We start from the raw sequence: 105,742 nt of genomic DNA, 5'->3' as shown, positions 1-105,742 counted from the left end.
CGTCGACCCTCAAACACAATGTGCTAAGAAAGAAGCTAAGAAGCAAACCGGAGCCATGGGAGGAGCAGGGCCGAAGATTGGTCTTGTGGAGAGAGATCTTCAGCAAATGCTTTCAGCGCTCCAGACCAGATCTAAAGATGCTTAAGCTATTATCTTGGAACGTGAATGGAATGAACTCCCCACAAAAAAGGAAAAAAATATTTTATTATTTGAAGCAATTTAATAATGATGTTGTTTGCCTTCAAGAGACTCATATTAGGCTGCAAGACCAGAAGTACTTAGTGAATTCAAAACTGGGAACATTTTATGCTGCCTCTGATTTGGTAAAGAAAAATGGTGTGGTGATATATATAAATAAAAGATTTTCAACTAAAGTTATAGAGGCAGATGACGCTGGTAGATATATAGCAATTCAATTTGATACAGACTTCGGTTCCATTTTGGTGCTAGGAATATATGCTCCTAACCAATGCCAAGAAAGTTTTTATAAGATGCTCCATTTAAAAATTTTAGACTGGAACTTTAAGAGTATTCTAATAATGGGAGATTGGAATGGAGTGATTTCTCCAAAGATAGACAAGAGTACAAAGACGAAATTCACTACCAAATTACCAAAGGCTTTTTTTGATTTACAAGACGATTTGAAATTAAAAGATGTCTGGAGGACGCAACATCTAAATGAGATGGATTTTTCTTTCTATTCAGATAGACATAAATCCTTTTCAAGGATTGATTTCTTTTTGTTAACACCGGATCTACTTCCTAAAGCCAAGAAATCCAAGATTTTCGCCAGGTCACTTAGCGATCATAGTCCTGTGTGGTTACAAATTGAATTAGGGATGAGGCCAAGAAGGTCTTGGAGAGTAAATGAAAATTTATTTAGATATGAAAAAAATGTTGATGAACTTAAAAAACACATGAAGGAATTTTTCAGTTTTAATATGAATAAGGGCACTCCCATTGAAATAGTTTGGGATGCAAGTAAAGCTTATATGCGTGGGGTCCTGATACATATGAACTTTAAACACAAACAAATTAGACAGAAAAGGAGAATGGAATTGGAAGATGAAATAAAACGCAAAGAACAGCTGCTTATAATAAACCCGAATGACCAGGCGCTCCAGATGGCGCTAAAGCTGTTGAAAGATCAATTTCAGATGCTTATAGCAGAACAAACAGCAACCAATTTGCAATTTGCTAAACATAACACCTTTGCCAACGCTAATAAACCTGGTAGATGGTTAGCATATACTTTGAGAAGGAATATGAATGACAGAATTATTGATAAAATTGAGTTTCGAGGGAAGATGGTATATCAACAAGAGTTGATTAAAAAATCATTTGTGGACTATTATACTAAGCTATATGTACAGGATAATATACAGAACAAGTTAATAGATGATTTTCTGGAAGGAAAAAGGGTTGCAAAAATTTCTGTGCTTCAAAAGGCAAATTTGGAACGTCTTATAACCGCTGATGAGATCACTTTAGTTATAAATCAACTTAAATTAGCTAAGGCTCCAGGGACTGATGGTTTGACTGCAATGTATTATAAAACTTTACAACTGGAAATGATTGAATATCTTACACAACTATTTTGTAATATACAACAAGGAGGTAAAATACCTCCCTCATGGAAAGCGGCTTTTATCTCATTGATACCTAAAGATAAAGAGGGCCCTAAGAAACCAGAGGATTACAGGCCGATATCTCTTCTGAACACAGATTATAAAATATTTGCTAAAGTATTAGCCAACAGATTGATGCCGGTTATTCAAGAGATTACTCATCATGATCAAGCAGGATTTATTGAAGGCAGACATATGAAGGAGAATGTAAGGCAACTCATAGATTTAATTGACTATCTTGATAAGAATAAGCAGATCTCTGCAGTGCTGGTTTTCTTGGATGCAGAGAAGGCCTTCGATCGAGTGAATTGGAACTTTCTAACCAAGACTTTGGAAAAGATGGATATGGGACCACGATTGCGGCAGGCGATTGGAGCAATTTATCAGCAACAAAATGCATAACTTATTATTAATGGAAATTTGTCAACAACTTTCGAGATACAAAAAGGCACAAGACAAGGTTGCCCATTATCCCCATTGTTATTTATTTTAACTTTGGAAGTCTTGTTGAACGCAATTCGGGACTCAAAATCCTTAGATGGCATAGCTATCAGGCAAAAGGAATACAGAACTAGAGCATTCGCCGATGATCTGGTTGTTACCCTTTCACATCCTTTGAAATCAATAATCCAGATGAAAAATATCATAATAGAATTTGGCATGGTGTCTGGGTTTAGACTAAATCAAAACAAAACGAAAATGATGGTTAAAAATATGACAGAGACTCAAAGAAAGAGACTTGTAAGTTTAGCAGGTTTTGAAATAGTTTCTAAAGTTAAATATTTAGGAATACAAATTTCAGAATCAAACACAAAACTTTTCTCAAATAACTATGAAGTGTTGTGGCAAAAGATACAGAAAGATCTTGAAGCGTGGAAAAAGTTACAATTGTCTTTGCTTGGAAGGATCTCAGCAATTAAAATGAACATTCTACCTAGATTTATCTTTCTATTCCAGATGATTCCGGTGCTCAAGTCAGATAAAACCTTGTTAAATTGGCAAACAACATTAAATAAATTTGTTTGGAAGGAGAAAAAACCGAGAGTAAAGATGAAGATTATGCAAGATACACGTGAAAGAGGCGGCCTCAGACTCCCAAACCTTCGATTGTATTATGAAGCTGCGGTATTAACGCATGTAGCAGATTGGTTCGGGAAAACAAAAATGGAATTGCTCAATATAGAAGGCCATGATCTTGTTCTGGGATGGCATGCATATCTTTTTTATGAAGACAGGGTGGATAAAGTGTTCAACAACCATGTTCTCCGTAGTGCCTTGATGAGAATATGGAAGAAGCACCGGCCCAATTGGGATTATAAAATACCGCTTTGGTTGGATCTTGCAGACACCATGGGGATTATGAATATTAAGTCACTCGGGGGTTGTTTATATAAAGATGTGCTTATTACTGATGGGGGCGAATGGAAGTTAAAAACTTTGGAACAGCTGTTGGAAGAAGGAATTACTTTAAATTGGTTACATTACATACAGCTTCAGAAGAGATGGGAAGAAGATCGCAGGGTCGGCTTTATGGATAAAGAAGTGGAACTGATTAAGCAGATAAAAGAGACTGGTCCAAAACAAGTTAAAAGAATATATAATGTACTGTTAGAAAGAGACTCAGAAAGTGAATTGGTTAAGGATTGTATGATTAAATGGGCTCAGAATTTTGGTGAAGTGGTTATGTTGGAAACGTGGGAAAAAATATGGGTTCAGAATGTTAAATTTACACAGTCACAGAATTTAAGGGAGAATTTTTATAAAATGTTTTACAGATGGTATTTAGATCCTAAAAAATTATCATGCATGTACCCAAATGTTCAACCAAAATGTTGGAGATGCGGGTGTCTAGATGCTACCTTTTTTCATGTATGGTGGACTTGTAACAAGGTTAAAGCTTTTTGGATAAAAATATGGTGGGTTATGCAGAATGTATTTAAGAAAAGAATACAATTCACTCCACAAATGTTTTTATTGGGTATAGTTAAGGATTTTACCAAAGGGGAAACAAAATTGGCCTTGTATATGGTTACAGCAGCTAGGTTGTTGATTGCGCAACATTGGAAAAAAGATTTTTTGCCGACAATTGATCAATGGATTCAGAAGGTGGCGGGGTTCGCTGAAATGGCAAAAATTTCAGCTTTCTTAAAAGCTCAGAAACAGGAGGATTACACACAGGAATGGGCAAAATGGATTGATTATATACAGAATAAATACCAGACTAGGAGTTATTATCTAGCCTTTAGGTAAGAATGTTTAGACCGATAGATGATCAGAGTAAATAGTATATGGGATGTTTGGAATTGTTAGAGTGGTATACAGCGGAAGTCAGGGGGGTGGGTTTGTGTGGGAGGTGGGGGAGGGTTAGGGTGGAGGGTGGGGCAATATATATGTATGAATAAATTAGAAGATGGGACTAATGAAACATTGTTAGGCTAGGAGAAATTTATATTAAGAGTTATAGATGTTAAATTAGCTTAGAAAATGATCAATGTGTTATTATTAATTTAAGAGTAATTTATATAGTTTTTGTTGGGAGGAGAGGGGTTATGAGTAATCTATTTTAAGATGGGGGGAGGGGAGGGGGTAAAGTGTTTGGTATAATATTTGAATGTGAATTTTTGCGGGGGGGTTGGGGGGGTATAGCATTTGTATGAGATTTATATTGTGTGGAGGGGGGGTGAAAAGGGGGAAAATTTGTTTGTACAAAACTCTTTTAATAAAAAAAGACCACCTCCTGGAAAACCTGGCTTTGCCACGTCTGCTCCAACATCCGCAACATCCAGTCCAGCCACACAGTCAAAGATAACAGAACTGATGCAACCTAAGACTACAGAGATGGACTTTCAACAAATGCTTCAACAAATTTTACAGGGCCAGGAGGAAATCAAGAAACAGCTAAGGGAAATGAAAGATGAAATTAAAGAAAATCAAGCCCAAATTTATAAGAACTCACAAAGACTGAATCTTGTGGAAGGGGGGGTGGAGGAGGTGAGGGGGGTGGTAGAAGCTGTGCAGAAAGGGAACAAAGATCTTGACATCCAACAGATGAAATTAGAATTTGAGAGAATGTCCTATTATCTTAGATTTCAAAATGTTATAGAAGAAGATGGGGAAAACATAAGAGACATCATGACAAACATCCTGGCTGACTACACACACAAAGAAAAACAACAGATGGGGTGGGATATAGACCTGGTTTATAGAGTGAACTCAGCTTATGCTAGAACACACAATGTACCCAGGGAGGTTCATATTAAATTTCTTAGAAAAAGCACAAGAGATGAAATTCTGGGTGTACAAAGGGGGCAAGCACTGACATATAATGATATGGAGATAACCATTCTGAAGCAGATCCCTAAGAAGATTAGAGAAAAAAGGAAGAATTATTCGCAATTAGCGAATAAATTATACCAGAAAGGGGTGTGGTTTAGATGGTTGATGCCTGAAGGTATGCTGATATTCTGGGAGGAGACAAGAATCAGAATCAATTCACCCATAGAGGCGCAGGCCTTTATGGAAAAAAATAAAACACTCCTAGAGAAAACACCAGACACTACAACGGACACGCAGGACACGGGAGGGGCCAGAGCTCTGCCAGTGGAGGGAGATGGGGCAATAGCAAGAAGACTCAGATCACAAAAATAAATAAGAAAATCATATTATTATAAACTGACCGAAAGTGATAATGGAATTATATTTGGATTTTATACTGTAATGTTTAATTTGATTGAATTTAGTAATAGAACTAATATGCTGATTGTAATCAATTATATACCAATGCATTATATATAAATGTATACTATGGGTATGGAGGGAGGGGCGCCTTTCACATTTTGCAACTGCCAAAATTTGTATACCTGTCCATTTACCCTTTTCCCTATAAATGTTGAAAAACCAATAAAATTTTATTATAAAAAAAAAGAAAAAAAAGAAAGCAAAAACAAAGATGATTAGGGGACTGGAGACTAAAACATATGAAGAACGGTTGCAGGAACTGGTTATGTCTAGCTTAAGAGAAAGAAGGACTAGGGGAGACATGATAGCAGTCTTCCAATATCTCAGGGGCTGCCACAAAGAAGAGGGAGTCAAACTATTCTCCAAGGCATCTGAGGGTAGAACAAGAAGCAATGGGTGGAAACTAATCAAGGAGAGAAGCAACTTAGAACTGAGGAGAAATTTCCTGACAGTTAGAACAATTAATCAGTGGAACAGAAGTTGCCTCCAGAAGTTGTGAATGCCCCAACACTGGAAGTCTTTAAGAAGATGTTGGATAGCCATCTGTCTGAAACGGTATAGGGTTTCCTGCCTAGGCAGGGGGTTAGACTAGAAGACCTCCAAGGTCCCTTCCAACTCTACTATTGTATTGTATTGTATTGTATTGTATTGTATTTTGATAAATCTACCAAGCCTCTTCATCCACTGTGTGTTGGGCAAGCCGTGAGACACAGAGTCACTGGGAAAACATGGGAACCTGCTCTAATTGTCAGAGAGGGCAATTCCCCAAAATCATATGTAGTTGAAACCAAGTGTGGACAGCAGTTGAGAATAAACAGGTGTCATCTGCGTCCAGACACAGACACGGCTGCCGATACTGCGTTGGAAGAAGAAAACAACAAGGAAAGTGAAGCGCAAGCGCATGATGGCTCAAAACTCCTGAACACGAACATACAGCCTACCGAGAACGCCAAGGACAATGTAAGCATATCAGCATGTGACAGTGCTGGGACCGACTCACAACCTGACAGTAATTTTACTGATGATCAGACAGCGGTAACTTTTTCTCACTATGGTCAAGCTATTAAACCCAAAATATGGAAAGATTTTGTATCATATTAGATGTTTTATACTTAAGAAGGGAGATGTAATGATGTGTATGTTTTATGTTATATTTTAAGTGCAATTGGCTCTTTAAGAAGGCTAGGAGACAGTTAACCTTTTTAATGATGTCATCTAGGGCAGAAGCCGGTTTTAAGATGGCTGCCGCTGAATAAAGACAAGAATCCAGTTCAAGCTCTTTGCTGTCTGCCTTTATTTTATGCCAAAAGTCATCACAGTAGTCATCCCTTAAAGTTTATATAAAGTCACATATTGTCAAATATATTTGCATACATTATTATAGTATTTCATTTGTTTGACTGTCACTATTATTTCTTCATTTTAGACAAGGTATTCTAAATATGGGTTCATTTATATTATAATAATTCGTTACATCATCTTAACATATCCAATAAGTATTTTTTTAATATCCTATTTTAAATCATTCTCTTATTTTGGTGTTGGTAACATTCTCTAATAAATTTTCAATTCCATATTTTTTTAATCTAACCACTAATTAAATAGATCCCATGTCCTATAAAATTGTTTATCTTCTTATTCTCTAATTTCATATGTCAACTTACTCATTTTCGCACATTACATTGGTCATATCATCAATCTAATATATATGCATACAATTATGATTATTTTTTTTATTGTAAAATTTTATTGATTTTTACAAATTTTTCAAGGAAAAAGGGTAAATAGGGACATCAAAAATTTTAGACAGCTACATCGTGCGGAGAAAAAGAAAGCCCCCCCAAATCTCGCTACTTTTACAATATTAAAAAAATATAAAAAAGCAGAGCCTCAGCCACTCCCTCCCTCATCTCTTGTGTAGAATCCCCTATTCCATCTAGGAGAGCACTATGCCTCTTCATGAAAGCCTCAGCCTCCATAACTGTAGTAATTCTGGTTCTACTGCCCTCCCAGAAAATCAGCATGCCTTCTGGTAATAACCATTTAAATCAGACCCCCTTATCATATAACCTTTTTGCTAAAGAGGAGTATTTCTTCCTCTTATCTCTTACTTTCTTTGGGATCTGTTTAAGAATGGTTATTTCTTTATCTTTATATTTTAATGGTCCACCCCTTTGAGCTCGTAGAACCTCATCTCTTGTGGGTTTTCTAAGAAATTTTACATGGACTTCCCTTGGAACATTATGTGTTCTTGCATATGCTGAGTGAATCCTATAAATCAGGTCAATATCCCACCCAAGTTGTTGTTTATTTCTATTAATATATTCAGCTAATATTGTGGTCATAATCTCCTTAAGATCTTCATCCTCTGCTTCTTCCAGGTTTTGAAACCTAAGGAAAAAAGACATCCTTTCAAATTCTATCTTTATCATGTGGTTTTCAAATTCTACACTCCCCCTTTGGATTGTTCTAACCTCCTCCCTCACCCCAACCGCACCCTCCTCCAGTACACCTATTCTCTGTTCATTTTGTGTGACTTCTTGTTGCGTTTCTCTGAGCCGATCATTTAGGTCTGCAAGTTGTTTTTTTATTTTGTCCTGTCCCTTTAAGAGAGATTGAAACATCTGTTGAGTAGATAAATCCTTTGAGCTTTCTTCAGGGGCTTTAGGTTGTAAAAAATACTCCAATTGTGATTGATGGGTGACAGGGCTGGAAGTAGACGATGTCGGGGCCGAAGAAGCCTTGCCAGTCAGTACTTTTTTTGGAGCCATCATGAAGCTCAGAGACTGTTATAAATCTTTACAGAGAAATGGCGTCTGCAGGAGGGCACAGCCGGTAGAGATCACAAGGCAAACAAATCCAAAGGAGAATAAATCTTCTAGTCAAGTCAATTAGAAAAGTCCAAATGTTCCAAATCCAAGGGAAAAAAGTTTTAGAGAGGCTCCTGGAGATCTCTGGGGTGGAGACTAATTCAGAGCCATAGAATCTTGCAAGGAAGGAATCTTTTCCATAAAGATGAAGAAGAAGGAGGAAGTGGCCATCTTGGCTCAGCCTTCACAGGTGGGCAGGAAACAACAAGTCCCAAGTTCCCATACATAGTTCAAAGAAGAGCCAGTTCAGCCATCCTTTCTCCCGCAGTTGCAGTCCAAAATTATTTTCCCATTATTAAAAAAGAGTGAAAGTAGTTTTTAAACTCCCTCTCTCTCCTGCGTGGAGAGAGATTTTATAAGTGCCGCTTTTCCGAGGGGGGTGGATTCCCCCCCCTCCAATCTTATTTCTTCCGAAATTGAAACCAAGTTCCAAGCAAGCTGCAATCCATCCAATAAACAAACCAATGGGGAGACTTCCCCCTCACCGCGCTTCGGCTGTATCTTCTTCTTAAATTTGAAACCTCCCCGGCGCCTAGGCGAAGCTGGGAAAACACCCCCACCGGCCACTGCCGACTTCGGGGGGTCCCAGCAAGCCGCCTTTCGGCAGGAGACCCTTCGCCCGAGTCTCCTGTGTTCCTTTTGGAACCCGCCAAGGGAGCGATCAGCGGACTACGTGTCCGTCGCCATTCGGTCCCGGAAGCGGAAGTCAATTATTATGATTATTAAACATTCATTGAATATAGCTATTATTACATCCTTTTTATGTGAAGCATACTAAATTTAAAATAAATTTATATTATGACATTTCATCACATCATCCTGGACTCATCCAATGGTGTTACATCTTTGTATTCTATTCTATATAGAATTGTTTATCTTTTATTTAAAAAAAGCTTTTCCACATCATCTCCGTGGTCCTCATTTACATCTTATATAAAATTCCATATATCAATCTAGTATATATAAATGCATTATTATCATTATTAATCATTTATTTGACTATAACTATTATTACTTTATCTTATACATAATACTCAAAGTTTAACTAAGTTTAACTTAATTTTATTGTAACATTTCATTTCATCATCCTGTATCCTTCCAGTAGTAGTGCAGTCCAATATATCTTGCCATTTGTAAAATCTGTATTCTAGATGTTTTCTTGATAAGCCTTATGTGAACTTCTCTTGGCAACTTGTTGTTCATTGCATATTTTGTAAAGACTCGAAACCCTCCATCTGTTCATCAGCTTGCCTTTGGTTATCACTGGTGCTTCTGCCAAAGATATTCTCATTGTTTCTGCCAAATTTTCTTGTCAGGCCTGCAATTATATTCCTTTTAGGATCTTTGGCCTGCCATACTTTCTATTATTTTCCTTAGCTGTTTCATTAGTGTAGTAATTGGGAGGGGGGAATAGAAAGGAGTAGAATTGTGGAATGTGTTGTTGTCATTCTTTTCTAGAAGCCAAGGTCATCTTTTGTCTCCGCACCTTAACACCTGACTGGAACCAGCGGGGTGGAGCTGTCGGGGTCGAAGAAGATTGGACCATGTGATGGATTTATGGGAGTGAGCATAAGATTATGAACTTTCAACTAGGTTGGTATTCCACAGATATGCTAAGATATCTGTCTTATTAAATTGGAACTTTAAGGAAAGTTTTGCCTTGGACTCTGATTTAATTCTGCATGATACTTGGAATGCTGACATTTCTCCCCTTTCTTCATCTATGTTTTGAAGCATGAGATAGAGATCCAGCATGTCTACTTCTCCTTTCAGTATTCCATACATATCATTTCCCTCCACTCTCAGTTTGCTGTCAGTATGAACAATTTTTTTGTCACTTTGTTCATATTTTTCTGCAATTGTTTGAGTTCTATCTTCAAGTTTCATAATTGTTTCATCAATTCCCACTATTTCAATAAACAAATTCTGAAGCCTTGAAGCATGAGATATACTTCAAAAACAATATTTCCAAGCCTCCAGCCTCTAGATGGCAGTGTTACTTCTTTTTCCTCTGCTTTTAGCTTTCTCTTTAAGCTTTCTTTGTGTTAAGAAAAAAAAAATGGTTAAAAAGGACAATCCTGCCGTGGGTGAAGGAAAGAAAGGAATTCTTAATCCGCAAATAGGGTTTTGAAGTTTCTTAAGGCAGTGGGAGCTATAAAGCTCTTCCAAAGAGGGGAGAAGGCAACCCATGATCCTCTACGCAATGAAGTTGACCCTCTGGAGTGCTGTCCTATCTGCCACTGTGCAATTGGCAAACTATACATGGGTGCAGTAGGTTAGAATACTCTCTATGGTGCAGCGGTAGAAGGTCAACAGCAGTTTTTCATTCAGTTGTTGTTTCCTGAGAAGTCTCCGGTAGTATCATCTCTGCTGGGCTCTTTTGACCAGGGATGCAATGTGAGTTGCCCCAGGCCAGGTCCTCTTTTAAGATAATACCCAAAAAGTTAAAACTGGCCACTTGTTCCACATGGTCTCCATTGATAAGCAAGGGCTGGATGCCTGATCTGTTCCTTCTACAGTCCCACTATAAGGTCCTTGGTCTTATTGGTGTTAAGGATCAAGTTATTGTCTCGACACCACGAAAGCAACCGTTCCACCTCATCTCGATAAGCAGACTCATCCCCTCCGGAGATTGTATCACGGTTGTATCATCTGCAAATGTAGTAATAGTATTACTAGCATGAGTGGAAATGCAGTCATGCACATAAAGACTATAGAATCCCAGCAGTACAGAGGCTAAAAGAGGGGCCATCTTAAGAGCAGGCTCACTTCGGGGGGGCCTTGAGGCCAGCAGATGCCCTCGCGTTGGGTGCCTCTCAAAAACTCACAAACAGCCTAAGCCCAACCGACTCATTCGGTCACTGCAGAAGTTACAGCTAGTCCTCAACCTACGACCACAATTGACCCCATATTTTCAATTGCTAAGCAAGATTCATTAAGTGACTTTCCCATTTTATGATCTTTTTTGCCATAGTTGTTCAGTGAGTCATTGCAGTTAAGTTAATAACCTGGTTAAGTAAATCTGGCTTCCCCTGGCTCTGCTTGTCAGGTCACAAAAGGGATCACGTGACCTCGGGATACTGCAACCATTATACATATGAGCCAGTTGACAAGCGTCCAAATTTTGATCATGTGACCATGGGGATGTTGCAACAGTCGTAAGTGTGAGAAATGGTTGTAAGTCACTTTTTTCACTGCTGTTTTAACTTACAATGGTCACGAATGGTTGCAAGTCGAGGACTGCCTCGCTTAGTAAATTTTTAGAAGGGAGGATTCCACGGAATGGCCCTTAGCCAATTGAGATTTAGCCAAATCTCAACTAACAAATGCTCTGTCTTACACATTGGCAACAAAAATCAGAACACCAAATACAAGCTGGGCAGATACAACCTTGTAGACAATCCTCACTCTGTCAAGGACCTAGGAGTACTTATCTCAAACGATCTAAGCCCCAGAGCTCATTGAAACAGCATCGCCAAAAAGGCATTAACAATTTTGTGAAGCTTCTTCTCTGGTAACATTGTACTGCAAACTAGGGCATACCTTTGCCAGACCAATTCTCGAATACAGCTCGTCTGGCTGGAATCCACACTGTATATCAGACATTAATACATTTGAGTGAGTCCAGAGGTATTTCACGAGAAGAGTGCTTCACTCCTCTGCTCACAACAGAATACCTTATGCCACCAGGCTTGAAATTTGGGGCTTGGACAACCTAGAGCCGCCTACAGTCTGACCTAAGTGTAGTAAGCAAAATTGTCTGCTACATCCTGTCAATGATTACTTCAGCTTCAACTGCAATAATACACGGGCAAACAATAGAAACAAACTCAAGACAAACCGCTCCAAACTCAATTGCAGAAAATATGACTTCAGCAACAGGGTGATCAATGCCTGGAACGCACTACCTGACTGTTGTTACATCCTCAAAACCCCATAACTTTAACCTTAAACTGTCTACCCTGGAGCTCACCCCATTCCTAAGAGGTTTGTAAGGGGGAGTGTAGAAGCACAGCAGCGTGCCTACTGTCCCCGTTTATTCGTACCCACTTCCTGTGTTCATGTCCATGTTTATACTAATACTTGCTATCTCGTACGTTTGACTAAATAAATAAATAAATAAAAGATCATGCCGATTCACACATTTAAATACCCAGACTGGTTAGAAAATATATAGCACTGGCTGATGAGCAGGCAGCCCTTAAGAGCCCACATTTGATCATAGACAAAGTCTTCGTTTTATAACATCTACTTGAAAAGTAAAGCTGGGTCAGTGCCGTATGTTGCTTTTATTGATTTTAGAGTTGCATTTGATTTTATTTCTAGATCTAGGATGTGTGCAACTTGAGAGAAAAAATTAAGTTAAGTTAAATAGGCAGAGCTGCCTTCTCCAAGAGCTTCTCTTTAAAATGTAGTTTGATCACAGGACATGGCAAAGAGAAGCTACTCTAAACTCTTGGTATTTGCCAAGCGCTCCAGAGCCCCTGCCTGGCTACTAAAAACAGTTAATTGAACAAGTATTAAGTATTTGGGGAGACTGCTTCATTCCTCTGGGAAGTGTGGAGGATTTCTTGGGATTACACTCTTTTGTTAAAAATGCCACACAATTGTCTGAAATCCTTTTATTGCTCTGGAGGGGCATCATTTATACTCAAAAAGTATTTTCAGCAAAGGTTTGTGCATGGCTTTTCCTTGGAGCCAGTGTAAGCCAGAGAGAGAGAGAGAGATTTCAGGACAGTGTGAGGAGGCTAGGATGTGTGTGGTGAACCCCGTGACCCTCATCCCAGCACAGGTCTAGGGCACAAGTGCGGCAGAAGCTGTGGCTCCTGAAGGAAGGGCCCGTTGGCCCTGCTGGGAAAGGGCCCGCCCGCCTCCTTGGCATCTTCTGCAGGCTGCAAGCGTGCCCTCAGGCAGCCACTGCTGCCACGGTGGAGGCTCACTCCCGGGGCGAGGTCAACTGTCTCCACCAGCAAGGAGGGGTTGACCAACACAAAGCTGGTGGGCTGGAGGGTCTTTCCCGGTGGAAGAGGAGAATAGGCTGCTTGCTCTGGGTGGCTTGTCTTCTGCCTTGCCTTCATGGGGTCCTCCATCGCCGCCTGAGCCCGGAGGCTGCTTTGGTCTATGGGGGCCTGCTTGACAGGGCCACTCGGGGGACGGTGCGGCTTGCAGCGGCCCGAGACCATCTTCAGGGTTTCCTGGCGCTTCGACTCAACATTGGGGTCCACCACTTCCACAGTGGGCTTGATCCACCGCTTAGGCAAGCGGGCTGGCTCTAGGTGAGGCACCAGCATGACGTTGCCCATTTCGTCATAGAAAACATCCTTGATGTTGGGTGGGCGGCCCATCTGGATGCGGAGGAGGTTGCTGCAGGAGGAAGGCAGCAGGGGCTGGGCGCTGCCCAGCAGGGAGCTCACCTGCAGGGGAGCCTGGGGCAGCTTCCGCCACAGCAGCTCCTTCTCTGAGATGTTCTTTGCGCTGCTGTCCAATCTGGCCGAGCGCTGGGCCACCGGGAGCGGCTGGCAGGACGGCCTTCTTTTGAAGGAGAGCCTGGGAGAGACAGCCACGGGAAGGGACTCAGCTCGGCCCTTGGGCAGCCCCCTCCTCCTCTGGGGCTTGGGAGGTTTGACTTCCAGCAGGAAGGGTTGCTGGGGCAGCTCCTCTCCCCACTGGAGGGGCATCTCAGGCTGGGCAGTTTCCTCGCCCAGGGCAGGGGCTTCCCCCTCTGGCTCCAGGATGGTAGGCGCTTCCTCCTCCGGCACTTTGACGGCAGGCACCTGGAGGAGGAAAGGGAGAAGCAGGGGAGTCTTGGCTGACCCAGCCTGGGTGCTCCTGTCTCCCAGCCGGATGGGGTGGGCTTCCATGCCACTTCAAAGGAGAGGGGGGTCAGGAAGAGGGCAGAGGCCTTGCTCAGCCTGGAAGACTCTCCCATCAAGGGAGAAGCAGGAAGCGGAGGTTGTCTGCCGGAGCCTCCCTCCTTCCTGGGCTTCCTGGCAATTCCTGAATGGGGGTTAGGGGCCACCGAGGGGCCAGAGAGCTTTGGCTCAGCAGCGCCGGAGGCTCACGGCGGCTCCGGTCCCGCAGCCGCCCGGGGCTCCCGCTTCCCTTCGCTGCCGCCGCGGCAGAACCGGGGAATCCGCCCGACCCGCAGCTCCCCAGTCTGTCCGCCCGACCCGCCGTCGGAGCCCCCTGCGCTCGGACCCCCCCCCTTCGGAGCGCCCTACCTCCCACTCCGGGCTGGGCACGGTCTGGAGCAGCGGCACGGAGCCCTGGGCCCAGGAGTCGGGGACGGAGGCGGCCGGCTCCTCGTCCTCCTGCCAGGCCGGGTCCGCAGCCACCTCGCGCTCGCCCGCGTCCCGCACCAGGAAGCGCCACTCCACGATCTGCAGCATCGCCTCCCGCGCCTGCGCGATCACGTAGGGCACGCACTGCGGGGAGAGGGGGTTCAGCGGGGGGTCTCGAGAAGCCCCCTCCCCTCCCCCGGGGGGGTCTGCTGCGGGGGGGGGGGCGTCTGGGGCGATGCTGACCTGCCGGGCCAGGTAGACCTTGTAGCACTCGGCCAGCGCCTGGTCCAGCAGCGCCGCCAGCAGGTCGCCCGCCACGTCCTCCGCCTCCTCGAAGCCCAGCAGCGACAGCCACTCGCCCTCCGACAGCCGCCCCGGCACGATCTCCACCTGCGGCACCGGCACCGTGGGCGGCCGGGACCGCTCTGCCCGGGACTTGGCCTGCGCCACGCGGTCCCGGGACGCCATCCCGGAGCCCGCACCACCACCGGCCGCCCCGCCACGCCCCGCCCCTCCCGCCACGCCGTCGCCGGGCAACCGCGCGTCCCGAGCAACGGCCGCCCCGCCCCTCCGCGCCTGCGCGTGTCCGGGGGCCGAGGGTCGGGGCGATGTACCGGCGGGAGCGGGGCCTGGCGCTGCGCGGGAGCAGCCTGGCGCTCTACAACAACCTGGCCGTCCTGCCGCTGCCCGCCAAGCGCCTCACCTACTTCGCCAGCGTCCACGGCGCCTCCGTCGGGCTGGTCAGCGCCGCGGCGGACGGGACGGGCTGCGCGCACCGCCAGCTGCAGGCCCGCGAGGGCGGCCTCGGGCCCCCCATCGTCACGCAGGTCGGGAGGGGCCGGGAGGGGCCGGGAGGGGGGCAGCGGTGGGCGCCCCCCCCCCCGCTACAAACGCTGCGCTCTTGCAGGCGGCCTGGTGCGCGCTGCCCTCGCGGACGCTGCTGGTGCTGGCCTCCTGGAAGGGCATCCAGGTGAGCCCCGGGGGGAGGGAGGGAGGGAGGGAGGGGGCCGAAGGGGGAGGGGAGGGGGAGACCTGCGCCCAACCGGCCCCTCCGCCTCTCCCGGCAGATGTACGAGCCCGACGGCTCCGCCATGGTCTACTGGCACGCTCTGGACGGCATGGAGGCCTCGGCAGGTACTCTCCCAGGGGAAGAGGGGGCGCTCGCCCCGCCCAAGCACGGAGCCCCCCCCCATCCCCGACAACCCCGCTGGCCACGCATGACCCGAGCCCTGGCCTGCCTGACCCCAAGGCGGCGCCCCGGTGGGGCCCCTGCGGATCCCTGGGGTGCAGCTCTTCCCTGGGCCCTGCAGCTGTCCGAAGGGAGCTTCGGTGGGAGCAAGGGGGGGGGCGCTTCCTCCCTGCCCGCTGATCTCTGCCTTCTGCCCTGCAGGGATGCTGCTCTTTGCCCGGGGGATTGCAGGGACAGGACTTCACTTTGTGTGTGTAGGTGAGGGAGGCAGGGGACCCGAGGAGCTCAGGAGGTGGCTGGGCCAGGAGGGAGGGGGGGACACGGCCTGGTTGCTCAAGGGCCAGAAAAGGAGGGTTCAGGCTGCAGCCCTCTGGTGGGGCTGGGGGGGTTCCCCAAGGAACTCCTCTGAAAGTGGCACTTGGGGGGGGGGCATTGTGGCCAGGAGGGTCCCTCATTGCACAGTGTGAGGCTGCTGTGGCCTCTGCAGAGACAGGGAGTGGCAGCCCTGATTCCCCTCCCCCTTGCAGGGACCTCCACCGGTTCAGTCCTTGTCTTTGACGTCCCGGCCAAAGGCACCAACATCACACTGAGCGAAGTCCTTGAGCAGCACAGCAGTCCTGTCACAGACATCAGCGCAGAGCTCTGTAAACAGCCGGTAAAGCCACGCTGAGCCCCCCCCCCTCATTCTGGGCTGCCTTCTCTGGGCCTGGGGGGAGGGAACAGCGCTCAGCCCTTCGGGGCCCCTGAGTGGCTGTCTGGGTCCCTCTGGCCTTGGAGAGGCTGCCCGGCCAGGCCCTGCGATGGCCGTCCCGTCTTTCTCTGCTGCAGGAGGGAGCTGCGGATCTGGTGACGGCAGACGACTCTGGGGCGCTGTGTGTTTGGGGCTCTGGAGAGACCTTCAGGCTGATCTCCAAAATCCCGGCTTCTGAGTATGGCCCGGGGGTGGGGGGGGAAAGTGGGGGGCCAAGCCAAGAGAGTGGCGGGCAAGTGGAAGTTCTGTGCAGCAGCAAGTCCAGGCTGCTATGCAGAGCTCAGGGCGGCTGCTCGGAGCAGGGGCTGGGAAGTGACACCCCCCCCCTCCCAGCAGAACTGGCCCTGCTCTGGGCTGGAAGGTCCAAGCAACAACTTCCCAACCACCCCCGCTGCAGGGTGTGCTCAGTCCACTGAAGGTTGTGGGGCGTTGCCCCCCCTTTGCCTCTGAGCTCCAGCAGGGCCTGATCCCTCCCCTTCGCGCCCCAGCTGCACCTGCTCCTCCGTGAAGCTGTGGAACGGGGTCATTGCGGCCGGCTACGGGAACGGGCAGATTCGCCTGTATGAAGCGGCACATGGGACCCTGAGAGCCCAAGTCAGCGCTCACGCCCGCTGGATCTATGCCCTGGACCTGGCCCCACTCTCAGGGAGGGTGAGTCCGTCGCCCTGGGGGTGCTGCGAGCTAGAGTTTGGCAAGAGGCCTCTGTGGGGCACCAGTCAGCTTCCCTGGGTCTCGCCCCCAACCTTAAAGGCGTGACTGCGCCTCAGCTGCTGCATGCTTACCCCCCCCCCCGGGCTCTTTGGCCAGGCAGGCTCTGCGGAGCTGGTGGAGGGGCCCCACCCCCGTGGGCCAACGATTATGTGCATGCCAGCCCAGTCGCAGCCTGCCTGGTGTGCTTGGCCCAGCTAGGACCACCGCTGGAAGCTTTGGCCCTGTCCTGGAAGGGTCGCTTCCTGTCTGAAGGGTCTCCAGTCCAGGGCTGCAAGGCCGGAGGTTTCCCCTCCCCCGTCTTGACCTCTGTGTCTCTCTCCTGCCCAGCTGCTGTCTGCCGCCGAGGACTCCTTTGTGCGGGTCTGGGGACTGAGCCACAATGCGGAGACAGACCGCCTGGAGGTGAGCCCAAGGGCCGCTTGGTTGAGGGGGTGGGAAACGCCCGTCTTTCACAGCTTCCTCTGGGTTCCTAGGCAGCCCCTCTTGCTTCACTCTTCAGGGAAGGCTTGGGGGTCCCCTCACCCAGCTGGAACGGACCCACCTTGCCCCAGGCCTGGCTGGGATCAAGAATGCGGCTCAAGGTCTCTGGGCCTGGGGGTCACCCGGGGAGACCTGACAGTGATTCCGCTTGGGAGCTTCGGGATAGATTCCTTCCGGTCAGGCCCCTCCCTCCGGACTTCCCAGCGCAATGACTCTCGGGAGGGAGGGGGGGGCGGCAGGAATGCCTGAAAGGGTCCCACCCGTTTCCCTCAGGTCGAGCATTGCCATACGGAGTGTGTGACCGACACCCAGATTTGTGGCGCCCGCTTCTGCAACCCAGAGGGCACGGCCTTCGCCGTCACAGGCTTCGAGCTGAACGAGATCGTTCTGTACCACCAGGTGTAGCCCTTCGGGGGGCAGGTAGCCACTAGAAGCAGAGGAAGGACTTCGCCTGGCGTGAGGAAGCCAGCTTGGCCAGAGCAGGGCAGGAAGGCCCATCAAGGCACAGCTCCTGCCTCACCACCACCCCGTGTCCGAGAAGGCTCTTTTGGCCCAAGCAGGTTTCCCCTGGGGTTCCTGGGACGTGCGGGGCCAGGGCGCCTCCTTTGGCCCCATAGCTCAGGTGCCCCCTCTGCCAAGGAGAACCCCACCTGCAGGGAGGCCCACCCTGCCTTTGCTGGGCTGGTGCCTTCTTCTCACTGGCTCCTCTCCTGGCAGCCGAGGGGCAGCTGGGCTGGGCCTGCAGCTGAGCCCCTCCTGGGGTCCCCCTCCCCTGCCGGGTTCCAGCGTAGCTTGGTTGCTGTTTTAGCCTTTCAGAGCAAGCAGCTAAATTGCCTATTTTCCTGATGAATAAAACCTAGTTATGTTTGGCTGACAAGATAGAAAGTCTGCTGCCCTTGCCCTCTTTGAAAAGTGATTTCCCGCTGACCCCCTCCGGATCCTTCTAGGTTGTTGTCACTTAGGAAGAAGAGCCGCCCCAAACCTCCCATCGTGCCCCCAGTTGCGGGGTGTGGCCCAGGGAGGGCAGTGAGAACACTTGTTTGCCCTCTAAATAATGGAGCCAAGCGGCACTGCCCCCCCCCCCCCGGTCCCCCAATGTCCTCCGCAGGGAGGGGCCCCCTCCCCTTCAGGTATTGGCAGACTCCGGGATGCACAATACAAAAGGCTCTTTATTAAGGATTCCAAACAGCCCAAGAGCAAAGGGTGTAAGAAACGGGGGCTAGCCCAGCTCACAGTGGTTATGCCGATGCAGACAGGCCACAAGGGGCCCGGGGGCACCAAAGCCCTTCGGTCCGGGGTGGGAAGGTCGCACTGGCCCACCCCCAGGTCAGTTTGTGCTTGGCTGACATGTTGAGAAAAAAATGGAACAGGTAGAAAAAAGTGAAAAAGGTTTAAAAACTGCAGCTCTGCAGGGCCCCCCTTTTGCTAAAATTATTGGCAGCCATTTCCCTCAATGCACCAGGCGGGAGGGGCAGAAGAGCGGGCGCTCCCACCCCTTTGCCCCACCCAAAGGAAAGGCCAATTCTGGCCAGAGGCTGCCTGGTGCCCGAGGTGCAGCCTCAAAGCCTCTCCACGTTGCCCCCCTCCTGTGGACAAGGAAGAGGGAGCCCTTTCTACAGCTAGTGCCCCCCCCAACTAAGGGGCTCTAGCTCCTCCACTCATGCAACCCCCCCGCCTCCCCAAATCCCCACCGATCCCCTTCCACAGCACATAGTCACACCACAAACCCCCCTCTTTTTTCTCCATCACCTGCACGTCCACTTGCCCCCCTCCCATTCCCCCCCCCCAGAATACTGCCAAGGTCAGAGGTAGCAACTGATGCTGGGCCCCTGCCCCCTCCCCAGGTAAAGGCATGGCAGCCGCGGCAAGAGGCACAGAGCTGTGGGTGGAGAGGCGGCTGGTAGACAAGGCAGAGGCGCCCCCCTCCCCAGTGAAGGCACCAGCAGTAGGGTGGCCCCCTCCCTCCCAGTGGGCGGGCCCCTGCTCAGGAGACGTGGCTGGGCTGGTGGGGGCGCCAGAAGCACCACTTGCTGCGCGGATGCTGCTTGCGGAGGGCCTCCTCCTCCTCCTCCTGTGCCCGCTCCTTCTTCATGCGCAGGTAGCGGTCCTCCTCCTTCAGGTACCAGATGGGGGGCCAGCGGTGGCTCTCGAAGTGGGCCCTGTTCTCTGGGGAGAAGCCGGGCCCGGCTGGCGTCAGCTGCGCCTGCTGCTCGGGAGGGGGAGGGAGCCAAAATGCAACCCCTGGGGAGGGGAGCAGGGCCGCCCTTAAGGGAGCCCCCAACCCCACTTCCTCCCTGGGCCGAGGTGGAAGCAAGGAAGCCCCCGAGGGAGCCGCTCTCCTCCCTCGGCCGCAGGGCTTACCGGGAGACAGGGCCTTCATCTCGCGGGGGAACTGGCGGCAGACACTGTTGTAGTTGGTGGAGATGTAGTGAAGGCACCAGGCGGCCAGCTGGAGGGCATTGTGGAACTGCGGGGAGGAGCACAGTCAGGCCGCCCGAGCCCCGATGCCACTTCATAGCCCCAAGCCAAGGGTCCCCGGAGCAGCGGGTGGGGGGATGGGGGATCTGGCCCACGTTTGGCCTAGTGGTAGTGGCATCAGGCTAGACACCGGGCGATGGTGAGTTCGAGTCCCGCCTTAGGCATGAAAGTCGGGTTGGGGACTTTGGGCCGGCCGGTCACTCTCTCAGCTCAACCCACCTCACAGGATTGTTGTGAGAAAAAGAGGAAGAGGAAGGAGTGTTAACTTTCTTCGCCCCTTGAACTTTTAATAAAAATAATAAAGGTGGGATTTAGAAAAATCTAAAACCTAAACATCTAAACTCGCAGGAAGCCTCTCCTCCACTCAGGTTTTCTGCCAGGGCTAAGGCGGCAGCCAGTCTGGTGAGCCTGCACCATACCTGTGTCATTTCCAGGTAGAGGATCACCTGGGCATCGATTTCCACCTGCTGAAGGCTGGCACGCACCAGCTCATCCACCGCGTACTGTTCTGGGAAGGAGGGGAAGAGATGCCACTCAGGGCGGAGCAGTCGTTCTCGCAACCCCGTGGGGACCTCCCGCTTCCCTGCCTGTGCTACCCTGGGTGCCCAGAAGGCTTACGGCCTCCTAGAGGGCAGCCCCAGAGACACTCACCAGTCAGGGCCTGCAGGCGGGTCAGGCAGAGGCGGTTGGTGAGGACCAGCAGCTCCATAGCATCCAGATCTGGGCTGGGCACAAAAAGCTCCGTGTACAGAAACTCCAGCACAGCCCGAAGGCAGGCACGGTTGGTGCCTGGAAGGGAGACCTGGGGATGGCAGAGTGGGTGCTCAGGGGGGCTTCTGCACACCCTTCACCTCCAGCAGGTCCTCCTGGCGATTCCTCTTGAAGCACAAAACTGCAGGCCCCATGGTCCCCAGCAAACGGGAAAGGAGGTTGGCCTTGTGGGCGGATGGAGTCCCTTGACTCTTTTTCCAGAGGTCCCAGGGTTAGGGGAGGAGTGCTGGGGCTGCCTGTCCATCCCAGAAACCAGGGGCAGCACCAGGGCCCTTCCTGCTCCTCTGCTGGACACTGGCCCTGGCCCCACAGTGTCAGCTGCCAAGCGGAGAACCAAGCTAGGAAGCCTCATAGACAGGCAAGCTCTGGGCACTCATCTACTTCAATTATCTCCAGGGAAGTGGGCGGGGGGGGGGGGAGAAGGCCCCGTGGTCTCATGCCACCTTGGAGCCCCCTTATCCCTACCACATGACGGGGGTCTCTAGAGGCCAAACCGGGCTTTTGCGCGCCCAGGCAGGGAAGACACTCCTCCCAAAAGCCGCCTAGGAGAGATCGCTGAGAGCCCCCCCTCCCCAATGGCACCTGCCCCTCAACCACAGTCCCCTGTACAAGCCTGACTCCCGTATAAGGTGGCAGCAGGGCCACCTGCCTCACCTCAGCAGCACAGCTCTCCCGGAAGGTGCCCCCAAACATGGCCACCATGAAGTCGCAGCCTGCGAGCAGGAGGGGCTTGTGCGCCGGCACCGAGCCATCGTCCACCAGGAACACCACATCTGCGGGGGGGGGGGGGGAGAAGGGAGGTCAGTCCTGGGGAGGGGCTGCCTTTGGGAGCTGCTGCTCTCCAGCCTCCCTGCTCCTCTGCTACCTGCGAAGGAGCCTTTGCTCAGGCACTCCTTGATGCGGTTGGCCCGGCGCACATGGAAGGCCTTGGTGATCTCGCAGTTCATGAAGCTCTCCTTGTTGAGGACGTTGGCCACCATCATGCGCAAGTCGAAGACCTCCAGCAGTTCGGCCATTGCGGCCACCTGCATGAGGCTGGCCGGGGGCTGGTCCAGGCACCCTGTGTATAGGTACTCCAGCACCACCTTGAAGGGGCCCTCCTGCACCGGTTCATCCAGGTACACGGCAGTCATCGGCTTTTCCTGCTGCGTGACGGGATCCCGCACTGTCTCCCGCTGCACATCAATTATGCCCCGGCCCCAGCCAGAGACCGGGCGAGGCATCCCAGGGGCGCACAATGGCTCCTCACTCTGAGAAGGCCGCAGTGGCACGGCTCGCGTAGCTGTGGCCAGGCATTCCTGGTCGGCTGCGTCCAAGCTCTTTGTGCGCCCGGCGGGCTCCTTCCCACCGGCCAGCTCACCCCCCGAGTCCAGAGCGAAGAGGTCATAGAATCGGGAGCAGGCCGTGGCCAGGTAGACTCTGTGTGCAAAGAACTGTTGGCCGCCAGGTAGGCGGAAGACCACATCGGCACAAAGGGGCTCGTGGAAGAGCGCGCCGGGCCCTCGGCCTTCCCCTGCAGCTGGCTCAGGGATGTGGATGATTGGTGGGGGAGGCTTGGGGGGCAGGAAGGGAGCCTGCAGCAGTGGCCGCTGCGTCTTCTTCAGGTGAGATTTCCAGAACTGGAGGTGGCGGCGGGAGATGAGGGCGGCCCGAATTGCATTGTCAAAGACATCCTTGACGCCAAATTGGGCCACGACGCTAGTTTCGTAGTACGGGATGCCCAGCTCCTTGGCTACCTCATGCCCGCACTCGGGGGGCAGGATGTCTGAAGGTTTAATGGGTCTGAAACAAAGCAAAAGAGTGGATGCCAATTAGCAAGGGTTGCCCAGGAAGGCTCCTGTAAGGGCAGACTAACCCAACTGTGGCAGAGAGCAGACGGTCCCCCAGGAACAGGCAGGAACCAATCTAGGATGGAGGGCTGACCACACCTGCCAGCCCCCACCCCAGAATGAGTGGCTTCAGACAGCGGGACTGGGCCCTACTTGGCCAAGGGACGGCGCGCCCGGTTCACTGCCTCAAGGTCTGCATAGCGCAGGTCCAGCTGGCAGCCCACCAGCACGATGGGGGTACGCGGGCAGAAGTGCTTGATTTCTGGGTACCACATGGCCTTCACATGCCGCAGCGAGTTGGGGTTGGCCAAGGAGAAGCAGAGCACCACCACATCGGATCTGTCAAGAAAAAAGATGGGGGGCGGGCGGGAAGAGACAGCATCAGACGGACGAGATCCTCCCCCAGTGGCAGAGGCGGCCACTGGGTCTACCAGCCCTGGAGGGAGAGAGACAGGGCCTCAAAGAGCCACCCTGAGTGTGGGCAGGCCAAGGCCAAGATGGACGGCTAGCTCTAGTCCTCTGCAGGCCCCAGCAGTGCTTTCCTGGGGCCCACCTGTGCGGCCCTCCTCCCACTCAGGGGCTGCAGAGGCCACTTGCAACTGCCCTCCCTCAAATCCTGGAGAATGCAGGGATCCCTGCCGCTAAGTTCCGCCCGCACACCCTTCTCTGGGGAGGCCAGGAGCAACAGAGACCCCCCCACACACCGTGCCCCAGAAGGGCCCGGAGACCACCTGGACCAGTGATGGCGAACCTTTTCAGCACTGAGTGCCCAAACCAGAATGCCAGCTGGTCTTCATGGGCCCACAACACCAGAAACCTGAAGGGCCACCTGGCTTGTCTGCGCATGCCTGTTTTTTGGCCGTTTCCCAGCACATTTTCAGGTCATTGTTAAGGGCCATTTTTTGGCTGTTTTCGGGCTGTTTTTAGGGTTAGGAAAATGGCCCCCAAAACAGCAGACCAGCTGGCCAGCAGGCATGTGCGCCCCAGAAATTAGAAGAGCAGCTGGAGACGGCTCTGCATGCCACCTCTGGCACCAGTGCCATGGGTTCCCCATTAGGGACCTAGACTGCTGAGGCAGGCCTGAAGAGGGCTGGAGTGCTGAAGGGCCTGTGCGGTCCCTCTGGACAGCTGCCTTGCGAATTCCCAGGATGAGGAAGGGGGCGGCCCAAGAGCGGCTGCTAGGAGGGGGACGGGGGGAGAGCAACCGCCCCGGGCCGTGGGGAAGCGGACCTTTTGGGCGGGGGCGGGGGTTGCGCCCGGGCTGCGAAGGAGGACAGCCCACCAGCCCCGCCGCCCTCACCTGCCGTAGGCGAAGCGCCGGTCCTTGTGGTGGTCCCCGAAGGTGTCCCAGAGGCGCAGGGAGATGCTGACTTCGTCCACCACGTCGCGGGAGCGTTCCAGCACCTGCGGAGCGCCGGGGCGTCAGGCGGCGGGGTGGGCGGAGAAGCCCCCCGCCGGCCTCCCTCCCTCCCTCCGCCCGCGGGGCTCACCTCCTGGCACACGCGGTACTGGTCGATGGCCCAGACGGTGGGCACGTGCGTGGCCAGCAGCTGGTACTGGGTGAGCGTGGCGTTGCAGGCCCGCGCGCAGATGAGCCGCGTCTTGCCCACCGCGTTGTCGCCCACCACCACGCACTTGATGGTCTCGACGTTGGGGCGCTCGTAGTCCAGGTCAATATCCATGGGGGCGCCGCCGTCGCTGCGGGGGGGAGGCCGGGATCAGGGCGGGGGGCGCGCGGCCGGTACGCCCCCCCCCGCCGCTGGTACGGCCCGGGCCCGCCCTGCCGAGTGGCACCTTCACGGACCCCGGGAGGACGGCCCAGGTCCTTCCCCGCCCCGGGGGGCGTCCCGGGCACCGCATCCCATCGCTTCCCCGAGCCTCTCGGCCGGCGGCCGCCGCTGCCGCCGTGCTCCCCGCGCCCGCTGCCCCGCCGCCGCGCCCATCGCCGCCGCCTCCCGCCCGGCTGCCCCGCGGCGTCGCCCCGCCAATCGGCGCCCGGCCGCGCCCCCTCCGCCCGAACAAAGGAGGCGGCGGGGGGGGCCCGCGTCGCAGCGCTCCCAGCCCCGCCCCCGAACCGCCCCCCACGTGACGGGCCACCGCGGGCTGGGAGGGGCGGCGGAAGAGCCCGGCCAGAGGGTCCGGCAGCGGCGCCTACCTGGCTCGGGGCCGGCTGGCTTCGCTGTGACGCCGCGCGAGGAGGCGGGGGGCGTCGGCCGGAGGGCGCTCTGCACATGGTCTTGGGCACGCCGCTCGTCCGCAGCTCTTCCCGCGAAAGCCCGGCCGGCGGAGAGCGCCCAGGCGGCCCCTTGGCCTCAGGCCACTCGGGCTCCGCTGCAACCGAGAGGAGAGCGCCGTCTTCAGGGCAACGCCCAGCCCCCGCCCAGTCCGCGGGACCGGAGCCTCGGACGGCGGCGCAACCCCCGCGGAGCCCACGCGTCGCTGCGCCCCCGGTGGGCCATCCGCCCCGCGCCCCTTCACCTTCGCTCCGACCCCGGCCACCGGGCTCTGCCTACGGGACCGGGCGCGTCCGCCCCGCTTGCTCCAACGCGGCCCCTCGGCTTCCCCTTCGCGGCGCTCCTGGTGTCTGGGGCGGAGGCACTTCTGCGGCCGACCCCTCCAGGCGGGCCTTCCGACGGGCGGGGCGCAGAGCTGGCCCCGCTCACCCGCCGGCTGCCCCGGAGCCGCCAGGCCGGCGGGCGGGGCGCGGAGAGTGGGCTTCTCAAGCCTTCAGCCGCCTGGAAGCTTTTCTCCTTCGAGCCGGGAGGAACGGCGCCGCATTCGCGTCTCCTGCTCTGGGCCGGAGAGGAGGCGCCACCGCGGGACCACCAACCAGTTCCGCTTCCTTCCCGGGGCTGCTGAGGGGTGTCGGGGGCTGAGCGCGGCCGAGGATTTCAGCGCTCTTGTTTCGCAAGCGGGGCCAAGGGCCGACCGGCTCCTCCGCCAATCGGATGGGGACGGCCGGGGACCCCTGCGCAGCTGGGCCGACCGGCTCCTCCGCCATAGGGAGATGGGACTGCCGGGCTCGGTGGAGCAGCAACAGCGGAGGGCAGGTGCCCAATGGCAGCATCGGGCCTCCTGTCTCTCCAGGGTTCCTCAACAGCCAAGAAAACCTCGGAGCACCAGCGGGTGGCCAGGCTTGTCTTGAGAGGCCCAAAGAGCACAGAGGGGCTTCTTGAATCCCCTCCCCAAATGTTCCATATGGCTTTTCAACCTCAAGGCAAAAAGAGCCGGGCATCCAAGTGGAGCCCAGCAGGGGTGGCCTGGAGGGTGCGGGGAGGGGGTCTCCAGGGCCTCTCCAGTGCCAGCCTTGCCAGGCCTTCTGCTGCCCCCAGCTCTGCCAGCCTTCTGGAGGCTTCCCTGGCAGCCTTACCAGCCTTTCCCGCGGCTGAGGGGCGGCTCCAAGCCCAAGATCCCTGACTGGCCAGGGAGGCCCCTAAGGTGTCAGGGAGCAGCCGGGGCCAAACAGCCCCCCCCATCTTACTTTCTAGCTTGCTTTGGTTCCATGTAGACCCCCAGCCAACCCAGCTGGATTACTGTCCACTAGTTTTGGTTTTCATCTGTTTGCTTTGAAAACCACTTGCTTTCCCCCAGCCCAGTGTGCATGCGTGGAGCATCTCTTCTTTGCCCAAAGTGGCTGTTGTCCCTGGACCACCTGGGAACATTGGATGCCCTTCCGTCCTTCGGAAGGCTTTAAGAGCTTGGTTCTTGCCTGGGCATCAGGAAATTAACGGGGCCCACCTGGAGGTCAGTGAGGTATGTGGTTGATTTAGATTCTGCAGGGTGGCCCTTGCCTTTGATCTCTTTTCTCGTCACCTCCTCCTTTAGATGTGGTGCTCTGGTGTTGCCCCAGCGTTGATCGCAAGATGGGCAAGCAGCTAAAGATGTGTGGTCAAGAGAAGCCCTGTGGCCTGAAGGGAGGGACTGACCCCTCCTTGGCCACCGAGGGCCCCTTCTGTTCATGGCAGCCCACCTTGTTCTCTGGGAGGGGGAGGGGGAGGGGGAGAGTTTGGGGTGGGATGTTTTGAGGCTCTGTGTCCACCTGCCACTTTCCTTGCCCAGCAGCCCGGCAAGATCTCCAGGTGGCAGATCTCTTGGTGCTGGAAGGGGATCTCCTGGGCTTCATCCTGCTAGCAGGAAGGTTGGGGAGCATTTGTCAAAAGCAGCTGGCTCCAAGGGTGGCCTAGAGAGGAGTGGGCACACCCCCCACCTCTTTTGAGGTGGCAGCTGAGCCCCGCCCTCAGAGAGACTGACCCCAAGGCAGGGGCCCAACCACGGTCACCTCTTGTCACGATCCAGGAGGACCCTCCAGTAAAGTGGTGACTGCTGAACTGATGGAGGGAGACTCCTGGCTGAGATTCACCCCGGATCCACTCCCAGACTGAGCCTGAGGCTCATCATCCTGCTCTGCCCACTCGGTCCTGGCCCAAGCAAGCAATTTGACCCACTGGACAGGCAGGCTAATCCTCACAGCAGCTCAAGGGATGTTCTAAGGGGTTCCCTAAACAGCTGCTGACAGACATCAACAGATGCAAAGAGGGCAGAGGTTCTGCCACCCTCCTTGCCACCCGGCTGGGCTGAGTCTTCCTCCAGTGGTGTCTGAGGGCTCCGCTGGGCCTTCCTCCTCTCCCAGAGCCCATCAGTGAGTTTAGATGCACCCCTGATCGGCAGACGAGAGAGGCCGCGTAGGAGTCCAAGACCCAAGCCCTCCCACCTATTCCAGCAAGCCCCCACTCCTTCTGGAACCCCACTGGCTCCCTCAAGTGCTGGGGGGGGGGGCATCGAAGGGGCCTGTTTCCCTGCAGGGAGGGCTGAGCTGAGGGGGAAGCAGAGAGGACTCTGTCCAGAGCAACAGATGAAGTTAATGACCTCCGCTGGGTAGATCATCACATCTCAACCCCCCTGAGGCCTAGCATATGTCCATCAATAAGGGGAAGGTGTCCTCAATTGCCCTGCAGGCCATTAACTCCTGAAATGCCCCAGATTCAGTCTCTCGGTTTTATTTCACTTTATTCTTCAGAATGAAGTTTGATAATAAGCAACTTAAGTTTGCCTGTAGCAATTGCTTCATTTCTTATGCCCGCACTGGACCTTTAGAATACAGAATAAGAATTGGAAGGGACTATAGAGGTCTTCTAGTCCTGCTCAAGCAGGAGACCCTGGACCATTCTGGACAAGTGGATGTCCAGTCTCCTCTTAAAAACCTCCAGGGATGGAGTGCTCACAACGTCTGGTGGCAACTTCTGTTCCACTGGTTAATTGTTCTCTTTGTTAAGAAGTTTCTCATTGTATGAGATTTATATTGTATGGCGGGGGGGTGAAAAGGGGGAAAATCTGTTTGTACAAAACTCTTTTAATTAAAAAAAAAAGAAGTTTCTCCTTAGTTCTAGGTTCTCCCTTTGATTATTCCCCCCCCCCATTGTTTCTTGTCTTGCCTTCTGGTGGTTTGACAAATACGTTGACCTCCCCATACATCCCCTCAAATATTGGAAGACTGCTACCATGTAACACCAGTCCTTTTTATTAAACTAGCCATGCCCAGTTCCTGCCACCCTACTTCATGTGTTTAGCCTCCAGTCCCGAAATCATCTTAGCTGTTTTTCTCTGCCCTCTTTCCGGGCTCTTCTCTTTCTACAGGGAGGAGATTCATAAAGCCACCTGTCCTAAGCTCTATCACCAGCTGTATTTGGCCGCAAGGCAGTTGGGCCTTTCCCTCCCCATAACTTTGTCATTGTCCCTGGTCTGTGGGTGAAGCTGCCTCAAATTGCCAGGATCTGTGCCCGTTGATGCTTGTGGCTCCCCTCACTCTCCCCCAGTGCAGCCACGTTTTTTCCAGGACCTGCTGCCCTCCTTCGGGTTTTGCTTCCTTTGTTCCTGACACCTGCATGTTTTCTGCAGGAAAGAGCTGGCATTGGTGCTCTTCCACTGTATTCTGAAATGGGCAGCCCTGTTTTCCTAAGCAGAAAAGAAGGAGGGAAGTTGGGTTGCTTTTGCCTCTGGACTTCCCTGGATCGGTGCCCACTCTGGTCAGAGATGGGACCGCCCGGTCAGTTTCTGTTTGCAGAGCTCAGCCGGTTGCGTAGCCAGGGCAAGTTCTTCAGTGCTTCTTTCGCCCCAAATTTTAACTTGGGCAATGCCAAACCAAGTGGGCATCCCACCGAGGGGAGGGAGGAGGAGAAGGAGAGGCAGCCAGACTAGCCTAGAGGTGGCCAAGCAGCGTCTTGACACCTGACCCTCCACTGTGAGGTCTGGATGGTTGGAGGGGACACGGGGCCAGTGAAGCCTGAGGAGCACCCCAGTGCCTCCCTAGGGTGACTGGCACACCCAGGCTATCAGGGACCTGGAGCAGCCTCAGGCAGAGAAGCTGGCAGTGGGGAGAGCCTGATTTTGTGCTGACAAGGGCAGATGAAGAGCGTTGGGGGGTGGGGGCTTCGGGTGGAAAAAGGCCGGCTAATGCGCTGCCAACGGGGAGGGCGATCCAGCCAGCCGTGTGGGGCAGGGAGGGACAACGCCTGCCCTCTGTCCATGACTCCAACTGGGGTGCAGTCCCCAGGCCTTCCTCCCCTTGCCTTCAGTTGGCGCCCCCTCCCCCCCCAGCCCTGCAGCCCTCTGAACCCCACGGCTGCTGCTCTCCCTCTCAGGCTGTTGGTTTTCTTCTATGAATCCAGCCTGCCGCTCTTCACGGCTCCTTTGGGATCCAAATTTGGTTGGCATGCCTCTGTTCTGCAGCAGCTCTGCCCAGGTAATGCCCGGCTGGCAATTTCCATCCTTGTCAAGTCTTCAGTGAGCTTCTTAGAAGGTTTAGGATGCCTGTGAAAAAGAGTGTGATCTGCTGGTGGAAGGTGGATTTCAGCTGGGGAAGCCAATCCAGCTCTGCCAGCCGAGTCAGCCCTGGGGGCCTTGCAGGTTTCACTCGGCTTCTGCTGAGTGGGTTTTTTGCCTGGCCTTGCTTTTTAATATTTTTTTATTACTATTTCTCTGAACATATTTATTTATTAAATATTTATGAACTAGTAGAGCACAGGATGTGAACTCCAACAGAAGGCTAAATTAAGATCAGTTATAATCATAAAATCTTGCAAGGCAGATTGTGTTAGCCCTCCGCCCCTCCTCCCCCTCCCCCACTTCCTCCAGGAGACATCTGTTTGAGCCTAGTGGGGAAAGGGTGGGGAGTCTGCCTTCTTCCCCTGCACTCCCAGCTGCCTTTGGACACCTCAGGAGGTTGAACTCCATGGGCGCCCTCCTAACGACCATGGATGGAACGTCTTCTCCAGAAATGGCTTTGAGCCATCAAGAACATCATCCCTGACACTGAAACAGGCTGCTCTGTGACTGTGTATGAGCCCAGAACTATTTTACCTTTGGAGATAAAATGTGGCTGCAACTCAGTGGCACAGCCTCTTTGGTGACTCCTAAGTACATCTTCATGGTCGGACTAGAATCTCTTAATTCTTACTCCCTGGAGCTGCTCCTTCATTGATGACATTTTCATCAGCCTTGGCCTGGGAAATGAATCTCTCATCAAATTCCATTATGACGTCAAGAGATTCCACCACCCCCATCAACTTCCATCTGGGCCAGAGGTGGGTTCCTGCCAGTTCTAACCTCTTCTATAGAAGAGGTTCCACAAATCTACAGTGCTGTTTAGAACCAGTTCCAGCTCCCTCTCCCCACCCGTCCGCATATCATCAAGATGAAGAGCAAGAGGAGGAAATCTGGGAGTCCACAAGCCTTAAAGGTGTCAAGTTTGAACACCCCTGGGTTTTTTTTTTCTAAAGGGTTAGGGGTGCAAGGGTCTTGTAACTTGACAGCTTGAAGGCTTGTGTGCTTCAAATGTCAGAGTTTCTGAGCCAACGTTTTGGTTGCTAAGCAAGAGCGTTGTTAAGCGAGTTTCACCATATTTTACAAGTTAGTGACTCCTACCTGGTCACATGGCCGGCAAGCCACTCCCACAAAGCAGGCCACACCTACAGAAGAGGTTCTAAAAAATTTTGAAACCCACCACTGATCTGGCCCTTGTTTCTCAACCTTGGCAGCTTCAAGACATGTGGGACCTGGCTGGGGAATTCTGGGAGTTGAGGGCTTTATGCCTTGAAGTTGCCCAAGGCTGAGAAACATGGGTCTAGGCCTCCCTAAGAACAAATCCACTTCCTTGGCATTACAATAAATCTATTTCTGACGGACACCTCAACCCCCCCCCCCACGTTTTGTAGAAACCCCAAAGGTTGCTCTGCATTCCACATTCCTGGTGTAGCACACCACCACCGAGCCCGGCTCTGAGCTCCCACTGCATTTGTTCTGGCAGAGATGCACATCTGATGGAATTAAACCAGGCAGACCGACTGTCCACTGAAATGATCGATAGACGAATCAATAGAGCCGGATCGATTCCCAGGGAGGACACATTAAAAGATGGACCATAGAAGCAACAACAGAACTTCAACCCAGCTCGCAATCCAAATTCCTTATTAGTGACTCATGGATAACAAGACTACACAAATGGTTATAAAATGTTTTACAGATGGTATTTAGATCCTAAAAAACTATCATGCATGTACCCAAATGTTCAACCAAAATGCTGGAGATGCGGATGCCTAGATGCTACCTTTTTTCACGTATGGTGGACTTGCAACAAGGTTAAAGCTTTTTGGATAAAAATATGGTGGGTTATGCAAAATGTATTTAAGAAAAGAATACAATTTATTCCGCAAATGTTTTTACTGGGTATAACTAAGGATTTTACTAAAGGGGAAACAAAATTGGTTTTGTATATGGTTACAGCAGCTAGGTTGTTGATTGCGCAACACTGGAAGAAAGATTTTTTACCGACAATCGATCAATGGATTCAGAAAGGGGCGGGGTTTGCTGAAATGGCAAAAAATTCAGCTTTCTTAAAAGGCCAGAAGCAGGACAATTATACACAGGAATGGGTAAAATGGAGTGATTACATACAGAATAAATACCAGACTAGGAAGTACTATGTAGCCTTTAGGTAAGAATGTTTAGATTGATAGATGATCAGAGTAAATAATATGTGGGATGCTTGGAATTGTTAGAGTGGTGTATAGCGGAAGTCAGGGGGGTGGGTTTGAGTGGGAGGTGGGGGAGGGTTAGGGTGGAGGGTGGGGAAATATACATGCATAATCAATCTAGAAGATGGGGTTAATGGGCTATTGTTACTTTAAGAGAAACTTATATTATGATTGTTGGGAGGTGAGGGGGGTACAATATTTGAATGAGAAATTTATTTTAAGACGGGGGGAGGGGAGGGGGTACAGTATTTATATGTGATCTACATTATATGTCGGGGGGGTAAAAAGGGGGAAAATTTCTTTGTATAAAACTTTTTCAATTAAAAAAAAAGACTACACAAATGGCACAAACTCCGTGCAAAAGAATGAATAGACGCAGGTTTGACATCAGGACTCAAAAGGACATCAGAGCTTTCGGTTTTCCCTGGAGAGGCCCAGGCCAACCTCAGAATCTCTCTTGGAAGACCTCCCTTGTCCACCAAGAGGTTGCTGCATTTGCAGTCTCAGGAAATTTGCAGTTTCTCCTGCCTTCCCCTGGCTGAGGTTTAGCAGCTCTGCTCTTGCCCTCTCTCCTGAGGCTCCCCAGAGATGGCAGGGAGGGGTAAGCTACCCACCCACCCCTTTTTGGCCACTGATGAGCTTGTGGCTGTACCAGGCCGAGGGCTCCTCCATTTCTGAGTAGGCTCCCACCAAAGGGGCTTTCCTCAAAAGGCAAACTAGAGTTTTTTCGCCCTTGAAAAACTTTCGCTTCTCACCCAAGAACTTGCTTCTTCAGTTTTCAAAGAAAAAACAAGTAAGAGCAATGCCCCATAGCACTGGGGCTGGAGCGACGCATGCAGGACGGTGGAGACACAAAGTCAGGCTTGCAAATTCCACAGAAATGATTCACACATCACCAATGCTGCACTTGACAGAGGTTGGGCGACTGAGGTGAAAGAGGTGTGTGTGGAATACGTGGTTGCCTTATTATGCAATGTTGTGTAGTATGCGTGCCTCACATGTGTAACGTACCTAAGGCCACCCTGAGTTGCTGTTTGCAGGTTGGGCAGCTGCACTGTATAAAAAGCCAAATAAATAAGGAAAGAGCCACCTGCCAATCTTTTGGCACAGCTTCACCCAGAGAGAGAGAGAAAATGGCTTTGGTCTCCTGCAGCCCAGCCTTGGTGAAGCTGGAGCCCCAGCCGGCCTCTAACGCTTGTGCTTCTGCACTCCCCAGAGTCTCCTGCATGCTCTCCTGCCCTCCCTCCACCTCTGCAGGTGGTATTTGCACCAGCCAGCCAGCCAGAACCTGGGCAATCGTGAATTTTGCAGAAGAGGCCCGACTGCAGGGCACAGACTGGAAGGGAGGGTTCCATAATGGACACCGAAAGTAGACAGCTAGCACCACACAGAAAAACAAGTCCACAGTCTGGCACAGGATGTTAATAATTGGACGAAAATAATAGTTTATCAAACTTGTCTGCTGCTGCCTGACTTTTAACATAACAATCGGAGGTAGAAATGTTTTAACCGGCTCTTCCTCCAAAGTCCAGCGGCCACCCCACAAATTCCTTGAGCGTCCAAGCGCATCCCAGAGGCGGCGGAGACCCCGCGTTTCCCAGCCTCCACCCAGCAACCTCGGGAAAGGGCCCGGGGTTGCCTCCCGCAGTAGGGAAGCGCGGAGGGTCTCAATGCCGCTGCTGATCCGGAGCGCCAGGGCCTCGCTGCTTCCCGGGCCACTTCCGAGGAGCCCGGGGCGAGAGAAGCAGGGCTGACCCCGGCTCTGGCTCCACGAGAGGCTGGCTGCCCTTCGGACCGCGGGAGGCCGCCCGCGCAGCAATTCGCGTCCTCTGTTGAGCAGTCCGAGCCGTCTCATTTCTGCAATCCCGCCTGGCGTCTCCTCAGGCCAGAATCGGGGCGTCAGGAGGAGCGCCTTTGCCCTCCGGGTTCCTCTTCTCCTCCTGCCGGTGGGAAAGTGGAAGCAGCCGGGGACCCGCTGTCCTCCGTCTGCCTCTAGGGGGCGCGCCCAACCTAAGGAAGGAAAGAAAGAAGCCCCACAACTGCCCCCTCCCGCCCCTTTGAATGGACTCTGCGGCCAATGGCCTGTGCCAGCTGACCCCCAGCACCGAGGGAGGCGGAGCCTAGATCTGGCAGGACATATGTGTGGCATGCTGGGCAGGGCCACTCCCAGGGACCAGCCCGGTCCCACATGAGCAGGGGCTTCTGGCGGCAGGGGAGGGGGCCTCCTTCTCCTCAAGGGGGAAGGGTGTTGGACAGCAGAAGTTGGGATCCGGGGACCACGGCCAAAAAGGCATTGCGGGGGCGGGGCGGTTTGCTGGCTCTCCTAAGTGTCCCAGGGAATCTTTGGAATTTGCCCAGCCTCTCTCAGGCTCCAGCCTGGAGCGCAAACATGGCAGGAGAGAGGGGGAGGGGTGTGTGGGAACATGAATACAGATGTGGCTTCAGCAGCTGAAGTTACAATCTGATCAAGAGGAAGAGGAAGAGAGGCGGAGCTGCACTCTGCACTGCACACCTGCTCAGTCAGGTGAATGAACTGCCCTGCATCTGGGTTCAAGTGAGTGGAAGCATAAGGAGGAGCAATATGGTTGTTGGTGTCCAGTATCAGCTGTCCAACCAAGGGGAAGGTAATAGGTGATGCCGAGAAGGACAAACACGGGCTGGAAATAACCCAGGCTTTTGGTTGGACAGAGGCCAGGTGACAAAAAAACCCCACAACCTCCAGTGGTTTGGGACCCCGTTATCTCAAGGGAGGAGAGCCCCCCCCCCCCCATGGCCATCAGGAAGAGCCGAGGGAAGCAGCAGGATCCTGGCTGAGACTTCCTTGGGACCAAGCCAGGCATTCATCTGGAAGGAGATCAGAGCTGCAGGTTGTGTCCTCAGCTACCAGATCTTGCCGAGGGCCGGCTGAACCTTTAGATCTTTTTTTCCCCACATTTTTTTTTTATTTTTAAACATAAAAGACAACATTAAAAAAATGTCATCCATTATGACATCCAGCATGTCGTTTGGTTACAAGTGTTTTTGCATCCGTATTTTCAATTACATATACAATCACAGATTTTCCATCGAATATAACCAAAAACCTCACTTTCATTGTACAGCATATATTCAATTAAAATTAATATTTCTTTCTTTTCAATAAACGTAATTCTCTTACATTCTTGATTGTCTGCTTAATAATAACGTACCTTTATGTAATCATTGTCTCATTTTAAATATTTTTACAATATAAAAGAATTTACCAAGTGTTTATATCAATCACTATTTTCAACAGGATATCTTTATAGTATGCACTTAGAGTTATACATTATATTACCAATCCTCTATCAAATGTACATAAATTTGGTATTATCTTTGTCCTTCATTTTATAACAAAAGATTCTAAATTATTCATATATATGTCAGTGTTTCATTGTATTATTATTAGTCTATTTAACAACATTATTGTATTCTCTCTTTTCTCCTTCAATTAATAATTATCATTATTAGTCTATTTAACAACATTATTGTATTTGTTAAGTAATTAAGCTCCCCGTTAGAAGAGCGAGTATGCAGAGAAGCATAATGAGAGTGATATGGAATAACACGCACAAACCAGCATACAGAGACACTGAATAGTATAAAAATATAGTAGTTTACTATGTAGAAATTTAGAGGTATTCAGAGTCTGGTTAACAGTCCAAGTCATACACGATTCAGTAATTCGGTTATCAAAATAGTCAGTCTAACACACAAAGTATAGCTAAACAGTAGCAAGACTCAGTAACTCACGAGCAGTATCAAACAGTATCCACGATCAGCATCTAACAAAACAGAGAGCTAACAGCCATTCTGGCTCCTTCTTATGGCTGCTTGAGGTAATAAACCAATTACATCTCTTAAGCATTTAAAGTAACAGTAAAGTAATCATAGCTTATATACATTGCCAAGCCAAGCCTAGGGTTACATCCCTAACATTATTCTCACTTTTCTCCTCCAATTAAAATATAAGCAAAACATTTTTTCATTTCCAGGTTCTTTTTTCCAGCCACTGATACAACAAATCCCATATCTTATAAAATTGCTCATCTTCTTTTTTTTTTAATTGAAAAAGTTTTATACAAACAGATTTTTTCCCCTTTTTACCCCCCCCCCTCCATATAATGTAATGTATAATGGCACTTTTCCCCACTAGGAGATGGAGGACTCTCAGCACGATCACCAAAAGGACAGAAGAGGTCCCCCTAAGAGTCAGACCCCTCACTTCATCCCAATCCCAAAACACCTGGAGTGCCACTTGCACACCATTGGATTGACAAACAGTCACTGTTGGTCAACTGCAAAAGAGAATTGGAACTTGGAAGAGCTGACATCCTACAGGCAATACGCCTACCACCATCAGACCCCCATGCCTGTCTATCCCAGGCAGGCAGATAAAAATACTGAACCTCAACATCTGTCAGTGCAGCCATCAATCGTAATAATAGCACAAAACTTTAATGGTGATAAATGCAAAGTTTTCACTAAGTATTTTTTAATTTATTTGTTAAATGTATATGCCCTTCATCTCACTCTGAAAAGTGTTTCTGGGTAGCTTACAATTTAAATCATAAATACAAAAAAATATGATTATTGACGAATGGATCTTGTCTTTTTATGTACACAGAGAGCATATGCACCAAAGACAAATTCCTTGTGTGTCCAATCACACTTGGCCAATAAGGAATTCTATTCTATTCTATTCTAAAATATTTTAAAGTTTGAATAGAGAGACAAGAAGGAAAAGGGGCACAAGAAAAAATACAATCACTAGAGGAAGGGGAATGACTGGCATCTTCTCTTGTGAAAAAGTTACTGGGATAATAATAATGAATTAAAAATGAAATATGGATCAGTAGCCTGATATAGTTGTGGAAAGGGCAAATGCAGTTCCAGGCTGGAACCAGAATGCACCCAAGTGTCATTTACAAATCACAGCAATGTTTCCACTCAGTTCTGGCCTGGCGAGAGAACTCTAGGCACCAGTCTTTCAAAGGGAGTCAGAACTGGGGCAGAGAAAGGGAACCCGAATGAAGGGTGCGGTGGGAGGAGCCTGGAATGTGGAGTCTGAGCAAAGACCCCTGGTGTGTGTGTGTGTGTGTGTGTGTGTGTGTGTGTGCGTCTGTAACACCATGATAGCCCTCTTCAGAGACCTGAAAAGAGAGAGGTCACACCAAAGAAGGACAAAACTTGTTTTCTGTCTCTCTCCAGAATGGAGGACACAGAATAATGGATTCAAGTTACAGGAAGGAAGATCGAATGCCAGGAAAACATTTTAGTTTACAAAGAAAAAATAATTAAATGAGGTGCAGCTGTACATACCGTGGGCACAGTTTGAGAATGGGGATGGGGGGGGGGAGGAAGAAGGGCTCATACCATCTGCTGGGGTCGCTGGTCCTGACCCAGCTGGGCTAGGAAGCCATGGTTGCCTTGGTTGATCTTGGCAGGCAGAGGGAAAACAGAGCCTGATCTACCAGGGACACTGCCCGAAGGCAAGGAGATTCAAATAACAGGATAACAGAGCTGGAAGGGACTTTGGAGGTCTTCTAGTCCAACCTGCTGCTCAAGCAGGAGACCTTCTACCTTTTCAGACAAGTGGCTGTCCAGTCTCTTCTTCTTCTTTTTTTTATTAAAAGAGTTTTATACAAACAAATTTTCCCCCTTTTCACCCCCCCCCCCGCCATACAATGTAAATCTCATACAGATGCTATGCCCCCCCAACCCCCCCAAGAATTTTCTCATTCAAATATTATACTATACACTTTACCCCCTCCCCTCCCCCATCTTAAAATAGATTACTCATTCACATATTATACCCCCTCACCTCCCAACAAACATAATATAAGTTTCTCTTAAGGTAACAATAGCCCATTGATCCCATCTTCTAAGTTAGTTGAACATATATAAATCATAATATAAATTTCTCTTAAAATAACAATATTTCATTAATCCCATCTTTTAGTTTAATTATGCATATATATTAGCCCACCCTCCACCCTAACCCACCCCCACCTCCCACTCAAGCCCCCCCCCCTGGCTTCCACTATACACCACTCTAACATTTCCAAGCAACCCATGTATTATTTACTTCTTGAAACCCACCAGTGATGGAGCCCCCACAACCTCTGGAGGGAAGGCCTTCCACTGATTAACTGTTCTCAGGGTCAGGACATTTCTCCTTAATTCTAGGTCGGACTTCTTGACATATTTCTATCTGTTGCTTCTTGTCTGGTCTCCAGGTGCTTTGGAGGTTGATCCTCTTTTCTCTGTGGCAGCCCTTGGAATAGTGGAAGAAACCCTAACCCTAACCCTATGATGTCACCCCCAGCCCTTCTCTTCGTTAGACTAAACCTACCGAGTTCCTGCAACCGTTCTTCGTATGTTTTATCCTCCAGTCCCCTAATCCTCTTTGTTGCACTGTTTCCAGAGTTGGATGTAATATTCCAAGTGTGGCCTTACCAAGGCCTTATAAAGCGGTACTAGACCTTCATACGATCTTCATTCTATCCCTCTGTTGATGCAGCCCAGATCTCTCTCACACTTACTTCTCTTGAGCCAGCTGCCCCTCATCCTGTGTGTGTGGCATGTGTGTTTGGCTTTTCCTACCTGCCTCCTGTGGGCACCTTACATGCCTGCCCTTGGTTTAAGCCACCCAGGGGGCTGGCCCAGTACGGCAGCCCCCTCCCCTGCAGCACAGGCCAACAGTGGAGGAGAGAATGAGGGCGCACAGACACAGAACTACCTTCTGCCCTCGGGGCTTGGGGGAACTGCTGCCTCTCTGTCATTTGGGGCAGGAAAGCATCTTGTACTGAACTGTACAAGGCTGGGAGACAGAACCGGCCCCGGAGTGCAGTCCTGGAATCGGGGGTGGTGGTGGTGTCTGGGGCTGGTTGGCAAAGGTACCCCGAGGAAGGAGGGGCTCCACCGGACAGGCTCCAAGGAGGACCCGAGGCTGGTCTTCAGCTTCTCCTTCAGCCCAGGGCAGAGATGGATGCTCCTTCAACCCAGCACAATGCCCAAGCCAAGGTATCCAAAGAGGAGGGGCCCTGTGCAGCTCAGCTGTAGAAGGACTTTGTGCAGGGAAGATTGTTTAATTGATCAAATAAGGCAAAGGGAAGGAGCTGTGCTGGTTCCTGGCCAGCCCTGCCAAAGGGCCAACCAGAAGGTCCCAAGCCGGGAGGGTCTTGGATAATGTGCCGAACTTTCCCTAAAATTCTTGGAGTGGGGGCTGTAGGAGCCACAGGGTTGAAGGAGGGAGGGGTGGGGACATCTGCTTCCCCCAAACTGCAGCCCAGGAAAAGGCAGGTCCTACTCCATGCTGGCCTCCCAGGCTCCCCTCCCCCAAAGCCCCTGGAATGCTTCAGGAGGTCGGTTGCTGGGAGGGGTGGGGGTGGAGAGCAGGGTTTGCAGCAGGTCGTTCCTGTCCCTCAAACGGTTAGGGCTCTTCCTGCCTCAGAGGCCCAGAAAGGGGCTCAGCCGGAGGTCTCTCCGGTCTCTGCCCTGTCGAGAAAGCCCAGCCTCGGCTTGGCCCCGTGGCAACGAGTGCAGAAATTGAATTTCACGAACAGGCCCCGTCCTGCCTCCCTTCCCCGCGCCTGAGCCCCTTCCGCAGGGCATCCCTCTCGAGACCCCCGTGCGAGGCCACCGGGCAAACCAGTCGGCCCACGGCGGGGCGGGGGTCCTGCCTGAAGCCGTCGCGGGCCTGGCTTTCCAGGAGGTGCTATCCAGCCCCGCCCCGATTTCGCGGTCCCGCCGGTCCCTCCCCGCGGTGGGCGGAGGCGGGGAGGGATGGGCGCCACATCCCGGGTTGCCGTCGCTGCCGCCACCTCGGATCCGCCGTCCGCTGCCGTCGAGGCTCTCGCGATGGGCAGCAGCGCCCCGGACCTGGAGAAGCACCGACTGTCGCTGCTGGGCGCCAAGAGCGACATGGTGAACGGCCGAGCGGCGGCCAGCTGGTGAGTGGCGCCGCTGCCCTTCCCCGGCCAGCGCCGAGGGCTCCGGTGCGCCGACTCCCCTCAGCCGCCGTTCTCCGGCTCCGGGCGGGTGGGCGCGCGCCCGACGGGGGTCTCTGCAGCGCCGGAGCTCGGAGCCTCGGCGGGGCCCCGACAGAGCAGGGCACCCGCGACTCCGCTCTCGGCTCCGGCTTTGGCCCACGGGCCGGGAAGGCTCCGTGGCGCGCCTCGCGAACGAGGGCAGTTGCGCAGCGCAAAGCGGCCGGCAGAGCAGCTGGGTCTCCCGGGGGTCGGCAAGGGCCTTTCCGCCAATCGCCTGGCCCCGTTGCTTGGAGCGGCTTCTGCTCTTTGCTCCCTGGAAGGCAGCCCGGCCCCGAAATCGCTTCGCCCCCCGGAAATCCACGGGCAGAACTCGGGCGGAAAGTCCAAAGGGAAGGAGCCCGGGCGGGAGGGAGCCCCGACCCAGCCGCCTCGGCCTTCACGAGCGCTCAACCGACGGGAGAAGCGCCGTCCCGGGACCTCCCTCCCGCCCCTTGGCTCGCCCCTTCGGCTCCTGGCCCTCGCCAGTCTCCACCGGCCGAGAAAGCTGCAGGAGTTGGGGGAGGCGGCTCGCCCCCCCACCCCCGGACTCTAGGAGGCGCCCTTCAGCAACGGACCCGGAGGCTGCTGCCTCTGCCGCTGCCTCCCACCTGCTTTGCCAGGCTCTCCCCCACCCCAAGCTCCAGGAGCTTCTGGCGGAGGGGGGGGAGGCAAAGAGCTGTGCGCCTAGGGCAGACTGGTGGGTGACAGCTGTGCCCGTGCCCCTTTTCCCACCACCCTCCATATGAGAAGCTCAGCTCAGCACTGGGCCTCTTTCCCCTCCTCTTGCCACTTGGGGCCAGCTTCAGGATGTGGGAGCCCAGGCTCCACATCTGGTGTGGGGCATGGGGAGGGGTGTGTGGAGATTGGAAAGCAAGGGCTTCTGCCAGCCAGAGGGTGAGCTAAGCTCTACAAGGAAGTTCTCGGTGCAGGAACTGGGCTGGCCAGCCCTGGGGGCTTGAGGGCCAGATGTGAGTTCCGGGCAGCAGAATGAGCCCCATCCCTAGGCCCCACCCTGGAAGGCTCCTGTTCAGTTGGTGGGCAGGCCAAGGGAAAGGAAGCGGGCCACACTGGTCCAGGGGGTTGGTCCTGCCAGGATCCAGGCTGCTGTAAGGAGGGCCTGGCTGAGCAGGAAAAGGAGAGCAGTGCAGCTCCAGTAGCTGTGCGCTCACAAGCCTTCCCTCTACCAGCGGTGGGAGGGCATAGGTGGAGACAGGCAAAGGTCAGGGTCAGGCATCAGCAGAGGTTGTGGGGGTTGAGCTCCATTTCAGAGCGAGAAATGGGGAGGATGGTGAGAAGGAGAGTCAGGAGCCGCCCTCCCCCTTTGGCCCAGCCTTTGCCCTCTTCCTCGGCAGGGTGCTTGGCACCACCTGGGCATCCTGTTACTCCTGCTCAGTAACCAAGCCCAGCCCAGGAAGGCAGGAGGGGGCTGGCAGGCATGCGTGTCAGAGGATCTGCAAGACATCTGAGAGGGGCTGTGCGGTATGTCCCGGGTCTCCTCCGGGGGTGACCGCATCAAGGCGGGACCACTCAGGGGGGAATGAAGACAAACACACGGTTTTTCCTCGGAGCGAGTGGGCCCAGAATGAATTCCGGACCCCCCTTTTATTAGCAGCGTATGCAGAAACAAAAGCATCTGAGTTATCATTGGTTACATACAATACATTTGCCTGTCACTCAAGCGGTGCTTCTTGGTGTTAGTATCTTATCAGCTAGGACTGTGTGTTCCCTAGGCTGCTTTAGCCTGGAAAGTCTCCGTTGTGCATTGTTCTATTTTGCAGACACAGCTTTCTAGATGGGGCCCTCCCAGTGGGCATCCAGCTCAACCCGCATTCAGTGCTCAATTTATTTCAGTCCCAAATTCCGTATATGTGTTCCAATCAGGAAAACTGATCTGCACACATACCATGGCGACCTCATTCCCACATCTCCTCAGTTTTTGTTTTATTAGAAGCGATCCTCTTGTTCAGAGTCACTGCCGGAAGTACAAGGATGCCTGAGGGGATGCTGCCAGAGGCTTGTTCATTGTGATGTTTTCTTCATGGTTGGCAAATATGTGTGTCATCATAGCAAATAAAGCAAAAATATATTGAATAATATAATGTACAAAAATAAGCAAAGCAATAATCATAAGTATAGTACACAATATGTTTTTCAGCCGTCCTGTTCCTGGTAACCAGGAACATAGGCCTGCCCATATGTCCAAGAAGCTGAGGTGTTCAGGGTGTTGACGCACAGGATTGTTGGAGACCATGGTTCGCATTCTCAGGGCAGGTGCCGGGCAGTGGAAGGATTTTTGTGTAGGGTCTGTAGTGCCCAAGAGCTTCATTGTGGAAGAATTATTTCGTTTAATGCGCAAATCCGCAGGAAATGAGATATGGTGTTCAAGCGAATGTCTAGATAATATGACAGCTGCTAATGCCAAAATACAGTTAGTATCAATTAAACACAAGCAAATTGTAAATAAGAAAGTTGCAATTAAAGCCGCAAAAATAAAAACCGCAAAAATGAAAACTGCAAAAATGGCAGCACACAAGTTCTCAGGTGCGCGCTGGTGGTTAAATTCTTCACATCTGTCACTGGATGACTGGCATGACGGGATCGGGTGGTGTGGAGTCATCGTTGTCATCTCTGGGATAGGAATCAGGGGTTGGTGACACGACATCTTTGGCTGGACCCTGTAGATGTAAACGCAGCAGCCTAGCCCCACCCCCAAGTAATTAAAGGAATCGGTGTTTTGTCTGGTAATGCTGTAAATATATACCAGAGGGAGAGGCAAACTTGTTTTTTGTTGAAAATGCCTCTGATAAGTGGTCAAATTAGAAAGTGAAAAAATTCATTTGATTAAACAAGGATTGGGTTTGTTTTTTGCATGGCTGGGAGGCCGAGGCATTTTTCCTCTTTTTGATTTATTCAGGGCATGTTTGTGAGTCTTAATTAGCTCGCTCCGCAATTCCCTGGCCATGAGAACCGCAGGGCAAGCCAATTGTGTGTGTGTTGGGCCACTTGTCACAAAGGTCTGCAAAGGCAGTACAGATGTAAACAGGGCCATTGTCTGTTTTCAGTTCAATTGGGCGTCCCAACATTGCAAAGGTATGAATGCAGTAGTTGATCACACCCCTTTGCGGGGTGCATTAATAAATCCTGAATAAATATCCATGGAAATGTGCAAATATTTCCATGGGGCAAAGAAAAGGTATTGAATCATCCGTTTGCCAGGTGTCACAAGTCCTCACATATTCATAGCTATGACTTTCTGAAAAAACATATCTCTAACTTTCTGAAAAAACATATCTCTGACTTTCTGAAAAAACATATCTCTGACTTTCTGAAAAAACATATCTCTAACTTTCTTTCACTTACTGAAATCCTTTCAACTGAAATGACCAGTTGCTGTACAAAATGCACATTGATTCGGTTCCAAAATGACCTCATCAACTGCCAAGCTTCAACTGTCCTTAACAACTTTCCTATTTCCTCTCTTTTGTTTCTGCAACATCTCCAGTACCTTCCATTCAACAAAGCACATATTATTCTTTTTCCCACGTCCATCCTGACTTCCAATTTAGGTCAGATGCCTTTTACAACATTCTCTTCCCATCTATATACAAAGTAACCTTTTTCTGGCTCCAATATCTGATCGTCCTTCTAAATGTCCGTGTGAACTGAGCTGGATTCTAGCAAAAATGTTACTCATTCTTTCTGACTGCATTTTGTATTTTTTAGGTCATCTCTGTTAAAATTCTAAAAGGGACAGCAACCAGTGCTACCGACAAACAAACAGACAAACAAAAAACCAACAGACCAACAAACAATTAAACAAACAGACGTGACATCTGTTAAGCATACAAAGTGCGCGCAAACATAAAAACATAAAAGAGAAAAAACACAGCTTCAAAAATAAAACAAACAATTAAGATAGTTTGAGTATACTCTAAAATAGAAGGCAACGTTGCATTAAAACTACAAATGCCAAATATCACCCTCAACCCCGCCTTTCTGAGGCTCGCAGGGAGAGGAGAAAAAAAAATGGTGAAAAGAACACAGCCCCCCCTTCCTCCTGCCTTCTCACCAGAGGCAAAGAGGGGGGGTGAGAGGAAATGGAAAAATGTTTTGTTAAAACGACAGGCTCTTTTTTCCTAGGAATACAGGGAGAAAATATTTATCATTCATTCAAAAACACCTTTTTTAGCACCACACACGCTCTGTTTTTAACAAACCTTACATTTCAAGCATCCAATACTGACTACATACACACCCATTCACACCTATAGTTACATTTCTTTTGCAATAAATCAGTCATTAAATTTATTTCAATGAACTAGCTTACCCCCAAAGCAGTGAAAACTCAGGCAGCAGTTTTAATCACAAAAGTGATAGGGCCCTTTAACGACCGTCTGAGTTGGCCTGCCCCAAGGCAAAAGCACATTCATTTTGCTGGCCAGCAATTAATTAATTAAATCACATTAATTTTACACACTATCATTATAGATACAAAAAACGGTAAGTCAAAGGAAATTAAATGCACAGCGGGGGAGGATTGCAAAAGCAAAAGTCAGGAAAGGGGGAGCGAGAGTTGTATCTTTTTTCCAAGGCAATGTACAATCTATAGACACATAAATCATTTTATACTAGGGTTTTGATCCCTGATGAAAGAGAGGGTGAGATGTTACAGACATGGCCCTCCTTGGATTTTTACACTCCCTTTTAAAATAACACTTTCCTTGAGGTTTGCTGCCTTGCAATAAAGCAGCTACTAACAAATTAGTTTTATAAGAAGATGTTCTTATGTCCTGACACACTTTAATCATATCTGCCAAATGTATTTTAGAAGGTAAATCAAATTCTTTTTTGATATCACGGGCAGGACTTTCCCATTATTTTTTAAAATCAGCCAATTGTTTTTGTTTATTGGTAAGAGTTTGCCATGATTAAGGCAGAAGGCCAATTAACTCCTTTTTTTTTTGTTTCAAACGAGGGAGAGATTTCCCTCCATTTGAAGAGATCTTCTGTTGCCATTTCGCCCGTTTGACGGGCGGCTTGCATGGCTTGGATGATATGGCCCTCTTTCAGAGTGTTTTCTTTTTTGATCTCCGGGCCGTGGGGGCGGCCGGAGAGATAGGGGGTGTTGTTTCCTTGTCCGGGCAGGGACACGAAGTGTTTGCCAGGATAGGATACATTTTTGCAGGTGATGGGACTACAGAGTCATACGGGGGAGGTATGACTTCTGCCTGCAAGTGGTTGTTAATTTTGTGGTGAATCATGAGGCATTCCATAAATATGCGCCATGTTGTCAGAATTTGAATTGGGGCCCTAGGGGCCGTATGGAAGTATTCCCCCAATTTGGTCCACGTAGAGATTTTTAATGACCCTTTCTCGGGGTATTGTGGACATTTTTGCCAAACATAGGTTAAAAGTCCAATTAGTTCTTTATTTTTCAAACGAAGGAGGGGTTTCCCTCCGTTTGAAGAGATTTTTGAAGAAGAATCGGTCAGTTCTCTCAGTTCCTTTAGGTGCTCGACCTGTTGTTGAGATAACCTTCCGCCCATTACTTACGTTATCCAGCCGTGTAGGTCTTTTTCAAACGAAGGAGGGTTTATTTCCCTCCGTTTGAGAAGATTTCAGACAGGACGATGCGCAACTCCCTTCAAGTGGGTAGGTAAGGACGGTCCGAAAACGTATACCAGAGGGTCCCGTGCGCGACGATCAAGCTGCTGGTATCACGTCGGGGTCACCAGAATGCGGTATGTCCCGGGTCTCCTCCGGGGGTGACCGCATCAAGGCGGGACCACTCAGGGGGGAATGAAGACAAACACACGGTTTTTCCTCGGAGCGAGTGGGCCCAGAATGAATTCCGGACCCCCCTTTTATTAGCAGCGTATGCAGAAACAAAAGCATCTGAGTTATCATTGGTTACATACAATACATTTGCCTGTCACTCAAGCGGTGCTTCTTGGTGTTAGTATCTTATCAGCTAGGACTGTGTGTTCCCTAGGCTGCTTTAGCCTGGAAAGTCTCCGTTGTGCATTGTTCTATTTTGCAGACACAGCTTTCTAGATGGGGCCCTCCCAGTGGGCATCCAGCTCAACCCGCATTCAGTGCTCAATTTATTTCAGTCCCAAATTCCGTATATGTGTTCCAATCAGGAAAACTGATCTGCACACATACCATGGCGACCTCATTCCCACAGGGCTGGGAGGGGGGCACTGGGGGCTTGGGTTTCCCAGAGGGAAAGGAAGGAACCAGCTGTGTTTTCATCCGATGCCAGCGCCCCCATCTCCCCATGGCCATCCTACCCTAGCAAGGCTACTGGAAGCACAGCAGGAGGGGCAAACCTCCATGCTTCTGAAGGGCTGGTGGAGTACTTCCCCCCCTGCCCCGTCCCCCATGCCGCCCCTTCAGCCTCCATTGACTGGGACCGGATGTGCTTCCTCCTGTGCAGAGGGAGATATTGGGGGGGGGGTGTTCCCACCTGCCAAGGGCCCAGCCGAAGCTCCCCCCATGCCTTTCTCCTTAGAAATGGTTCCCAAAGGCCAGGGGAGCCTGGCAGGGGAATCTGCCTCGGTTGGGGGCAGAGATTTCCTGTTGGGCAGCCCCATCTGCCACCTGCCGAGGCCTGGCCCCACGGCGGGCACTCTTCCTTTCCTCCAGCCATCAAAGGGGAAGGTTGCCCCATCTGTGCCCTCACTGAGAGCAGCTGTGCAGAATGGCTGGGGGGGAGCTTGGCCCAAGTAGCCTCTGCAGCTGGGACAAATGCACCGACTCCAGCAGGTGGTCAGTGTGTGGCCCTTGGAGAAAGCAGCCATGCCAGGCAGCCTGAGACAAGGAGGTCAAATCGCAGAACCTTGGCCTGAGTCTCCCTGCCCCAGACTGGTTCCTAATGCCGCCCTCCCTCTCTGCCATCCAGGCCCTTTTGCCTACGAAAAGGCCAACAAGCTGAAGCTGCTGGACTCAGGGGGTAAGACGGGAACCCTTGCCTCTCCCTCCCTCCCTGCAGTGGGGCAGGATGCCCCGGAGATTAGGGTGGGGGGGAGCCGGGGCCTTCTCAGTCTGATCAGCCTCCAGGTGAGGCAGGACAGGGCCCCACTCCTCCACACCCTGGTAGGAGGCATTTCCCGGAGGGAGAAGGGAACATCTGATGGGGACAACAGGGCAGCTACCTGGGAAGGGGGATCGGAGCGTGGGTGTATGGGCAAGAGCTGATGGGCTTGGTGCCCGGGAGTGCCTAGGCCTAACCCAGCCTCCCCCCGCAGGAGGAGGTCCCGATGAACTGGCCAAGCGCTTCCAAAGCGGGTGCATCATGTATGGACTGGGCCGCCTGTTGGAGCCCACCGGAGGGGTGCCATGCATAGTCCTGATCCACTGGGTGAGAGTGGGGGAAGGGAAACGGGGGGAACGGATATGGAGCTTGAAGCTGGAGAACCAGCAAGGAAGGCGGTCCCTGGATGCCTCTCGAGGGACATGAAACTGGACTTCGCAGGCCGTCCAAGCCCAGATCACTCCAGCCTCAGGACCTGTGCTCAGCCTCCCTGCATTGCCAGGGCGGGACGAGCTCCCGCATCCCCCCTTGGGCCATTCTGGATGCCTTCACAATGGCCTCCCTTCATCAGAATTGCTTCCCCATCGTTCCCCTCCCTGAGTGGAGAGGCGCTGACGCCAGACGCCATTTTTGGCATACGTCCGCTTGCCACTGCTGAAGCCGGAGCAATCTGCGGAGCCTTGCTTTGGGGGAATGGATGAATTGCCTCTGTGGGAGCTGCAGGCCACGAAGCCACAGCACCCCAGAAGTGGCAGGTTCTGAATCTGAAAATGCCCCAGAGGAAGCAGTTCTACAGAGCACATACAGAGTATGTTTCCTCATGACCTCCCAAGGAAGGAAGAAGTGCTGGATATGAGCAGAGGCCTCCCTCCTCTGCTATCCTTCACCCCCACCCCCACCCCGGACCACCCGATGTTCAGCCTAGAAAGGGTCAGCTTGTCCAGAATGCAGCAGTGAAGGAACTCTGATCAATGTCCAGAAACGGGGGAGGCTGCGCCTCGTTTTCAATCCTTTGGCAGCTCACTTTGGGGAGGGCAGTCCTGGGAGAGCCATGCAGACCTTGCTGGGGACCCTCGTGGCCCAAAGGACACGGAAGGCAGCAATTGGGGGCTTCTGGAAGGGCTCGGCCCTACTGAAACTGGGCAGCTGCTGCAGGAGTCTTTGAGATGAGCCCCCGGCTCCCTCTTTGGGACTAGGTGGGCGAGAAAGTCCTGGACTCGCACCAAGAAACCTGCGCTGGGCACCTGCTGGCCATCTGGGCCTTCTTCAAGGTGGATCCTCTGCAGAACGAGCCAGACGTCCCGAAGATACAACGTGCGGTCTCGATAGTCCGAGACCGCCATTGATTCTTTTACCAGCTGCACGGTCCATATGGACCTAAACCGTCCCGAAGAGACGGTGACAGGGAGACAAATCCTTGCTGGTCTCAGGGACACTGCAAAGTCCCTGATCAACCCAAGGGAAGTTCTCCAAGCCGGCGGTAAACAGACAGCCCCCAGGCTGACAAAGTCGGAGACGGCTCCGAAAGGAAGGCAGTGAAAGTGAGTCCAGCTGGTGAGATTTTTTCTTTGAGAGTGATTGCCCAAAGAATTTTTTTTAAAAAGATAAATTAGTCCTTTAAGCAAAAGAATAAAGTGGCGAAGTTTATCTTTATTGGACTGCCTTAGAAAGTTTTTTTTCCCTTTTCTATGCAACAGCGTTTTGTGGATTGAAGTGATTGGAACGCTTCCAGTTTCTCCTCTTAAGTGAATTGATTTTTTGTCTTTTATTCTGTGCTACCCTTTTTTTTTTGGTTGATCTAAAAATTTTTTTTACTTCAATAATCCTTCCTCTTACTGTTTATTAAATTTTATTAAAGACACTTAGAGATTTTTGCTTTCCTTAAGTTTGATACGAATAAGAGAAAGTTGAATCTGCCATTCGGAAGCCAGAACTTGGTTTTTTTCTTTTTTTTGAAACAAAGTATCCTTTGCTTTATTTTCTCTGATTCTGTTGACGTTGTAACTAGAGGGTTTGCAGCTTGTCTGTAGAGACTGATAACGACTCAAGGACACGGACTGTTCTCTTGCAGGTGTCTTTGTGGAATATTTTGGACAAGGGAAGGGAAAGAAAAGATAGAACCCTCACTTTTTTGAAAAAATTAAAAGGATCTTATGTTTAAGCAAATTCAAAACAAAAATATTTTTATGCATAAAAGAGACATTGAAGGCGAGAGTGGCAGTGGATTCTAAACTTTTTCTTCTCTTCTGGGAAATATATATTTATATACAGATGAAAAAACCCTAAGTTACCAGGATTTTTTGGATGGAATTCTAAAGATATTGGAAGGATTTGAGAGATTTGATAAGAAGTTGGATAGATTATTGTCTGGCTCAATAAAAGATGAAGGGACTGGAGCCTCAAAAATTAAAGAAGAGAGTGAAGATATAGAAGATAAAGACAAGATAACAGATGAACCTAATAATGGAGCACCTATGAGTGAAAGTGGAAGGGAGGGAACATGGAAAAGCGAATCTGATTATTATTATATACTTGATGATCTGGAGCTCTACCCCTCCTGTCAAGATATGGATTTGATTATGGAATTAAGAAGAGAAACAGCTTTAGAAAGACATCTGATAATCAAAGACATGTTAATTTTAATACCAGTTCAAGGGCAGCAAGACTACATGAGAGATCTTTCAAGCAAAAAAGTGCGGAGAGAAGTTTTTAAAAACTTTATAAAGAAGTTCATAATAGAATTGTCGCAACAACTGGCTAAAGAGATAAGATTGTTTTGTTACTGGAAAGACACAGGCTGATAATGAAGGTTGATAACTCAAAATTTAGTTAACCTTTGGTGATTAATAAGTAGGATTTTCTAGACACTTTTAGAATGTTTTCTTTAAAATGTTTATTCGTTAATTAATAACTCATTATGATAATAATAATGGAATAATAATCTCAATTAGTAAAAATAATTTGGATATAAACTGTAAATTGGGACCTGGGGAAAAGATTTATCAATTTAACTAATACATTTTTGTTTAGTTTTTGTTATAAAGATGTAATTTCTTTGGGCATTTATAAACTTTACTAACAAACTTTTGTTTAGATTTTATTATAAAGATGTAATTTTTCTTGGGTCGGAGGGGAGGAGATGTGATATAAATGGCAAAAACATTTTTTCTTTTTTCTTTAGATAACTGTTTGTTGTCTCTGATGGCCCCCCAATAACAGCCTGCCCCAGAATCTGCCTTCCCCAAGAAGGACCTGAGTGGGGACCCTGAGGAACCGGTGGTGAGGAGGAAGGGAGGGGAGGTGTGGGCAGGTGGCCCCCATGAATGGATGCTTGCACCCCAGCTGCTCACTGTGGCAAGTGCCCTGGCCAGGTTCCCCCTCTGCTTCCGACAGCCAGGCCCCTCCCTCATGGAGGACCGGGGGCGCTGGGGGCTTTTCCCCTGAAGGCAGCTGCTTCCCCTGGGGAAGGGAGGGTGGCCTTCAGCCCCTGCCTTTCCTCCCCACTGCAGAGAAAAGGAATGGGGTGACTGGGACTGGGCTGCCCAGAGGAGCTTCTTGCTCGGGGCCCCCTGCTCTGGCTCGGGAGTGGCCCTCCCAGCTGCCTGCTCGGAGCCTCTTTCCCGTTTGCCTTTAAGCAGCTGCACCTGGGGAGCACCTGAGGGGGGTCCCCCCTCCCCAATTGAGAGGGGCTGCTTTCAGGGATCCTCTTGGTCTCCTCAGGGGACCAGGTACTGGAAGGCCAACCCCATCCTGGAGATCCTGCACACCAAGAGGAGCTCCTTCTGGGCACAGGCGGAGGTGAGGTGGCTGCCTGCCGGACTGGTCGAGGCTGTATGGCTGTAGGGGGGGGGGGGGTGATGCCATTCTGCCCTCTCTGTCTCCTCACAGAGGGAAGAGGAGGAGAGGCGCCAGGAGGAGAGGCAGTGCTGGGAGCACTTGCGCATGGAGGAGGAGCGCCGGGAAGCAGCCGAGCGGGAGCACCGGGTGCAAGAGAACGAGAGGCTCATCCAGGAGCAGAGCTGGGCAGGTGGGCCTTGTGCCAGGCCCCTTTCCTCTGGCTGCTAAGGCGGCTTCCGGACGTCCTGTGCTCCCTACACCCTTGGCCTAGCGGAATGGGGCGAATAAGGGACCGAAGCCTGAAAAGAGGCTTCTGTTTGGGCAGAAATCAACTTCTGGCCCTCTCCCTGGGCTTCCTGGGAATGTGCCCCACCTTCTCAGGGAGCTGGCGGCTGTTGCCCAAGGGGTGCCTGCAGGAAGTGAAGTGGCTGCTGCCAGTGCTGGATGGCTGGGTTTGGCGGCTCCAGAAACAGCCACTGACCCCGCTCTCTTCAGCCGCGTCTCTCCTCCTTCTCTGCCCCCTTGAGCAGAGCAGCGTGGGGGCCTCGTCGACTAGGGAAGATTTGGCAGATCAGCCTAAAATCTTGTTTCCTGATTCCCTCCATTCCTCCTTCTCCCTGGGAACTGTGGGCGGCTGAGAGGCTTTCAAAAGGAATGTTAAAAAGCAGCATTTTGAATCAGGTGGGTTCAACCTGAGGCACAGAAGCCCCCACAAAAGGGGGGGCCTCCCCGAGACGGGTCCTGGAGTGGGGTGTTTCTGAAGATGTGCCAGTGCAGATGGAGTAGCGCCCATCACCCTTGAAAGCAGCCACCTCTTTCCTCAGAAGTGCAAGCAGGAGGCTTAAAAGGCCCAGCGGCTCCGGGAGGCTACCTGGCTCCTCCTCTTGGCTCCAGAGAACCTGAAGGGCAAAGGGCTGCCCAGCTCAGGAGCCTTTTAAGAGATGCACCTAGAATAAAATGCAGCTGCTGCCCTGCCTTCTCTCTCTACTCTTGACCTGGACGAGGGGACTAAATAGGCCTCTAATGGCAGCCTGAGGGGGGGTTGCTTCCTCACCCCCCCACCCCTGAAGCCGAAGACGACCGGTGGGAAGAGGCTCAGCGGGTGAGTGCCCTGCAGTGGTCCCATGCCCCACACACACCTGGGGACAGGTAGGGCGGGGCGGGGCCCTTGGTTGATCCTGGGAGGGAGACTGCAGGAGCTTCGTCTGCAGGGCTGAAGGTGGTTTGGCAGGCTGAAGTCCAGCAAGGGCCTCTCCTCCACCTGGTGGCCTCCGAGTGTTCCCTTCCTCTCCTCTCCCTTGGCAGTGGGAGCAAGCAAGGGCCATGGCTGGGACAAGTGCTGGGAGCTGAGCCAGGGAGACGGCCCTGGTGAGAAAATGGCAGCCGGGGTGGGGGTGGGGTTGCTGGCAATGAAGCCTTGGCTTGGGGTGCTGAAGCGCCAGAGGGCAGGGGAGATGCTTGGGGGCTCCGTGGAGGGGGGGCTGTGGCCAAGTAGAACCCCAGTGTGGGCCTCTTCTCACTGCTGCTCTTCTGCCCCAGCCCCCCTCCCCACCCTTGGAGGAAGCAGAGCCACCGCCTGCCTGGGATCTAAAGGGGATCTGCCTCTGCTGGCAGCAGGTGCCCCCCCCCCCCCAGGAGGCAGCAGGGCCAGGGAGCTTCCTCCAGGCAAGCTGCTTTGGCTAGCTTGCTTGCTTGAGATTCAGGCAGTGCAGGATTGTGCAAACTGCCAGAATGGGTGGTGTGTGTGTGTGTGTGTGTGTGTGTGTGTGTGTGTGTGTGTGAGCGAGTCCCAGGTTCTGTTAAGTCTCCCTTCTGCATCATTTGGAGGAATGACTTGGCTTGACTGGTGGCTAAGGAACCCTGCTTGGTTCAGGGATGGGGGGGGGGAGACACGTGAATGGGGATGCCCCCAAAATCAGACCACCTCCGCCCACCTGTCCTTTCCCAGGTGCTTCACCAGGAGCTGCTCCAAGCCTGCCCTGCCTTCCGAGCGCAGAGAGTCAGAGGGAGAGAGAGGCCAGGCAGGCAAGGAACTGGCTCAGAGTTTCCTAATCTCCTGCTTTAAATCACTCCTCACCCGAATGACATAGGAATTCCCCTGCCCTTGATCCCAACAACGCCCCTGCAGGGTAGGCCAGGGTGAGAGAGAGAGAGAGAGAGAGAGTGGCTGGCCTGGAAGCTACCAAGGGCCAAGGCTGCCTCTGGCTCTAGCGGTCGGTCGGCCGAGTGAGCGTGTCCCTTTCTCACAACCACCCTCCTGGTCAGCTCTCACCTGGGGGGCCCCCACCCCCAGTTCTCCAGCCAGTCAGTTAAGGGTGGCTTTCTTTCTGCAGGACCACCGGCCCCACGATGGGCAGCTGGCTTGACTGCCCAACCTTTGCCTGTTCAGCAGAGCTGGGGGCTCCTGCTTGGAGAAAGTGTCCTGTCCTTGTGCCCGAGGGTGGCCCCCACCTGTAACTGCTGCCCCCCTGCAGCCAGACCAGAGCAGCTGCTGGCTCCCTGGACGTTCACACGAGCTGACCCTGCCTTCGCCTGTGTGGTCACCTTAAGAGGCCACGTGGAGCAAATAAACCACCTTTTGGCTTAACCAAAGCCCCTGGTTGATGGATGCCCCGTCAGGTGGCCGAGAGAGGCCTGCAGGGGGAGGGTGGACCCTGAGAGCCTGTCTCTCGTCTGCAACCACCCCTGCCCCTCCCCCCAGCACTGGAGCAAGCCCTGCAGAGCCCAGCTGCCAAAGCCTCCCCCCTCCCAGCCCTCCAACAGACCGAGCCTGCACTGCAGAGGGCAAGTCAACACACTTTAATGCATATCCACAGGAAGGGTGGCTGCTGCCCTCCCCCTTCCTCCTCCATGCAAATCCTTGCATGGGGGGGGGGGTCAAGAAGAGGCCAGGCTGAAGGCAAATGGGGACCCTTGACCCCTGGCAAGGAAAGAGCTCGGACTCTTTCAACAGCAAACCTTCCAATTTCCTTACAAGGGAAAGCAAGGGGCTTTTCTCCTGCAAACGGAGGGGTCTGGCTGGGGGGCTTCCCCCCCCACTCCATAGCCAGATGCTTCTCTAGCAAGGCTGGCCCCTCACTGGGGTCAGGCATGGGGAGGGCGGCCTCGGCCAGTTTGTCTCGGCAAGGCGAAGCCCCCGAACAATGCAGACCCTCCATTCTTGGCAGCCTCAGACCTGGGACTGCAGCCACAAGCGAGGGTCAAACCAGGGCCGGGCAGGGGCCTGCAGGGTCCGCTCCGAGTCCGGAGTCGAACTGCAGCTGCTGGAGGAGCCTGAGCTGGAACAGGAGGGGCCACGGGCCTTGGGCAAAGGGGAAGGCGGCGGGCGTCCCGCACGCCCCTTCAGCCTGCTGAGCTTGGCGTCCAGCGAGAGAGTGCGAGGTCGGCCCCAGGGGGGCTGCGTGGGGCAAGGGCCGGTGCTGGAGCTGCAGCTGGAAGCGATGCCAGGCGAGGAGCCCTCAAAGAGAGAGAGCCACACGGGCTCGCCCAGGTTGGAGACCCGCCGGGCCAGGATCTCAGTCACTGCCTCAATGTCATCGGCCGGCTCAATAGCTGCAGGAAAGGGGGAGAGGGGCTCCGTTAGAGGCACCTGAGGCTCTCCTGGCCCCTTCAGGGACAAACGCCCCCCACCTAGGAGAGCTGCCATTCAGCACAAAAGCACTCGGGAAAGGGCCCTCTGGTCAGTTGGTGGGGTCCGGAGGGCATTCGGACACCTATCCACTCCTCCTGCCGTGCTCCCCCCACCCTCCCCGAGGTTTCCTCCACGGCATAGCAGCCCTCCTCCCTGCGGCCTCCACCGGTGCAGTTACTTCACCTGTCACTGTAATAGTTGGACAGAAGTGCCCGAATCTCTGCAGAGACAGCGTTGTCCTGCAACAGAAGCCCCTCGCAGTTGGAGGGTGGCCCCCCAGCACCAGGGAGAGCTGGGGCAGGACAGACAGACAGGAGGGACATGCAGAGAGAGGAAAGCAGAGGAGGAGAGCAGAGAGTTACAGACACAGACACTGGATGGGGGGCAAGAGAGACCCTAGAGGCGTGGAGCTGGGAAAGGGGGCAGAAAAGACAGAGAGACCCTCCCTTCCACTGCCCACCCTTCTGCCCTAGGGATGCCGGCCCTGGTCAGCCTCACCCATCTCGTGGTAGAGGGATCCCTGCTTGGACAGCAGCATCGGAGGGCGGCGCGGAGATGGCACCTCCACCACCATCACTTCATCGCAGCAGTGTTTCCATTGGCCTGGGGGGGGGGGACAGGGGCATAAAGGGGGATCACCTGGCTTGGGGGGGGATGTGTCCTATGACATCGTAGGAAGTCTGGCCTTGGAGCCCCCCAAGTGCAGTGGGGAGAGCCCCAGACCCAGCTCAGAGGTGAAGGTTGTGCCCTGATGCCCCCCAGACACCCAGCCTCCTTGTGTCTTTGGACGGCTGCCCCATCCACTGACCCAGGGCTGTGCCCAGAGAGGCCGGGTCTCTTTACCGCCCCCACCCCCTCCTCCACTCACTCATGTCGTAGAAGTGCTGCCAGAAGACTTCCATCCAGCGCTGGGCCTCCGCGGGAGACTCAGCCTGCAGCGTGTGGGTCACTTCCTCACCTCCGTAGTGGTTGGTGACTGACATGCAGCGAACGGGACCCCTGGGGCTCTTCTCACTGGCCCGGATGCGCGTCTCCTGCCCAGGGAAAGAGGCCCAGGGGTCACCTGGCTGTGGGGCAGATGCCGTGGGCTGGGCCAGAAGCAGGAAGGGGCCCAAAGCGATGGGAAACGGCCTCCCTTCTCCCAGGGCGTCAGGAAGGAAGGGAAGCCCAGGAATGGGGGAGGCTTTGGAAGGGGGTTCTGAGTGGGGGAGCTTAATAGCCAGGGTATTTTCCTTGATCTGAAACCTGGCAAGGGAGGGTCCCAGCCCCCCAGCAAAGAGGTGACATGGGAGCGGGCGAGGGAGGGCAATCTGGGAAGGTTTGCTCAGCTGACCCCCATGGACAGTGGACAGCAAAGGGCCCGGGGGCTTATTTGCGTGTGTGCCCAGAGGAGCGGTGCAGGGCCTGCCCATGAGCCATGGGGTCGCAGCGCCCCAGCCGAACCTTGTTGATGGCGATGGTGAAGGCAGCCTCTTCCTGGCCCTCCGCATCCTGGGGGCGCCGGTAGCAGAGAAGGTTGGTGCCACGCAGGACACAGAAAAGCCTCGGCCAGTCCAGCTGCTCCCCCTGCTGCAGAGACAGGCGGCAGGTGCCTTGGCGTCCCTTCTCCTTCCCCCCAAGGCCAAAACCTCCCATTCAGCTGCAGAAGGGGCCCCTCTCAGCACCCTGGTCAGTTCGGGCGTAGGGTGGGGGCACTGCATATCCCTGTCCCCCGGGAGTGGGGGGGATGCTTCCCTCCTCCTACAGGTGAAGCCCTTACCTGCACTTTCAGGAAGCCAGCCATCACCTGCTCCACCATGCAGCTGGGCTGGGCCACCACGCGGCAGCAGAGGCTGCCATAGAGGGGCAGCCAGAAGGAGCTCTCCTCTGGAGGAGAAGGAGGCGTCAAGTGGGGGCCGAACTGGAGGTTCAGTAAAAGGTCTCCAGCCACTGGCTCAAGCAGGTGAGCCGCTCCTCAGCCTCCCAAGACCCCCAGTCGTCCTGGAAGGGCCCTGACACCAGGTCCCAGGGATGCCCACAGCCATCTTCTGGGCCTACCGTTGCCGGTGATGAGCAGGTCATGGGTGCGAAAGGTGTCCTGGACGTGCGGAAGGCCAAGGTGGGCACAGGCCAGCAGTTGATATTTGGGGCCCCTGAAAAAGAAGGGGCGCCCTGCTGGTGAGGCAGCTGGGGGTGTGGGGGGTTGCAGGCTCCCCCAGGTAGGTAAGGAGGGTACTCACGCTATGCTGGGGGCTGGGGGTAGCAAGAGCGGACTGCACCCCCCGTTGCTGCCTGAGCCGCTCCCGTCCAGAGCAGCCCGCATCTGCTTCCCCGAGGAGCGCCCCAGAGAGCTGCTCAGGCGGCTGGCCAGCTTCTTGGGGGTGGCGCCAAGGGCCGAGTCCTCCTCCAGGGCAGCACTGTACAGCTCAATTTTCAGCTCAAAGCCTGGAGCAGCCTCGGTGCTGGGGAGAGAGGAGAAGATGCCCCACGCAGGCTCTGAGCACAGCCAGGATCCCAGCTGGCCGCCCAGAAGCGCCAATGCGACCTTCCTCAAGCCTTCAGGTTTCCTCCTAACCCCTCCCTGGGGCACCAACTTTGCCATTCCCACCAGGCCCCGAAACGCCCAATTCCACCCGAAAGGCAAAGTGTTGGGGACCCCGTCAGATCTGGAGTCAGGTGGGCCCCCTCCTCCCCTTCCCTGCTGGGGACTAAGGCAGGATTGCCGAGTGGTCAGCTAGGGAGGTGAGGCTCACAAGAGCACTGAGGTCTCAAAGCAGATGTCAGCCAGTGTCCGGTCCACCAGCACCATCTCCGTGTCGTAGATTTCTGTGCCGATTTGCAGCAGGCAAAACACTGCGCAGCGATGCAAATCTGGAAAAAAAGGGGGAAATGGGGCATTTGGTGTCTCAATACACACGCACACACACACACGCACACACACACTTGATCTCACCACAGTGGCTCCGTAGGTATGGAAGCTGCAGGGAAGCCTCTTCCAAAGTACGGGAAGGAGTGGGAGTGGGAGTGGGGGGAGGGAATGGCCAGGACCTGCTGATCCCTGGGGAGCAGTAGCTGTTTTAGCCCCGAGTCCTGGGACAGAGCCTGGAATTACCTTTTGCCTCAGACGGCCCTGTCTTAATTGGCAGATGTCATTTCTTTTTCCCATGCTGCACCCCTCCCCTCCCCTCCTTCTCCACTCCTATTCAGCAGCATTTCAAACTGACCGAGCGGCATAGGAGAAAGAATGCATGAAAAGCAAAAGCAGCATTAACAGTTCCATCCACCAGGGGGCCAAAGTAACCTGCACAAAGTGGACTCTTTACAGCTGCCTTTTCTCTGCCCTGCAAAACCCACGGCAGGAAGCAGCTGTCCCAGGCACGGGAGGGGTCCATCGGGGAAAAGCCCCATTCCCGGGCCCCTCCGCATGGAGACCTGGGATCAGTTCCCACAGATAGCGGACAGAGCAGGCCGGTTGGGCGTCTGCAGCATCACAGACATCGGTCAAATGCGCCCGTCCTTCCTTTCTCAAAGGAGATTTCAGCTAAACTCAGCCTCGTGGCAGCTTTGAATCAAATGCTTTATTTGGCCAAGTGTGATTAGACACACAAAGGAATTTGTCTCCGGTGCACAAGCTCCTTCCAAGCTAGCAGGCCACAATGCCCTGAGGGAAGTCTTTAGGTAGCTGCTGGGTTCAGCTGCTGAGGAGCGAACGGAAGGGAGGAGGAGACAGACAATGTGGGGAGCACCAGCGAGGGAACCTACCCCCCTTGTTCTTGAAGTATTCCGTGTCCTTCCACATCAGGGGGATCCGGAGATCTGGAAAAAAGGGGAGAGAACTACAGACCACGATCTCTAGGGCCACACGTGGCATTAAGGCCACTGATGCACGGCTTGCTTACGGTCACCAAACCCATCTTTGAGACAAACGTAAAGGCGGGGACCCAAATGGAGCGCAGTGGCCTCGTAGGCCGTGACCGGCTCACTCTGCTTCTGCTCTGCCTGCCTGCTTTGGGGAAAAGGCTCCTCTCCCGAGTGGCTTCCAGTGGGATGGCTGTGGCGAAATTGCCCACCTTCAGCTCAGCACCCTCCAAGGGACCTCTGCGCTTCCCTGGGAGCAAGTTGGGGAGTGGATCCCTACGCTGAGCAGAAGCCGGAGCGACGGATCCCTCGGGTGGGGCCAGGCTCCAGGGCTGCCCGCTGCAGGTCGGGGAGCTTTTCAGCAGGGCCTGCGGGGGCTACTGCCCCACTCCAATCCTGGCTGTGCACAGGCTGCGCTTTGGGCTTGGGAAAGCCTCGCCTGCCCCCTGCCCTGTCCCCACAGGTCTAAGGCACCGGGAGCTGAGCCTGGCTGGGCAAGATGGAGCCGGAATGGAAGGTCGGGAATAACTGGGGAAAACTCCAGTTGCCATCCGTTGACTGGAAGACAGTTACAAAACCACTAGGGCAGCCCTGCTGGTTTCAAAGGCTGCCTGAATGCTCGGCTCCACCTGTGGTTTCCCCTGCGGGCGAAGCGGAGGCAGTGCAGGCAGGAACTGGGGCAGGAGGTGAAGCTTTGCCAGGCTTCCTTAAGAGGCTCCGCTTCCTTAGCCCAGATGAGGGGAAATGAAGTTGGGATAGTGGAGGTCCTTCCTCCTTCAGTGTGATTCTTCTGTTATGTCTAGCAAAACTTTCCTGATTAGCAAATAGGAATCCTAATCAGACTATCATTTGACTGTTAGGATCCTCTTCTTTCAAAGCATAAAAGGTGAATTAAAAAAGGATTTGTTCTCTTAACTAATTCGCTCTCTGAGGCTGGGAAGGTGTGTACAGCCTGCAAAATACCACATCCCATGGAGAGGTCAGGGACTGGGACAAGTCCCTTCCCTCCTGTTCCTTTTCTTGCCCACTGAGAGGCTGGCCTGCATGGGGGGAGCAAAGCTCGGCCAGGCTTGACCCCTGAGGACCAGCCCCCTCCTTACCCGAGACACAAATTCGGCCCCGACATGGTAAGCGACCGTCCGTGGATCCAGCCTCAGAAGGACTAAGGTGTGGGGCAGGATGGGGAGGAGAGAGTGAAAGCACGTTTGATTACACCAACAGCCATCACAATCGCTAAAACGCTCTGATACCAGCACAGACGTCCTGGCTCTGGCTGTCACCAGGCAGAATTAACGCCAGTGGGAAGGAACGTGAAGAAGGGAGCCCGTAACCCGTTTTCACCTGGATGAGACCGAAGGAGGGAGGGACTGGGGTGGGGGCGCAGAGCAGGGAAGTGGGGGCTGGAGTTGCTCTGCCGTCTGCCCAGCAGGGCGGAAGGGAGGTCAAAAACCTTGAAGCTGCCAGGAGGAGAGGCTTTCCTCGCCCCTTTCACACATTCCCTGCTCCCGAGGCTCACGCCCAGAGTGAGGCAGCCCCAAAGTTCCTTCCTTGACTGGCTCCCAATCCCCACGGAGGGAAGGAGGGAGCAGGGCTGGAAAGGAAAGGGCTGCCAGGAGGAGGGAGCCAGCCGCCTCCCCTGATGCCAGGAAAGGAAGGGGGGGGGCTCAGCAGGTTTCCATGGCAACAGAACCCAGCAGGGAGGAACTGACGGGGTGGGGGGGTTGGGGGGGAGGGGTTCCAGGATGCCTGAATGCCTGCTTCTGCGCCCAGACTTTCCAGGCTCTCTGCACACCGACCCAGCAAGGGTACCAGGGGCCAACTCACCGCCGAGCCATGTGCTGCATCACCTGCGCCTCCTTCATGCGCTGCAACTCCGCCATGTAGGCCAGGATGCGGCTGTTGCAGACCAGCAGGCTCTTGGTCACCTCCAGTGCCTGCGGCCGCTGAGTGCAAGCCGCCAAGAGCTTGCAGGCTCCCTCCCGCATGCGGATCTCGTGGTCAATTCTCTTCTGGAGGTCTGTGCCCTGGGGAGGGGGGAGGGGACGCAACTGAAAGGTGCGGGTGCAAAGGTTTGGGGATAGGAACCAGGAAGGGGGTCTTGGGACAGAAGGCTCTGGAGGTGGGCGGGGGAGGGGAAGCCGGTGAGCTGGCCTGGTGCCCAAAGGCATTAGGGGCCAGTGGGGAGAGAAGTGGAGGCCCCACACAGCCCCCTCCCTCACCCACTTGCAGGGGGGTTCAGGGAAGAGCCTGGCACCATACGAGCAGCCCCACATATGGAGGGCCCCATCCCCCTTTGCCCCCCTCCTTTCCCTCCCACTCACGGAAAGGCAGCTTTGCTGTGAAAGGAGGCCTTTCGCTACAGGGGGAGCAGGGACCCGAGCCTCCCCACCAAATGTCAGGAAGAGTCACTGCTATAAAATCGGGGCTGGGGAAGCCCACAGCAGACCCTCCCAGTGAAAATCCTCACCCATCCGGCAGCTGGGCAAGAAGGCCTTCAGCCCCCCACCCCCCACTGCAGTCTCATTCCCAGCCCTTTTCGGATTGGGGGACCACCTGGCTGGCCAGGAGGGGGGCAGCTTTTGCAGCAGCTGTAAGGCAGAGCAGCTCACCCGCCTCTGGGCTTGGAATGCTGCGGGGGGGGGGGGAGCTCTTTATGGGATGCCCCCTTGGCACAGAGGCCAACCCAAGAGGAGGGAGGAGAGCAAGAGGGATCGTGACCCCCTCCCCTCAGAGCTTCATTGGGACGTAGGGAGGTCGCCCCCCACCCGGAATGCGCTCGGCCGCCCCCAAGCCAGCGCTGGCTATTTCGGCAGCCGCCGCCTCCTCTTCCCCCAGCCCCGCGCTCACCCTGGCCGGCTTCCCGTTCTCCATGCCGCCGGCTCATAGCCCGAGGCCACCTCCGCCCCGTTTGCTCCGCTGCGGCGAGCTTGAGCTTCTTCTTGCGGGCGGCAGCTGCACCGGCGGGGAGGGGGCGCCTGGGAAGGGGCTGCGGGGGGGGCTGTGACATCACCGCTGCCTAAAAATAGGCCGCCTGGGATCTGCGGGGGCCGCAATGCCCCGCGGGGAGGAGGCAACTGCGGAGGGACCCCTCCCAAAGCCCAGAGCCCTTGCGGGGGGGGCTGCCTTCTCTCCCAGCAGAGAGGGGGACCCTCATACGAGGGGTGGTGGTGTGATGGACAGAGAGGGCCTGATCCGATGAAGGCTGAGAGAGCAAATGGGGAGGGATCCCCTCGGGCATTCGGTGCCAAGGCACAAGAGTTTCTGCTCTCAGGCAGGGAAGCCTCCTCCCCAAGGGGCCCCTCCCTCTCTCTCCAGCCTCATCTGCCTCTATTCACCCCAGGCCAGATGCCCCCTCTGCTGCCAGGACAAAGAGAAAGCAAAGGGGTGGGGAAGCAGGGAGACCCAGGCCCAGGTTGAAGGGTCCCTACCCCCCAAGTAGACAGCCCTCACCTCCGCTCTGGGGCCTTCCCTGGCTCAGCCATGCAGTTGGGGGGAGGGGTGTCTGGAGGCTGGGCAGCTGTAAGCAGCAAATATTCATGCCTTTGCAGCCATCATGGGGTCATCCCCTCCCCCGAACTCTGTGGAGCCACCTGATGCCATTTTAGGGTCCCAGGGAAGGTGTTTCCTGATCAACATTTCCCCTTTCCAAGATCCAGGAGGGAAATGCGAGAGATGCCACTGCCTTCCAATCCACAACTCCTCCATTGGGCAGCCAAGCAGAAATACGCAGAGTTCCAGGGCCCCTGCGAGGAGGAGCTGGGCAGCGCCCACCAAGCCCACATGCCCACTGACTTCTCAGGCTAAGGCAGTGCTTCTCAATTATTTTCTGTCATGCCCCCCCTAGGAAGAAGAAAACATTTCGCGCCCCCCCCCCCGCGCGACTGTAAATAGTATAATTTGTCTATAAAATTGTTATAAGTACACCTCTGCATAACATAGCACACCGGTCTTTCCTCCTCTCCCACCGTAGTCACATGCTTTCTTTCCTCTTTCCCTCTTACTTGTCTATCCTTCCTTCCACCCTCCCTTCCTCCTTCCCTTCCTTCCTGCCTCCCTTCCAGTTCCCTCCTTCCTCTTTCCCCCTGCCTGCCTTCTTTCCCTCCTGCTTATCTATGCTTTCTTCCTTCCTTGCACCTCCCTCCCTTCTGCCTGCCTGCCTTCTTTCCTCTTTCCCTATCCTCCTATCCTTCCTTTCTCCCTCCCTCCTTCCCTGCCTCCCTTCCAGTTCCATTCTTCCCTCCTTCCTTCTGCCTCCTTCCTGCCTGCTTGCCTTCTTTTCTCTTTCCCTCTTGCTTGTCTATCCTTCCTTCCACCCTCCCTTCCTCCTTCTCTTCCTTCCTGCCTCCCTTCCAGTTCCCTCCTTCCTCTTTCCCCCTGCCTGCCTGCCTTCTTTCCTCTTTCCCTATCCTCCTATCCTTCCTTTCTCCCTCCCTCCTTCCCTGCCTCCCTTCCAGTTCCATTCTTCCCTCCTTCCTTCTGCCTCCTTCCTGCCTGCTTGCCTTCTTTCCTCTTTCCCTCTTGCTTGTCTATCCTTACTCCCTCCTCCCTTTCTTCCCTCCCTCCCTGCCAGCAGCTCCTCCAGCATCCCAGCTGGAAGCAGCAGCACAACAGTCGCCGTTACCAGGGGCGAAGGGGTGGCGGTGGCAAGATCGGGCGACCGCCGCCCCTTTGTCCCTTCCCCAACAGCGGCTGTTGCGCTTCCGCTTCCAGACGGAATGCTTGCGGGTGAGCTGCTGGCGGGGAGGTGAGCTACCTGCATAAAGACGCCGCCGAGGGCATGGCAGAATATATCCCGGCTTGAAGTGGCAGCGCTGGGGACTGCTCAGAGACTCATCAGAGCCGCGGGCTGGAGCTGTGCAAAAAGTCTGCTTGGGCTGGGGGGGGGGAGGGAGGGAAGCCTGGGACAGCCATGCTTCCCTCCCTCCCACCCCCGCCCGAGCAGGCTTCTTGCACAGCTCCAGCCCGCGGCTCCAATGAAAATCCACAGTCCGAAGTGCTGCCACTTCCAGGCGGGATATATTATGCCTCGCCCACGCCGCCGCCGTTGCACCCAGATGGAAAGGGAGCCTTCGTGCCCCCCTTTACGGAGCCTCGCGCCCCCCCAGGGGGGCATGCCCCACTATTTGAGAACCGCTGGGCTAAGGAGAGCGGTAGAGGTCACGGGATGCAGCAATGTCACCAAGGAAGCCACAGGCAAAGCGCACGGCAGCCGCGGTTAAAAGAGCCCAGCCCAGGGAGGCCGGCGCTGCGTGGCCAGCCACACGGGCGAAAGGGCCCCTGCCAGAGGTTCCAAGAAGCTGCCGGCTGAGACCAGCACTGCTCCTCTCACGTGGGGGCCGCTGGGGACCGCACCAAGACCCAGGGGAGTCAAAAGCCCATCCTGGAAGGCAGCCACACGGTCGCCACCCAAACTGGAGGGACACACCTGCAAAGTCCATGCACTCAGTTTGCAGCCCCTCCTCAGAAATGGGCATCTGCAGGGGTCTTCTCTCAGGTCCCCCAGTCCTCCTGCAGATGCCCAGCCCCATGAGTCGCACTAGCGAAATGGGTGACCCTACGAATGGAAATACGCCCATCCACATGCTGACCCACAACCACAACCACAACCACACGCCCTCTGAAAGCAGCAACGTCCAGCGCGGTACCTCCAGGCTGAGGGCGATCTGTCGGATGTAGAGCATGTTCAGGTCCTCCAGGATATGCAGCTTGTCCTGCATTGCCCCAGGCCCTCTGTGCGCCCCCCCACCCCCACCCCGAGGCCCAGCTGGAGGTGTGGCGTCAGAGCAAAGGCCCCCAAACCCGGCTTCCCATGGAGCTGGACCCCAGCAGACTGGGGCTGCTTCTGAGGCAAGGTGGGGGGTGGGAGATGCCGCAGACTCACTGCTCCGGCCCCTCTGTCAGCAGATGCCGGTCTCCTGGGCCAGCTGTGGAAAGAATAGGCCCTTTCTTTCGTGCCAGCCCAGCAGCTCCAACACCCACCCTGAGAACAAGCAGCCACTGTGCCTGAAAGGGCAGGGCTGGGGGGCCCAGAGGCTGCACCCAGCTGCCAGGCAGGGCACGGCCCTCCCCCTCCCACTCCACGCACTGCACAGCCAACCCCCTGCCAGCCAAGGCCTGGGGGGTTGGGGTGGGGGCTCCCACTGCACAGGCATGGCTTCCCAGAAGGGCCGGTTGGATGGAAGGGCTTTGGATGCCCTGGGCAGGCAGATGCTGCTGCCCCCTGCTGTCCAGCCCAGGGACTTTCCTCCGCTCTCTGGAGCCGAGAGTGCAGCAGTGGCGGCTCTGCCCCGCTAGCCCTCCCCAGCCCTTACCTCCTACGCGACGATGGCTGCCTTGCCCCTGCCCTTCCCTCCTGGTCGTAGCAGGCGCTCCATGCACAGGAAATCTGCCTGGCTTCCACCCACCCCCCCCCCCGCCAGCCTTCCTGTTCCAGCTCATCTTACAAGGGCCGCCCCTCCTAGCTGGCTGCTCCAACAGCCTCGCCTCCCCTTCAGACACGTCCCTCCCTCCCGCTCACCCTGCGATGGAAGGAAGCAGGCGGATGGGCGGGCAGCCCCTTGCCCCCAGCGATCTCGGCCAGGGGAGCCCTCTCTGCCCACCAACCCCAGCCAGGCAGTGCCTTAGCCCCAGCCCAGAAACTCCTCTGCTCCCTGAGGTCCAAGCCCCAGCCAGAAGCCCACCAAGCTGTGCCAGCCCTCGGCCACCAGAGGGCAGCCAACGTCCCCTCAAGGGCCAAGAAGAGAAGCTGAACCCCCAGAGAGGTGCCAGGGGGCTCCCATGCCACTTCCTCTGGAACCAACCGCCTCTTTGGGTGGCTCTTCCTGGGGTGCCATCCTTTGTGAGGCAGTGTGGAAAATGTGGCCTGGGCAGGGGAGTGGCTGAGCAGATTGGGGGGGGGGGGGCAGGAGAGATCTGACTATGGATTCCACAGCTGGAGGACCCCTGAGCCTCCCAAAGGGGTCCTTGGAGTTCAGTCTTCAGTTAATTTAACCCCCTTTAATATGATCCAAGATAATGGGCAGCCGGGATTTCCCCAGGTAAGAGATCTGCTCCACAAACTTCTCTTTCCTGCTTGCATTTGTTCCCAGCCCTGGGACTGAATGTCTACACGGAGCTTCTCAGCCATCCCGGTCAAGGTTGCCCCAAAGGTGCTTTTTCAAGAGGCAGCTGCATTTTCTTCTCCTTTTCTTTGAAGACAATTCACTTCTCATCCAAGAAGCTTCTTCAGTTCTTCTCCTTCAGAGTTGAAGAAACTTCTTAGCAATAGCCCCTAGACATATATCTTCACGGTGCTTTCCATCCCAACTCTAAGCGGTTTACAGAGTCAGCCTCTTGCCCCAACAATCTGGGTCTTCATTTTATCCATCTCAGAAGGACGGAAGGCTGAGTCGACCTTGAGCCTGGTGAGATTTTAACTGCCAAATTGCAATCAGCCAGCAGGCAGCAGTAGTAGCTCTTGGATGAGAAGCGAAATGTCTTCAAAGAAAAAGAAAGAAAATCCAGCTGCCTCTTGAAAAAGCACCTTTGAGGCAGAGCTAGGACTATGAATCCTGCTCCAAAGAGCATCCCCCACCCCGCCCCCAATGCAGATGGTGGGGTCTGTGCAATGGGGCTGCAGGCCTTGCACGGTTTTATCCTCACGTCTCTTTCCTAAAGCGGCACAGCCTGGCATCGGCGTTTCTCACAGCTTCTGGTCCCCCAGCGCCTTTCCCTGAGTGAATGGCGGCACAGTTTTTCCCTGAGCACCATGTGGCTGACTGGGTGGAGCATTTCAGTCATTCCCGGCTTTGACCATTGTGAATGATTTTGTATCAATGGCCAATTCACAGCCCACATCTGAGTCACCCTTGAGTGGTCCACCCTGGTCCCAGCCGAGATCCTCAAGGGATCCAGTGTGAGAAAAGGGTCCATTTATCTCCCTCCACCTGGCAGTTGTTTCTCTTTGCCCGGCTTGCCGCCCACAAGGGAAGAGATACACGCCATGGGGCCAGCCCCCACCTCCTCTGGGGCCTGCTGAGACTTTCTGGACAGATGGGCAAGGCAACTTCCCCTCCTGTGGGATCCAGCTCCCTGTCCTTCCATCTATGCCCTCTATGGGGTTGGACTAGAATACCGCCAAGGTCCCTTCCAACCCTATTATTGTATGTTTTACCTGCACTGCTAGAAGAAGTTTGGGCTGGACCATATCAAGTACTTCTTGCGTCTAGCAGGAACCTTATAATATTCCTGCACATTCTCCCGCCCCCCCTGGAAATGACAACTTGGACAGGTTGCGTGGGCGACTACGAGCTACCACATGTTCATTGGACCCGTGTCCCTCCTGGCTTGTACTGGCATCCTGGAAGGTTACACAAGACTGGCTCTTGGGACTAGTGAACGCTTCATTGGGTGAGGGGTCCTTACCGGCCGCCTTGAAAGAGGCGGTTGTGAGACCCTTACTCAAGAGGCCTTCCCTGGACCCAACGGAGCTAGCCAATTATCGTCCTGTCTCCAACCTTCCCTTTTTAGCGAAGGTTGTAGAGAGTGTGGTGGCCCAACAGTTCCCACGTCACCTGGAGGAAAATGATTATCTAGACCCGCGCCAGTCCGGCTTCCGACCCGGGCACAGCACAGAGACGGCCTTAGTCGCGTTGGTAGATGATCTCTGGAGGGCCAGGGATAGGGGTTGTTCCTCTATCCTGGTCCTATTAGATCTCTCAGCGGCTTTTGATACCATCGACCATGGTATCCTACTGCACCGGCTGGAGGGGCTGGGAGTAAGGGGCACCGTTTTACGGTGGTTCTGCTCCTACCTCTCCGACCGGACGCAACGTGTGTTGGCAGGGGAGCAGAGGTCGACCCTAAGGCTTCTCACTTGTGGGGTGCCGCAGGGGTCGGTCCTCTCGCCTCTCCTGTTCAACACATATATGAAGCCTCTGGGTGAGATCATTCGTGGTTTTGGGGTGGGATATCATCTGTACGCTGATGATACACAGCTGTACATCTCCACCCCGAACCACCCCAATGAGGCTGTCGAAATGGTGTCCCGGTGTTTGGAAGCCGTACGGGTCTGGATGGGTGACAACAGACTCAAGCTCAACCCCTCCAAGACAGAGTGGCTGTGGCTTCCGGCCCCCAGGTTCAACCAGATGATCCCATCTCTGGCTATTGGGGGCGAGCAACTGGCCCCCATGGAGCGGGCGCGCAATTTGGGCATCCTCCTGGATGCCCGGCTGTCCATGGATGACCATGTGGCAGCCGTGGCAAGGGGGGCGTTCCACCAGGTTCGCCTGGTGCGCCAAATGCACCCCCTATTGGACCGGGATGCCCTTCGCACAGTCACTCATGCGCTGGTGACGTCCCGCCTAGACTACTGTAATGCTCTCTACATGGGGCTCCCCTTGAGATGCACCCGAAGACTACAGTTGGTCCAGAATGCGGCCGCGCGGGTGATTATGGGGAGTACTAGATACTCCCATATAACACCTCTCCTGCGCGAGCTGCACTGGCTCCCTGTGGTCTATCGGGTGCGTTTCAAGGTCTTGATTACCATCTTCAAAGCGCTCCATGGCACAGGACCTAGCTACTTGCGGGATCGCATCCTGCCCCATACATCCCTACGACCAATTCGCTCTCACAGAGAGGGACTTCTCCGGGTGCCGTCCACTAAGCAGTGCCAGAGGGCGGCGCCCAGGAGCAGGGCCTTCTCTGTGATGGGCCCAGCCCTCTGGAATGACCTCCCCCCCGACATTAGGATTACTACCGACCTCCGCTCCTTCCGTTCAAAACTCAAGACCCACCTTTTTCAACTAGCCGGCCTGGCTCAATTATAGTTCCATCTTTATCCTCCTGGCAATCTTTTAAATTTGTAATTTTATATTGGGGTATTTTAATTTTTAATTCTATTATGAGTATTCCTATGTATTATATTATGCGATTTTGACACCTCCTCCGTGAAATGTTTTAATTGTATAATATGTGTTTTTATTTATTGTACGCCGCCCCGAGTCCCTTCGTGGAGAGGGAGCGGCTAACAAATCTAATAAATTCAATTCAATTCAATTCAACCCCTCCCCCCCCAAGGAAAACCTAGCCATGTTTTAACATTTGCCAGTTACTTGCAGCCACACTGTTTTTCAGAGCATTTAGGACTTCCTGTTCATTATTTTTGTAACATATACAGCATTTGCCATTTCCCTGCACAACTACGACAGGCTGCTTTGAGAATTCCCTAACTTTCAGGTTCTAGGTTTCATCCTGGATCATTTCATTTAAATTCCATTATTCCATATCTTTCTCTGATCCTCATTTTATGCAGAAATAATTTTCTTTTGTGAATAAGAAGCCTTGGTGGAAGAAAGTGAAAGAGGCTATGAACAATTCACAAAAGAAAATGAGTTCTGCATAAAATGAGGATCAGAGAAAAGTATGGAATAAATTTTTTATACATGGATCATTACAAGAAAATGTGGTCAGAAGAGCAAAGAACATTTAAAAGAGGAGAAAATGCAGAGCAGTTTTGATGAACAGAATAGGCAGTTTGGGAAATGGGTGAAGCAGCCAAAGGAGGAGTTTTCAGCAGAGAAAATGTAATTCTTTGTATGGATTATTCCAAATATTTCTCTGATCCTCTTTTTATGCAGAAATCATTTTTTTGTGAATTTTTCTTAGCCTCTTTCGCTTTGTTCCACCAAGCCTTCTTTCCACACCTTCTGTTAGCACAAATATGCACCCTCCTGTTTTGTTCTGCAACGTAATTTACTATCCAGGTGGGTGTGTCCACTTTCAACTTCCATTTTTCAGGTTGTAAGGAGATTTTCAGCATAAATTAATCGAGTAAGTTTTTTTTAAAATTTCTATCGTGCCCTTCGCCATGTGTACATACAAACAGAGGTTTGCTTAAACAGAGAATTTTCTAAGTAGAAACTCCCTTTTTCAATCATCTTAATCTCTTATGACCCAGTGGCTCTTCTTCCTTCATATCCATCCACTTAGGACACTTTCTACAATGAATTTTTCTTTTCATGCAATTTCCCCCCAACTTTTTCCAGCTGCTCCCTTAAATGCAAGTATCACCAACATACAGATTCCTATGTCACAATGATTTTATTCATTCGTACTTTGTAGCCCTTCACTTCAACTCCACTCATCAGGATCAGCCCCCCCCCCTCCTGATGTGGTCCTCTTTCTCTTAGTTCTACAGACAGACAACTGAAGGATCCTTCTTTCTTTCACCGGTTAATTCATGCTGTTTACTGTTGACCCCAAGTCCAGTCTTCTATGTCACCAGTCATCATGGGATCAGCCAAAGATGCTGGCCTCCATGCCCAAAGGGGCACTGGGCCATGGAGGCTATCCATTATCCTTTGTAGGAAGTCAGAAAAGATGCCGAGCAGGTGATTAGTCTCAGTCACAGCTGGGCTACATCATGCATAATTTCCTGTTACAGGAGGGACAACGGTCCTCCTTGGGACTTGAACCAGCATGGCACAAGCCAGTTTAATCCCAAGCACGCTGACCTGTCTGAGGCAAGCTAAATCCTAGTCTAACAGACCACCTTGCAAACCATGATATGCTGCCTGCATTGTACCAAATGGCCCCAACTGGGCTTGCTGGCTTCCATAACTGTTAATCTACAAAGATTCCTGCCTGACCAACCCAGGGACTCAAGGAGTAGGAGCAGTTGGTTCCTACAACATCCAGACGCTGCCCCATTTTGTCCGGATCCTCACCCCAGGCTAGATGGGAAGCTGGGGGGTCGCTACATCTGCCCAGTCTGCGGCCCAGGACAGAGGCCAGGGCTGCAGGGGGCCTCGGATCCCACCCAGAGACCCCCACTCGGAATCGGCGGCGCTCAGGTGAAGACGCGGTTTTAAACAGGCGCGGCAAAGCCACAAGACGGAGGCGGCGGCGCGGGGCCTCCTTTTCAGGAGGGGAGGGGAAGAGCTCCCGCGGGTACCCAGAAGGGTAGACAGGGAGGCGACCGGACCCCTCGCGCCTACCCGGTCACGCTCCGCCCCCGGAGCACCTGCCCACCTCCTGGAGCCCCATATAGGTGGGCGGCCTCCGCCGGCTTCTCGGCGGCCCTGGCGCAGCCGCCCCGGCCTAAGCAGCCCCACGCTTCCCACGGCTCATAGCGCCGAGCGCCTCCCGGCCGGCTTCTTCTCCGCCGCCGCCCACGCCGCAGCCCTACCTGCTCGGGCTCGGCCAGGAGGCTGAGGCGAAAGCGGCCCCGCCGGATCTCCATCTCCAGCGCGGAGCCGCGCGCCACCGTCGCCCTGCTGCGGTGGTGCCGCTGGAACATGGTCCGGTTGCCGGGCGCTCCTGCCGCCCCCGCAGCGCTCTCGCCCGGCCTCCGCAAGGACTTGGCCTCTGGGCGGCTCCTCGCCCTCTGCCCGGACAGTCCCCGGTTGCGCCCGCCGGCCCACCTGGGCGGGGTCGCGGCTCCTGCCCGCCGTGCCCCAGCAGACGGCGCCGCCCCCGCGAGCTCGGCCCGCAGTAGCTGAGCGGCCCCGCCGAGAGCGCCTCCCTCCGCGCAGGGTTCAGCCGCTGCCGAGAGGGAGGAGGTGCCGGCGAGACCGGGCTGCCTCCGCGGAACTTGGTGGCTGAACTCGCACGACTTGCAACTTCTGAGTCTCCGCTTGGCGCGAGCAGCGGCTTCCCAAGCAACTGAAGCCTATTGGGCGCCCAGCGGCCGCCCCTCCCCGCCCGCTCAGGCCCTCGGAAAGGGGGGGGGGGCTGAAGGCCGGTGCCTGCAAGAGAAGTTCGGGGCGGCCTGCCCAGAGCCAGCTGCGGAAAGGACCTGCAGCTGCCGGAGTTGGGGGCGGCAGCAGGTGAAATGCGGTGGAGGCCCCGCTGGAAGACTCCAAAGTCCCCGCCGACAGCTGACAAGTGGCAGGCGGAGGCTGGCCTTCTCGTGCCCCGTTTTTTTGACTTTCCTTGCAAGGCCAGCCTGGGCCAAGGAGATGCCGCTGGCTACTTTGGCCTTGAGAGAAGGGCTGGCTGGCTGGCTGCCCGCCCCAAGCAATGGAGCCCCCACACAAAGATAAGGGCGCCGGATGGCAGGCTGTGGATCCGCCTTACTTCTGAAGGGCTTCCAGATTTTTTTAAACTGCCAGTTTGGTTGCAACATGATTAATATGCGACAAACGATCAGGGATCTTACAATGCCCTCAATCCTAGCAATGATGGCTTAAGGGTGACTCTTTTAAACTTAAAATGGAAGAGTGATTTAAAATAGAATAACAGAGTTGGAAGGGACTTGAAGGTCTTCTAGTCCAACCCCCTCCTTAGGCAGGAAACCCTACACCATTTCAAACAAATGGTTATCCAATCTCTTCTTTAAAACTCCCAGTGTTGGAGCTTCTGGAGGCAAGTCGTTCCACTGATTAATTGTTCTCACTGTCAGGAAGTTTCTTCTTACTTCCAGGTTGTTTCATTTATTAGATTCCACCCATTGCTTTTTCTCCTGCCTTCAGGTGCTTCGGAGAATAGCTTGGCTTCCTCCTCTTTGTGGCAATCCCTGAGATATCGAAGATTGCTATCATGTCTCCCCTAGTCCTTCTTTTCATCAGACTACTTGGCAAAACCAGACCAGTCATTTGCAGGATAGGGCCCATTCATGGTATGAGTCGTCCCAGTCTGTGATGTGGAAACCTGAAAATCAAGACAGGGTCAGAATTGCAGCCTCTTTTACCCCCAGTACCCAACCCAGCTGTTGGGGTTCTCTTTACCCTGAAGCTTCCATGCCCAAACCTGGAGACACCTTTGGCCTCCGGACACCAAGAGGAGTGGCTTGAGGAGGCGGCCCTACCGGTTTTCTTAATGGGGCCTGAAGGGAAAACGGGAGAAGCCAGAGTAGAGGGGAAAAGCAAAGTAACAGGGAAGGGATTCCAGCAGGACTGCAGTGGATCAGACCACCGTCCCTTGTCCACCTGGTGACTGACTGTCCAACCCTGCCTGGTGGGGAGAGTGGCCAGAGCTGCCAGGTGGCCTTAACAGTTTAGTGTATGGCCCAGACCCAGAAATTGGGTTAATCCTGCTGGGCAAGTCCTTCAAATGGGAAACCTCCCTCCCCCCAAAACCTGCCAGACCTTTCCAGTGTCAGGCAAGGAAAGAAAACACCTGGGAGGGAAGGGCTGGGCTCGCCCACAGAGCTCAGGGAGGTAGAGGGAACATGGCTGCACCTTCCCTCTTGGCCTGTGCTGAATTGGGAAAGTCCCTCCAGTTGGGAAACACCTGGGCCCAGGGCTGGGGTGAGGGGGGGGCAGGACATGCCTGCCACAACTTGATCCTGGCTGCCTCTCACCAGAGGGGGCAATGAGGAAAAAGGTTGCTGATTTCTGGGTGGTTTCTTGCCAGTCAGGAGCAGCTTACATTTGGGGGGGGGGGGGAGAACAGACACGGAGACCTGTCCACTACTGCAGCCTGACTGGGGTGTGTGAGGGTCAGTCTCTGGTAGGGAAAATGGAGCTAGAATGGCCAGGGCTGAAGTCTTTAGTGCTCCTTCTGTGCACAATCTGATTTTTGAAAGGAAATTCTTTTGGGTACTTTTTTTTTGAATTTTTTTTTATTGTTTTAATTAAACAAAACTACAAAAAAAGAATCATTCTTCATTACATCTTGTAGAAAGCGTGTCGATTGGTTACAAATAGATTTCGTGCATTGCTACCACAATCATTATTTATACTTCCTTCATATTGAATTGTACATTTTAAATCAAAAATCTTTATGTATTTTACTATCAATGTACCATCATTCTCATTTATTTAAATGTGTTTTTATCTAGAATCATTTGTATTTAAAGACACAACTACCTACTGGCATTCGTTAGCTATTTCAATAAACCTCCAATAATTACCCTTTAATAATATATTCCTTCCCCCCCAACTCACTATTCAAGGCTTATGTCTAATTACTTTTACCAATGTCAACACATAGAAATCATTATTATCCATTAACATTTCCTTGTAGTTATTATAGTTATCTAAAAAAAAAATACTATTTTTTTTACTGAAAAAGTTTTATACATATTTTCCCCCTTTTTGCCCCCCCTCCATATAATGTAAATCACATACAAATACTATGTCCCCTCCCCTCCCCCCAACTTAAACAATTTCTCATTCAAATATTGTACCAAATACTGTACCCCTTCCCCTCCCCCCATCTTAAGATAAATACTCATTCAAATATTGTACCCCTCACCACCCAATCATAAGTTTCTCTTAGAGTAGCAATAGCCCATTAATCCTATCTTCTAAAGTAATTAAACATATATAAATCATAATATAAATTTCTCTTAAAGTAATATTTCATTAATCCCATCTTCTAGGTTAATTATACATATATATTACCCCACCCTCCACCCTAACCCTCCCCCAAAATTTACTATTCATATCACATCTCCACTCATCCGACCCAAGAAAGATTACATCTTAATAATAAAATCTAAACAAAAATTTGTTAGTAAAATTGATAAATCTTTTTCCCAGGTCCCAATTTGTAGTTTATATCCAAATTGCTTTTACTAGTTGAAATTATTATTTCATTATTATTACCATAATGAATTATTTGTTAACGAATAAACCTTTAAAGAAACATTCTAAAAAATATCTAGAAAATCCTACTTGTTAATCACCAAAAATTAACTAAGTTTTTAATTATCAACATTCATTATCAACCTGTATCTTTCCAGTAACAAAACAATCTTATCTCTTTTGCCAGTTGTTGCGTCAATTCTCTTATTAACTTCTTTATAAGGTTTTTAAAAACTTCTCTCCGCACTTTTTTGCTTAAAAGATCTCTCATATAGTCTCGTTGCCCTTGAGCTGGTGTTGAAATTAACCTATCTTTGATTATCAGACGTATTTCTGAAGCTGTTTCTCTTCTTAATTCCATCATCAAATCCATATCTTGCCAAGAGGGATAGAGCTCCAGATTATCAAGTTCACTTTTCCATATTCCCTTCTTTCCACTTGCACTCATGAATGCTCCATTAGTAAGTTCATCTGTTATCTTATCTTTATCTTCTATACCTTCATTATCTTCTTTAATTTTTGGGGCTCCAACCCCTTCAATCTTTTGCTGTGCAAGACAATAGTCTATCCAACTTCTTATCAAATCTCTCAAATCCTTCCAATCTATTTTGAATTCCATCCAAAAAATCCTGAAAACTTTCCTCATCGGCATATTGATACATATTCCCAAGAAGAGAAGAAAGAGTCTAGAATCCACTGCCACTCTCGCCTTCAATGTCTTAGATGTATAAAAGTACTTTTATTTTGAATTTACTTAAGCAGAAGATTCTTTTAATTTTTTCAAAAAGAAAGGGTTCTATCTTTTTCTTTATTTTCCTTCCCTTGTCCAAAATATTTCACAAAGACACTTGCAAAAGAACAGTCCGTGTCCTTGAGTCCTTATCAGTCTCCACAAGTAAGCTGCAAACCCTCCAGTTACAACGTCAGTAGAATCAAAGGAGATAAAAAATCAATTCATTCACTTAAGAGGAGAAACGGAAAGCATTACAATCACTTCAATCCACAAAACATTGTTGCAAAGAAAAAGGAAAAAAACTTTCTAAGGCAGTCCAATAGAGCTAAATTTCGCTGCTTTATTTTTTTGTTTAAAGGACTAATTTATCTTTAAAAAAGGATTTTCTTTGGGCAATCAAGAAAAAAAATCTCACCAGATGGACTCACTTTCACTGCCTTCTTTCCAGAGCCGTCTCTGACTTTGTCAGCCAGGGGGCTGCCTGTTTACCGTCGGCTTGGAGAACTTCCCTTGGGTCAATCAGGGACTTTGCGATGTCCCTGAGACCAGCAAGGATTCAATGTATCAATGGCAGTCTCGAACAATCGAGACCGCATGTTGTCTCGTCACGACATTGGCTCCTCAATCTCCAGGAAATTATTTTGGGTTTTGATCCACTCGAGAAGCAATGGCCAGCCTCGTGCAGAATCCTTGTTTCTCTGAATGCTCCTGGGACAGGCTCCCATCCCCACCAACCAGCGGAAGGAACAGACTTTCCCAGGCCAAAGGGGGAGCAGTTGGCCGAGGGGACAGAAGACCTCCCAGGGGCACAGAGGCAACCTTGCTCCTTTGAGCCATGGAGCTTTGTGTCAGGACAGCCATTTTGTGAGTGTGCCTAATACAAGCTCCAGAAACTCCTGGTGTGTTTTTCCCTCTAGAGGAAGGCCTGTACTTCTCCATCCTCACAAGAGTGCTGCCTGGTGGGGGAGGGGCAGAGACCGCCTTTAGGTCTCCCATCAGAAAGGGCAGAAGGGTAATCAATGGCCTTCCTCTTACAGAGACAATGCCCAGCAAAGGAGCAAAATGCCAGGCCTCTGTCAGAGCAGAAGAAGGAACTGCCTCCTCTTAAACCTGATCATTGATTCCTGTGACTGTCCACGAGGACGGCTGGCCCGGCTCGCACCTCTCTTGGCCAAGCCCCCTCACTCAGGCCCTTTTGCCCCCACTGATATCCCCCACCCCACCCCAGTTGCTTTTGCCCTTCTGCACTGTGTTGATCCATTGTGTGATTCGTAATACTTCTGCTTTGTCTTCTAGGATGCCAGGCTCGGATGATCCAGCTGGTGACTTCACCATCTGGGGAACGGAGAATGCTTCAGAGCACAAAGCCCAGATTTCAGGAAATTGGAATTCTGCTTGTTTTAACATGCATTTTCACTTGGCATTGAAACGACTCTGGGGCTTTCTCTTTTACATCAGGGCATGTTGCAAGTAAACACTGAAGTAAAAACAGATTGTAAAAACAGATTGTCTGTCTCTTTCCCGTGTTTCCCCTCTATCCAAACTAATCCTTCTAGAATTTTTGTAACCATGTTAGCAAGAAATGCTCCTGGTGGCCCTTTGTGCATGCCTGCCTTGGCTATGCCCAAAGAAAAGGCGGCTGTAGCTGTTTGCCACATAGTGCCCTACCACTATGTGAATGAATTGAGTGAATGGCCTTTATGGCAGTCAATGATGAATAAAACATACCTACATCAAAATACAAAGAGTTTCTGTAAGATGATAAAACATGTGCTGTAAGACAACTGGAAGTAGAAAAATAGCCAAAATATATCAAGAATCAAAAAACGATTCAAGTAACTTGATAAGAAGCTGGATCTATAAAATGCTTACCGTAATGCTTAAATCCTTAAATATTATTTTAATGTATCAGTATTTTAATATATTACTAGATGTTTAAAGTTTGAAATCCTGGAATACTTAAGATTAAGACCTGTTGATTGGGAAGATCTATACCCTTTCAATACATTTATTACAATGCATCATTGTTGATAAACACCTTCCTAAAATTCTTATCTTGCTACATTTGATGCTCCTCTGTATTCAACATGCCGTTAGTATTTTTTCCATTTTCCAGCTGATTTTTTGAAGTTTTTTCTTCAAGAAAATATTTTAGGCAGATGCCATCTGGAGCATCTGGAATTTTGCACATCACAGGTATATGAGTGTGTTGACACCCCAGTACAAAATTCCATAGGCAAGAACTTCCCCAGCTCTGTCCCCCAGTGGGCAGTCATTCCTGATGGGGAATTTTCTTATATCCACCTCCAGGATCGCCAATGGGACAATATCCAAATAAGGAAGAGCAAAAACTCTTGAGATATTTTGGGAGACCCTGCTTGAGACGCCTGGCTGCTGCTGGGTTAAGTCCTAACTAGCAAGCTGGCTCACTTGCCAAAAGTGCTCTGATCTTCCTTTGCCCAGACTGATCAGTCTCCATTTCAGAAGTATCTCTTGAGCAATCAGATCCCATTCCTAAGAGCATTTGGGAGGAAGGGAGGGGAGGGATAGCCCGCCTTGTGCTGACTTCCACTCTACCCTATTGTACCAAAGGGCACATTCCCCCTGCCTGCCCGTCAATGCCAGCAGGATCAAGTCTCCTGGCAGAAAATTCCACTCTAGCTAAATATGATGGATCCTCATCCCCTTGGGCAGACCTGCATCCAGGCAGTGCCACATTAAGTGCCCTCTGGGCAAGCTCAGGCAGAGACACCAGAGTTCATAAGGAAATTGGGCTGGAGGAACTGCCTGCACAGCTCAGAGACAGGATTGTTGCAAGCACAGATCCGGAGAATGCTACAATGAAATTTCTGCTGCGATGAGGGTTGTTAAGAGCACAGTGGCCTCCATAATTCTGAAATAGAAGGTGTTTGGCACAAGGATTCTTCCAAGAGCTGGCCACTCAATCAAACTCAGCAATTGGGGAAGAAGGTCCTTAGTAAAAGAGGATCAAGAACTTATGTCACACACTCTGACTGAGCTCCAGAGATCCTGGGTGGAGATGGGACAGAATTCCAGAAGGACAACCATCACTGTAGCCACCTGCGCCGGCGGCCCCCGTTTCCCGCTCCCGCCCCTCTCCTGCTGGCAAATGGGAAGGATTCACCCCGCCCCCTATGCAGAAGCCACGGACGTTGCGCGATCGCTCGCTTTTGTCCCTAACCGGCCGCCGTCTCGATCGGCTTTCCGGCCATTCCAAGCTTCGACTTCGGCGGCTCGCCGGGCATTCTGGGAGTTGAAGGCCGGAGCTGTGAAACGATCGAGCTGGGCCCTCTTCCTCCGCGCCTCCCCTCTCTATTGCCCCGACCACCTCGGGGGCTGAAGCGGGGCGACCCTCCCGCGGCACCGGAGGAGAAATGGCCGCAGCCGAGGGACCCTGTGGCGCCTGCGCCATCCCGCTCCTGGAGGGCGGGGCCGCCTGTCAGGGAACTTCCGGCTCCGGGTCCTTCCGGCGGAAGCGCGGCGGCGGCCGAGGATGGGCAAGGCCTGGCGTCGCGCGGAGGCCCCGGGCGGCAGGATGGAGGGCGGCCGGCGGGGTAAGCGGGGCCCGGCGGGGCGGTCGGGGGCGGCGCTGCCCGGCGGGAACCTGAGCGGCTCCTTCTCGGCAGGAGAGGCGGCGGCGGACCCGGGCGCCCACAAGAAGAAGCACAAGAAGCACAAGAAGAAGCACAAGAAGCGGCACCACCGGGAGGAGCCCGGCCTGGAGCCCGCGGCCGCCCTGCCCAAGCCGCAGCTGAAGCTCAAGATCAAGCTGGGCGGACAGATCCTGGGCACTAAGAGGTAGGCGGGCGCGGGGCTCCCTCTTCCCTACCGGCTGCAGGCGGTGGGTGTCCGGGGGAGGCAACTTCGCCAGCCCCGGGACCCTCCGGGGCTGAGCTAAGCGGCCGCTCTTCTCCCTGCAGCGTCCCAACCTTCAGCGTGATCCCCGAGAAGCCCCGGTCCCCCTCCCCGCTGATGGGGGCAGAGGAGGAGGAGGAGGAGCCCATGGAAGGCGTGCCCATCGAGCAATACCGGGCGTGGCTGGGTGAGCAGCCGGCTCTGAAGAGTCTTCTTTGGGCGGGAAGGAATATAAGGAGCAGGTCCCTTCTATCCATCCAGAGGGGCTGCTCTCCCTATTGGCTCTGCACAGCCGCCCGAGAATCTTCCAGGTTTAACCCCAGTCAGATCATGATTTCCCTCTTTTGTCCTTCCTTGCAGGTGTCCGAGGCCTGCTAGGCTCTTCACCCTCACAGTATGAGGCTTTGTTTGCTAACACCTAAAACCAAACAAGTGTGAGGGTTGAAAGGAGGAGAGAGATTGAAGGGCTGTACAATTTGCCCAATGAGAACAACCCCTTTTAGAGTAGAATTCCAGAGATAGTTACTGCTTGTTGCAGCTGATTGAGGAAGACTTATTGATGTGGTTATTTTCTTAATAAACTTTCTCAAAGGTTTGCTGCCATCTTGGCATCTCCTCATCCCACAAATTCTGAATTAAACACCAACATACAAATTAGCATCAACACCTCCCTAGCCAGACTCAAGGTGACTCCTCTTCTCTCCGCAGATGAAGACAGCAACTTGGAGCCATCCCCGTTGCCAGAACTTGATCCAGAAATGGGCTTCCCAGCACGGGAGGAAGAAGAGGAACAGCGGTGGCTGGATGCCCTGGAGCGGGGGGAGCTGGATGACAACGGGGAACTGAAAAAAGAGGTGGATGAGTCCCTGCTCACTGCCCGGCAGGTGAGGAATTAGGCCTAATGCAAGAATTTCCTGTGGCCAAGAACACCACTGAGCAATGAAGAGGCCCTTTATCCACAGCAGCCTCAGTGAGTTCAGGTGGGGGAAGGAAAGAGGATCTCAGGGGCCCAGCTGCTTTACTCGGCAACATGTCCCCCTCTGCCTCCTAGCAGCCAGGCAGGTGGCTCTTCTCCAGCAAGCCAGGTGGGAAGTCAGCTTCCTTCCTTCTGAACTTCAGGACCTTCCGGTCCACATTTTATCTGTACCCCCACGATCCCAGTTACTGGTTTTAAGAGCAGAGGGGGCATCCAATCTGTGTTGGGCTCAGAAATGAGGATGTAGGGTGTGTAGCCAAGCAGGATCTGTACCGTACCAAGAAGGCTTTAGTGGAGGCCCTTTGTTGGGATGCCGTAGGGCACTGAGGCCTTCCTCTTGCCTCTGCATCTAGATGAGTGTTGTCAGCCACCCCTTCTCCTTGTTCTGTCCACAGAAAGCCCTCTTGCACAAACAGCAGAGCCAGCCCTTGCTGGAGCTGCCCATGGGATACAAGGCCAAGGAGCTGACAGAGGAGATGCTGATGAAGCGAGAAGAACGAGCTCGTAAACGACGGCTCCAAGCTGCCAAAAAGGCCGAGGAGAACAAGAATCAAACCATTGAGCGCCTCACCAAGACCAGCAAAGCCAAAGTGAAGACGCTGCGCGAGCGCAAGTCCAAAAGCATGGCAGTCCCCACCGTGAGCTACCGCAGTGCTGCCTCTGGGACCACTGTCTCTTTCCCGCTAGGAACTTCCCTGCCCGTGTTGCCCTCCCTCCCAAGGGTATTGCCTCCCCCCATGCCATGTGGGGTTATTGGCTGCCCCAATCTCAAACGATACTCCTGTTCCCGCACTGGGACCCCCCTTTGTAGCCTGGATTGTTACAAAAAGAACCTGCTGCTTCAGGAGGTGCCAGCATAGTCACTCTGGTGGACAGTCGATGTCAGGTGGTCACCCTGAAGGCCTCTGTGGTCTGGAAGAGGCGTGCCAGCCCTATTCCCAGGTGGCTGGGCAGAGGGGCAAGATGTGGGTGTCCAAACAGCCTTGGGATCTGTACGGCAGCCAGTTCAGCAAGAAGCACATCTCTGGCTGTGCACAGTGCAAGCCCCTTGGACAGCGCCTCTTGATGCAGCGACCGTGTTGGAAATGGAGGCTCTGTTCCCTTTTGCCACTGCAGTGGAGGGGGAGAGGACTTGGGAGATGGCGCCAGTGGTGACAGGCATTGTTTCTTGCCTTTCGGGGGGCTGTTGTTGCTTCTCAGGACGGATGGAAGCAGAAGTTCTCTTCGTCATTTGTACAGGATGCAGAGAAAAGTGGCTGATTGCTGGCAGGGCTTCACTCAGTCAGTCAGCCTGCAGGAAAATTGATTTATTGTCAACATTAAAGATACCCTGAAACTAACTGGAGAAACCCAGATGGGCTCCTTGTCTTTTGTTGCCCTGCACAGAAGAACGGTATCAGGCCTGTAGTTATGTTTCTTTTAGGATCTTTGGCCTGCCACACTTTCTTATAATTTCCTATGCTGTTTCATTAGTGTGGTAGTTGGGAGGGGGGAATAGAAAGGAGTAGGATTGTGGAATGTTTTGTTGTCATTCTTCCTAGAAGCTCAAGGTCATCTTTTGTCTCAGTACCTCGACACCTGAGGGATGTATATGCCAGCGTGGAAGATGATGATTGGAACATGTGATGGATTATGGGGTGTGGGGATAGATCATGAACTTTCAACTGGGTGGAACTCCAGGAAGAGGATCAGAGTTGGAATTCCATAGACGTGCTAACTTGCCTGTATGATTAAATTGGAACTTTCAGGATGATTCTGCCTTGGTCTCTGATTGATTTCATGCATGGTATTTAGAACGCTGACAAACGGAGCTGGAAAGCAGGTTAGTGGGGTGGGAAGGGAATGGGGATTTTGCAGTGTCCGTCCCTTGCCCAGCCATGCCACGCCCAAGTCATCCCATGCCACACCTACAGAACCAGTAGTAAAAAATTTGAATCCCACCACTGCAATGGCAGTGGCTGAAGGGCCATCTGCTTTCCCCCTGCCCTTGGTACTGCCCAGCCCTTTAGCCTAGCATTGCTGCGGGTGGCCATAATCTACACCCAAGTACTGGTTTCTGTCTTGTGAGGGGCTTTGGATGAGGGGACCCTGAGCCCTTTTGGTGCCATTGAGTGTGGTGCCCTGGGTTGATGCCAGAGTGGTTATGGGGAAGGAAAGGTTGAGTTTGGGGCGCCCCTTGTATTAATCCTCTCCCTGAACTGTTTCCCAAAGCTGGGGAGAATGAGGCAATCCATGGGGCTGGTGGGAAGGTCACCTGAATGCCAATGGCAGCTGGTAGGGATGGGAGAAGGGGCTTCAGACTGAAACCGTGTAAGGTTTACTCAGAATCCCGCATCTGCAACAGCACAACTTTGTCTCTGGGTAGGTCTATTTAAGGCACTGCTAATTCCCATATGCCCTGGGTTGCTTGGGTTAGAGGCTGCCTGCTGAGGCTCCTCACCCATCAAGGGAGGCAGGAGGATGAAGGGTTGGAGCAGGCATACTCTGGAAAGGGGTAAACTCCAGTGTAAACCTGGCCCACTGGTGAGAGAAGCCTCTTCATTTCCAAGAAGGGATATAGAGATTCCTGATAAAGATTACTTCACTTTTCCCAAAGAACCCCTTTGCTCTGAAATAAATTTAAACATACTATACCAGTTTAGGTCAGCAGCTAAGGCATTGGACTAGAACCTGGCAACTGAGTTTTAATCCCGCCTTAGGCACAAAGTCGGCTGGGCTAGTCACTTTCTCAGGCCTAAGAGGTACTTGCAAACACTTCTGAAAAACTTAGGGAAGACTGTAGGCAGTCTCAAAGAAGGACCTGATTGGAAGGAAAAAAGTTGAAACTGACACAATACGGTGCCCCTCCCCCACACTATTCTTAATTCCATAATCCAGGGGTCTGCAACCTTAAAAGAGCCATTTGGACCCAGGATCCGAGGCATGCCCAGCCCCAAGAAGGGCAGGAAGAAGCTCCACAGGAGGTGCCAGAGAATCAGGCCGGCCCCTTTTCCATCCTTGCCGTTGCCCTTACCTTCTCAGACCAGGCAGGGAGGGGAGGGCAAGGGGCCAGTCAATGACAAGGGGCCAGTGAGCTGCAGCAGAGGGCCCAAAGAACCGCGTATGGCTCCGGAGCCGCTGATTGCAGACACCCTCCATAGTCCATAGATCAGTGTTTTTATTGCCCCAAAGATGTTTTTTCAAAGGGCAACTGGACTTTGTTTTTGCTTAAAGATGTTTCACTTCTCACCCAAGCAGCTTTTTCAGTTCTGAATAAATGGTTGCCTTTGGGACAACCATGATCTGCATGACTTAGAATCTCCATAGATACTTTTGTTGTGTGACTTGATATATTTTTATAAATAGGCAAAAAATGAAAAAGACATGGACATAATTATTTGTATCCCTTAGAACAGGGTGTGTGTGTGTGTGTGTGTGTGTCAAACTCAAGGCCCGTGGGCTGCCTAGATCCACAGGCCCGCCCTGCAAACAGCGAAGGAGTGGCCCCTGGTGCCTCTGCCAAGGAAGAGGGAGCTTGGGAGGGCCAACCACGCCAAGGCCTCCTCAGAGCTTCCCCACTCAGCCGGTTCAGGTGCCCAGGAGGTGGAGATTCGTGGGGAGGTAGCCAGGCCGCTGCAAGAGGAAACCTGGTTGCAGACGGAGCAGAGGCTTTAAGGAAGAAACGAGGCCGATGCACACCAACCGTCCTAGAAGGTCCCTTGGAGGGAGTGGAGCAAAGGCGGCTTCCTGGTATGTGGCGGCGGCAACAGCGGCCGCTCTGGGAAACTGGGCAGGCAGGAAAAGGGGCTCAAACTGGGAAGATCGCGGCGGAGGGGCGCCCTGCTCTCCGGCGGCGTCTCGCTTCAGGTCCCGACTGTCAGCGCCCTCGGGCGTCTGAGCGCCTCCAGCCCAAGGCCGGAACCGGAGCGGCGGTCGGCGGGGGGAGGTTGGGGTTCTCCCAGGGCCGCCCGAGGAGCACCCAAGCCAGAGGGCCCGGAAATGGGGGAAGCCGGAAGTCTCGCCTTCTGCCCTCGTCACGGGGCGGCCTTCGCATTCCTCCTTACCAATTACGTCGCTGCTTCTCCTCAGACCGGGTGGTTCTTCGCCCCGCCCACACTTCGCCGCCGGAGGGCGGAGCCGGCTGTGAGTGGCGCAGGGGAGGCAGCCGTCCGCGGGGCGGGCCCTCCGCTCGCCTTTGTCTGCTGTTGTTAGGGGCGAAGGCGCCGCCGGATTGGGTGGCGGGCGAGGTCGGCGCGCAGCCGATTGGGGACCGGCCCCCCGGGAGAAGCCCATTGGCGGCGGGCGGCGGCGGGGCGGGAGCTGCGCCGGGAGCTATGGCGGCAGCGGCCCGGGCGACGAGGGGAGCGGGGTGGCGCCCGGGCCGACCGTAGGGCCGCCATGGAAGCGCCGCGGCTGCCCCCGTCGGGCAGGGAGGCGCAGTCCGGGTGGGGCGCGGCGGCGCTGCTGGGCCGGGAGCGGCAGGTGAGGCCCGCGGGAGCGGGGGGCGGGGAGGGGGGGAGCTGGGGGGGGGTTAGGGGCTGACGGTGCTGCTGTGTCCCGGCAGGCGCGCGAGCTCTGTCCCGGCGTGAGGAGCCAGCCGTACGTGTGCGAGACGGGCCACTGCTGCGGCGAGACCGGCTGCTGCATCTACTACTACGAGCTGTGGTGTAAGCGGGGCGGGCGGGGCGGTCTGGGGAGGGAGCGGCCTCTTCCCTGCGTCCGACTCACCGCGCCTCCCCCACGCAGGGTTCTGGCTGCTCTGGACGGTCCTGATCCTCTTCAGCTGTTGCTGCGCCTACCGGCACCGCCGCGCCAAGTTGCGTCTGCAGCAGCAGCAGCGTCAACGGGAGATTAACCTGATTGCCTACCACGGTGCCTGCAACTATCCGCCCTCCACGGGGGAGCTCCGTGAGTGGCCCGCCCTGCGCGCCCAGGAGGGGTGGTCCCCCGGTCCCTCCCGACCCTGAGCCCCGCGCCTCTCCTCCCTTGCAGGGATGCTGGCCTCCTTCAAGTTGCCGGCCTACGAGGAGGTGGCCCGCCGCCCCACCACGCCGCCGCCCCCCTACAGCACCACCGCCCTCCTGGGGGGCTTCAGCACCCTGACGCTGACCGGTAGCTCCGCACACTGCACCAGCTGCTCCTGCGAGTCCAGCTGCCTGAACTCCCCCAGCAGCTCTTCCCCTTTGGCCACCGAGGCCAGCAGTCCCAGCCAAGGGGAGGCTGAGAGTGACAGGGGCTGTGGCCGCCCTTCAGGGGTTGGCTGGGAGCGGGCAGCCGCCTCCCCCAAGCAGGCCCTCTTCTCCAAGGTGGAGCTGTTCGAAAGTGACTCACGGTGCCTCTCTGGGGGGCCCGACGCCCTGGAAGAAAGTAGCCACACGCGGCACCGGCGCCTGACGGGGGACTCTGGCATCGAGGTGGGCCGAGGCCAAGACGAAGAAGAGGCTGCCAGCGAGGAGGAGGAGGGAGCCCGCTTGTTTGGCAAAGGGTCAGCCTGCAGTCAGCCTGGGGAGCCCTCAGAAGGGGCCACCGAGGAAGTGGCCGCCTCACCACCGTTGCCTGTCTGAAGGGGGTTCCTGTGCTCGGCTGCCCCCCCCCCCAACTGAGCTGCCTCTTGTTCACTGTGGACAACTACTGCCTTAGCCTCACTTCTCTGCCCAGCCATATGGACGCCTCCTTGGTCCTCTCCTGCGGCTCCGCTCCCTCCTTAGTGCTGGACAGGAACCCAGAGCCTTTGGCAGCAGCTGGGGCAGAGGGGAGCTTCCTGCTCAATCATAACTGTAGTGATAGTGTGTGTGTGTGGTTCCTGCTGTGCTCCAGCTTTGATATAAGGCATGGCGTAGGTGAAGGCTCGGTCTCTCCCCACTTCCAGGTTGCCCTGGGGTTTGCTAGTTGCATGAAGAGATGGCCGTTGCCCACAAAGATTCTGCCCTGGGAGCGGGGAGCTGGCCTTCCCGTTGGCCAGTGTCCTGCCAGCACCTGGTAGCACTGTGTGCTTCTTATTAAACAGACATGGAAAATCCTGACTCGGAGGCACTTTCCATTGTGGGGGAGGGGAGGGGGGGGAGCACCAATGTAACATCCAGCCACTGTGGGGCTCTGGAGGAGCTGCCTGCCAGGTTCTTTCTTCAGAAGAAGCTGCTCTAAACAGCATGGAGAACATTCCCTTCACCTGCTGGATGAAGCAGGCCATCCTACTAAGTTGGCTTCAGGGATTCTGTGGAAGAGGGGATGCTGGGGTTTTTCTCTTGGTGTGGGCAGTAACCCACCCGCCCCATTTCTATAGGGCCATAGGGAGCTGCCTTGCTATTCCCCCCTCCTGTCCAGCCATACAGAAGCTAGGGATGCCTTTGCTGCCCAGGCTTCCAAAGGAGGGGAGCTAAAGGTTTTAAGCTTCTCAGCTTTATTTCAATATGAAATTTCTTACATTTAGGCGTTGCCCACCTCGCTCTCCCAGTTGAATGCCAACCCGTGAAGCAGGGCAGAGGGAAAGGTCAACAGCCGCATCCCTTTGCCAGAATCCTACACCGGCCACTCCAGCTGAGCTGCCCAGGGATACAGGAACACCAGCAGGCTAATCAGTATTCTTCTGCCATCATCAGCACAACCAGAGCTGACCAGCCTGTGAAGGGGTAACAGCCTTGCCCCCGGCCTGTGCTGTCGTTATACTGCTCCCAGACATAGCCAGAGTCCAGGTACTGCTGAAGGACGTTGCCAATGACATTGGTGCGCAGCTCATGGTACAGCTTGGAGGCCTCCTCCCGGTAGGGCCCCTCGACTTGGCTGTAGTGATGCAAAGCTCGCACTGCAAGGTAGTTCATGTTGATCCAGATGGCTCCCCTCCAGTAAGGGGGGTCATGCTCCGTGTTGTGCTTGAGGTAGAAGGGGCTGCTACGCGACAGGGAACGCAAGCCGAAGGGCGTCCACAGCTTCTGCTCGTTCTTCATGTCTGCCAGGAGGCTGCCCAGCCGCTGGGAATCGGGGCGCAGGAGTTGCAGCAGCAGGGGGAAGAGGCTCACATAGCCAAGGGCTCCTCCCACAAACTGCAACCGCGGTGACTTGCGGACCACTCGGACCAGCCTTGGAAAGGGTGAGGGTTGGCCAGGGGGAGGGGGGCGAAGGCGCTCGCGCTCCAGGGCCACAGCGTGTGTGTGGTTGCCATAGTCGGCAAAAGCGCTCAGTGCCTCCGACCAGTGATGCTGCTCCAGCATTTCATTGTCTGTGAGCCACTCGGCCATGTGCGCATAGTCATTCTCCGCTTCTCCCACCCGTGTGGCCACCTCGGCCATCACAGCAGAGGCTACGGCCATCCAACAGCGCAAATCCAGGTGACGCTCATCTTCCGAGGGATGGGAGGCCCTGGGATAATCGTCCAGGCCAGAGGTCAGGGTTTTAGGGTTCAGGAAAAGCTGAGTGTCCTGGTCCCGTCCACGCCATCGGAAGGTGTAGGGCAAGGGTCCTGCTTGCGTGTGGTTATACCAGCCATACCAGCTTTGCAGGCGAGGATAAATACGGCGGAGGTAGTCCTGCTCCATCGCCCCTTGCCTGAGTAGCTGCTGCAGCACTAAGAAGAAAGTGGGGGGGTTGCCCCCCTGGCTGTGCTGCACCACAAACTCCGGGGGCACCTTGGCCAGGGCTTCGTCTCCCAGGATCTGCTCGCGCGGAATCCAGCCCTCGACATTCATGAGGTCGAACCAGTGAGCTAACACCTCCCGGCTCAGGGCTGCGTCCCAGCGAGCAAGGAGGAGCTGGTGGAAGCCTTCATCCCACAGGAAGCCCCGGGGAAAGAAGGAGCGGGAGGGCACTGCTGTGAAGAGAGATCCCGCAGGGTATAGCTGGGGGCCTTCTGTGTAGGGGGACTGCACCAGCGAGTGCCCATAGAAGTAGCCCATCCCACCTAGCATGTTGCTGAGAAGAGCCCGGGCAAAGTGCTGCTCCTGCCCGGAGAAGCCCTTGCGAGAGAGGCCAAAGGTCTCCTCAAAGCGCTGCTCAAAGGCAGCCACGTGTTTGTCCAGCTCTCGCGTCAGCCTCTCTGCCAGGAGCCGGTCTGGGCGGTCAGGCACACTGCCTGACTCAAAAGCCACTTCCACGCGGCAGGGCACAGCCACTGTCACCTGGTGAACGAGGAGCTGGCTGTGTAACTCTCTGTCCCCTGCTTGTCCCTGGTACACGTCCACACCAAAGTAGTGTCGCTTGGGAAGCCCAGGTGGAGCGTAGGAAAACCGCGGACTCAGGCTCGATTTCACCACGTCAGTCAGGCGATGCAGCCCTTCTGCCTTGGCTTGCAGGTGGTTGTACCTAGCGGCAGAGAGAAGGGGGTGGGAAGCCTGTGGGGGACCCTGACCCCTCACTCCCTGAACAACAATATTCTGTACCTGGCATAAAGGGGGATGCCGGCCTCCGTGGTGGGCGGCTTGAATGTCACTGTAAAGTTCCCCAGTTCTTCTGTCTGTCCTCTTAGCGACGCCAGCCGACTCTTCTCCTCTATCAGAGGCTGCAGTGTTCCTTGCCCATCGGTGGCCACGTAGAAAAGGAGGGAAATGAAAGGGGGTTTGGGCCCCACCCTCTAAATGCACAAATACGACAGGAGAAAACAGACAAGCCCCTCAATTTCTTCCTTCCCTACAACTGTAACTGGACTCCCAAGAGAAAAAAACAGCCTTTATTCGCTTCCTTTTACAAGGTGTGGACAAACCCTTTCAGTCACCCAAGGCTGCAGGCTGAACTTGCAAGCTTGACCTGGCAGGGCAGCCACGTTGCTCAGCCACGCAACCGCCTTTCTCCCGCCAGTCAGGAAGGGGAACAGCTGCCTCCTCAGAAGAAACGTTTCACTCAGGAAACCCGCCCCAGTGGAACGGGGCCCCTTCCCCCCCCTCACCTCTGGGCGAACCGTCACTCTCCAGCTCCAGTCGCCGCCGTGCTGCCCTCCCGGACGCTTCACCACCTCTGTCTGCAGGCTGAAGCCCAGGTCCTGGATCTCCTGCACCCCGAAATGGGTGCCGTCGTGGAGCAGCCAGCCGTAGCGAGGGAGGCCGTCGCTCTGCTCGCAGGTGTGCCGCAGCAGCACCTCCCTCCCCTCCAGTTGCTGCAGCCACATCAGCCCTGCGGGAAGGAGCCACGCGTGACGCCCGGCAGCCGGCGCGTCAAGGGCCGCCTCCCCAACAACGGCCCCTCCCGCCCCCTCACCGGCCACCGGCGATCGCGGGCTGCGCGTCTTCATGCCGAAGTAGACCTGGGGCCGGTAGGAGCCCCAGAAGCGGGCGGGCGCGGCGCCAGGGCCGGTGCTACCGGGCGGGACGGCTCGGGGCGCGGCGTGCGGGGCCACCAGGCGCGCGGCGGGCCCCCACCGGCCGTAGAGACTGCAGCCCAGCAGCAGCAGCAGCAGCAGCGCCGGCAGGAGCAGCAGCGCCGGCCCCGCGCCCCCGCCCGCCCCCCGCTCCCGCCGCCCGGGACCCCCGCGCGGCCCCCGCTCCTCCGCCCGCCCGCCCTCGGGGCCGGTCCGCCGCCGCCGCTCGCGCGCCATCTGCTCTCCCCGGCCGGCGCCCACGAGTCCCTACGGCTCTCCCGGCAGGCCCCGCGCCGCCTCCGCAGCACTCTGGGAAGGCGAGTTCCTGCCACTCGGGGCGTGGCGTCGCCCCCGCGGGGTGGGTGGAGTCCGGAGCTCGCGGGGTGGCTTCCTCGTGGCCTCCCGTCCCGCAAGAGCAGGACTTGGCTCTTAAGGCCGGAGGCGCAACCGGCGCTCGAGACGCGGGGAAGGCGAAGCTGCGCCCGGGCATTCCCTGAATCGGGAGCAGGGCGGCTCCTCTCTCCTCCTCCCTGCTGGTGGCAACCTCGGCTGTTGCTTCGGAGGCCAAGGCGGCTTGTTCGGGAGTAGCCCCGCCTTTCTGGAAGACGACCCCCCACCCCCACCCGTTTCTCCTCGTGATGCAGGGACAAATCTTAGCGCAGCCTTTGACAAAGCGACTAAATCAATGAACCAAGGAAATAACAAACTTGGAAGGGACCTTGAAGGTCCTCTAGTCCAACCCCCTGCTCAAGCAGGAAAGTCATACAATTTCAGACAAACCATAGCAGTCTTCCATGATTTAAGAGGCTGTCACAAAAGAGTCAACCTATTCCCTAAAGCTCGGAAACACAGGACATGAATGCAAGATGGAAACTAACCAAGAAGAGATTAGCAACCTGGAACTAACTGTGAAAACCATCCGTGGAAGGCCTTCAATCCAAAAGCTGCAGGTGCTCCAACACTGGAGGATTTTAAGAAGAGATTGGAGAGCCATTTGTCTGAAATGGTAAGAGGGTCTCCTGTGTGAGCAGGGGCTTGGAGAAGACGACCTCCAAGGTCCTTTCTGTCAAGATCACAAGTGATAATCCTGCTTTATATCACACTGTTGACAGTTCTGGTCACAGTACAAGAGACCCTGGAAAGTATGCAGAGAAGCGCAAGGAAGATGACAAAGGGTCTGGAGGCTAAAGTGTGTATGTTGAATGGTGGAGAGATCCTGGTATCTCTATTGGAGGGGACTGGGGAGGCATGATCATTATCACCCAGTACCTGAGGAATCCTCATAGAGGGCTTGTTGGCCAAAGCACCAGAGGGCAGGAGAAGCAGCAATGGGTGGGAGCTTGTTAAAGGGAGATTCAGCCTAGGGGTATGAAAAGAATGAAACCGCTCCTCTCCTGGAGTTGTGGCCACTCTTAATCACTGGAGGCCTTCAAAACAGACTGAACCGTTTGACCGGGATGGTGTAAGGCGCCTGCCTTGACCAGGGGGGTTTGGACCATTACACTCTGGCGGCCCTTCCAGCCATATGATTTTATGTTCTAAATCTATAATTTCACAACTGAGCATTTCATGTGAAAATGGCTTTCTTTGAATCCATTCAGAAGTTCCAGTTGCACACTGAATCCTGTACATTGGGGGGGGGGGTGTCCTTGTAAGACTTCCTGCACTTATGTTTTGTGGGATGCCACTCTTCCTTCCAAAAACAAATGACCAAATAGCTATTCTGTTTGCAGCAAGAGACAAGATGCCCGAGGCCTTTTGAGTAAATCATTTATTTTAATTTCTCATTAGACTCGCCCATCCCTACCACCTTTGCCTGCAAGACCATGAAACAGTTTGGCACGATTCCCTCCCACACTGATGTCCACTTGCTCTCTCTCTGCCAGTTGTGGGCAGCACCAAGCAGCAGCAGCAGCTCCCCTTTAGCCCAGGGAGAATCAGCCCTGTGGTGCTCGGCTGCTCTCTCAACCCAGCCAGCGTCCCCGCCTGCATCTGTGGGTGGCAAGGGGGCTTGAAGGGGTCTTGGGAGCAGGAGATTCTTTGGCTGCAGGGAGTCCAGCTGATTTCCTTCCCCACAGGGCCTTGGAAGTAGCTGCACAAGGCGGGAACCAAACCGCTCTGGGCTAGCCAGAGGCTATGAGGGAAGGGCCCCTCCTCTGCCTTCTCAGCCCTGCTGCCCGGCAGATCCAAATAGCCCCCACCACCACCACTGCGGCAGTTCCAGCTGGCCTGAGGCTTCCTGAGATGCATTGCTGGTGGCAGCCGCACTGTGGAAATGGGCATGTGGATAAGCCCTGCGGGAGAAGGAGCCTCCCTCACTCTCCTGCTTCTGCCGAACCACCCGGCCCCCATCGATCAGGCAGAAGTGCAGCTCAGCCCCCCCCCCTCCCCCAGCTCACTCCCGACAGAGACCTCCCGCCCTCTGGACAGGCTGCTCAGGGGGAGGGGGGAACAGTGGGGGCTTCTGGGCTCCTGTTGACTGGCAGGTCTGGCTGGGTTGAAGGCATTGCTGGGATGGGGGGGCTGAAAGCTTCCAGTTATTGCTTGATTTTGCCGCCGTCTCCCTCACTGACAAAGCGCTTCCGGCCCCTGAGGAGAAGGAGGGGAGTTAGAGGCCAGGGCTGGATGACCAGCAGGTCCCCTCAGCTGTTCACAAGACCACCTGATCCTCTCCCATCTCAACTGGCTGCCACTTGTGCCCTCAAGCATGAAGAACATCTGGACCCAGCACTTTCTGAAACAGGCCAGGAAGCAGTTTCACAGGTAGTTTGCGGGGGGGGGGGGTGTTCAGTCCTTCCCTGCAGCCAATGTGGTTTCCCCCATCTGGGCAAAGAAGCCTTGGGTGGGACCTACCGGGCAGGGCAGGTCTCTCTCAGCTGCTTGGTGATGACACCCTCCTCAAAGCAAAGATCCACCATCTGCTCGAGAATGCTGTGGGCCAGTGGCACATCCAGACTGATGTCTCCAAGCTCACTGTAGACCCGCTGGAAGCCCTGAGACAGGTGGGGAGGGAGAGGGGGAGGCTTGGTGCAGGCAGGGCTTCAGGAGCCACCGCCCTGTGGAGGGCACAAAGGCTCAGCTGGAGCCCCTCCGGGTCTTACCCGGTTCATCTGGTCCAGGGTCACCAGACCCGTCTGCCACAGCACTTTCAGCAGCTTCACCATCATGGCCACGGCCGTATCTCCCGAAGACTCCATCACCATCACCACAGCCTGGCAAGAACATGGGGGTGGGGGATGCATGAGCACACAGCAAGAGTGGGCAAGGCAGGGATTGCCAACCATCAGCCCAGAAGCCTGCAAAGCAGACCCTACTGGGCACCGGCATATCAAGGGGGCCAGAGCTCCCTGGCCAGGCTGATCGTGGTCTGCTCCCTCCCCACCAGCTCCAGAACAGGAGAGCTCCTGCCCCGCTTCTTTACCTCATAGACAAGTTCATGGTGAAAGTGGGGCACCTCAAGTTGGCGCAGGCAGCGTTCGGCCTCGGACATCTCTCCAGAGAGCAAGTATTCCCGAAGCAGGAGGTTCATCTGGGGAAGGGGAGTTAGGGGCTGACGTCCAGCCAAGTCTCTGGTGGAAGTTCTCAAGACTTTTTGGACGGCAGAAGACCCCAGGCTGGATGGGTTCTGCCTTCAGGATCCGATTGTTGGAGTCTCACAGCACCCCCGCCTCTTGTACCCCCCTCCCACTTCACAGCACTACACACCCTGCCGAGTCCTTCCTGAGCTGCCCAAGGCTCCTCTCCTTTATTCCATGCATTTGAGCAGCCCTTCCTAGGCAAGGAACTGCTCTGTGCTTCACCAGTGAATTTTAATAAGACATAAACTGGGTTTGGCACTTGCCAGTTCAGCTATTTCCAGTCTCAAGCTTGGATTCATGAACCAATAAGAACCATTCCTGGAATTGGTTTCTTATTCCCCTGCAGCCTTGCAACTTCACAGCCGTTGCTTCCTAATGCCTGCAGCTCCTGTGTGTGCTTGCTTCCCTTGAGCATGAAGCAGTCTCCCTCCCTCCCTCCCTCCGCATGCCTGGCCCCAAAGACATTCCTCGGTCAGTCACCCCATCTCGAACTCCATGCATTTGGCAGATGGCCAAGCATCCAAGGGCCACTGGAGAACCCCTGGAGAGGCAGTCAAGGGCAGACCAAGCGTCCCCACTTCCAGCTCTTCACCTCCTTGGTCAGATGCTTGACTGGCCTCTGGCCACCCCCCACGCCCCACACATTGTCCAGCCGATTGACGTCCCGCTTGATGCACAGGAGGACGGCAGCCCGATCCAGGGCAGCCCTGCAGGGAAAGAAAAGCATATCCAGCAACCGAGGGAAGAGGCGGCTGTGCGTTTTATGTTAGCCCGGGGGTGGGCCTCCTTCCCTCCCCCCCGAGGGCATGGCATGCACGAGGCCGGCCCTCTCACCGTGCGTGCTCACAGTCCACACGGCCCTTGTAGCGCTCGAGGAAGTTGAGGGGGAGCGCGTGGTCGGCCACAGCCCGGGCAATGAACTGACCCAGCATCTGCACAGGCAAGACAAGGGGCCGCAAGGTCAGGGGCCACAGTGTCCAGAAGAGGGAAGCCCCCCCTCCCCCTTCCTGGGCAGGACTGACCTGCGGCGCCTCAGGTGTGTCGAGAATGAGGTCGGGGAGGTCGTGTAGCATCCCGTCGAAAGCAGCCGCGATGTCCTCGGCACTCAGCACCTTTCCCACCAAGTCCGAGAGCAGGCGGGAGGTCAGCTCGCGATGGCTGGCTTTCCCCTCCAGAGAGAGCACCACGGCCAGCGAGGATACGGCCGCCTTGTGACCCCCCAAGTTCAGATTCCGAAGCAGCTCCTGAGAAAGGAGGGAAGAGGGGCCAGGTGAGGGCTGCACTTCCGCCAGCCTTGGTGTGGCCTCGCTGGGACCCCAGGGCCCGTCCCATATGCTTCCCAGGGCTTCTGCAAGCAGCAGAGACACAGAGTTTACTCGTCTTGTGTGAAGGGTTTAAATCGGCTGGCTGGAGCTGCACTTTTAGTAAAGGCAGGATTATCTTCAAAGATAATCACATGATTTAAAAGGCCCCTACGATGCAGAGGGACTCCTTTCAATGAAAGGCCAAAACACACAGCAGGTCAAACTGCTTCAGAGAAGTCAACCCGATTTAACGCAAACAATTTGTGTTAAAAATTCTATCCAATTTTCAAGGTATAAAAGAATTTAACTTTTAAAAATAAACCCGTCAGCCTTTTATGAAGCTTTGGTGTCAGCCAGAGAGCTCCTAAGAACAGCCCTCCCCCCCCCGCCCCCAGGAGCCCTCAGAGCCAGAGAGCTGCAACTCAGCTCATTTCAGAGGCTGGAGCGGCTGCTTCCATCAGCCCTTCTGCTGGGACCCTGCCTGGCGCTCGCCTGTGCCAGGAACGCCACCCTCCAAGATGGCTGGACACAAGCGAGGGGAAAGGGGCTTGGAGGAAAGTCCTCCCAGGCAGCCCCCTGGCTAGCCCAAAAGAGTGGCCCTCCCCTCGCCCCACTTCCATCAAGGTTTTCACTTTTTCCTTCTTCTGCCATCTCAGCTGGCTTTCCAACAGAATTTCCTGGATCCAGTGGCTGACCGAGTGAACCTCAGTTCAGTGATATCGACTAGAGACAAGCATACTAATTAGAGCCTCTGCTGATTAGACAACCCCGCCCTTTCTTCAGGCTCTGGGGGGGGGGGGTTCAGAGTCTCCCTCTTGCAAAGGATTGGGGCGTTCTACTCCTGCTAAGACTCACCACCACTTCCAGAGTGTCTCCGTGTTCAAAATATTCCATCACCATCGGCTGCACCGTCTTCTCCAACTCCGCTTCTTCCAGCTCAGGCACCACCGTGGCATAGACAGTCTTTCCCTAAAAAAGTCCAGCGGCCATTAAAGACCCCCGCCCACCTTCCTGGGCTCCCTCCTGAGCCTCTGGGCCGCCGCCACCACCATGGCCCAAGCCTGCTTCAGCCGGGGCCTCCAAGGGGAGAGGCCAGGAGCGCCAACCGAAGAGGCCAGCAGTGGATTTAAAGGAGCCCCCAATGCAGGCCAAGAGGAGGGGGGGGGGGCTTTTGATTCCTTTTCCCCACTGGGCCGGGACTTCCAAGCTTTGCCTGGGAGGCTCTTGAAACCCGCCCCCCCAGGCGGTACCTGCGCAGCCTCGTCATAGTTGGGGTCCCGGGCATCCGGCTCCTGGTAGCTGTAGACAAGCCCAGGCGCTCCCCAGACGCCTTTGCCCCCTGCCCCGCCTGGAAAGAGGGAGGCGGCCGTCAGGGCTGATCCCCGGGCAGCAGCAGCAGCGCCCGAGCTCCGGGGCCGCCCCGCGAAGGGGCCAGTGGCCGCCCTACCTACCTTTCTTGGGCAGGCCGCGGCCCTTCCCCATGCGGGACTTGCGGTCGTGGTTCTTGCCCTTCGGGCTGCTGGGCTCCGGCTCCGGCTCCCCCTTTTCTGGAGGGGCTTCCCGGGGGGCGTCGCGGGAGGAGGTCCGCCGCAGCCGCCGCTTCCCCTTGGCCTTCAGACGGGCTTCGTGCAGCGCCTTCTCCTGTGGGCTCCACGGCGGCGCCTCCCCGTCCAGCCCCTCCGGCTCCTCCGCCAGAGCATCCTCCGCCTCGCCGCTCGCTCGCTCCGGGACCTGCTGGGAGGGGAGGGGGGCAGGCGGGGAGTCAGGGCGCGGGGGCTCCTGCACAGCGAGGGGGGAGGGGGGAGGGGGGTCTTTGGGGAGGGCTCCGCGCTCGGGGGAGGGGGGAGGGGGGAGAGGGGAGGGGGCGGCCAGGAGAGCGTCCAATGGCAGCGCCACCGAGGGGAGCCGCCCCCGGCCCGATGGGGCCCAGTGCGCGGGGAAGGGTGCGGTACTTGCCGGCGGGAAGGTGCCGCCGTCGCCCCGCAGCAGCTCCCCCGGGATGGCCGAGGCCGACATGAGTCGCGCGCGCCAGACAGAGAGAGGCCGCCAAGCCAACAGCCACCGCGCCGGAAATACGGCCGGAAGAGGCGGGGCCTAGAGACCCATGGCCGTGGCTGCCCCGGAAGTCGCTCTCCCCGTGGGGGTTTCTCGGCCTCAGACCCGGAGCAAGTAGGGCTGCTCCGCCGGTTCCCTCCGGGCCTGGTTGCGGCACAGCCTGTTTCCCAGCGCTCTGGGACGCCGTAGTCCCAAAGGTGCTTCCCCCTCCCGCCCCTTTCAAAAGGCAGCTGGGCCTTGTTTTTGTTTTTTCCTTGAAGGCGTTTCGCTTCTCAGCCAAGAAGCTTCCCCCGTTCTTCAGGCAGAAGGCGAAGGGCTTTCGAAGAAAAAAAAAGTGGGCTCGACACCCCCTCCCCCGGCAATCCCCCCACGCAGCCCTGGGGAAAAGCCTGGTGGGCAGCCTCTGTCTCCGGGGCGGTGGAGAAAGCAGAGCCACGTAGTCCGCCTGCCGCCTCCCCTTTTTCTCGTGGGCTCCGCTCTGCCCCCTCCCCTTCCCTCCCTGCCCCCGTGGAGCCTTTGCCTCTCCCCCAACCACCCCATTTGCCCCGAAGGGAAACAGCTGTAAAGAACTGCCGGATTTGGGGGGGGGGGGGGACATACACAGGCCAGGATAGTGGGCAGCCTGTCATGTTCAGTCTTGCTGGATCAACTCCTGCATCAGTGACATTGGGGGAATTTGCCAGACTCAGAGGTTGAAGAGGGCTGCATTTGCATACTTAACAAATTTAACCCATGTTCTGTGTCCGCACATTGCACCAAACCATAGATTAACCATAGGCTGACTTCATATAACAAAATCAGCCAAGAAAAATAAACCCCAACCAAAGATGACACCAGGTTTCCCCACAGAAAGATGCTATCTATAGGACAAACCACCTCGGGAAGCTGTGAAGTATATCATAACCTTTATTTCTTTAGCCTTTCGTCTTTCACACAAGAGGAATGTAGAAAATCAGTGATCCGCTTCTGCCTGGCCGAGATCTCCAAGTGTATGACTGACAGGCAGCCTCTGAAGTCAGGAAGGGCCTTCCCTGAGTCCCCTGAACTGCCACCCATCTGCTCCTCCGGCTGCCCAGCAACAGGGTAGGACAAATGGCGGCCAAAAGTTTCAAACGGACCAGGAACCACCCAGGGCTTTTTGGTGTCCGAGAGGTAACAGCTTTTGTTAAGGCCAAAAAGTTGGATGGTCGGAGGCAGATGGCTCAAAGAGGAAAAGGATTTTGAGGGCTGGGGACAAATGGCACACCTTCAGGTCCCTGCCTGAGGAGAGAAAACCTGGCCTCACGGAAGCCGAAGCAAGGATCGAGGCCAGAGCACCTCTGCGTCTCCTGCAAGGCAGGTTGGGCAGGTGGAGGTTGCATCACTTGTGCAGGCCCCTCCTCCCCCTCCCAAACATCCCAAGAAATGCCCCAATTGCACTTGCTAGCATCCCAGTCCCAGATGTCCCCTAAAGGGGAGTGGGTAACAGAAGCAAAAGGGAGGGGGTCCTGCAGGACCAGCCCCTCCCCAGGCTCCCTGCTCTTTCAAGCAGCCCAGGAGCCAGACCAGGGGTCCCTACCCTGTGCTACAGCCCAGGCAAGCCTCCCTCGTCCTGCAGAATGCCCAGCCGGGACGAGGGATTGCCCTGAGTCAGAGCAAATTCTTGTGAATTTGCTCCTATGCCAAAATCAGGGGTTGCCCATTTGCCAGGGGGCCCCGTTGCAGAACCTTGCTAGAGCAAGGAAGTCCTGCATGGGACTGGGCTCCTTCCCACACCTCCACCCCCACTTCCAGGGAGGCTGGAAGGCCCAGCAACTCAGATGTCCCGAAGGAGAGAGGGCTGTTTCGTGCAGGGCAGGCGGAGAGCAGGTGCTGGAGGCCCAGCTGGATCCAGGGCTGCTGCTCAAGCCTCCGAAGGGCGGTTCATGCAGGAGAGGGCGGGCATCTTCCAGTGGCGAGCCCCATGCAGCCGCAGTGCCAGCCACTCCTGCTGGGCCAGGCTCAGGTAGGTCTCGGAGCTTGTGCCACCTCCTGGGGCACGGCTCAGCAAGTCAGCTGCCCAGCTCTCTGGCCCAGTTCTCGCATGGACGGGCAGCCCTTCCAGATGCTCCAGGTTGCTGAGGCTGCCTGGGCTGCCATGCCAGGACCGCATCCCATCACGTGAGCCTGGAGCGGGGGGGGGAGGGGCTCAGATCAGAGGCAGCAGGGCAAAGGCCACCAAGCAAGAGAGCCAGCCAAGGGCAAGGACCCTGGGCAGCATGGATTGGTGGGCACCAAGAGTTCTTGCACTGGGGCACCTGGGTCTCTTTCCCAGCCATGCCATGTCTCCTCAGCTGAGACCCTTCTGTGGCCCGTGGCTCCAAATCCCACCCCTTGGCCATTTCAGTGCCCCCCTTCTACAGGGCCAGGCGGATGAGAGGGCAGGTTGCCCACCACCCTCCTGCACCTCTGCCCCCGCCCCCGGGCTGCACTCACAGCACTTCTGCAGGGCGTCCCAGCTGAGTGAGGACAAGGCGCCCCGACTGGGCTGCTGGAGGAGGCAGGCGATGGCATTGTCCGTTTGTTGGAAGACCCGAAGGGAGAGAACCAGTTTCTTCACCTCTGCGGGCAGCTCGTACTTCTCCAACTGCAGGGCTTCGCGCACCAGATCAAAGTCCCGCTTTAGCTGCAGAGCTCCCTGAAGGCTGAAAGGGTCAGTTGGCAAAGGGCGCCTGCCGGCCGGACCAACCCACCCACCCACCCACCCACCCACCCAAGGGTCCTCCGACAGGCCAACTCACCTGAACTTGATCTTCTGGGCCAGAATGTGCTCCATCCAGACTTCCAAGAAAGCCGTTGTGACCTGGCTGAGGACCAGAGCCTGGGAATCCTGGGGCAGCCACCGGACGCCTTGCAAGACTGGAGCTAGGATAGCTTGGGCCGCAGCCTGGGCATACTCACTGGCAGCGGAGGGCGGCTCTGCAAGGGCAGGACGGGTGAGGGCAGGTGCAGCCAGAGGCAGGCAATGGCTGCTCTCCCTCTTCAGCGCCCTGCCCCCCTCCCCCCAGGCCCCTTTGGATGATCTGCAAATCCCTCCCCCCTGCTGTCTGAAGAAGGAGAAGTGGATGTGGAAACCCTCCTGCCGATGATCTGGGAAGGAAGAGGCTTGGTCAGCCTGAATGAGCCACCAGTGCCCGGCCTTGCAAAGAGAGCCCTGGTCCTCTGCCACCTTCCATTCACACATACCTGCCTGGAGGGCAAGGCGCCAGTATTTGCCAAGCGGCATGGCCTGTCCGAAGACCTCTGCTGACACGCGTCTGCAGTCCACACAAAACAACTCCAGCACTTCATTTGCAAAAAGCTGTGGGGGAGAAAGGGTGGCGTGTGCAACTCTAGTTCCCCTTATGACCCTAACAAGACCCAGCCGCAGACCCGGCCGTGCCAGGAGCCCAAGGGCCCCTTTTTGTCTTCTCCTTCATTCTCCTCCTCCAGGCTCAAGACATCACTGGGGTCTTTAGTGCCCCTCCCCACTTGCCCAGGAAACAAACTCCACTGCCCAGCTTCCGCCTGGGCCCAGCCAGTCAAGGAGCCGCCTTCTCTGCTAGTGAAATTGCCCTGATCTATCGGAGTGTCTCTGGGAACATTACGCTGGAATGCTGTAAATAAATCCACACTTCCCTATCCTGCTCTTGGGGGTGGCTGAGAAAACCTGTGAACAATTTTGAAGAATTCTTCTGCACACCCAGCTCTTCCCACTCGAGATCTGCTTTCTAGCCCTTTAACTGCCCTTGTTACTTCCCTATAGCCACCTGCTTTGACCGGCTCCTCCTCAGGAATTCCAAGCCAAAGTTTGGCCAGCCAAGCGTCTCCTGGGAGCTCCTGGCCAGAGCAAACAGGGAAAGGAGCCACCTCGGCCAGAGAAGAAAGGCTCACAGAAAGGCTGCGGGAGGGAGGGAGGTTACCCTGGGGAAGCAAGGAGAGCTCCTTAGGACAGTCGGAGAAGAAAAACTGGGGAGAGGAGAAGAAGGGGGACGGTGTGAGTCCAGGCACAAGACATCAGGTTCCTCTCTGGGCCGACTGAGCCCAGCGACTGGCAGCAGCTCTCAGGGCCACCCACAGCTGTGCAGGGCGAGTGAGCCTTGCCCTTCCAGAAACTCAGGGGCAACTCAGGAAGAGCCGCAAGGGAGGAGCCAAGCCTGACGTGAGGCCTCTCCTCTGGCAGAGGTGGGTATGGCAGAGAGGCTGCCAGGGCCTTTCGATCCGGCCGTAACTAACCAAAGACCCATCCGAGAGTGGAGAAGGTTGTGATGGAACCTGACTGGCTCTCCAGAGAAGAGAATGAGGAAACACGGAAGGCTGCCAAAGTTTTGCTCAGACTTTGAAGGGGTGGAAAGTGGCCCACAGGCTGCACAGATGTTGCCACCAAGGCAGGTTTTCTTCCTTGAGCCTGGGCTCTGCTAGGAGGAGGCTAGAGGGACCACCTCTCACAAAGGCCGAGGAAGGTTCTGCAGGCACCTCACCAATTTCAGCAGGTGGTGGAAGGGAAAAAAGGGGAGGAGGGACAGAAGAGCCTAGACTTTCACTATAAGGACAGGATGGTGAACGCTAGAAGGTGCAGATGGGAAAGGGGGGGGGAGGCATTTAAAGCTATCCGACATTGTCGAGAACATGAGAGGAAGGGCTCAGAAGGAGCTGCAGCCTACAAGAAATGCCTCCAACAGCAAAAAAAAAAAGCCCTGAGCCCATAGGGAGTAAAAAAAAGGGGGGGCTGCCAGGGAGGTCATCAGCTTGACCTTAGCAAAGTGTTACGGACTTTTAAAGGGGACTACACCCCTACATGGAGGGCTGAGTCCTCTAACACGGGTAGTTGCTGCTATGCCATGAATTACAAGGTTAAGGACGCTCGTGAGCTGGAGTGGAAGGGGGCTCTCGTTCTCTTCGCCAGGGCATTCGGTTGCCCCCACCCCCCAATCTGGCCAACTAGAGGAGCCAACTATGAAATCAGGCTAAGAACCTTCTGGTGCTCCTATCATCTCTGGAGGCCCTTCGCCCACAAGTAACGAGGGGAGGCAGACCCTGGCATGCAAAGCATTGCCCCTCTGCTGCCACTGCTGCCCTGGAGAAGGAAGCGGAGAGGACGAAGGGAAGCAACGTGGAGTTTCTGCCTCTGCCAAAACAGCTGAGATTTCAAGCCTCCTTATGGGCCTGCTAGGACCAGGGTTCCTGCACCAGAGGGTGGGAAGCCTATGGCGGCATCTCCTGACCTTGTTGGACTCCTCCATGGCCCCACTAGTAGGCTTGTCCAACAACCTTCCTGGGCCACAGGCCCCTCCAAGGCCACAGGCTTACTTGGATGCTGGTAGTTGCCGAGTGGACTTGCAGGCTCAGCTCCCGCTCCCGATGAGAGGCCACAGGGCCCTGCTTCCCTCCGTCTTCCAAGAAGGCCCTGCTCACCAGTACCAACATCTTCCTGGCTTCCGTTTTCAGCAACTGCAAGAAAAAGCTTCTGTCCTTGCAGGTTACAACAAGGAGCTTCCTTTGATGCTCCCAGGCCGTCCTCTCTTCTCCCTCCCTTCTTCAGGGACGCTTGGATGGCGAGGCCCATCCACAACCCCTGTCTTTGGAATGGTGAGTTCCAGGCTCGGTTGGATACAATACAACAGAGGAAGACGGAGGACGGCTTCTGTCAGCTGCAGGCCAGGAGGGCTCAGGTTCAGCTGCTCACCTGCAGATCCCCTTGGGCCACGAGGAGGAACTGGCCAAGGGACCAGGAGGCCAAGTATTGGTAGGCTTTGCTCATGGTCCAATAGGAAGAGGCACGGCAGGTAGCCACCGCAAGGGAAAGCAGGTGCAGGTGGAGGCTGGCAAGGACCAGGCGCTGCCCTGTGAAAGATAAACCAGCTCAGCTGGTAAAGCGCCCTCCCTGCCTGCCCCCCACCCCACCCCTCAACATCAAGGCAAGAACAAGCTGAAAGACCCACCTGGGCCACCAGGGAAAGGCTGGCTCTCCAGGCATCCCATGCTGAAGGCCAGGAGCAGGAAGAGGCTCTGCAAAACCTGCCCTGTCTGGCTGCAGGCCACAGTCGTGGGCTTGGGCAAGCACCTGTCCACAAGGCTGGCGCCCAGAGCGTGGCAGAATCCTGGGCAAAGAGGGGTCGGAATTCAGTCCTCCCCACATCAGCAACCCTGATGCCTCCCAAACAGGATGGAAATTTTCCCGTCCCAACCCAGGCTGCCCACAGCCCCCCTCCTGATTCTCCCCGAGGACCCTACCTGGGTCCCATTGCCACAGGGCATCACGCTTGAGCAGGCAAAGTGCCACCTCCTTCAGTGCCTCTGCAGCCTCCACAGGCAGGCAAGCTGGAAGCAAAAACTGGGGTTCACGGTGGCATCAGTCTGGCAGGGGGCAAAGCCTTTGCTCTCCCCGGGAAAGACGACGGAGGGCAGGACTTCATGGGGCAGGCAGAGGGTCTGAGAGCAGGCAGGCGGGGCCCTCCCGGGGGACATTCCCCGGCATCAGGGAGGTGGAGGTGGGAGGTCAGAGAGCTGCCAAATTCTAAAGTGTTCATCAAAATGACCAAGATGCATAGCTCTGCAAACTCCATTCTGTGCTTCACAAAGCACACACACAGGGGCGTGCGTGGATGTCGACCCACACAAGGCATCAACAGCTTCACAGTCCCCTCTGTGAAAGGCCCTTCTGCCGCCCATGAAACAGGAACTCCGGGTGGAGAATGTTCTTGGAAGAAAAAAAACCCTCCCCCTAATGGAAACACCCCAACCGAGGGACAGGCAGAGGACAAGCCACATCTCCTCCAGTTGCACTCATTGGGGCTAAGATGGCAGCACTTGGGCTGGAAATGTTTTGAGTGTCACATGCTGAGCAAGGCCAAAATCCAAGCAAGAGAAAAAATCCCATGAAATATCCCACTGGCAAGAAACAAATCTCTCCAGGAAATGGGAACCCTGCTGCCCATGCTCCATTTCTTACACTGTCTGAATTCCTGAAGGTCCAGCCTTCACATGGCCAGGGCAGACCTCAGACGGGCAGAGCCAGGGCCTAAGGCCCTGCAGAAACCTCTCCAGATGCCTGCATCTCCCCCCCGCCCCCGTGCCCTCTGGAACTGGCCAGCACGAAGCACTCATCCCTGCCTCCCCACCCATGCCTGACTTACCCTCCGCCAGAGCGTCGGTCACCCGCTGGCCCAGGGCAGCCCTGGCTCCCCTCTGAAGCTGAGCCCGGTGTGCTTGGAGCTCCAGCTGGCGCACCCAGGAGGCTGACGCTGCTTTCCAGAAGAGGGGCCGGTATTCAGCACAGAGCATCGCGGCTGCTTCAGTGAAGGAGGCATCCAGCCAATCAGAAGACTTCCAGCTGGGCAGTGCAGTAGGGGCCAGGCCCTGAGCTGCTTCTGGGTGACCCTGGGGTTGGTCACACTTGGGCCGGTGCATGAGGCGGTGTCTCAGGCCACCAGTGGCCGCAAGCAATTCTGGCAGCAGCGCTGTGACCGCCTCCTCCTCCTCTCTGCATAAGGCCTGCAGGAGTGCAGGGCGGCCCTTGTCCACCCAAGAAGTGACAGCAGCTGTGGGCCTCCGATCGCTGGTCCCTGCCTGCTGCCAAGGGAGCAGCAGAGACAGTCTCTCACCAGCCAGGCATCCTCTTTCGGCGGCCAAGACAGCCAGCACCCTCTCCACAGAGAAGGACTGCACCCCCTGTTGCCCTGGAGCCCCAGGCCCTGGCTTGGCTCTCTGCAAGCCCCACTCGCTCAGCCCCTGGTTGTAGCTCTCTAGGCCCCGGAGGGCCTCCGAGAGCAGAGGGGAGGGCCCAGGGGCTGAGTGCCGCAGCAGGGTGTCCAAACATCTCTCCAGCAGGCAGAGGGCCTGCAGGGCCAGCAGCTGCAGGGACTGCTTCATACGCTGCAGCACCTCAGGCTGCCGAAGCAGCAGGGGCCTCAGCCAGGGGTCCCTGCGCAGGTGGCACTGCAGGCAGCCCCAGTGAGAGGTGTGCACCTGCAGCTCCTGGCAGAGTCCCCGCAGGAGGAGTCCCCCATCAGTGCTCTGCCTGCCGGCAGGTGTCACAAAACAACACTCAGCTTCCATCAAGCGGCGCACAAAGTCAGAAGCCGCTTTAAGGCGCCGGCAGTAGTGGCGAGCCAGGCGCAAGCAATGTTGGTGCTGCAGCAGGCCGTACACTGCCTTGCGCTGACGGGCCACACTGCCTCCCCTGGCCCAGTAGGAGAAAGCCCCCCTGGCCGGGTCTGGAGCCACTTGGACGCTGGTTGTGTGCAGGCAGCAGCTCATCCCCAGGTAGGTGTTGTCCGCTTGGGCCAGGTGGGCCAGGCCGCCAGGCCCCTCCTCCTCCTGAGCTGCGCTGCCAGGCTGAGCCAGAAGCAGGGGATGCTGGCCGGGGCACAGCAGGGCAGGTAAAGGCACCTCTGCTTCAGGGAAAGGCCTGGCGATCTCTGCCCACAAACCCGACCCTGTGGGGACGACAAGAGGTGCTTACAGCCCCTCCTGGGTTTCTCACCCCTCCCCACCACCCAGACCCTCCGGCCTCCCCGAGGCTGAACGCTCTGGCCGAGGTCCTGGAGCAGAAAGAAAGACCCAGGGGGAGAAGCCCCTCCTCGCTGCCCCCCACCCCGCTTCTGCAGGGGGGCGGGCTCCTGGACAAGCAGCCCTTTGCCTTCCTGGCGGGAAGCCTCCCTGGAGAAAACATGGGGGAGCCCCGCGGAGAGCAGCCCCGACTCCGTTGCCCTCCCAGCGGAGACCGAGAGGCGGCCAAGGCAAACACACGCACACCCCGGACGCCTTCCAGAAGGGGGAAGGTGCCGCCCCTGGAGTCCCCGCCGCGCTTCAGCCGGAGGCTTCTGGCCAGCCGGGACCGGAGCGGAGCCGCCCTCCTCCCAGCTTCTCCCTCGGCCTACCAGGCTCAGGGTCCCGCCGCCCGTGATGCTCCATAGCCCGGCGTTCCCTTCCGCGGGGCGCTGGAAGCCGCGGGACAGTCGGAGCCGTTCCTTAGCCCGGAGCGCCGTTGCCGGGCGGTTCGGCTCCAGGGGCGGGGCGGGCGGCAGTCAGCTGAGAGGAGGAGGCGAGGCGTGGGGTGGTTGGGGGGCACCCGGGGCCTGGCCTGAGCGCGGCTGATTTCCGCGGAGGTTTCTGCGCTTCATGGCCTCCGATTGGGGCGCTCCATGCCCTGAGCAGGAAGCTTCCAACAGAGGCTGCGGGGCCTCCGGACAGGCGGAAGGCCAGGCGGGGGGAGGGGCAGAACTGGGAGGGGGCGGTGCGACCCCCCTCCCATTAAACGCAGCAGTACCGCCTTCGGAAGCCCCTCCTGCCCCCACTCAGTCCAGGGCCCCCGCGGTCACCCTGCTCCTATTAGAGGTTGAAGCTGCTTATTTGTGCAAGGACGCCGCTTCCTCCCGTTTCCCCTCCAATAACCACCCTGTGAGGAGGACCGGGCTGAGCGGCGGATCCCCCTTCCCTTCCCCACCGCTGCCGGAGCAGCAGGATCTCATGCATCTCATGCCATGTGCAGGATGGGCCGAATAACGGTGCCAATCGCACGGCGTCTGGGAAACGACCGCTGCTCCTGCAGTTGAGACCCACCTCAAAGATGTGAGCAGGAGCCGCTGGGTTTTTTTCTGTTCGTGGCTGAGTGTGTTAGGTAATCTCTCCATCTATTCAGTGTATGCTGTTTGCTATGCAGACCCTTTAAATTAGGTAAAGGCCCCAATCCCCCCTTATACCCTCCTCAGTTTCAAAGGAAGCCCGAGTGAAAACACTCTGGGATTCTAGCTGGAAGCCCCAGCTTCTCCCTAGGCCTTGAAGGACACCCAGTTCAGAGCATCTCTGCCTGGCTGAAGGTAGCCACTGGGGGGGGGGGGGGGGGTCCTGACCTGATGGTAAGAAAGGACCTCCTGGTTTCCCTGAGGCTGGTTTTAATGAAGGGGGGGAGTCCCCCCAAGTCCTTTCCCACCAGCACAATTGCTCCTACTTTTGCTCTTCATTGGATTATCTGGCTCAGTTGTTTCATTACATTTGATTTCTTTTGATTTTCATCCTTCACAGTGCCAATTTGAGTTTAACATTAATTCTGTTCTCACTGTAGATTAGTATGTTTTCATGATCGCACGGAATAGGAATATTGTACTACGTTATGTGTTTTAATTTTATGTATGCTGGAACTATGAACTGACTCAGCAGACAATTGTAGTGTAATTAACAAGGTTTAATTCCATTGCAATAGAAACATGTGAAACATAGGGGAAGAAGAACTCAAAATATTAATATATTCATCTACTAAAACACACAGAGCCAGTCTGGTGTAGCGATTGAGGCTCC

General features: G+C 54.5%; 10 protein-coding genes across 26 annotated transcripts; 4 read left to right on the top strand and 6 right to left on the bottom strand.

Moving 5' to 3' along the window:
• Window positions 1-12,843: 12,843 nt before the first annotated feature.
• On the bottom strand, window positions 12,844-15,115 carry LOC309395334 (uncharacterized protein C2orf81 homolog). 2 transcript variants are annotated; one of them, XM_081959481.1, is made up of 3 exons: window positions 14,761-15,115; window positions 14,458-14,661; window positions 12,844-14,010 (listed from the first exon to the last, which is right to left on the bottom strand). In XM_081959481.1, the coding sequence occupies exons 1-3, from the start codon at window positions 14,983-14,985 to the stop codon at window positions 13,015-13,017; spliced, it is 1,425 nt and encodes a 474-aa protein (XP_081815607.1). In that variant the 5' UTR covers window positions 14,986-15,115; the 3' UTR covers window positions 12,844-13,014. The 2 variants fall into 2 exon arrangements, with proteins under 2 accessions (XP_081815607.1, XP_081815606.1); XM_081959480.1 differs by having other exon boundaries at window positions 14,458-15,115.
• On the top strand, window positions 15,054-18,533 carry WDR54 (WD repeat domain 54). Of its 2 annotated transcripts, XM_081959486.1 has the most exons (9): window positions 15,055-15,344; window positions 15,425-15,487; window positions 15,585-15,651; window positions 15,908-15,964; window positions 16,234-16,361; window positions 16,535-16,635; window positions 16,946-17,108; window positions 17,496-17,570; window positions 17,922-18,533. In XM_081959486.1, exons 1-9 carry the CDS (start codon window positions 15,126-15,128, stop codon window positions 18,051-18,053), a joined length of 1,005 nt encoding a protein of 334 aa, XP_081815612.1. In that variant the 5' UTR covers window positions 15,055-15,125; the 3' UTR covers window positions 18,054-18,533. The 2 variants fall into 2 exon arrangements, with proteins under 2 accessions (XP_081815613.1, XP_081815612.1); XM_081959487.1 differs by lacking the exon at window positions 15,908-15,964 and having other exon boundaries at window positions 15,054-15,344.
• Window positions 18,534-18,799: 266 nt separating this feature from the next.
• LOC309395331 (rho-related BTB domain-containing protein 2-like) lies at window positions 18,800-25,339 on the bottom strand. Of its 8 annotated transcripts, XM_081959473.1 has the most exons (11): window positions 25,205-25,339; window positions 24,882-25,057; window positions 24,217-24,424; window positions 24,027-24,130; window positions 22,880-23,065; window positions 21,763-22,679; window positions 21,552-21,670; window positions 20,778-20,928; window positions 20,546-20,634; window positions 20,010-20,115; window positions 18,800-19,854 (listed from the first exon to the last, which is right to left on the bottom strand). In XM_081959473.1, the coding sequence occupies exons 3-11, from the start codon at window positions 24,406-24,408 to the stop codon at window positions 19,451-19,453; spliced, it is 2,268 nt and encodes a 755-aa protein (XP_081815599.1). In that variant the 5' UTR covers window positions 24,409-24,424; window positions 24,882-25,057; window positions 25,205-25,339; the 3' UTR covers window positions 18,800-19,450. The 8 variants fall into 8 exon arrangements, 6 of the variants coding, with proteins under 6 accessions (XP_081815599.1, XP_081815601.1, XP_081815598.1 ...); XM_081959475.1 differs by lacking the exon at window positions 24,882-25,057 and having other exon boundaries at window positions 25,205-25,325; XM_081959472.1 differs by lacking the exons at window positions 24,882-25,057; window positions 25,205-25,339 and adding an exon at window positions 24,531-24,680.
• Window positions 25,340-38,373: 13,034 nt separating this feature from the next.
• Window positions 38,374-53,271, top strand: LOC309395768 (drebrin-like protein A). Its single transcript, XM_081960301.1, is given in 8 exon segments — window positions 38,374-39,729; window position 39,732; window positions 46,711-46,761; window positions 47,057-47,169; window positions 48,039-48,161; window positions 50,062-50,121; window positions 50,563-50,640; window positions 50,731-53,271. Coding segments are annotated over 8 exon segments (771 nt in total). The 5' UTR covers window positions 38,374-39,561; the 3' UTR covers window positions 50,908-53,271.
• A 192-nt stretch (window positions 53,272-53,463) lies between these two features.
• Window positions 53,464-70,784, bottom strand: RTKN (rhotekin; the record flags this gene model as incomplete). Of its 4 annotated transcripts, XM_081959459.1 has the most annotated exons (13): window positions 70,320-70,784; window positions 59,972-60,171; window positions 59,248-59,309; window positions 58,052-58,105; window positions 57,043-57,160; window positions 56,530-56,751; window positions 56,348-56,442; window positions 56,070-56,176; window positions 55,754-55,879; window positions 55,179-55,344; window positions 54,809-54,913; window positions 54,494-54,602; window positions 54,091-54,231 (listed from the first exon to the last, which is right to left on the bottom strand). In XM_081959459.1, the coding sequence occupies exons 1-13, from the start codon at window positions 70,428-70,430 to the stop codon at window positions 54,225-54,227; spliced, it is 1,482 nt and encodes a 493-aa protein (XP_081815585.1). In that variant the 5' UTR covers window positions 70,431-70,784. The 4 variants fall into 4 exon arrangements, with proteins under 4 accessions (XP_081815583.1, XP_081815584.1, XP_081815585.1 ...); XM_081959457.1 differs by lacking the exon at window positions 54,494-54,602 and having other exon boundaries at window positions 53,464-54,231; window positions 70,320-70,780; XM_081959458.1 differs by lacking the exons at window positions 54,494-54,602; window positions 70,320-70,784 and adding an exon at window positions 63,793-63,938 and having other exon boundaries at window positions 53,464-54,231.
• A 6,842-nt stretch (window positions 70,785-77,626) lies between these two features.
• Window positions 77,627-81,000, top strand: INO80B (INO80 complex subunit B). 2 transcript variants are annotated; one of them, XM_081959067.1, is made up of 5 exons: window positions 77,629-77,970; window positions 78,043-78,214; window positions 78,337-78,458; window positions 78,980-79,155; window positions 79,643-81,000. In XM_081959067.1, the coding sequence occupies exons 1-5, from the start codon at window positions 77,910-77,912 to the stop codon at window positions 80,105-80,107; spliced, it is 996 nt and encodes a 331-aa protein (XP_081815193.1). In that variant the 5' UTR covers window positions 77,629-77,909; the 3' UTR covers window positions 80,108-81,000. The 2 variants fall into 2 exon arrangements, with proteins under 2 accessions (XP_081815192.1, XP_081815193.1); XM_081959066.1 differs by having other exon boundaries at window positions 77,627-78,214.
• Window positions 81,001-83,075: 2,075 nt separating this feature from the next.
• WBP1 (WW domain binding protein 1) lies at window positions 83,076-85,249 on the top strand. The gene is made up of 4 exons (XM_081959831.1): window positions 83,076-83,708; window positions 83,791-83,893; window positions 83,973-84,134; window positions 84,219-85,249. Exons 1-4 carry the CDS (start codon window positions 83,625-83,627, stop codon window positions 84,788-84,790), a joined length of 921 nt encoding a protein of 306 aa, XP_081815957.1. The 5' UTR covers window positions 83,076-83,624; the 3' UTR covers window positions 84,791-85,249.
• A 360-nt stretch (window positions 85,250-85,609) lies between these two features.
• Window positions 85,610-88,761, bottom strand: MOGS (mannosyl-oligosaccharide glucosidase). The gene is made up of 4 exons (XM_081959591.1): window positions 88,410-88,761; window positions 88,102-88,325; window positions 87,599-87,789; window positions 85,610-87,521 (listed from the first exon to the last, which is right to left on the bottom strand). Exons 1-4 carry the CDS (start codon window positions 88,744-88,746, stop codon window positions 85,802-85,804), a joined length of 2,472 nt encoding a protein of 823 aa, XP_081815717.1. The 5' UTR covers window positions 88,747-88,761; the 3' UTR covers window positions 85,610-85,801.
• Window positions 88,762-90,230: 1,469 nt separating this feature from the next.
• LOC309395545 (programmed cell death protein 4-like) lies at window positions 90,231-95,485 on the bottom strand. 2 transcript variants are annotated; one of them, XM_081959895.1, is made up of 11 exons: window positions 95,348-95,485; window positions 94,843-95,122; window positions 94,642-94,739; window positions 94,247-94,360; window positions 93,110-93,331; window positions 92,922-93,019; window positions 92,680-92,794; window positions 91,931-92,038; window positions 91,611-91,721; window positions 91,363-91,502; window positions 90,231-91,098 (listed from the first exon to the last, which is right to left on the bottom strand). In XM_081959895.1, exons 1-11 carry the CDS (start codon window positions 95,405-95,407, stop codon window positions 91,047-91,049), a joined length of 1,398 nt encoding a protein of 465 aa, XP_081816021.1. In that variant the 5' UTR covers window positions 95,408-95,485; the 3' UTR covers window positions 90,231-91,046. The 2 variants fall into 2 exon arrangements, with proteins under 2 accessions (XP_081816021.1, XP_081816020.1); XM_081959894.1 differs by having other exon boundaries at window positions 94,843-95,125; window positions 95,348-95,475.
• An 863-nt stretch (window positions 95,486-96,348) lies between these two features.
• Window positions 96,349-105,077, bottom strand: CCDC142 (coiled-coil domain containing 142). 3 transcript variants are annotated; one of them, XM_081959888.1, is made up of 10 exons: window positions 105,008-105,077; window positions 102,580-103,881; window positions 101,678-101,764; window positions 101,386-101,544; window positions 101,130-101,287; window positions 100,754-100,894; window positions 98,651-98,765; window positions 98,206-98,383; window positions 97,901-98,109; window positions 96,349-97,591 (listed from the first exon to the last, which is right to left on the bottom strand). In XM_081959888.1, exons 2-10 carry the CDS (start codon window positions 103,700-103,702, stop codon window positions 97,329-97,331), a joined length of 2,433 nt encoding a protein of 810 aa, XP_081816014.1. In that variant the 5' UTR covers window positions 103,703-103,881; window positions 105,008-105,077; the 3' UTR covers window positions 96,349-97,328. The 3 variants fall into 3 exon arrangements, with proteins under 3 accessions (XP_081816014.1, XP_081816013.1, XP_081816015.1); XM_081959887.1 differs by lacking the exon at window positions 105,008-105,077 and adding an exon at window positions 104,326-104,593; XM_081959889.1 differs by lacking the exons at window positions 96,349-97,591; window positions 105,008-105,077 and adding an exon at window positions 104,326-104,593 and having other exon boundaries at window positions 97,954-98,102.
• Window positions 105,078-105,742: the final 665 nt, after the last annotated feature.

The sequence above is a fragment of the Natrix helvetica genome (genome assembly GCF_964273705.1).
Source record: "Natrix helvetica genome assembly, chromosome: 7".
NCBI classification, from domain to species: Eukaryota; Metazoa; Chordata; class Lepidosauria; order Squamata; family Natricidae; genus Natrix; species Natrix helvetica.
This window is presented reverse-complemented; position numbering and strand designations above follow the sequence as displayed.

Coding starts and splice junctions, on each gene's coding strand:
- WBP1 (XM_081959831.1), top strand. CDS start 83,625: ATGGAAGCGCCGCGGCTGCCCCCGTCGGGCAGGGAGGCGCAGTCCGGG. Junction 83,709..83,790: donor TGCTGGGCCGGGAGCGGCAG/GTGAGGCCCGCG, acceptor GTGTCCCGGCAG/GCGCGCGAGCTCTGTCCCGG. Junction 84,135..84,218: donor GCCCTCCACGGGGGAGCTCC/GTGAGTGGCCCG, acceptor CCTCCCTTGCAG/GGATGCTGGCCTCCTTCAAG.
- LOC309395331 (XM_081959472.1), bottom strand. CDS start 24,586: ATGCGGTGCCCGGGACGCCCCCCGGGGCGGGGAAGGACCTGGGCCGTC. Junction 24,425..24,530: donor ACCTGGGCCGTCCTCCCGGG/GTCCGTGAAGGT, acceptor TCCCCCCCGCAG/CGACGGCGGCGCCCCCATGG. Junction 22,680..22,879: donor GCGCGCCGTCCCTTGGCCAA/GTAGGGCCCAGT, acceptor GCTTTGTTTCAG/ACCCATTAAACCTTCAGACA.
- MOGS (XM_081959591.1), bottom strand. CDS start 88,746: ATGGCGCGCGAGCGGCGGCGGCGGACCGGCCCCGAGGGCGGGCGGGCG. Junction 87,790..88,101: donor GAGTGACGGTTCGCCCAGAG/GTGAGGGGGGGG, acceptor TTGTGCATTTAG/AGGGTGGGGCCCAAACCCCC. Junction 87,522..87,598: donor GGCATCCCCCTTTATGCCAG/GTACAGAATATT, acceptor CTCTGCCGCTAG/GTACAACCACCTGCAAGCCA.
- LOC309395334 (XM_081959480.1), bottom strand. CDS start 14,985: ATGGCGTCCCGGGACCGCGTGGCGCAGGCCAAGTCCCGGGCAGAGCGG. Junction 14,011..14,457: donor TGCCCAGCCCGGAGTGGGAG/GTAGGGCGCTCC, acceptor TTCCTCCTCCAG/GTGCCTGCCGTCAAAGTGCC.
- LOC309395545 (XM_081959894.1), bottom strand. CDS start 95,407: ATGTCGGCCTCGGCCATCCCGGGGGAGCTGCTGCGGGGCGACGGCGGC. Junction 93,020..93,109: donor ACACACCTGAGGCGCCGCAG/GTCAGTCCTGCC, acceptor TTGCCTGTGCAG/ATGCTGGGTCAGTTCATTGC. Junction 91,503..91,610: donor CCCTGGACCAGATGAACCGG/GTAAGACCCGGA, acceptor CACCTGTCTCAG/GGCTTCCAGCGGGTCTACAG.
- WDR54 (XM_081959486.1), top strand. CDS start 15,126: ATGTACCGGCGGGAGCGGGGCCTGGCGCTGCGCGGGAGCAGCCTGGCG. Junction 15,488..15,584: donor CCTCCTGGAAGGGCATCCAG/GTGAGCCCCGGG, acceptor CTCTCCCGGCAG/ATGTACGAGCCCGACGGCTC. Junction 17,109..17,495: donor TGGCCCCACTCTCAGGGAGG/GTGAGTCCGTCG, acceptor TCTCCTGCCCAG/CTGCTGTCTGCCGCCGAGGA.
- CCDC142 (XM_081959887.1), bottom strand. CDS start 104,359: ATGGAGCATCACGGGCGGCGGGACCCTGAGCCTG. Junction 101,765..102,579: donor GACCGACGCTCTGGCGGAGG/GTAAGTCAGGCA, acceptor TTTTGCTTCCAG/CTTGCCTGCCTGTGGAGGCT. Junction 101,545..101,677: donor CCTGTGGCAATGGGACCCAG/GTAGGGTCCTCG, acceptor CTCTTTGCCCAG/GATTCTGCCACGCTCTGGGC.
- INO80B (XM_081959066.1), top strand. CDS start 77,910: ATGGGCAAGGCCTGGCGTCGCGCGGAGGCCCCGGGCGGCAGGATGGAG. Junction 78,215..78,336: donor CAGATCCTGGGCACTAAGAG/GTAGGCGGGCGC, acceptor TTCTCCCTGCAG/CGTCCCAACCTTCAGCGTGA. Junction 79,156..79,642: donor CCCTGCTCACTGCCCGGCAG/GTGAGGAATTAG, acceptor TTCTGTCCACAG/AAAGCCCTCTTGCACAAACA.